Here is a 121,896-nt window from a genome sequence, read left to right as displayed (position 1 = left end):
GTGCCTGTATGCCTTTAAGTGGCGTCTGTTTGCTAAGTGGTGTTCTTCCCGGCGGGAAGACCCCCAGAGATACGCAGTCGGATCTGTGCTTTCCTTCCTGCAAGAGAGGTTGGAAGGGCGGCTGTCCCCTTCCACCTTGAAGGTGTACATTGCTGCTATAGCAGCACACCACAACACAGTGGATGGTAAGTCCTTAGGGAAGCACGACCTGTTCATCAGGTTCCTGAGAGGCACCAGGAGGCTGAATCCCTCCAGACCGTGCCTCATTCCCTCATGGGACCTTTCTGTAGTTCTTTAGGGTCTACAGAGAGCCCCCTTTGAGCATTTGCAGTCAGCTGAACTTAAGGCACTCTCTTTGAAGACTGCCCTCCTGACTGTGCTCACTTCCATCAAGAGGGTAGGAGAACTGCAAACATTCTCTGTCAGCGAAATGTGCCTGTAGTTCAGTCCGGGCTACTCTCACGTGATCCTGAGACCCCGACCGGGCTATGTGCCCAAGATTCCCACGACCCCTTTTAGGGACCAGGTGGTGAACCTGCGAGTACTGCCCCAGGAGGAGGCAGACCCAGCCCTGTCATTGCTGTGTCCGGTGCGCACTTTACGCATCTATTTGGATCGCACGCAGAGCTTTAGGATCTCTGAGCAGCTCTTTGTCTGCTTTGGTGCACAGTGGAAAGGAAGCACTGTCTCCAAGCAGAGGATTGCCCACTGGCTCATTGATGCCATAGCTATGGCATATCACACCCAGTACATGCTGCCCTGGTAGGGCAATAAGCCCATTCTACCAAGGTTGTAGCGGCCTCCTGGGCCCTGGCCAGGGATGCCTCTCTAACAGACATTTGCAGAGCAGTAGGCTGGGCAACACCCAACACCTTTGCAAGGTTCTACAACCTCCGGGTGGAACCGGTTTCATCCCAGGTAGTGGCACGCAATACAAGCAGATAAGCCCGGGATAGCCGGCCGGGTGTATCGCTTGCACATAGCGCCTTCACCTCCTCTGAGCTGAAGACGTGCACCATTAATTCCCAGTAGTGTTCACAAACTATGTTCCCTGGTTGACTTCCTCTGAGCCCTGTGGCAGTCAAGTTTTCAGAGAGACTCACTGCTGGCCCAGTACACGTGCTAACTAAGAGCCCTGTTCTGGGGTAGGTGCTCCGCATGTGGTGGTTCCCTGTAAGGTAACCCCATGCGATGTATATCTTCTGCTAATTTGTTTCCCTGTTGGCAAACTGCGTCTTCCTTGGGCAGAGCCCCCTCTGCCACAGTCTCCATGTTTGTAGTAACTCCTGCCCCGTTGGGTAGGATCTACCATGAGACTCTCCACATGGTCGGCAAGACCTTGTGATGTATTTTTTCCACTTAAATACCCCCCCCTCTTTGGGCGAGGTGTGGTCTCCACGGTGTCCTCCCCTTGGGAGGGACACCCCCTGACTAGACCTGGTGGCCCAGTCAGATAATCCCCCTTCTTTTTTAGGGAGTGGAAAAAAAGAAGGGGATAAGAGGCCACGACTGGGTTAGCCTGTCTCTATCTTTTGGGTGGTCGACTTGTCCCCAAAGGGCCATTCGACACTCATAACTATGTTGGGGAGGTTACGTGTCAGCCTGCTGCGCTGGCTACAAGGCACACAGTGGTCTGCCCATCACACACCGCCAGTTCACGTAACACAGTTCAGCCAGTTGCGGCGTTTCGTATAGAGACCCCTAGTGTCACTACATCGACACAACGTCGAGTGAGTGACAGATAGGGAACGTCCTGGTTACTTGCATAACCTCCGTTCCCTGATGGTGGGAACGAGACGTTGTGTCCCTCCTGCCACAACGCTGAACTACCCGCTGAAATGGCCGGACCTTGTCTCGGCTCCTCAGCATAAAACCTGAATGAGTGGTTGCATACCAGCTCCTTTTATAGGGTTAGGGTTAGGCTTAGGGTTACCCGTATGTCCGGGGGAGTGGCATGCAATTACCACTTGCCAATTTTCTTTGGCCTTTTATCAAAGATCAGAGGTGTTTCAGGCTCCCAAGAGTGGCCCCTAGTGTCACTACATCGACACAACATCTCGTTCCCTCCATCAGGGAACGGAGGTTACGCAAGTAACCAGGACGTTTCCTGACATTAAGAATCAATGTTTGATGACAGTGTCGGTACACTTACAAACAAAGCAAAAATGTTAAAAATGTATTTTTAGTAGTGTAAACATCCTAGGCATTTGTGCTAGAATAAAGGTGGTAGCTTGTCTAAATCTGTATGTTAGGTCTTACAAACATTTGGGTAAGGTTGTTGAAAATTAGGAGGAAGCCAGCATGAAAGGATTTTGTGTGTACCGATATTACGCAAAACATTTAAACCCAGTTGTGATTGACCAGTTTGTCTCTGCAGACAGTTTGTGATTAAAGCATGTACTAAATGGCAAATTATTAATGGAAGAAAAGCAATTCCCCCTAATGATGAAATCAGACAATATTACAAAATCAGTTTCTATATTTCTCAATGGAACAAGTTACTCAGTATAAATATGACACATTACTAATTATCACATTGTTATGATCAAGACCACTTGCCTGTTTGCCCATTTTTAGCCCTTTAACTTCCACTTCAAGAAATACTTAAAGGGGAAAAAATAATTGTAAAAGACTTCTAGTGAGTGAAATAAAAGATTTGTTGCACTTTTTAATTTTGACCTTTAATGAAAATGAATTAAGTGATTGATTGGAACACATTGATTGGAAATGCTGTGATAGTGTCTAAAAAAACAGTTCTAAGGAAACTATTATTTTAAAATGTAAAAAAATACTCCTAATTTAATCCAATTGTCTTAATATGACAAATGTCTATTTCCAATGGTGGTATGCAACAAAACATGGTTGCTAAAGATTAGGCACAGAAAGAGCTTATATTTATCTCCATTAGTTAAGCTGACTAAATCATCTAGACCAGTGTTTTCCAAGTCTTGACATCACATTGTTGGGTTGAATTAAAAAAAAAATAATTATGTCCTACATTTTATATTATGTATATTTGGATTAGGTAAATGTTGTCATTCCTCAAAAATTAGAAATAGCACAGGGCATAACTTTACCTAACCTCTTTCTAAAATAAATATCAATATTGTGAGGACATTTTAAGTTTCTGCTCTCAAAAGAACCAAATACATTTTCTGCTTAATACACTGTAGTTGGGGATTTGATTATAATGGGTCTGAAAATTAGCGCATTGGTTGAAAAAACTATTTGTTAATAGAGAAGCCATGTACTTTGTTTGAAAACAACAACAAACTTATATGCAAGTCAGCATTTGGTCTTTATCCCTGACACCTTTAAACATTCAGGGTCAGGATGGGAAAAAATCCTGACGGAGGCAAAGTGCTGCTATGAATGTCAATGGCATATCTGAATGCTGCAGAGTTAAAATAGACAGTAAGCTGTCAGTGAGACACTGAGTAATGCGCACACGAGCGTCATGAATCCAAATAGAGCCATGCTGTGGCTGGCCCTAAAACAGGGAGATAAATTACTGTCTTTTGACTCCATTTGATGTACAGGATTCAGCTGTGACATACTGTACTGTTGTTTTGGAAGGAGTCACTTTAGTTCAACTTGTACTGTTTTTTATATGAACTATAACTAGTATCATTAATGTCCAAAATGTGTTTGAGTTTATGCCAAAAAGGATTTACAGCAAATGTTTTTTAACAAATTTCCAATTGTTGTTGTTGTTATTGTTAACAAAAAGTAAAACTAACCCTAAATTACAATATTTTAATTAATTTTTCTGATCAGTCTTCAGAAATCACTCAGCACAGAATTAAACATTAATGTCAAATTAGGTAAATGTGCTAAACGGGTTAAAGGGATCATGACTTAAAGAATCAAATTTTCCTTGATAATTTAACATAAGTGGGCATGGCCATTGTTCTTAAAAACATACTGTAATTTTCAGAACTCAAAACTTCCTCCTCACTGCAAAAAGAGCATTTGTTGAAACCAAGTTGCCAAAATGACTCGTTCTCTATTTCCTCCACATTGTAATGTTATTGTGGTAGACATTTGAATCTGACCACCTCCACAACAACACATCAACGCCAACTTTACCTTATTATTTCCATAGCCCTGCCCAGTAGTGATGAACAGTGAGATGGCAAGGAAAGAGCAGGTCAGTCAAGAGCAGAGAGCCAATCATAACAGTGGGCGTTTACTGTCAAGTCTTAAAGGAGAAACAGCTCCAAAACTGAGCGTTTCTGACAGAGAGTAAGAATGAGTGAGGAAAATTATCATGTTTTACAAAAGTATGACTGCTTTACTAAAAAAACTTTACTAATATTATAAGTGGACCTCAAGGAACATGTTAATAATTATAAAAAAAGGCATGTCATGACCCCTTTAAATTTAATGGCATTAAACATATTTATTCAATCTCAGTTAACAATAATTTTGGCAGCCCAAAAATACTTAAACTAAAATAAAAAGTAGATATACTGGAAAAACTAAGCTAAACCTAACAGGCATAGTAAAATCTAACAAAAATTGTACAAAATTGACAGAACAAATTGACAATAAAATAGAAATTAAAACTAAATTAAAAATAGCCTAAGTATGGTATTTTTGACATGATATATTTAGGTTTTAATATCACATTTCAAACTCAAAGGTTTTTTTTAAAGGGATAGTTCACCCAAAAATGAAAATTCTCTCACCATTTACTCACCCTCATGCCATCCCAGATGTGTATGACTTTTTTTCTTCTTCAGAACACAAATAAAGATTTTTAGAAGAAAATCTCAGCTCTGTAGGTCCATACAATGCAAGTGAATGGTGGCCAGAACTTTGAAGCTCCAAAAAAGAGAAAAAGTCAGCATAAAAAGTAATCCATATACTCCAGTAGTTTAATCAATGTCTTCTCAAGTGATCCAGTTGGTTTTGCATGAGAACAGACCAAAATATAACTCCTTTTTCACTGTACATCTTGCCATTCGTAGAGCTTGTCACATTCGCAGAGCACTAGAAGGCGCTCCAGGAAGTGTAATCGAACTTGTGATCATGATCACCAAGGAGACTGCTGTCAAGATTTATAGTGAAAAGTGAGTTTTATTTTGGTCTTTTCTCACCCAAAACTGATTGGATTACTTCAGAAGATATTGACTAAACCACTGGAGTCTGATGGATTACTTTTATGCTGCCTGTATATGCTTTTTAGAGCTTCAAATGCCTGGCCCCATTCACCAGGGTGAATTTCTTAATTTCTGTTAAGCAGAAGAAAAAAAGTCATACACATTTGGGATGGCACGAGGGTGAGTAAATCATGAGAGAATTTTCAATTTTGGGTGAATCATCCCTTAAAAGTCTTTGTGGTGTAGGGATCCACCAGTGTTACTGAAAGCCTTAAACAGAATGCCTTAAATAGGCCAATCCAAAGGTGGACAGATTGAATTGGTGAAGACATGTGTTAATGTGCTGTTAAAATGATTATTTAAATCCTGAGCAAGTTTCAATCTGTACTAAACATACACTACTTGGCCAAAAAAATATGTGCACACCCAAACACTGCCATCACCAAAAGGAACTACAAAAATAATGATTGTTTTCAAACAGCTTTCCTGAATACTCCCCCTGTCTGCTATTGGTTAAACAAACTAATAGTCCTGCCCCAAACCCAAGCCATTGGTTGAGTCAGTGTTCTCGTGTCAGGCTGGACGGAACACTCAAACCAACAGATCAATGTTTCAAAAGTGCCACAGTGTTTACTGTTTTTGTGTAACCCAGTGATGTACATGTATGTGACGAGGAGGAGAGGGATAAAGGGGAGCCAGAGACGCCAGTTCGAGAGAGAGAGACGCACAAACTGTGGGTTTTGTTTAAGTTCATTTGTGTCATTAAATGTTTACGTTGACTGCTCAGCTGGCTGAGGACCAGTCGACAGCGTGTTCGGGGACCGGCGAGTTTTTCTCTCTCTCCTCTCTCTCTCTCTCTGTCTCTCCCGCTCGCTCATTCTCTCTCCCCTCTCCCTCCCCTCGTCTCTCTCAGATTCTCAGGAGGTGGGGAGGACCATCGGGTGGTGGAATGGCCGGAAGGGCTGAGTCTCCCCTCTAGAGATGGGGTGGGGGGGGGCAGTTAGTAAGCCAGTCCGGATGGCACCCCGGCCTGAATCGGGCGGTGGAGTGTGATGAGGAGGAGGGCGTGGCCGGGCCGTGAGGGTGATGCCTGGCGCTGAGTTAGCCAATCAGCAGGAGAGGGATAAAGGGGAACCAGAGAGAGTTTGAGAGAGACAGAGAGAGAGAGACGCACAAGCTGTGTGTGTCTGTGGGTTTTGCTGCAAAACACTCTATGCGTTTATTTGTGTCATTAAAAGTTTACGTTTACTGCTCAGCTGGTTCCTCACTGCCCATCTTGTGAACCCGTTACAATGTATTTTTAAATTAACCTTCTATTTTCCCTTTTTCAATCAGAAAATGGGTGATAAAAACAGTAAAGTAAATCTCAACAGATCATAACTTTTAATATGAGGTGTTAGTCTTCCTCTTTCTCATGTTTAAAATAATTACATTCTTGGACACTGTACACACTTCCTCATATGAAATGTCACTAAAACATGACATGTCCCTCACCCACAATGCTGGTGAAGATACAAACATCACAGACTGACTGAAGTCATGATATTACATGGGGTAAACAGAACCAGCATGACCAAACATTTTGTATTTCTGACCTTCAGCCACATAGACAGTTTTATTGGACTTTGACACCATCAGCAGAGATTCATGAAATGAGCATGCATGTGTATTGTTAAACCTCCCATGGGTGTGTTCATTTTTTTTCTTCTATTTGAATGAATGTTTGCACTTTACATTTCAAGTTTCAGCTTCAAGTAGGCAAGATGTTGAACTTGAATGGTAATATAAGCCTAGGTAAGGGGCCAGGCAGGTGCAGGGAGTGAATGCTACCTGCTTATGTCTGCTATTGTTTGCATGCATCCATTTAGTGTAAGAAGTGTGTACACTGTTGAACAAACATGTCAAACTCTAGAATAAAGATTGGATGGAAATGATCCCAGAAGGCTTTTGACCGATTTGCTTCTAGATATTAAAGTGTGCTGATTTTTTTTACAAGTGAAAGTTTTGCATTATTGCAATATATGGATACAGATAGTTTTATGGATAGCTACACACTGAATGGCCATATAGTGAATAATGTGGGTTATTGTTTTTTTAAATGTAAACAGTGCATAAAATATGCATTGCAAGAAAGGAGAGTATTTCCTTCTTTTTGTTGTGCTGTTCATGTTAAATATTTTTTGAGCTTTCTAAGTATCTTTCTATAAATATTAAGGTTACTGGGTGTGATCTGCTTAGTAATTGGACCACATGTATTAACTTGCATAAAGTATTTCTGCCAGGATCTTAAGTCCTGCTATCAAATGTCTCTTATTTGAATTTCATTTCCACTTTATCCTGAGAACCATTGTTCAGCCCTTTTTGTCTACAAAGATTATTTCCGCACTAAACAGCCATTATGGTGGCAGTTTTTCAATCAAAATATATCCAAAGAAAAAAGAAAACTACATACACTATTACACCCCTCTACAATATTTTTGAAAAATGGTAACACTTTAACCAATTGTTAACATTAGTAAACAACATTAGTTTACATGAACTAACAATGAACAATACTTATACAGCACTGATTAATCTGTAATAATAATGTTTTAAAATATTCACCATTAATTTCAACATATACTAATACATTTTTAAAACAAATGTTATATTTGTAACATTAGTTAATTCACAATGAACTAACATGAACTAACAATGAACAACTGTATTTTTATTAATTAACATTAATGCTGTCAAAAATATATTGTTTATTGTTTGTTCATGATCGCTAATGCATTAACTAATGTTAACGAATGGAACCTTATTTTTGAGTTGTCATATATGTATGATTCATAGAAATAAAAGAAATATCAAAGATAAATGTAAGATTATTGCTACTCTTTGACTTGTTAGAAGCTATGCATACTCTGGGCATTCTCTCAACCAACTTCATGAGTTGCCTGGTGCTTTTCCAACAGTCCTAAAATAATTTCCATAAATTTGTTGGCTGCTTTTCCTTCACTCCAACTTGCTAATGGTTAATTCATTTTAAGGCATTTAAGCATAAGCTTTTAGATCAAAATGTTTTTAGAATCATGAGAAACATTCTGCACATTCAGTCAGGTGTGTTCAAACTTTTGACTGGTATCGTATATTGCACCATCTATTAGTTAAAAGTCATTTCACATAATGTGAACCTGATAGGTAGGAGACGGATGGGCAAGGGTACAGAAGCAGCCTGTACTTTAAAAGTATCACCACAATGGGAACAATGCTCACATGCTGTACACATAGCACACACTCAAAAAACCCACCCCCTTCCTTGTGATTTTGCCTAACACCAGTGGCTATGTATAGCACTGGGCCCTTGATACAGGAACAGTGGCCAGGGTGCTGATCTTCAATGCAATTCTATACCCGTGTCCTCTGTGTTGGACAACAAACTCATGTGAGCTGACGAAAAGAAAGTACAGTATATGAGTGACAGGCTATGATGTCTATCATCACATGGATATGAGTAACAGAAGTGAAAGTAAGTGTGAATTAATTCATGAATGTGGGAGGTCAAAGTCGTTCCTGCAATAAACCACCATTGCCTGCTACTGTAATATAATGAAAAACGAATACCTGATCTGCTCATGTTGACATTTGTTCCATGTGCTTTTGTAAACAAGAGCAAAGTGATTTCTAGCCCAGACTGAAATTTGTCATTTTGCCCCAGACAGGTAAATAAAAAAAGAGGGCGTATTCAAATTGTGAAGGCAAAAAATGCCATCTAAGTAAATACTTTTGTTTATTTGAAACATCTGTTATAGTTCTTAACATTCTATTATTGTCCTAGTTATGCATATTATGGCATAAAACATGAGTTGATTTAATTCAGACTTGATAATTTGTTTTAATGAATTGATTAAATTGACATATTTGACATAAACTTAAAGGAATAGTTTGCCCCAAAATGATCATTCTCACATCATTTACAGAAATTCGTACAGCATCAGTCACCATTTACTTTCATTGTATTGAAAAATGGCCAAATATGGGCTAATATTACAAAACTGACTTTATTGTAAAAGCACATTTATACATTGTCTTCTTCACTCTCCATTCACAAGACATTCACTCCTATCACAGCAGAGATCTGGGCCCGTATTAAGCAATATAAGCAGTTTTTTTTTTTTTTTTTATAAATATATATACAGTATATTTATTTTTTCTAATGAACATCACCTTTTTGGCAGATGTAATGACAGATTTAGTCTGAACATGACTGGCACAGGAAATACAACATGGCATTGCCCTATGCTCTCCTGATAAATCGTGAGGCCATTTCTGAACATAACTGTCTGCAACACTGCAAGACAACCCCATAGACCCTTATCTTATCTTCTGTTGGCAACTATTGATTAGTGCATGAACTTAACTCTGTAAACTGTATGGTATGTATTCTTTTTCAATGTGGCGTAGGTAGACGCCCCTTATACCTTTTATTTAAGTGTGTGAGTAAACAGTCTCCACCTGGCACTCTGTTTATGTGTATTGCTGAATGGAAAGCATATATCATATAAGCACGGCCTTTGAGGAATGATGTCTGCTTTATGCCAGCTTGGAGAAGAAATATATCATGCAAAACTGTTTTATCCTCAAAATTATCTTTAAAATAATGCTGCAATTTTACCATGTAGGCCTAACACCTGCACATATCCTATCATCGTCTTATTTCCTCCGTTCACTAAGATTGCATACATTAATAAAGCTATTTCATGCATAACATTTCAACATTATGTTCCAAAGTTAACAGTTTTGCGTGCGTTCCTTTACATTAGCGTGTTGACGTCATGGTCCTGCTCGTCCCGCCCACGGTGAAAAGCAGGGGTTTGTGCAAGATGAATGACTGGTTTTTAGGGGGTGGAGAATCTGAAGTCTTCATTTACTACACCCGGCTGTTACAGGAATCATTAGAAACACAGGTTGATTCCAAAAGAAAAAGGCGTAGGCAAACATCGATATTAGTGATTTTTACTGACCCCGGTAAGTTTTTTCCATTCGTCATCACCATCAGTTCATAATTCGACTTGTTTATATGCAAGGTGTTAACGATTTTAAGCGTAAATACTCAAGAACGAAATGGCAAGAGGAGAGGGCACAGAGCAGTTTTCCAATGCAAGTCTTCTGCAGAAACCCAGCCCTGATGGAATCAAATTAGCAGCAAAGGTAAGGAATCGAAAATAATTTTTGGCTTTAATTATTTTCCCATTTTGATTTGTCTCCCAGTGGCAGAGCCACGTAGACCCACACTAGGAGGAGCGTGTAGTATGAGCGGCAAGCTTGATCGTGTCATTTTGTCAGGTTGAATTGAGCGCGCACACCCCCATTATCTACACCGCTCGCGACGCTACAAAATTACAACTCTCTCATTATAGCCAACGCTGATTAGGCGTTTCACGCGACCAAAGCGGCTTCCTTCATTATAACGGGAGAGTTGTGGTCGCGTTGCGTCGCGTCTGTCGTTTGCAATGTAAATGAGTTTTCGCTGACCGTATCATTTTGACGTTTAGAAAGAAGCTTTAATCAAATAAATACGTGAATAAATTTAAATCAAATTTGTGTGTTAAAATTGAAAAATAAAAATAAAATATTTAATCTAAATAATAATAATAATAATAATAATAATAATAAAAGCATTTAGGTCTATTGCACTAGCCACACTGCAACTCCATCATATCATATGAGAGGTGTTTTAATTTTAGATCGGTGTGGATATTTGGGTTTGTAATGTAACGCCATGATTAATTAACAACATGAATCCGATATTCTGCATGCATTATGTATCCCTATACTGATGATGTGGCAATGTTTGCATGAAACCTGTGATTAAACGTTCAAGTCATTTGATTTATGGGGTTGATATCATGTGATTTGACTTTAATGCTTTAAAACGTATGGGTTTACTGCTAATGAAGATAAGCTTAATCAGTTGCAATAAAAAGGCAAGGCTATGCTGCATTCCAGCAGATCTTAGATAGTTTGACCTTATTTGTATGTTTAAAACAGCATAATTTTAACTAAGGCTGGTCTTTGTCTGGTCTTTGTCTTAATAGTTCCATAGTTCAAAGATGTAAGGAAACTTGTGATTAGAGGATGGCATCACTGTTCCTAAATCTTGAGGAAATGCCCTTGTTTGAAAAGGACCATGCGACAGCTATGTTTCACTGCTAAATGTCATTGCTACATCATAAAGTGTGCTTTTCAACACACTCTGACGGCGAAATCGTAAGGATTCGTACGATATCGTGTGACTGCACTCGTTTGAATTCCTGTGACTTTCACTACAGCCAATGACGTCGCTGAACATCGTTTCCATCTAATTCGTGACAGTCAGTTACTTCTGTCACACGTAATAGCTTCCTGTCAATGTTTAAACACTCTACTGATTGGTTAAGTTTAGAGAAAGGGTTTGGGTAAGGGCATAATATTAATAAGTATGTCCTTAATGCCTCGAGTGGAACTAGCTCTTCCACATTAAACATTCGGAAATTCGTATGAGTTTATGCGAACAACATCCTGCCAGACCATACGAAATAGCCAACTCCTAAATTATGTATGAATTTTCATGAGATCGGGTTGGTGCTTTTACTTGCCTCTTAACAACTCTATTTAATCAATAACATTACAAGAAGGCAGAAGAGGCATTACAAGAAAATGTGGTATAGAATTAATGAAAGCCACATTCAACAATGTGCCAACAAATCGTCTGTAAACAGTCCATGCTGTATATTTGGCAAAGAATCTCTCTAAAACAATGGCCCTGTTGCCACTGTGTTGTATCCTGTCAGATGGGTCATTCAAAGGACTGTAATACAGTGTCTTCATTACAATGATAGTGTGTGAAGCTTGTCCCAGTGTCCTGTAACAGGGGCATTGTGGGAACACAATGTGCATAGAGCCAAAGTTAACAGGGTGTTCAATCTAGTCTGGACGTTGCAACACTGGTTTATTGTTGGTGTTTGCATTTGACAGTCGCTCAGCTGTTACTCAGATGTGTATTAAAGTCACTGCATTAAGTACTCGTACCATACTTGAAAAATGAGCTTGGGGGTGTGAAACCAATATTTGAACTTTGCAACCCTCTTTCAGCCTTCTGAACTGATCCACCGTGATGGTAATCAAACAACATGTTCCATCTCGTCTGACTGTGTTCAACAGGATTTCTTGCATGAGGGTGAATATCTTGTGCAAGATGTTGCTAAATGAATGTATGGGAATTGATGTTATGTTGTGGATTATTTCCAAACAGCAAGCCAAGCAGAAATGCATCGTATTTGCATAATTGAAACCAGCGCTTGTCTCACAGAGAGGTGACCCCAGCCACGCAACAGCGCAATCCAATTTACGAGTGTGTCTGGCTGTAGTGTGACCTAACTGACACCTCAGATAGGTTAGCCTAATATAAATCCCAGCAGAGACGTTGCAAACTTGCGATGACCTTTCTGAAGTCAGAGTCCGCATCCACACTGTATTGAGAATTTTGAAAAACTTTAAGCAATACTTAAGGTAATCTTGTTTCATTTCTCCTTTTTTTTTTAAATAGCATGAGGCGAAGGGCCGGTTGTCGGTCTGCAGTAAGTTGTGCTATGCCATTGGAGGAGCGCCATATCAGATAACAGGATGTGCAATTGGCTTCTTCCTTCAGATCTACCTGCTGGATGTTGCTTTGGTGAGTAGAGCTTTGTGTGATTGATTTTTTTTTACACAAGGAGGACCCTAATCACGTGGACCACACAATCAAATTTGGAGTTGCTGCATTCTCAATTAAGTTGTCAGTCACCATTAATTATGATCCCTATTCCCAGGGTGCTCTTTAAATCACAAACATTCCTATTCCTGTAGCTCAACTTGTACAGTATGGTACTAGCAATGCACTTGTCATGGGTTCAATTCCCAAGGCACTCGTAGTGATGAAATGTAGCCTATACCTTGAATGTATTGCATATGCAACCATTAATCTTCAAACCACCTTATAACAGTAGTTTCTTAGCATTTAGATCTATCCATTCAGTGTTAAAATACCACTTGAAAAGCAAATGCAATGCAAGCAATTAACCTTTTAAAAACTGGAGATCAGATTAACTATGGGAATATGAGTGGGATCCTCAGGGGGGCATTGAGTTTCTTTAAACTCCCTGCCCACACAGTCAGAGATGACAAATACAGTCACAAAGGGGGAATTGTAATGGAAAATAAGTAGTTTGGGAAAAAAAAAAAAAAGGTCTTTCACACCATGAACTTTTCAGGGGCTACTGTAGTCTTGGCAGGCCTATTGGCCAGATTAAAGAGTCTGAATACCACCAGCTAAGGATTGTTATAATAGCTTTCAACATTTATCATGTCACTAAGAACTAAAGAAGTCGTGTTCGTAGTGTAAGTTCTGCTAATGTATTTAATACCCTAATTAACAACTGTTCCTGCAATGCTCAATGGCAGCAAGCAGTTATAGACTATGCAACATTTGAGACTGTGCAACTGTTTAAGACCAGTTTTTTTCTACTGGAAAATGAGAAAATCCATTTGCTTGTCATGTGATTTATGATCTCATGTGTCTAAAGGTCATGGGCAGGTCCCATGTACTCATCCTAATTTCTGTAAGTGTAGTTTACTTGCTGCCTAGCCCTCTAAAATTATTATTTTAAAGGCATGCTAACTGACAAGTCATCTCCAAGTGATACATAGCAGGGCATCTTAACATCTTTCCTTTATAACCTAAATAAATTGGTTATTTTATTTGAATCTGTGCAAATTATTTAGCAGAACATTTTACTATTTAAAAGATGTACCATACAGAGGTTTATATGTAAAATTTTTTTTTACTGTTTGTTTGAGTTATAACAGGTACGATGTAGCAGCTGATTAAAATAAATTTTAATTCTCAGCCAGTGATGTGTGTTGGATGTGATAACATGCTCGCCTTTCTCTTTTCTCTGAAGTTGGATCCATTTTATGCTTCCATCATTCTGTTTGTGGGTCGGGCATGGGATGCGATCACAGACCCAACTGTGGGCTTTCTGGTCAGCCGGAGTCCCTGGACCCGATTTGGACGAATGATGCCTTGGTATGTCTTATTTCTACCTTGTACCCTTCTTTATTGTCCATTTTTTTTTTCTTTAAGCTTTTGTACCCTGATGTTTTAGTGGCGTCTTTCACGTTGAACTATGTGTCACACTGAATAAGAGTTAGGATTGCCTTGTAAGAGGATCAAGTTACCTGTAGTAACTGTCTGGCATTGGAAGCCTTTCTCAAGACCATTAGTTTCACAATTTCACTCTCCACTAACTCAGTACTCACTCAGTGGTCTTTTCAGTTGCATTTAAAATACATCCCAAATGAATCTCTCTGGTCTGTCACTTGCTTTGTCTTCTGACCTATTTCTCTATAGTTTTGAAATGTCAGGAGGTGTAGTTTTTAAGTGAGAGTGCCAAGTGTGTCTGGTGACAGCCCCCAAGAGTTCTTGTGGGGGTAGAGGGGCATGCAGGGACTGCAGTAGCTTTGCCATTTGACAGTTTGTATTTTCAGCCAACCTATCTGATCTGACCACTTGACCAGCATGAATAATTGCACTTCATCCATGTCATCTAACCAAAAGATGCAAGTTTAATCCTGCAAATTTAATGAGCAAATTTGTATCCTATAAATATGAAAATGGCACAACCACCCACTATTGATTTAGGGTCTTCTTTCCCACAGCATGGTTAGCATAAATACAACTGTGTTGTTTGGCTAGTTACCCATGATGTCTGGTTTAAAAAAAGCTTGTGTGGTTCTAGACACAACTAATGATTTTGGGGTTGGTAAAGGTTTAGTGGAGTTGGATGGGGCCGGCAAATGTTGTTTGATTCTACAGTTGCAGCAACTAGAGCTTCATCTTTGCTGTTTTTGATTAATTTTGAGCCTTCCAAAATCAATTTCCCTCTACTTAACTGATATTTCCTAACTCGGAAAACACGAAATTATCCCAACTTCAAAAGCTCCAACCGATATGTCTTGTTTTAGGAGTGTTGCAGTGGCCTTTCTTTCAATAGCAGAATGCGATGTCTTCTGAGGCCACTCATTGTAGGAATATTTGGAATCTGATTCGGAGGAAGTACTGGGGATGGGGGGTTTGGGGTGTGGAATGTGCATCTCTATTCTAATTGAACACAGGCATGTCAAGGAATCTGGATGGAAACTGATGTGGAAGTTCTGCCCTAATTTTTAGGTTTGTTGTTATAGTTATGGAGACATGGGGGAGATGGAGAGGATTGGGACTTTTTCGCCTGCCGTTTCTCAATACCTGACTACATGCATTATTAATAGTCACAAGCATGTGAGTTAAGATATTGTAATCCTAGAGGGGAATGCATTACAAAGGTTATTCACACATTTTGTTGGCATCATGGTACTGATATATAAGGTAACTAAAGACACCGTCTCAGATAAACCACAGTTGGCTTTCATTTTAGGAACCCACAAACCCAAAAATCTAAATCAAAGACGATCAGAGTCAGAGGGGCGCTGAGAGTCTATGTTCTTCCTTGTTGTTCTTTAATCCTGTAAATTTTCTGTCTTTAAGAAGCTCAAATTGTGTGGATTGAATTATCTGTAGTGTAATCCAGCAAATAAAGATAGATTTGTATTTTGCTGTCAGCTCGGAAGCAAGATATCCCCCCCCCCCCCTTTTTTTTTTGTTTTTTTTGTTGGAGTGTGTGGCATGCTTTGGGGGTGGGGAAGAAGGCAATATGGAAATTACGGAACTCCGAGTGGTCCAACCCACAACACACCACTGCTGTGAACCAATCAGAATGAGAGCATGGCAGACCAACTGAGCCTCAAGCTTGAAGGCACCATACAGATTTTTTTTTAGGAGTGGTGGGGTTATTTTAGTTCAAAAGACAGTCTTGCTTGTTGAGTGAGATGTTTCTATTTTGGCCTGTTAACAATTGCACTTGTTACGTATGTGCACCTAAACATTAATCGAGTTGACCCTATTTCTTCCTATTTTACATTGACTACAAAATGTTATTTTATTATTGTAGTGGTATTTATAAATACAGATATTTGCAGTATTTCATAAAAAATATGCTTTAATACATTGAAAAGAGTGTAGTATAATAAAGGTCACAATGGCTGTCAGCTTTTACTGACACCAAAATATGGCTTGTATCAAAGGTAATATTTTTGTAATGTGTAATTCTTTTAATTCCTGATAACCACTCTGAGCGTTCATATGATTGTACCACATTTCATGTCATGTAATAAACGCTGGTTTGAACATTGTGCCTATTTCAAGAGAGCTTGAAATTTGAGTCCAGTGCTCTGTATCACATGCCAGTTAAATACAGCTGTTGTACAGAGTACCATGTGAGACATTCCTGTCAGTACATGTAATCTGAAATTGCACTGTTATAACCCTCAATATAACAAACTTGAACCTGCTTTTTTTTTTTTGGCCGATTAGGCTGTCACAAATATTTACTTGTGACATGTCAGTAGTTCAGTCTAAATGTAGGTGGGGTGGACTGTTTAACAAATAATTTTCTATAGTTCATTATAATTTGCTGATCATTTAACAGTTTTTCCTTTAAATTGTTATTTAATTTAGTATTTCACACTTTTTGTGTTGGAGCTTACTGAAAACAGCCTTATTCGTGCAATGTTATTACATTAATGTGAGGCTGAACGCATTTTTGCAATCACTTGATGTCTTCTGTAAAGTGTAGCAAAAATGTACCATTTGCTTTTCTGAACTATTGACAAAATCTGCAGACTTTCACTCTTTTTTTTTTTTTTTTCACGCTGACTGTGGGAGTAATGTTTGAAGAATGGAAAAATTTGTTGAATTGAGCTGGGAGGACTACAGTCTTATTGGTAGCTTAAAAAAATTATAAAAGTAGCCAAAATATTACTAAACAAACAAGCGGGGGAGTTCAGTTTTGTGAATAACAAGCATTTGAATTCTGTGGAAATCTGCAGAGCATTTCTTGGAATTCTGTGGGCACAGATTCCAGGAAGGCCAACTGATAATTTAAAAAAAGTGCAAAATGTGGGGGTCAACAGTTGATTGCTGTGTACTTTTTCCATAAACTTATGCTGGGAATATAATGCTGGGCTGTTCTATGCAGCAGGTTGAATTGCTCTACTAAGAAAAAAATAATAATAATAATAAAAAAATAAAATAAATAAATAAATAAATTATTTATTTATATATTTAAGGAACTGAGCAATGGCATTTCTCTTTTAGGAAATGAACAATAGGAGTATTTCCACCTCAGCATCCTGATTGCAAACTTTGTGTTGTGTGGGTAATGGGACAATAAGTGTGAAGCAAAGACAGGAAATTGTTGTTACACAATCAGTTCTTTCAATTTCTCAGTATGTACAGCAGCTAGTGATGATGACATAGTTTTAGTCATAGAGAGGGAATGGAAAGGAAAGACACGTTTTAGTCATAGAGAGGGAACGGAAAGGAAAGACATATTTGGTGCTTAAGCTTCGATGATGTGCTAGGATGCAGGATGTGGAACACTATGAAGTCTGCTTCCCCTGGAATGAATGTTTATCAGCAGATTTCTATCTATTAAAAACCTGTTTTTCATCATGGGGAAATAAAACGCCAAACCTGTTTTTATCTAATTTTCAACTGTGTTTTTTTAAATTGTATACTTTTGCTCTAGTAATGTTATAAATCCTTTCCACGCAGGGTTGTGCTGTCTACCCCATTTGCTGTGCTGTCTTATTTCCTCATCTGGTATGTGCCCGATTTTGACCAAGGCAAAGTTGTTTGGTACCTGATCTTCTACTGTGCCTTCCAGACCTTGCAGACAGTGAGTAACAATCTTCATAAGTGGCAGCCTACAATATGTATGTGTGAATTTGCATTTACCTTTTTGGCATCTCCTATTTCCCAAAACAGTGTTTCCATGTGCCATACTCTGCCCTTACCATGTTTATCAGCTCTGAACAGAAGGAGAGGGATTCAGCCACAGCCTACCGTAAGCTTTTTTTTTTTTGTCTTTGTAGTAAAAAACAGGTTCCAAAATTGACTTTCCCACATTTACTGGCCATAAATATTTCTTTCCTGCCTTAACTGTATTTTGTATATATACTGTATATACTGTATGTATATGTATGTGTATATATTTACTCTATAAAGCCCATTTTTACTTGGATTAAGCACTGGGATGTTAATTTTGGGCCTTGGTTAAAAGCATCTACTGTACAACTAGCGGTGTCTTCCAACAGTACAGCTGGCAACCTGTTCTCTATTTTCATGGCTAACTGTTAGCTCTCTTTCCTCAGGAATGACTGTTGAGGTTTTGGGCACGCTCATTGGCACTGCTGTACAAGGTCAGATTGTGGGAATGGCTAACGCTCCCTGTATCCACACTGGGGAGGACCTCAACTCCACGGATCTGCAGGTGGCTCCTGAGGTCAACATAACTGAGCCTCATGTTTCACTTGGGCATCTGGTAAGGTTTTTTTCTAGGTTGATTAATTACAATTTATCGAACGTTGGCGTTAAATGTGTGGTACCTTACGGATCTCGTTTTCCCACAGAGAAATGCTTATTTGATTGCATCTGGTGTCATCTGCTCCATTTACGTCCTCTGTGCCTTGGTCCTTTTCCTTGGTGTAAAGGAACAAAAAGGTATGTGCTGAAACCATTGCAAACTGCCCCATTTCCACATTACATAACGCAGCCAAACTACCAAGAAGTCATTTGATGCCTAACAGGTTTCCAATAGAGAGAAGCGCTGATTGCAGATATATCCAGGGCTTTGCCACAATTCTTGGGTTACTTTGAGTCAGTAGTTGGCCCTCAAGCAAAGCTCAGGTCCCAGGGAAATGCCACTAAATAAGCCAAATAGGGCGATTGGCTTTCATAGTGCTGAGAGGGGCATCTCAAATGGGGTCCTTTGTTAAAGGAGGGTCATTATTTGTGCTCTCTAGAGTTGTATATTCTGGACCAAAATGTGGAGCCAAGGGTGTCTAACAAGCAGATCTTTGTAGTGAGACTATTGTGGGAAAAGACAAGCACAGTCTTGACTGTGTGAAACTGCTGATGCCCAATGCCAGCTGCCCATTTACCAACTCAGAACACATTGATAACAGTAAGGAATGTCACAACTAACAACTGTTTTTGCTGAAATATCACATGCTTCCGTTGTGGGTCTTTTTACGCTTAACGCTTGGAAATGGAACCAATTTGAAAAATGTTTAAATGTCCCTGACATGCATTGCCACAGATCATTCTGGCAGCCGATCAACATGAAGCTTGCCAAAATAACTTAAAGCCTGCCAATGGTCAACATTTGGCATCATTTTGTAGTGGTAGCAATATATACTTTTGCGTTCGCTGAAGAAGAGGATGGGCTGAAAAGTTTGGACCAGGCCACAATTGTTTGGATAAGGACTGTATGGCTTGTCAGTTCTCCAGCGTTTTGATTCCAAATTATAGCATCTCTCCTCTATTTGTACACTCCACTTTTAATTTCCAGTGGTAGCTATTCTTCTGGAGAATTTCTATAATGGAGAAGCATCTATAATTATGGGCAAACTTCTCTGCTAAATTTTACTTCTACACATGTGCATTGTACTTCTTCCTGGAGCTGATTGTTCCCTGTCCAGTCACAGTCACCATATTTGTTGTTTTCCCAGAGGCGGTGAATAATGTTAATAGGACCATTAACTCAGCAGGGGTTACATTGGCTTTTAATATTCACCTGATAAACACTGTCAACTCCCTTCATTTTTTTAAATTAGGTTAGGTGCAAACTCATCAACGTCACTTTATTCTTGAAGAAGAGAATACTTTAACTTTTGTGTACCTTCAGCCACCTGAACTGCATCAACATGCCCTGTGTTTGATACCTGTGCCATGTCCTATCGGCTTAAGAGTTTCTATGACTTTTCTAACTGTTCAAAATTGCAGTTTTCGCACAGCGGATGATTAAAAATCTCCAAAATCCCATAAACGTACATTTAACAGAGTGTTCAAAAAGGCCCAAGACTATTCAAATTCCAGCTGTCAATTTTTTTTTTTTTTTTAAATGTAAACAAATTCACACAAGGCCTTTAATCTATTTAACTGTCTGGCTCTCTATGGCCACATCCACTCTAAAATGTTTTGTTTTGAAAACGCATTAATTTCGCTATGTACATCGCTCTCATCCACACTAGAATGGCAGTAAAAACGAAGACTTTCAAAAACGCAGTCCATAAACGCAAACTTTGGAAAACGACGATAGAAAAACTCAAAACGTTAAACTTAAACCGATTAGTGTAGACGTGGCCTATCTAACAACTGTCGATTGTTTGTTCATTCAATCTTCAGATTTATTTATTTTTTTCTTTAAATGACGTTCAGACAAGGCTTTTTCCAGCCATCATTCCATTGTCTTGAAATCTAGTTGCATTTGCTGTAGCAACATTAATTGCCAATCATTTGATTTAGTATCGCTGTCCTTATCTCATTATCCTCCCTCCCTCTTCTTTTATACAGAGACCTGCAGGATAAGGTCCGAACCTATGTCGTTTTTCCAGGGCATTCGTATGGTAATGGGCCATGGTCCATATGCCAAGCTGGTCATGGGCTTCCTCTTCACCTCTCTGGCTTTCATGGTGAGTGGGGGGGGGGGGGGGGTTTATGGGTTAAAGTTGAGTTGTGGTCAGCAGTAGCCTTACGGTGTTTATGAACCTCTGACCACCATGGACAACTTTGGACAATCATTTTATTTTCTACGGTTTTTCTAATAGGTCTTTTTTATGTCTATAAACATTTAATGCAGTTCCTGGAGGGAAACTTTGCATTGTTCTGCAGCTACACTCTGGGGTTCAGGAATGACTTTCAAAACATCCTGCTCGTCATTATGGTAAGCTTAGCATCTATATGTGTGCTTTGTTGTACCCATTGTAATGATGAAAGGGATAGTGATCTTAGACATAATTCAAATATTCCTTGTTGAATTACAATGTTCATTTCAACAAAGAACAATAAAGGGTGTAGCTTCTGTGGGAGTGTAATGTACCAAAAGACTTTGTATTAAATCCCAGCAAACTATTCTATTATTCAGACGGCATAGTCTGCATTGCTGGTTAAGGAATTCATTATGAATTCAACCTGGGATGGAAATTAAAGTGAAGTTAGAGGCAATAAAAGCCAAAACTTCATCCTCATGTCCTCAGTTTGACATCAAGGGTACGCTTTTGTTAAATGAGTCCTATTCATTGGCTTTAAGGTCAAAGACAGGTTTATTGTAAAGTGTACAAATAGAAACTACTTAATACGGGTCCATTATATAATGTATGTCTTTGTAAATTCTGTTTGGGCTGATCCTCACCTATAGACTAGTGTTAACAGTTATATATTGCCTCTTGATCAACTTGCAACTCAAATCCAAACTTTGCTTGCAATGCCCATGTAATTCTGAAGACACCTTTGCAGAAAGTTATATCAAGTTGTCAAATTGGTTATCCGTTTCGAGAATCCCTGTTGGTGTTGGAAACCAGATTATCGTTTGATTATAAAGCAGCGCTTCTAGTTTCAGAGAACAAGAATGTCTTGCTCTTGTGCTTTTGTCCTTGTCATACGAGTGTTCAACACCAAGCTTCCTTGAAGAACCAGATTCAGTGAGGGGGAATTATTGTGGTCATATAAAACCTAGTCTGCTGAAATTTTTTATGACCACAGTAATCCTCTGTCAGGCATTTGCAGCTGAACTATGGACGAGAAGTAAATGAATAGGTTTTGAGACATTGCCTATGCCTTCGATGTTGGTTTGTGTGCCGCATTCTTTTGTTGTTCGTCAAAGAGGTGTTTTAGGATACTCTGTAAAAAAAATTCTGTAATTTTAATGGTCAAACACTGTTAAAATGCTACAGTAAAAAAAATTACATAATTTGGTTAACGGGTAGTTACCTTGAAATATACGGTAAAAAGTTATAATATATTTAAACAGAAAATACATGTAATTTTTACAGTAAAATGTTGTAAAAAAATGTAGATGTAAAGTTTTTTTTTTTCGTATAATTAATGTTAAAATGTGTATTATGTTTAACATTTGACAGAGTGCTTTTTACGGTAAATTATTGTTAAAATCACGGTAAAAAACAATAATCGGGCATTCCCAGAATAACCTGCATGAATTCCCTTCCCATTACTTTTCATTATATTTTATGGTAATAGTTATGTTTCATCTTATTTTTAATATCATGTACTTTGGGGTGTTCTGTGTTATATTTGATGTAGTATAGTTAATGTTTATTGCAATATTGTGTTACCCTGATGGTGTTAATGTTTGTGTGAGTGACACTGAGCACTGTCTCTACATGTTTATTGGTCATTGCTCATGAAAGGGCCACTATTGATGAACTTCATATCATCATGTGCAATTATAATGTTTAGTTAATCACCATAGTAAAGTGAAAAGCAGATTTTTACAGTTTCAATAGGTTAATGCATCAAGTTTATTTTTTAACAATTTAAATGGTAATGCACCGTAAAATATTCAGGCATCAAACTGCATCCCGTAAATTCTGAAACGTGGTTACCATATGTTTTTATGGTAAATGTCTGGCAACCACAGCTGCTGGTAATTTACCATAAATTTAATGGATTTTGTTTTACAGTGTACTGTACGTTCTTGCTCATAGGAACATGTGAACCACATAACTTCAAGCACAAATTAAATCTTAGCTATTGCCTTGTTTATGCAAATAATCTGTTTTAAGGCCAATTCACACTGCCCCAACAAACATGTTGTTGGGTCAGTGTGTTCACCCTTTTGGTGTTTATTGGGGAAGTTTGACAATGAAAATTATGATTAGAATCTCAACATTCTAAATCCAATAGCCAAATTTGGAATATTGGTGTTTGTTAGAGTTTGTTTGGACAGTGTGAAATGACCTTTAAGAACCATCATGAGCATTGCTTTCAGTGACAAACAATAACTATAGATAAACATAGGAAAACCCTATTGGTTCTCTCTTAATTTCTTTAATTTCTTTCTAGCTCTCTGCCACACTTGCTATCCCATTCTGGCAATGGTTCCTTTCGAAGTTTGGCAAGAAGACAGCAGTGTACTTTGGAACAACCGTAAGTATTGACAGACTTTCAAACCTTTGAGTTTTTTACAGTAGGAGGCAAATTTTAACTGACCCACAGTGGCATCCAATAAGTCTTGTTACTGACAGTTTCGATTTTCTTTGCAGTCTGTGGTGCCTTTCTTGGTCTCAGTAGTCTTGGTGCCAAGCAGTCTTGCTGTGACCTATATTGTGTCCTTTGCTGCTGGAGTCAGTGTTGCAGCAGCCTTCCTCCTGCCCTGGTGAGTGTCTGTCAGTTATAAACCTGAGAATAGAAAGTCTTTGTGCTTACAAATGCATTCATATATTGTGAAAGACTGTATGTTCATGGTTTGTTTTCCTGTGTGCTCAGGTCCATGCTTCCTGACGTGGTGGATGATTTTAAAGTACACAATCCTGATTCTCAGGGGCATGAAGCCATCTTTTACTCCTTCTATGTGTTCTTCACCAAGTTTGCATCTGGAGTCTCCTTGGGAATCTCAACTCTTAGCCTTGAGTAAGTTAAACACACACAATCTTGTAAGTAATATCCTATTTGAAACCACACTATGGGTACATTCACACAACAGTCAGTATGTTTACATGTGCTTTAAAAGTTCCATTTCAGTTGGACTAAAACAATTCGTCTTTTTAAAATGTTATGTAAACACTTTAGTCCAACTGAAATTGTTCCAGTCCATATTTGCGAAGTCAGACTGACAGACCTTGATAATACAATGTAGCTCGGCTTCATCCAGCTTGTATACACGTAATTGGACTACGACTAGCTTTGGCATTGTGCAGATGCTCTGAAAGACAGAGGAAACATGCAACATGTATGTAACCCAACGTATTTGTACACTGTAAATATTCCATAACTCAATGTGTATACTTGGACAGACAGATGAAGACCCGCATCGTCAGTGCATGTGCCTGCTGTTGACTACTAAAAGAGTATCACAAAGCAGTCATAGTGCACGTGCATCAAACACGTTTTTATTCACTCGTGGTCAAAAGAGTATACTTTGAGAGGCAAAATTATGTTTAAAGTTGGATTATGTTGGCTGCTTGATCCAATTGTTACACTTTCAATGGATGAGAATCATTCTGGCCCCTTAACTTTGATATATAATACGATTAGCGTCTCTCCCTAACGGTCATCTGGTTTGGAGACCCGTGCCCATGTAGGACAATGTTTCATGTAAGACTTGCCATCAGTTTGTGATCAGTCATGCGGTTGGAACATTAAACACAAGTAATCTCTTTTTTTGCTCTTAAATAGTTTTGCCGGCTATGTGACACGAGGTTGCACGCAACCAGCAGAGGTTGATTTAACTCTGAAGATCCTGGTATCTGCAGCTCCAGTTGTCTTGATCATCATTGGGCTGCTAATATTCATCACCTATCCCATCAATGAGGAAAAGAGACAAGGCAACCGCAAGCTACTTAATGAACAACGGTAAAACCATCTATTGATTATTATTTTTTTATTTTTTTATTGTCCTGCTCAGAGAAGTTAAGCCGGATCAACATTCTCAGTCTAGAAAGATGTAAATATAGCATGATTCTTGTGAACCTCAAAAGATGATTTAATGGCATTCTTTTTTGTTTGTGTGTGCGTGTGTGTGTCCTAATTATTTTGCCTAACCATGATCTTTCTCTTTCTCTTTCTCTTTAGAGAAAACGAGGTTGACTCTGAAATGGGCTCAACTGAGCTCAAAGTGGTTTAATAGAACCAGATGCTAGACAAAACATTGTGCCACTTGCATCGGACCAAAAGAGGCAAAAAAAACAAAAAGTTGATCTGAGGTGGGTCATGCCTGCCATGAGAAGAAACTTTGGACATTTTGGAAAGCTATGTTTTGGTGTTGAAACCAAAAATGCATTTTAGTCATTTTTAGAAGGATACACTTTGGGAGGAATATCTTTGAAACTGTACATTATGTATAATATTTATATGTATCTAATTTAATATTTATACTTTTGTGCATCTAACTGAATTACTCAAGCAAACTTGACACTTAAGTGGGGTTTGATTACATCAAACATCAGTTGTGCCCACAGAAATTAGGTTTTTATCTGATTCTTTTGCATTGCTTTTCTTTGATCCCTATGTCTTCAAATGATATGCTTTAAATCATTGAATCTAATTCAGTCAAGTTCTGTACCCACTCGGTAGCTAAAGTGCATCATCTTGTGTATCAAATCTGCAGGTAGGAGGTAAAACTTTAGAGACTGTAGACAGTATTCATGGAAACTACCAGGACACCATTAGATCCTATTGGGTGTTCAGGGGTTAAACCATATGATCAAGATTATTTAATTTATTGCTTTTGTTTTAAATCTTATGTTGATTTAAGTTTGTTTCTACCATCTTCCTTAATTTACAGTATCTTGCTTAAGGGTCTCTGTAAAATATTAAAAGGGCAAATACAATGGAGAGTTGTCACTGCTGAAAAATGACTTCTAGTATGCAAATTATTCCCATGGAAAAGCCAATCAATGTGTTTGCGAGTAACACTGCCATTTGTTTTTTGCGTTCATTTAATAGTATCTCTGGTCTGTTTTGTTTGGTGTCAGCGTCCTTTTGATTGTCCATATTATAGTCTTGAAAGTGCTTGTGCAAGACATTTGTTTTATTATTGTATAGTAATAATGTAATGTCAGTTCCCTGTCTGCAACTTGTGTCAATGATTTGAAAACCATGTGTTTCCTTGCCAAGTGTATATGCTGTAATATATATATGTACTGTACGTAGACCAGTTAAAGGTACATATTTTTCATTTTCTCTCTAGGAAAATGTTATTTGTAAATATTCATTTGTGAAAGGTGTCATATGTTATACATATTTACATAGGCTGTGCATTGAAATCTCATCGGTGCATATTTAAATGGACTAAAAGAAGTTAGTACCATTTTCTAACTGGTTTTAGTTTTGTATTAGTATTTCATTAACACAGGTTTAGGTTGATTTGAGTTTTCCTTATTCTGAGAACACAAAATACATTTATTATAATAAATGTGCTGATGTCTGTAAATATATTTGTTATTTTTTTAATGGAATCGTCCCAAATGTGGACGTATGTAGTTATTGTAATGTTACCGAAAGGTTTATTAATGAATACTAATATATGACAATCACTTGCTTTTGTCTTCCATGTTTACATCACTTGATGTGGAGCCTAAAAACCTAGTTACAATTTATACATTTCTGCTGTATAATATAATAAAGTATAAAAACATTTAAATATAATATAGGCTAATTTATACACTACGGGAGCCCTGAACCGCACTGTGAAAATAAACAAATAAAAAAACATATAATGTTTGAGAGGCTATTTATACGTGAGATCCCACAATTAAATGAATATACCTCAGGTTACTATGTTTCATATGGCATTCAATGTGAAGTGGGACAACGGGAGTTCTTTCGTTTTTTTTGATGACATTAACCACCGGGAATATCGATGCTACTATTGTAAATATATACACAGGGTGGGATGCTGCCCTAGGGCCTGGGGTGAGAGGGGGCCCGCAACAGTTGAAACATGTAAACATGCGCTAGATAGACGTCTTTGACCGTTGCGACACCTCTCGCTTTTCAGTGCTGTGTTTAAAGGGATAACTTGTGTTAGTTGCCAAATCAATGAACTCTTTGGAGCGACGCGTCAGCTTCAACCACGGCACCGTGTCGAGTTAAACGAAGATGCAGAGCTGCTTGAGGAAATGGTGCACTCTTCGTGTTCAAACATCGTCTGGCTGTCTCATTGTCCCTTGGCCTGTTAAATGAGGGGAAGCGCTGAGAGCTTTGCGTCTCTTAAATATTGCAACGTAGGCAATGCCTGTCCTTTTGTTGTGATGTGTGTACATCTGGTAATGTTAATCTTGTAAGTAATGTCATCATTTCTGGACTAATAAAATAATGCATACATTGACTGAATGTCATGCAGATGTAAAGTCATGCAGACTTAATTTACGTTGGAACTTCATCACAATCAAAGCTCGACAATATCATGAAATACGGGTGAAAATCCAAAGCCTGAGTTTGCAAAGCAAATTGTTAGATCTTAATAATCGTATAATAATGTGGGTTGCTTTTGGATATTTGTTACCAGAATGGTGTGCCCATTAAAACACTTCCAGCTTACATTTTCTATATTGTGTTCCAGCAGCATGTGGTCAAACATACCACAAAAGAAGCTGTTGATTTAAAACGCCACAACTCCAAAAGCCACCTCATGAGAACTTGGTGGAGGAAAATCACCATAAGCAAAGATGCAGCAATCACAGGAATATAGAAGCGGAGATATAATTACTAAGTGGATGGCGAAAACCCGTTACGTCATCGCGCAGGAGAAAATTCTCAACACAAATAATCAAATACAAACTCGAAATGTCCAGAAGAGCAGGTTTATTGGCACTTTTGAAAAATATCTCAGAGATCTGCAGGGTAAAAGTCATAAGAATAAAAGAATGCACACACATAATGCTCACAGAACCTGCATGCATGGGTCACGTTTTCTTTTAACTTGAACAGTTTTGTTCAAGATTTTCAAGTATAACTATATATATATATATATATAATACTCAAACCAGCCCATATGGCACCAACAATCATCCATGCGATTATCTAATCATCCAATCATGTGGCAGCAGTGCAGTGCATAAAATCATGCAGATACAGGTCAGTAGCTTCAGTTAATGTTCACATCAACCATCAGAATGGGGAAAAATGTGATCTCAGTGATTTGGACTGTGGCATGATTGTTGGTGCCAGACGGGCTGGTTTGAGTATTTCTGTAACTGCTGATCTCCTGGGATTTTCACACACAACTCTAGAATTTACTCAGAATGGTGCCAGAAACAAAAAACATCCAGTGAGCGGCAGTTCTGTGGATGGAAACATCTTGTTGATGAGAGAGGTCAACAGAGAATGGCCAGACTGGTTCAAACTGACAAAGTCTACAGTAACTCAGATAACCACTCTGTACAATTGTGGTGAGAAGAATATCATGTCAGAATGCAATTCTGAGATGCGGGTTGGAGCTGTTTTGGCAGCACGAAGGGGATATACACAATATTAGGCAGGTGGTTTTAATGTTGTGGCTGATCTGATCTGTATATCAGTTATGAAAACAGGATGCAGAAATGTCAGTACATTAGTTTTTTTAAATGCTCCTTTGAAGGACAGTTTGAAAAAAGTTTGATTAAAGATTAAAAGTTTGTACATGAAACACTAAAATATTTTGACCTATATATTGTATTATTTTATTTATATATTTTTTATCCCCTTTTCTCCCAGTTTGTAATGCCAAATTCCCACTACTTAGTAGGTCCTCATGGTGGCGCGGTTACTCACCTCAATCCGGGTGGCGGAGGACAAATCTCAGTTGCCTCCGTGTCTGAGAGAGTCAATCCGTGCATCTTATCACGTGGCTCGTTGTGCATGACACCACGGAGACTCCCAGCACGGGAGGCTCATGCAGCAAAAGCTTAAACTTAAAAAAAAAAAAATGTTTTAATGTCTTTAATATGCACTATAGTTATAAAAAAAAAGTACGAAACTTTTTTTATTTTTACTTTTGAAATGTGCCTCCTCTGTGGCATACCGTCAATAACCATATATATAAACAAGTGGCTTATGTGGCATCCTTTATATAAATACACTTAAAACAGAAGCTTTGCAGGTACTGGCCCGGAGGTTGTAAAAGCAATGAAATAAAGCTTGTATAATTTTTCCTGAATAAAAAAGTTTGTTACTTCAGCTGTAAAGTTGTCTAAATTGTCCTCTTGAGGAGAGACTGTAGAAACAATGAACAAGTAGGCTAAGTCTGGAATGGCATACTACCCCTACTATTTATATTTCTGCTGTGTATACTGTATATATATATTATTATTACTGTAGTATGCCACTCCACACTTGGCTGTGAAGTTATGAATATGATGTTTCTAATTGGTCAGGTACTACACATCGGAATAAATAATGACTGTCCTATTTGAACTCTATTTTAAATTCAGTAGCTCATGCAGATTCCAGTGTCATTATTTCGGTTACAATTAATGTCAAGGCTGCTTCTGAAACAGAACAGACTGCTCTGCTGCAGTGTCACGTGCTGCGTTCGAAATATCATATCGTACTGAAGTATTTACTGCATTTGATGAAAAACACACTTCTTAGCCGATAAAAAAGTGTTCTTTAGGTATGCAGGTGAGTAGTATGAATACATTCCCAGACATACAGTGCATCCAGAAAGTATTCACAGCGCTTCACTTTTTCCACATTTTATGTTACAGCCGTATTCCAAAATTGATTAAATTCATTATTTTCCTCAAAATTCTACAAACAATACCCCATAATGACAACATGAAAGAAGTTTGTTTGAAATCTTCGCAAATGTATCAAAAAAAAAAATCAAAAAATAAAAATCAAAAAAAAAATCACGTGTACATAAGTATTCACAACCTTTGCTCAATACTTTGTTGAAGCACCTTTGGCACCGATTACAGCCTCAAGTCTTTTGGAGTGTGATGCTACAAGCTTGGCACACCTATTTTTGGGCAGTTTCTCCCATTCTTCTTTGCAGGACCTCTCAAGCTCCATCAGGTTGGATGGGGAGCGTCGGTGCACAGCCATTTTCAGATCTCTCCAGAGATGTTCAATGGGTTCAAGTCTGGGCTCTGGCTGGGCCACTCAAGGACATTCACAGAGTTGTCCCGGAGCCACTCCTTTGTTATCTTGGCTGTGTGCTTAGGGTCGTTGTCCTGTTGGAAGATGAACCTTCGCCCCAGTCTGAGGTCCAGAGTGCTCTGGAGCAGGTTTTCATCAAGGATGTCTCTGTACATTACTTCATTCATCTTTCCCTCGATCCTGACTAGTCTCCCAGTTCCTGCCGCTGAAAAACATCCCCACAGCATGATGCTGCCACCACCATGCTTCACTGTAGGGATGGTATTGGCCAGGTGATGAGCGGTGCCTGGTTTCCTCCAGACATGATGCTTGCCATTCAGGCCAAAAAGTTCAATCTTTGTTTCTCATGGTCTGAGAGTCCTTCAGGTGCCTTTTGGTAAACTCCAGGCGGGCTGTCATGTGCCTTTTACTGAGGAGTGGTTCCGTCTGGCCACTCTACCATACAGGCCTGATTGGTGGAGTGCTGCAGAGATGGTTGTTCTTCTGGAAGGTTCTCCTCTCTCCACAGAGAATCACTGGAGCTCTGTCAGAGTGACCATCGGGTTCTTGGTCACCTCCCTGACTAAGGCCCTTCTCCCCCGATCTCTCAGTTTGGCCAGGCGGCCAGCTCTAGGAAGAGTCCTGGTGGTTCCAAACTTCTTCCATTTACGGATGATGGAGGCCACTGTGCTCATTGGGACCTTCAATGCTACAGAAATTTTTCTGTACCCTTCCCCAGATCTGTGCCTCGATACAAGCCTGTTTCGGAGGTCTACAGACAATTCCTTGGACTTCATGGCTTGGTTTTTGTTCTGACGTGCACTGTTAACTGTGGGACCTTATATAGACAGGTGTGTGCCTTTCCAAATCATGTCCAATCAACTGAATTTACCACAGGTGGACTCCAATCAAGTTGTAGAAACATCTCAAGGATGATCAGTGGAAACAGGATGCACCTGAGCTCAATTTTGAGTGTCATGGCAAAGGCTGTGAATACTTATGTACATGTGATTTTTTTTTTGGTTTTTATTTTTAATAAATTTGCAAAGATTTCAAACAAACTTCTTTCACGTTGTAATTATGGGGTATTGTTTGTAGAATTTCGAGGAAAATAATGAATTTAATCCATTTTGGAATAAGGCTGTAACATAACAAAATGTGGAAAAAGTGAAGCACTGTGAATACTTTCCGGATGCACTGTATTTCTGGGAACGTGGGCATTGTCCAGCGAACCAAATATCCAGGGTTGGGGAGTAATGGAACACATGTAATGGATTACGTATTTAAAATACAAAATATAAGTAACTGTATTCCACTACAGCTACAATTTAAATCATTGGTAATTACAATACAGTTACATTCAAAAAGTGTTTTGATTACTGAAGAGATTACTTTGCATTTTATTGTCATTTGTTTCATTTGATATTTAGTCCTTTCAGATGGAAAACATTTATACATATAAATGATGCGATCCAAAGTGCATTTGAAGAGTGGTGAAACACTTTCTTATGATGTGTTACATTCATACAAATTCATACTGTTTTGAGTGAAAAGGTGGATATGATGTCATTGAGGAATTTTCCCTTGGCAGCTTAATAGAGGAGCTACATATGTTTCTACAGTTTAACAAGAAAACAGTTAGAAACGCTCTGACAGATGAAACATAAATCCAATGAATACACGATTATATGCCTTGTCAATGTTTTTTATGAGGTTCGGGTATTTTTACAAGAAATGCTAACCAGTGTAGCCTTTAACATCATATAGAAAACTACAACCAATATATCTATGATGAAAATGCATATTGGAGCATAATTTTTTTTCCTCTAGTAAGACGTTTGATATTAGAGCAAAGATGTACTGCAAAAATCTTATTCTTAATGAGAATTTAAATATTGTTTTTCTGTAAATATGTCAAAAAATCCTTAAAGCAGATAAATTTAAGTGAATTTTCTTACTTTATTTACTTGTTAATAGTCAAAACAAATGAAAAAATCTACCAGTGCTGAAGAAGTAATCCAAAGTATTTAGAATACGTTACTGACCTTGAGTAATCTAACGAAATACGTTACAAATTACATTTTACAGCATGTATTCTGTAATCTGTAGTGGAATACATATCAAAAGTAACCCTCCCAACCCTGTAAATATATGACACAGTAACAACAAAAATAATCTACTCTGTTAAACAAGTACAATTTAACCACAATGAAGAACTTTATAGGAATATACTGTATCCCTTTCAGCTGAAAAGAGCTGGCCAACTTGCGGTTCTCCGCCAGCTTTTCTGATTCAGTGTATATGACCTCAACTCAGCTTGCATTTTTTGCATATATAGTGCAATGTCCATACTGAGGATTCAGACACCCTACTCTATTGACAATGTTTTTGACATACTATATAGTAGGGAAGTAGGCCTATTCGGACGCATCCATGGTACCTGTTACTTTATTATGCTAGTCAGTATGGACTAATCACCGTCGTTTGTGAAAACCGGATAAAGATAACTTTAAGGCAAATGTAATCATTAGAATGAACATACTGATACAGTACATGTAGTAAACAAATGACTCCGACAAAAAAATTATCTGATATCTGAATGTGGCTCAATGAAGAATTGTTTCCTAACCAAGCGCCTACATAAAATAATAATAATAATAGTAAAAAAAATAAAAAAAAAATAAAAAAATAAACTGAACTAAAATAAAAACAACAACAATATTTTAGCCTATTTTTAAATTTACGCATTTCAATTTCATAACAAAGTTCAGTGAAATTGAATTGTGTAATGTTTAACAAAATTAATACAAATGTAAGTATTTATATTTTTTTTAGTAGTAAGTTTTAATTCAGTTTGGCGGAGTTTTGTTATAATATTGAAATATATAAATCTTAGTTCTTTTTTTGTGTATAAGCGCCCCCTGGAGGACGACAACAGCTCACCAAGCTCGATGCTCAGTGTTCTCACTCGATTACTCTTTCCTAATGGTGAATAGCTCGACAGTAGATTGTTCAGAGCTGATGCAACACTGTCACTACATGGTAAACTATTTTGAGAAGTACTTATTAATCTATATATATATTTAATAGGATCCTATAAATTTTAGCTATATACTAAAATATATGTTGTAAATTGATTCATAAATGTAATGTATAAATAAATGAATCAACAAAGTCAGTAATAAATTAAATATTCAGTGACTTTTATTATGAAATAACCGGAAGAGTCTGTCACTGGCACACACGTACCTCTGCTGTCACTTGCTCCGGTGAGTTTTAATGTCAGTTTTTCTTTTTCTGATCGACTTTTGTTATTTTCATATTTACTGACGTTGTATAAAGACGACATCCACATTTGTACTGAGTTATTGCCTGAACAACAGTATTTTATAACGCAGTGTTGTAAAGGATAAGCCAGCTCATCCTCAGCAGTTCATTCATAGCATGTCGCTATAGGAGGTGGTCTTTGGCAATGGGTTCCTTTAATGTGTTAAATAACGGATCGGTTTCGACGGATATCGGGGTTCTTTGACATATGACTGCCACCAGTAAACACAAGTAGAGTTTTGTGGATTTGTAATGCATTTGCAGAGAATTCACATCATAATGTTACAAATGTTTATCTTCACTCACTTCCTGATGTATAACAGGAGTTTACTTGATTTTGAGATGTAAGGAGTGCCCATGTAATGTTTGCTTAGTACTCTGGTTTCTATAAAATAAATTATTATTTTTAATTCCATGCAGAGGCAGAAGTCAACATGGGAGAACAGCTGAGCCCAGATGAGAAGTTTCAGCTCATCACAAGAAACCTTCAGGTGAGAGATACTAAGAGAAAAGAGCAGTGCTAGAGTTGTAGGGCTGGGAATCGATTAAAAAAAGAATCGATTCCAAGGTGTTGGGAATCGAGAATCGACTCGAAACGTTGGAATCGACTTCAAAGCTGGAGTCAATTCCTTTCGGAGAAACCGGTTGATATTTTCGGACTGTGTTTATTTCCTCGACCACTGATATACTACACATTTATAGAAGCCTAACAGCACTAACACAATTTACAAACTGATTATAAAATGACTGCATCTTTACGATCATCAAGCTGACTCTGAGTCAAATCCGCTCCGTTTGTTCATCTGCATGAAGCAATCACACAAGCACAATTTTTACATAAAATATTACACAATTTCACATTAAACTTTATATATATATATATATATGTAAATACACATGATTTTTTTTTAATAAAAATTATTTATATGTTTTTGTATTGTATGAAATAAGCCAGTACAACAAAGTGGATTTTTTAATAAAACTTAAATGTATTGTTTGCACATTTTATTCAGTGTACAAACGTTAGTGGACAATTACTGTACATTATAATATAAACCTCTTTCTAAACAAGAACTTGTGAGTGTTAACAGACAATTTCAATGTAGGTTAAATGGTGCTTTTAAGATGATTTGCGGTAGTTCTTGGTAATACAGGTGCATCTACTCAAACTTCCCTCAAATGTATCTTGTTGGATTGAAGCATCGTGCTTTGGTATGTGCATACAGGCCCTGATTTAATTTTAGAACGTCATTCATGATATTATAAACAGTGCAACGAGCGCTTTGTAGTGAACTGTTTATTATGAGATTTAACTTTACCTCCCGTTTTTTCGAAAATGAAAAAGAATCGGATAAATGAGTCCAATTCTAAATCCTGGTTTTAGAAACGTTGATATTGATTCCAAGAGTCGATTCCAACGTTTCTAAAACCAGGAATCGGAATTGGAGTCGATTCCCAAATTTTTTGAATCGAACAGCAGATGTGAATCACATTTTTGTATTACCACATTGAGTGTTTTTGAGTCCTTTTTTAAGATCCAGACCCATTTAAAGGGACAGTTCACCCAAAAATGAGAATTCTCTCATCATTGACTCACCCTCCTGGCATCCCAGATGTGTATGACTTTCTTTCTTCTGCTGAACACAAACAGAGATATTTTAGAAGAATATTTAAGCTCTGTAGGTCCTCACAATGCAAGTGAATGGTGATCAAAACTTTGAAGCTCCAAAAAGGACATAAAGGCATTATAACAGTAATTCATACGACTCCAGTGGTTTAATGTAGCGATCCAATCTATTTTGGGTGAGAAGAGACCAAAATTAACTCCTCTTTTTTTTAACTATAAATCATGACATCAGCAGTCTCCTTGGCGATCATGATTTCAAGCTCAATTACACTTCCTATAGCGCCATCTAGCGCTCTGCACACACATCAAGCACTAGGAAGTGTAATCAAGCTTGGAATCATGATTGTGCCTAGAAACTGCAATGGCAAGATTTACAGTAACAAGATTTGTTTTCACCCAAAACCGATTGGATCGCTGCATAAGACATGGATTAAACCACTGGAGTATGAATTACTGTTATGATGCCTTTATGTCCTTTTTGGAGCTTCAAAGTTTTGGTCATCATTCACTTGCATTGTGAGGACAAACAGAGCTATTCTGTTCTGTAGAGATATTCTACTATAAATCTCAATTTGTGTTCTGCAGAAGAAAGTCATACACATCTGGAGTAAATGATGAGAGAATTTTCATTTTTATGTGAACTACTCCTTTTAATTATACCAGATAGTGAACCAAGTGACGAGAAACCCATAAAATTAGTCCAGTATGAAAACACTAAAAATCTAAATATGGAAATGGCAACTGTTCTATTCTCAGGAGGTTCTTGGTGAGGAGAAGCTGAAGGAGATCTTGAAGGAGAGGGAACTGAAGGTTTACTGGGGTACAGCAACAACAGGCAAGCCTCATGTGGCTTACTTTGTCCCCATGTCAAAGATCGCTGACTTCCTGAAGGCAGGCTGTGAGGTTTGTCTTTGGCATTATGTGTCACGCTGTTTGTCTCCGTACAGAATATTTTAATGCTATAATAATTTACTAGAATATTTTGATTTTTAATATTGAAAGAATTTTGACATGCATCTTCATATCTTTATATTCACATATCCACATATTCATGCATATCTACATATTCCTGTTCCTGTTCTGTAGGTTACCATTCTTTTTGCCGATCTTCATGCCTTCCTGGACAACATGAAGGCTCCCTGGGAGCTGCTGGAGCTCAGAGTGAAATATTATGAACAGATCATTAAGGCCATGTTAGAGAGCATTGGAGTTCCCCTTAATAAGCTCAAATTTGTCAAAGGCACCGACTTTCAGCTCAGCAGGTAACACCACCTTCTCTTTAAATACTGGAGTTATATGTTTCAAACAGTTATTTTGGATGATTTTTGACCAGAAATATTGTATGGATCATTCAATCAGGAAATAGTAGTCCTTGTACTGGGAAACTGTTATAACATTGTTGTATCATCACATATTATTTTTCACCAAGAATATTCAGGTGTTGTACAGTTGTTATACTTTATTTTGCAGACGACAAATGCCAATGTACTTTTTTCTTTGCCTTGTTGATCCATTGTAGAGAGTACACTCTGGATGTGTACCGGCTGTCATCCATGGTGACTGAACATGATGCAAAGAAAGCAGGAGCTGAGGTGGTCAAACAGGTTGAGCATCCTCTTCTCAGTGGTCTGCTGTATCCTGGACTACAGGTATGTAGCTCATCTTTGGATAACCTTTGTGTCATGGTTCAAGAATATTTTCTATGGTCTTCTACAGGAGAGGAACCTGTACCAATCTATATACAATCTAAATACAATCTATTCTCTTTGGATAAAAATGTATGTAATGCTGGTGTTACATATTGATATATTATTAATTACATGCTTCTCAGTACTAATTTTATTCCCTTTGTTCTATTTAATCCAGAATTTCATCAAAAATGAAAACATTTTCAACTTGTTAAATGCTCTGTTTTATGTTCTGATTTGCTGTTTAATCCAGAACTGTGACCTTGTTTTTAATTTCCATCAGGCACTGGATGAGGAGTACTTGAAAGTTGATGCTCAATTTGGAGGTGTGGACCAGAGGAAGATCTTTACATTAGCAGAAAAGGTACATACATATATATATATATCTCTGTGAGATTTGAAAGGGACATACACGGGGTGTGCAAAATAACAAACAACATGTCAAAAAAGGATTTTAATCGGAAAAACTTAAATCATAAATCATGAATGATTACCAATGCAACGGTTTGATTAATTGCCAGTTAACAGTATTACGATTTTAAAGAAAACAACTGTGAAGCTACAAGAACTGTGTTTGGAGCTTCTCAAATCTGTAATTTATGGTAGGTCTGCTATGTGAATACAGCTCACTAGGTCTCATAATTTCTATAATCTGGTGTACCTCTGAGATTTGGTAGATTTACCGTTTATATACTTTAACGCTCCTATTGCTTTAGGGTCATTTTTGACCCTTTAAAGGGAAAGAATGCATTATAAATACAGTAGTTTTTAGTACTGGAACCAAATGTTGTGACTTTATTCAGACTATCAAAACAAACAATAAAAAAGAAAATAATTTTATTGTATTAAATTGTTTAAGAGAAATAACAATTTAAAACTAATTATTCCTTCCATTGTCTTAATGGGTCAATTTGGACCTGTATAGAAAGAACTAGATGTGACCTTTCACCTTCTGACTTTCTGTATTTTTTACACCTGTAAATAGTTGTTTGTACATCTAAGAATCTAATTTGATCTAAAAATATTTCTAATTTTCTTACATTTAGCCCTTAGCCTCATACTGTTCTCGAGCTGCTTCACTGGGTACTGCATCTTTCCCACAGATTGCATACTTTCCTCTCAATCAGGGTCTGTGCACACATGCACATGTCCACAACCATATACAGAGTATTTTTAACAGTTTGAACAGGTAATATGTTAGTAAATAAGTTCACTAACAGGATTTTATATGAAAGGATGCAATGGGACTAAAGGCCCCCCAGTGGTGAGTATAATTTTCTCCTAAAACATTAGATGGCAGAATTACAGCACCTTCCTAAACCCCTGTAACACTGCATCAAATTATTTGACATTAGTGAGAAGGAATGGATTTATTGCAGTGGACGTGTAAAGTGGGCTCCTTCTTTACTGCTGGAAAAGGCATTAGAGATTCATTTGTGAAATAGACATGTACTAAATTTGTAACTCTAAAACGTACACTGTTGATTTTCTACAAGCAGAATAAGAAATTCTTGTAATGTAGTTAAGACCCGATAAAATGCCAAAAATGATTGAAATAAATGTAAATTGCCAATGTTTGCCAAGTTTTTTATTTTTCATTTTAAATAAATTCCTTAAAAATATTATTACTCCATTAATACTCAGTATATATAAATTTTTTTCATGATCATTTTACACTTTTGGATCACAATAAAGTGCCATTGTACACTAGTCAAGAATTTATATATTTTGAATGGTTTTCAATATGGTTCAAAAATGACCCGAAGGACAAAAGGAGGGTGCAGTTTCTTAAGAAAATAGTAGGGTTGGGGACCTGGGTAGCTCAGCAAGTAAAGATGCTGACTGCCACCCCTGCAGTCACGAGTTCGAATCCAGGGCATGCTGGGTGACTCCAGCCAGGTCTCCTTAGCAACCAAATTGGCCTGGTTGCTAGGGTTGGTAGAGTCACATGGGGGTAACCTCCTCGTGGTCGCTATAATGTGTTGTTCTCGCTCTCGGTGGGGTGTTTGGTGATTTGTGCGTGGATGCCGTGGAGAATAGTGTGAAGCCTCCACACGCGCTATGTCTCCATGGTAACGCGCTCAACAAGCCACGTGATAAGATGCGCGGATTGACGGTTTCAGACGAGGAGGCAACTGAGATTCGTCCTCCGCCACCTGGATTGAGGCGAGTCACTACGCCACCATGAGGACTTGGAGCGCATTGGGAATTCCAAATTGGGGAGAAAAGGGGAGAAAAAAATATAAAATAAAAAAATAAATAGGAGGGTTAACACTATCCCTTCCTTTACCTTTTATTGTGAGTAGGGAATATTGTTCCAGTTAACAGATCTGTCTATCACACTCAGCCTTACTAAATGTATTATTTATTCGGTTTCAAATAGCAATATGACAACATGTCTTAGATGTTTACATCTCAAACATAGACTTCTGTAGAAAAACTTTACTAGTCACATGCAGTAACCAGAAGGCATAGACACACGCAAAGCAGAAGTTTAAAGATTTCCTTATCTTAAATTTCTTAAAAACTGGAAGCTTATGTTCTTGGGCAATGGTGCAAGCTCACTCTGTACAGTTTTGGATTTAACATTCTTTCCCTTTATAAGGTTTTCGATAAGAATATAGTGTTCAATCATTTTAAAGAAGTGTGAGTTCCATCTTTGATTTTTTTTGGTGTTGAATTCACTTTGTCTTTTCACTGGAAAGATCAAATGTTAAGAACAGCCTGAATCAGGCGCTCTTCCATGCCACCATACGGTTTTGATAAAGCATATACCCTGTGCCTTTGCCCAGAAATATGTATGTGGTTGGCAGGTATATACTGAGGTTGTGTTGTTTTTCCCCCCTGTCCTTTACAGTACCTGCCCTCTCTCGGTTACTTAAAACGCATCCATATGATGAACCCAATGGTGCCTGGACTGACTGGGGGCAAGATGAGCTCCTCTGAAGAGGTACTGTACATTCAAGAACATGCAAGAATCTTAAGGATGCATGAAGATAAAGATTTATAAGCAGATTATTTGAATTAAATAAGCAAAGCATACTATTAATATGCTCTGTTGTGTTCAAGGTGTCTGTATGATGTTTTGAGATCTGTCATACTGAAAGTTTCATCTCTGACCTCAGGAATCTAAGATTGACCTGCTGGATAAGAAGGACGAGGTGAAGAAGAAGCTGAAGAAGGCATTCTGTGAGCCTGGAAATATTCAGAACAATGGAGTACTGTCCTTCGTTAAGCATGTGCTTTTCCCTCTGCACTCTGGTGAGTTTCTTACTAACCTGTGCAAATAATTCTGGACATACTGATAATGAATGCAAAAAGACACATTGACTAAATAGTGGTGCTTGCTAAGGCAATCATCACTTTTACTATTGCTCATACTTAGGGTTAGGGATTTGAACAAACCTCTAACCCTAGTATTAAACTTCACTGTGTACCATTTGTGCTACAGCAATTTTCTAATCAGTGGTACTTTCGATATTCACCTGGCAGTTAATAAAACAGGCGAAACAATTTCAGAGACTTGCTCAAAGAAGGGACCTGAGCCATATCTAGGGACTAGGATATTGGGCTAATAAGCAACATTCCTTGCAACAGCAAAGCGATGTACTAAAAACACACCGAAGCCCTTAGCCATCGCATTGCAATGCCCTAGCAACCACTCAAAGAAAGACGAATCTAGTTAAGTAGTAAATGTTCTATTGTTTTCTTTTGCTCTTAGAATTTGTCATTAAAAGAGATTCGAAGTGGGGAGGAGATAAAGTCTACACAGACTATGAAGAAGTGGAGAAACACTTTGCTGCAGAGGTACCTGAGCAGCACTCATCTTAATTTACATTTATCAAAACCTTTTTGGATACATACTGTATGTTCACTTAGAAGTTAAGCACCACATGTTGACCACTGAACTGCTTACCTTTAGCAAATCCATCCTGGTGACCTGAAGGCCTCAGTAGAGTTTGCCCTTAACAGGCTGCTGGATCCTATCAGGAAAAAGTTTGAGTCACCAGAGTTGAGGAAACTGACCAATTCAGCCTACCCAGAGCCTTCCAAAAACAGTGAGTGAAAATATATTATAATGTGCTATATGCTCACTTGGCAACAAAATCTGAATTCTTTCTTCCTAGATGAAGTTTTAGTGAAAGGAAGAATTTACACTTCCATGTTAACATTGTTTGATTTTCATTGCTTCACAGAAGGAGCGAAGGGGAACCCTAAACAGACAGCAGAGGAGGAGGAAGTCATCCCGTCCAGACTGGACATCAGAGTGGGCAAGATCATCAGTGTCGAAAAGGTAGAGACTGCTAGCAGTCATTTTATGATAGCAGATTTTTCCAATAAGAACATATTTAAATGTGATACAATAACTTGTCTTTTCTGTCTTGACCTTTAAGCATCCAGATGCTGACTCCCTGTATTTAGAGAAGATTGATGTGGGGGAGGAGCAGCCACGGACTGTAGTGAGTGGACTGGTGGCCTACATCTCCCAGGAGCAGCTTCAGGACCGGTTTGTTGTGTTGCTATGCAACCTAAAGCCCCAGAAGATGAGGGGGATCGAATCTCAAGCCATGCTGCTGTGTGCTTCAATGTTAGTATTACTGATGCACACTAATTAGTAGTTCTAATTAACTACTTCATAAAACAAATCTATCTTCAATGAATTTGCTCTTACAGTAAAAATGTTCTAGTCTTGATGTGTCTAAATGTGACTCCTTTCAGTGAGGGAAAGCCCAGAAAAGTGGAACCTTTGGATCCACCGGAAGGTTCTTCACCAGGAGATCGTGTTTATGTTGAAGGGTATGAATCGGGTAAACCAGATGATGAACTGAAACCAAAGAAAAAGGTGTTTGAGAAGTTGCAGGTGCGTGAGTTTTAGACACTGACAACTCTGCTCATAAATTCACATGCACGTTGTATAATGCAAGATTTTTTGTTTCTTAATAAGAGGGATCAGAAAAAGTTGCATTTTTTATTTTTTATTTAGTACCGCCCTGGTTAAGCTAAGACCAAATAATAACTGAATTTACACAAATGATACAGTTCAAAAGTTTATATAACCTTGGTTTTTGAGGGACCCATACAAATGGCTGTAAATGGTCATTAATGCTGAAGGAGGCAACATACGATAAGAACCAAGGGTATGTAAACTTATGGGCACAACTGTATTTTAAAAAAGGTATCACATGTCTTACTCTTTGTTGCATGATTATGTGTGTGATCTCTTCAGGTGGATCTGAACATTTCAGACGAGTGCATTGCACAGTGGAAAGAGAAAACTCTGATGACCAAACTAGGACAGATCACCTGTAAAACACTGAAGGGTGGAAATATTAGCTAGACTGTCTTCATCCATTTCTTCAATCTTCAAATGTAGATTTCCATAACAACCTAATATCCCCATACAACTACGCAGTGTCAGGTATTATTCACTCATCATAGCCATCAAAAACTACAAACTGGCTCTGATGGAAAAGCAAATGGCTTTTACTGCTTTGTTTTAATTGCTGATGTACCATTTGTCCATCTCATCCTGTGAATGATCTAATAGCACATGATTACTGCAACACAACGCATGTAGGTATCGTACGCGCTTTACATTGCATGTATTGCCGTCCAAGATGTCTTAAGTATAAAGTGCTGCAGTAAAAAAAATCTGGTGCTTTGCTCATTTGTTTGTATGTCCTCAAACTCAGGTTTTTCTGTGGTGCCATCTTCTCAGCTGGAAACTGAGCATTGCTTACCATGATCAGTCTCCAGCTATTGAGACTATCACCCATCAGTGGAAACGGTTTGGGCAGGAAAAATGTACATACAGAATAAACTTTTATGGGTAAATATTTTAGGATTACTTTGGCTTAGTATGAAAACAACCAAGGATTTCATGTAATGGTACATTAAGAACTCATCTGAAGTGTGGACATCTGATGTTAACCAACCTCACCTCAATAAATAAGGATGATTCAAAACCCCTTCCTATGTGTATCAAAATTGCCTTATGTCTGTAGAGGTAATTTTGCAAGATTCAGCATTACTCTCTTGAGATGTGGTATTTAAAATATATCTGGTAAAGCATTTGAACAAGAAGGTGTCTGTTAATAGTGCACTGCATTGTGATAAACTGGTAAACAATTCACTCCATATATTAATCAGTCAAAATAAATTGTGGTTTTGCAAGCTTGAAAATATACAATACATTTGAATAGTCAAATCATTGGTGTTGAGTGTTACTGTGTCCAGCCAAAAAAGATGACATTAAAAACATGAAAACAGTCATAACTGGGTAAATCTATAAATATCTTTAATGCATAACTATTTTAAAACAGTGTAGTAAGTCTCTTCACTGCTGCCTTTAAGTAAACAGCTACATATGTGTTTTTTACATCAGTCTTAGAGGGACAATCAGTCTATAATCTCACTGCTGGTTCCAACAGAAAGTAATGCAGCATTTTAGCTTACAAAGTGCTTTAATCTAAGGAAATCAATATGTAAATGTGTTTTGTGTAACCATGTCTTGTGTCAGTCATGTTCAGCGTACTGCAGTATGTATATGTAAATGACAGATCTGTAATATATAATTACATATTTGCTAAAAGCAAACTCTGAAAGTTGATTGCAGTAGCACTAAAATATTGTTAGTACAATAAACTTCTTTAGATTCTATAAATCAATATCTGTGCTTGAGAACAGAATATAAAGCATATTTGGAGATGTCAGAAAATTATAACAATGGGTTTGATATTTTTTGCCCGTAGCAGAATACTAACACCAGTGACCACTAGATGTCATTGCAATCTTGCAGTCCTGATAATGTACAAAATCCATTTATAGCCACAAAAATCTCAAAATGACTTTTCCCAGAGCAAACAACTCATTTAGAAAAATATTTAAAAGCTGTAATAAAGCTATTATATGAAAGGGTTTTGGGGTAGGGTGGGGGGACCTTTTTGCATACATTTAAAGGCCATTTCCAGGCTAAGGCTTTTAAGACAGCTATGATATCCATGGATCCTTCATCAGCTCTCACTTGCATTTCCATCACTTTCTTTGTCTTCCTGTCTTTGTCAGACTGTGACTGAAGAGCCTAGTCAAAAGTCAAGCATCGGGACTCTTCAGCATGCAGTCTCTGTTCTTCCTGGAAAACAAATTTTATTATAACAAGGTTTATTAAAACTTTTCAAGAGAAAATGTGAGTGGTGCTTGTTATGGCAAAACTCCCACAAAGGGCCTCAGTACACTGCCCTAATCAAAAGAGCCCACTCTCATGTCTGTACAATGTTCAAGTGCAGAAATATGGGGGCCCACAAAGGGCCTCAATACATTGCAATGAGTCAAAAGAGCCCATCTCCATGTTCTACGATGTTCTTCTGTCAAGATATGGATGGGTCATGTTTCTATACAGTTGTTAGGGTGCTCTGGATGGTTGCTATGGCATGGCTAGGAAGTTGCTAGGCTGTGTCTTAATGGCTGCTTGCTAACCTGATTCAAATGAGTCAACCCCCAAGTCTCTTTGACATTCAGATAAGGAGATATGACCACTGTGATCACTTCGCAGTGTTAAGTCTATGGGATTTTTTTTCGCCAATTTTTCGCCTGATTGCTTAGAAATGTCATAACATGTCTTTCCTCTTTAAGGTGGTTGATATGACATCTATTTATGGGTGTACAACAAACGGTGCGGGATGAGTTACATGCCAAAGTTTTAGTGGAAGGAATTTTGGAAAATCTGTAAACAAATGTTGCTAAAAGCAAGCACTGCTAATTACCTTTTCTTAATGCAACTTTAGATTTATTGATTGGTTTCTAATTACTTTGCTGAAAAAGAAAACAGCTCAAACCAGCCTTAGCGGGGGTTGCTGGTCATAGCTTTTTTATCATTGCTGGTTTAAGCCTTTCTTCCAACCTGGCCAGCTGTGCCCAAAACCCCTCTAAAACCAGCCAACAGACCACGCTGGGAGTCTATCTAACCAGCTTAGGGTATGTTTTAGCTGTTTAGCTGTTAATTTTTTTTTTTTTTTCAGCAGGGCAGTACCATCTGTATTTCATACACCAATTAAAAAACATGTGAATGCTTCCTTACTTGCTCTATCCTGGGTTCCTGATGCTTGTGCTCGCTGGCCAGCAGGATGCACTGTGTCACTTTGCCCATTAACTTCAACCTTCACTCTTTGTTCATTTGTCGAGCTCTCTGTCTTATTGGTTGCTGTGTTCGCTGTCTTGTTTGGAGGATTTGTTGCATGCACTGGTTTCTTAGCAACAGGTGGCGGCACCTTTATTGACTTTCTTGTTCCATTTGTAATCATCATCTTTGCTTGGTCGGAAACCTGAATTATCTCAGCTGCAAGATTCTGTTGGTGGCTTGCCTGGGCCTCGGGAGATGTAGGTGTTTCGATGACAACTTTTTTTGTGCTCTTGGAGAAGATAAAACTGGCAGTAGATGCAGGGGACTTATGCAATTCACAGCCTTCTGGTGTTTTTGGGGATGGAACAGGGGAACTAATACTAGTAGTTGAGGATAAGCGTAAGTTGAGCATTGCTGGAACTCCATTGGAGCACATTGCAGCAGTTTTCATACGTATGGCCTCTTGTAGTCGCATGGATGGGACAGTGCCTGTGGCAAAAGGTGATTTAGTGGGTGGGTTAGATTTCAAAGTTAGGGATCTGCGAATTGGCTTTTGTGGTGCTGCTTGACTGGAGATATTCTGATCATCATTTGTTGTGGCCTCAAGGCTATCATTGTCTACTTGATCTTCACCGGCATTTACAGACCGTAGTCGCACCATCTGAAGTAAGGAAGATGTGACAAGAGGAATGTTGGCATCCTCCTTTGGAATAGGTGTGCTCTTGTGTCTGAAAAGCAGTTCTTTGCTCTTGTTATCCTTGGTTAAAATGTTCAGTTGTCTTTTAAAGTTAACAGTAGATTTGTCTTCCACTGACAGATGAGGTGCAAGAGGCACATTTGTGGAATTTGCTTGGGTATCAAGTGAAAGAGTGGAAAGTTTAGGAGGGACTTCAGTTGTGTTTTCCATGTGAACGTGGTCCATAGAGAAGTGGGAGACATTGTTACAACACTGTGGGTTGTCATGTTGCCTGTCCTCCATATCGGTATAATTGTTTACAGTTATTGTTGTGAGAATAGTATCTATCTCTGATCTTTGTTGTGCACTACTGGCCATATCATTGGCATTAGATGACACCAGTTCTACATTGGCATGCTGTTCACAAGTTTCTTCATGACAATCATGGGAAATCTCTGATAGAGGTTCATGGATGAATGAGGGAGGCGGTGGGGGGAAGTCAAGTTCATATGGTTCTTCAAACATTGAGTCAGCTGAATCCATTGGTGGTGGTGGAGGAGGCCAAGAAGATTCCAGGCAAGGAGCCTCTTCTGTCACTTGCCTGTGTTCCACCTCATGAGCCAGTGATATGGACACTGAGGAAGCTGATGATATTTTAGTGGGTGGTGGAGGAGGATGATGTTCTGGAGGTGGAGAAGGAGATGGAGAAATGCCATTGACCTTAGGTACTTCTATATCAAGCGTTTGCATTAATTTATGATTTGAAGTGTCCTGAACAATGCAGTTTCTTTGGTTCTCTGTATCAGTTTCATCGCTCTTTGGAGTGGATGTTGTACTCACTAATTCAGCACCTCTATTGACTTCACAGTATGTTTCTGACAGCATACTTTGATCAACTTGAATGGTTGGTAACTCCCTGTTAAGAAATGGTTGACTTCCTTGTTCGCTTCGGTTTGCTACATTTCGATTATCTATCCGAATGAACTGATTGTTCTCCCTCATGTGAGGACTAACTTGTTCATTTCTTTGCAACATTGAGCTATCATTATGCCTCAATGCTGGAAGTTCTGCCATCATTTCTTTCTGCACTTGTAGTAGTGCAGACTCATTTTGTTTTTCTAAAACATTTTGTTTGTTCTTTTTCCCAGTCTTTCTTTCTATGTCTGGAGTCTGTTTCTCTGGAATCATTTGCTCAGTGTTAGGTACTATATCTGTTTTTTTATTTTTACAAATTAATGGCTCTTTTTGCTGTTTTTGAAGTTGATGTAACCTATAAGGGTTTGGTCCTGGGCCACATAATAGTTCAAATGTGCGTTTATTGTGAATCCAGGTCTCAGGGGGTGGAGGAGAGGGGGCTTTTACTTTAGGTGGAGGGGGAATGTTGAGGATGACGGTTGGTGGTGTAGGTGTCACTTTGTTTTGCACTATTGTAAACAGAGGGGAGAGCTTTAGTGACTCTGATGGAGTAGTGGTGGTTTGAGTGTCCTGATGTCCTGTGTCTGATGTGACCGAAGACAGAGATGTAATTGATGAAGAGACTGAGACCGCTGGAGAGGTCCGTACACCTGCTCTCTCTGGTTTTGAAGGCTGAATTCTCCTCCTCTCAGGTGACGAGGGACTGACCTCTTTAGGGGAATGTGTTGGTGTGCCACTCTGGCTTGAGTATCCACTTGAAGGGGACAATGTCCTATCAAATTTATTTTCAGCTGTTGCTATCTGCTGTGGAGATGAGTTATTTGATTCAGCATGACTTCCAGTTAAAGCCGGATCTGGACTCAGTGGGCTGGATTTTACAGATGACTGGAAGTCTTTTGATGATCTAGGCACTGAAGAATGAACAGAGCTCTTCTCTTTATTGGTGGACTGATTACCTTCTTTTGGACTGCTGAGATCTTTACTTATTTGCCCATCGTTTTTTGCCATATCATTGAAATCTTTTATGTCTACACATTCCCTTGATCTCCGCTTAAGTTTTTCATGGTGCAAAGAATAGGTTCTCTGAGGTGGTGCTGGTGGTAGTTTAGTCTTCATTACGGAGAGACTTTGAGAAAATGAATTGCTATTCCTGACATTTTCTCCTTCATTGCTCAAATCTCCATGCTGCAATCTTGTGCATGTACCATCAGAGCTTAGCCAACTGTTTGAGCTTGCAACACTAACGTCTTTTGGGTTTAAATCTGAGACTTCTTTGGTGCTGTCAACAACACATATTGGTGGACCCCTTCCTTTTGAAGAGATCGTGGAGGAATTGGAGACAATAGTCTCAGATGATTGCGAATGGCTCCTGTTGGGGCTGTTGGCAGGTAGACCTTCATTTGTACCACCTCTGGACCGTGAGGAAGCTGGACTAGCTGATGCTAAGCTACTCTTGCTAACAGTACATAAACTACGCCGGTTGTGACAATGATTAATTTCAATAACATCTATTGCAGCAGGCATAATTGCGTTTGGAATGATCTTGGATAAATAGGTTGCTTGTGGTGAGATAGACATAACAGGACCATGAAGCTCCTGTAGAAAAGAGTGTGCGGTCATTCCTGGCACAGCAAGAGATTTGGGCCTCTGCACATTATACATTCCTGGCCCAAGCTTTCGGTTTAGGGAAAAGTCATTGTCATAAACAGACTGGATGTGTTGTCTTAGGAGCTCCTCATCAAGTGATGTCTGAAGGACCTCAATATTCTGCAGGTGTACACGAGCCCCTTCATGATTTACCGAAGGGATGTCTCCATTAATTGTTGGGATTACAACTGTGCCAGATGAATCATCTTCACAATCATGCTTTCCATTTGGAAGCTGCTGCAGTATAGTTCCTCTTGTCATGTCTTCAGTAGAAAAAATGCAAAGTAAAGTCATTATTATTTGATCTTTAGTAGAACAACTTGTGAAAGTTGAGGTTTTAATGTATTGGTTAAAAACTTTCTGATTTTTAACATCTGAGAATATGACAATGCATTTACATTTATTTATTTAGCAGATGCTTTTATCCAAAGCAACTTACAAAAAAAATTATTATACTAGCATAGATTCACATACCAAGTTCTCTCTGGACTTGCTGTGGTATGCCCATGATAGTTGTTCTTCTACTCCTCCTCCTGGTCTTGTCCAGTCTTTTAACTGGGTCCAGTGGCTTGAATGTAGAACCTAAAAGAACATAAACATGGATTGAATACCAAGAGTAAATATATCACACCATTCCCTCCAACTACTTTGGAATTTCATGTGAAATCTAAGGTAAAATGGCTACAGTTGCTCCACAATGTGAGCTATAAGGAATACATTGTTAATCCTGAATATGCAAAAAGTTGGTTTATTTATCTTCATAAAGGAATAGATTACCCATAAATGAAAATCATAATTTATTTACTCTCACTCCAAACACAAATGACTTACTTGTTGCGATCACTGATTTCTGAACAATAGCAGTTGATAGTGACTCACTTTAAAGCCTAAAGAAACACCCTAAAGTGTCATAAAAGTAGTCCATGCAAATCATGTGCCATATTCTATGTCCTCTGAAGGCAAATCAAATAAGGAGACACATCAATAACATCAAAAGTTTGGTCACGAGACACGCAAGAACCAGTGAGGATTATTATTTTTGACGTGCCGCCATATTTTATTTAAGCAGTGTATACAGAAGTTGATCAATGATATGTTTGATCTGAATTGAGTGAATAACTTATTTTGGTCAGTATGTTGTGGTCTTTTCTTAACAAAAAGTGACTGTATGCCTTCAGAAGACTTGGATTATGATGCACAAGTCACATTAACTACTTTTATGATACTTTTGGGTGCTTTTTTAGCTTTAAAGTGATTCACTATCAACTGCCATTGTATGAAAATCAGCAACATTCTTTAAAATTCATCCTTTTGTGTTCCACAGAAGATAGGTGGTCATTAAAGTTTATATATTTGGGTGCACTATCCCTTTAAGCCAGTGTGGAATACCTTGACGTGTAAGCACTGGACGAGCAGACACTGCTGAGACAGTAGACACTGAGATGATGTAGTGTCCAGGAGTGCTATCAGTCTCAAGTGAGTCATGTCTTTCTTTTGAACTGGCATCTTCCTCTGGCTGTTAAGAAATGGAGGGCAGCATAATAAAATATTGAATGCACAAATGTATGTGTATTTTAAAGAATAAACTCATATGGTGATACACTGTACTCTATAGTTTTCATTACTGAAGCTCACCACAGTCTGATCATCCTGAAAATCCACCCCATTGTTGTGCTCTGCATGGAAGAAAGATTGAGTGAGGTGCATGAGAAAACAGTTATATGTTAGAAGGTCAGAATATGAGCAGAGCATTAAGGCTGTTGGAGGTCAGTATGTTTTGTGAACTGAATATGATGGGGATAAGTCTTACCTTCCTGTTGTAATATCTTCAGTCCCTCCTGGGCCTCTGTATGCAGGTCCTCCAGATACTGTGGCCTGCTACCCTCAATGAACACATTCTCCTGGTAATGCTGGGAGGGTGTATAGTGTACGGTCAGCTTGCTTTGTTCATCCTGCTTTTGTCCTGCTAAACATAGAGGATTGGGAAGATGATGTTAATCTCATGAACTAAATGTATGCAGTCTCCCAAAATCTTCTAAACAAGTAGTATGAGATCACCAAAGAACAAGCAGAGTTTTTCTTTCTTTCTTTCTTTTTCTTTCTTTCTTTCTTTCCTCTCCAGGACTTTCCCTTTCTTTTTCCTTCCTTCCTTCCTTCCTTCTTTCTATTTAGTCTCCCTTCCTTCCTTCCTTCCTTCCTTCCTTCTTTCTCTTTAGTCTCCCTTCCTTCCTTCCTTCCTTCCTTCCTTCCTTCTTTCTCTTTAGTCTCCCTTCCTTCCTTCCTTCCTTCCTTCCTTCTTTCTCTTTAGTCTCCCTTCCTTCCTTCCTTCCTTCCTTCCTTCCTCTGAAGTACCTGTTTCCAATCTAAAGATTCCAACAAAGTACCTGTTTATCACTCAATATGACTATGCTTGGCTATAATCTTGGGAGCTGAGGTTAATCCTCCAATCAAGGGCAATGCACTTGATTCCTCAGGAGTCATAATACAACACAGGTTCCTCTTCCACTGACAACAGACTGACAGGCAAACACACTACCATGGTCCCTGGTGTGTTAAGACTAGGGCTGGCTAAAGCCACTGAAACACAACACCCGAGGGAGCAGATACTGCTTAAACTAGAATGACCTAATAAGAACACCAGTTCAAGGTACTCTAGCACTTTGCCTCATACAGAGTTAGGAATTAATGGAATAATTCACCCCAAATGAAACTTCTGTCATCAATTATTCACCCTCATGTTGTTTTCTTCTGTGGATGGCAGAATTTTAGCGACTGACAGCCTCAAGTCACCATTCACTTCTATTAGATCTTTTTTTCCATACAATTAAAGTGAATGGGTGCTAAGAATTAATATTCTGCCTGACATACAGGTTTTAAATGTCTTGAAGGTGAGTACATTTTCATTTCTGGGTGAATTATTCCTTTAAGAGAGTTTTATTCAGACTCATTGCTCTGTCATCACCTCACATGCTAAAACATGCAAATACAGCTCAGTTTATAGAGACTTCATTATATTAAGCCTTATTTTTAGTCTTGACAAATTGATTTTTAGAAAATGTAGAGTTTAAACATAAAAGCATTATTACTGTATATTACTGTATTGAGTCAACCAGTGGCCTCAGTTAGGACAATGTCTAACTGGCACTGAGACTTCTGGACGATGGGTAGAAATGGGACACTTGAGGGTGGCCTATCGTTGGACCGGGGCACTCTCAAAGGAACAGTGAGTAGCCTCATACTGGTGCCCCTATCATTTTCCTTACATACCCCCCGAGTGCCTTAAACTATCAGGCATCAGATAACAACAGCTTTGATGTTTCCAAAAGGCACTGCAATATGGAGTTAATGTGAGTGTTTTTTTCACTTAAAAGAAACCTCCTCCTCAGCCTCTTAGACATTTATGCAGATTTCTAACTGCTTAGTAGGTATCAACTTTTAAGCTTCTTGTCTAGCACACCCCATGGGGGTGTCAGGTGTCCTGGCATTGACTGCAAGCATTGTGATGATGTAGAGAGACAAAACAGAGACTGGAGCAAGTGCACTGTATGAGTCCATTTAGCAAATTATTCCTTTTTTGAAGTTAAAGGAATATCCCACGTTAAATACAACTCTGTAAAAACACAGACAGTTATGTGCTTGCAAAGGAAGTCTATGAGACAAACCTCAGTTGTAAACTGATTTCTGTCAACAGACTTATTTCTTTGCATTTACAAACTGAGGGATGAATCAAAATAATTTTCTGTGGTAATCCACAGCATGCCACAGTTGCTGTTAATTTATCTTAACTTTTAAGTAACCCAGAACATTCCTTTTAATTTTGTTAATTGTAAGAGTAATAAACTAAAATGAAAATTTGCAAACTTTGTTGCCAAATATAAAGGTATAGTTGTAAATTAAGAGTGCACACTTAGAATTCTTAAGGTAACGATGATTTGGATAAGTTGTTTTTGGCAGGTAGAATTAGGCAAGTAAACAATGGAAAAAGTCAATTTACTGTATGAGGCCCCCGATCCTGTTACTTTTATGACTGTAGGACAGATGCAAAAGATAAACGAACAGTAAAACAAATGTAACAAACAGTAATAGAAAGATAATGGACTCAACCTTAATATATATATATATATATATATATATATATATATATATATATATATATGTATATATATATATATATATATATATATTTTGTTTTTGTTTTTTCCCCCCTGTTGTTTAGGACCTGAGACACAGTGGTGTCAAGTCTGTAAACTTCATAATGGGCCTTTCATTGCACATTTTCAAAGTCCCTAAGTACTGACAACCTGTATACTGACTTTTACAGAGTTTGCCACTTGTTATAAAAACACAGAGAACTTTCCTGCCCCTGTCTGTCTGCAAGGACATGTATTATTCTACAACAGTGCAATAATTTCAGCATTTTTGCTTATTGTGCCAACAATAAGTCTGGAAGGTTAGCAAAGACTTCTGATCCAGCCACTATGTGAACTTTTTGTTGCAAGCACATGAATGCAAAGAACAGTGATTGCATTTTCAGTATTTTGTAAGTCTACACTTCTACTCTAGTCTACAGTAGATAAATTAGCTAGAATAGTCTAGATTCACATTGGAGAGACATAACACATAAACACTTTCTAAGATTCAAAAAGTTATTCAATGAGAAAGTATTTTTTAAATATTCATGATGAATGTTGAATAATCGTAAATTAATTCTTGGACAATTTCAGCAAAGCCCCTTTTCTACTTACCCTTCTTTTTGAAGATTGACAGCAGAGATCGAATGCTTTTACTTATGAAGACCACCATCTCAAGATAAAGGCCCTGGCAGATACCATTGTAATGATTTAAAAGTGTGAAGAAAGAGGCTCTAACTTCAAGGATAAGATGTACACTCCTTCAAGCAGCATCATTAGGCTACTAACTGTCCACTTCTGCAGCCAGAGACAAACTGATGTCTACAGTGTGCCACCAATCCCAACTGCCCTGCTCCGTCACATCTTTCCCTCCCCTCTTCATCTCTCCTCCCCCTCTTCCAACATCTAACTGAGAGGTGTCCCTTCAATGCGTTGGCTGCTTTGCCCCTATTGTTTCATACTCCAACTGAACTTGGGATTCTTCTTGACGGGAGTCTGGCTAATACCACAACTAAAAATCTGCTTGGAAACATGCCACATCAAGATCAGAGCATCTGCTCTACAATTTGATGCAAAGGATAGTGTCTGATTAGTAGAAGGAATTGAGATTCAGAAAAGAGGATACATTTTTATTTCTTTTGAGTAGACAGTGTTGTATGTGTTTGTTTGTGTTCTTTTTTTTGTGTGTGTGACAATCTAGAATCAAACGCTTCAGCTAAATCTTTCAAAAGCCAGGTGTGTTATACCGTATGTAAAGATAATACTCAAGTGGGATTTACTCAACTTTCCATTTGCAAAATCCTTGTGATTTAGTATGCATTATGAATTGATCCTTAAACTTTGAAAGAATAGTTCTTGAAAGGAATTTTTTTTTTCACTCTAATCCTGATATTGTTCCAATTCCAAACCAGTATGTCTTTCATTCTTCCGTGAAACACAAAATTAGATGTTTTGAAGAATGTTCTTATCTTAGTACCTGCAGTTTGTTTGTATTTTGCCAATGTTAGTATATTTGTCATGTCCTTCATAATCCTCTTTTGCCGCTTTAGCTGCTGGTCTTTTTCAGAAATGATTTTAAATGTTCAGTTTAGGGTTAGAGTAGCATCAGCCACCATTTGGCATGATTCATACACCTCTGCAGGGGGCACAGCTGTGTTCTGAAAAGGGAACACACTTCTAAACAATTTTGTCCTCACTCGCTGCACAGTTGCTGGCTCTGGCACTAGAATAGAGACTCGAGTGGAGTTGGCTAAAAAGTGTGGTGCTACTTCAAACTGAGAGATGAAGGTCACCATTTTTCCTTGCAAACTTCCATTCTTGGTTTACACCTGAGATTCACCAATTTTTCCTCCAATGTTCTGTATCTTTGTATCATTAGTAGTGCATCACTATTACTATTGTGTACAATAAAATGGGTGAAGAATTCCTTAGACTTACAATGAAATATGGACCCTAGCCAAATCTAGGGATCAGAATATAATGGAGACATGGGGATGGGCTCGTTTGACTTGGGCCAATAAGCAACCACCCAGAACACCCTAGAAACCACCTAGCAATCATCCAGAACATCCTTACAACTGCTTAGCAGCTTAGCAACTTACCAAAAACTGCTTAGAATACCTTAGCAACTGCACAATAACACACTGGCAGCCATTTTGAAGACCCTAGCTTCATGGAGTGAATTTTCTATATATTTATATCTACCTATTTCTCCCTAACTTCCAGCCTGTCGCTCAGTATACACCCATTCCACAGCTTCTTTATACTGCTCCGTCTTGCCCTTGGCATCTCTCCATCACCCATTCATCGATCTTATTAGTGTCTTCACAAATGGAAACACGTTCTTGTAGTTTTCTCTCAAAGTCTATGCCAAACGCCTTAAGAAAGTATGGGACTGCTTGTTGTCCAACTCAAGTAATCCCATTAATATTAATCAGGGGAGCCAAAAGACACCATCTGGCACATGGTATGGGATTAGGGGTGAGGAGCATGCCTTTAAACAGCCACCAGACCATGATTTTCTTTACACAGAAGCTTTTGTGTCTTAGATACACAAGAAACAAATTGAACACTTTTGGTAAATGACAGCGGTATAACCCAAACACATGACTGACTTGACAATTGGGTTTAGACAAAAACACACACAAATCATTTATAATGACAGATTGCATTTTTGATGTGTTTTAGAAGTTTATGGTTGTTGATTTCTTTATTCTCCATAGTGTTGCCAAACATAGTATTACGCAGAGAGTCCAGTTGCGCAAATGTGTGTTTTTTTTTTTTTATTTTTATTTTTTATTTTTTTTTGTATGTTGGTTTCAAACACCTAGCTCAAAACACTCTTAAATTAGAACACTTTTTGTTTTGTTATTTCTACCCTCCAATGTAAATTTTCACTCTCTGAAATAAACTTTCACTATCATCATATTTTTGTTACAGCTCTTGGATAAACAAGCGAACATATTAAAATCACACTGGCACACATTTAGGTAAGGGTCAACAATATTATGAAGGCAGATTTTTACTAAAATATTTAAATATGTTCTTAGGAGGATACAGGTATTTTTCATGTGAGGTCAGGGCAGGTTTATTGGAGCAGGCTGCCATATGTATTAAATGTCATAAATGTATCAGTTGCAATATTTGATGGCCAAAACAATGTTTTGATATTGTTACCTTTTCTATTTTGGTTGTTTCATAAATCTTTTTGTGCTTCATTATTGTTTTATATTTTTAATTTGATGAAATTAAAAATATAATGAAATAGGGATGAAAACCCTATTTTAGGCTGTTTAATGCAGGTGTAGATTTAAAAAGAGGCATAGATTTAGTTTCGGGGGTTATGATGGAGGGGTGACGGGGGACCGTGTCCCTCCGAATGTTCAAATGAAAACTATGCCACTGGTTTAAAGGCAGGTTCCATTGTGTGACATTGTGTCCCACTATTGGGGCATGTTGTCACAAAAGGTCAATGTGTGTTTAATGAACTGTATCTTTTTTCTTTTTTTTTACAGGGCAATAACAGTGAAAATGTTTAATAGCTGTTTTGTTGTCAAGACTTCAAGGTAGGTGGCTTCCAAAAATAAACCCCTGAGAAATATTCACTGGAGGAAACAGTGGGACAGCTAGCCCCAATCTCCCCTATACATTTCTGTAATATATTTATAAAACTGTAGTTTAAAACAAAGTATTAATAACATTTTACCAGGAGAAATTGGTGATGAACTTTGATTTATTCAGCAGTCCATTCTTTCACAAAAGAATATGTTTCATAAAGTCCACTAGGAGGTGGTACAGGATGTCTCTGTTGTTTATATTGCAATGCCTGGTATATCTGCTATAGATTCACTAATCTACCCTCATAATGTATATTTTATATATACTATATATACTATTTTTATTGTATAATGTGTATTCTATATTGTGTGTATTGTATACTGTACATTGTATGTTATTTGTATATTGTGTTATGTGTAATTATGTGTATATTAGATGTGTAAATTGTGTTGTGTAAATCTGATGTTTATTGTAAATTGGTATATGTCTCATCACTGTCACAACTACTATGTTGCTCGTAACTGCACCCAAGAATTTCACCCAAATTGCACTTGTGTATATGATTGTGTGACAATAAAACTGATTTTTTTGATTTTTTTTTAATGAACATCTCTCCTGAAGTCATCTAGAACTGGTTTCCTAAACTTGTCCAGATAAACAAAAACAAATCTGAACGAGGTGAACCATATTTGGGAACAACGATGCCAACACATTACACCAAAACAGGCCAGTTTTCAGGGTTAGAGTTTAAAGGTTCAGGGTTTCAAGTAAAAACTCACAGTAAACCTTTGAGATGTTTTCTTGACTGCAGTGAGATAGAGGTACATTTAAGGGATCTTCAGCAGCCAAATTAGTTGTTGTTCTGAGATGCCCAGAACTCACCTCATTCTCACAACCCCTAATTTGAAAATCCAGAACTATTTACAGCACTTGCTCAGATCTGTCCTTTTTTAACCCTCCTTACAATTTTACATCGTTTGTGTATAGGTAATATTTTGAAGGTTCTAAGGGTGAGTTCAAGGTAAAAGCTACGAAATTTGAGAGAGACAATATGCTTAAATATTTATATGTACCACCCAGTGAGACCTAGTGCTTTATGGTTACTTATAAACGTGGGATAATTTTTGCCCTGGGCTTTCACAGGTGGGCGTACTCTTTAACGTTTTACTTAATCTGGGATAAACACCAATAGAAGATTAATGTACCTTGGAGATCCTTTAGCTTCTATTTTCCCCATCATGCTTGGCTGCTTAAGGTGACCGTTTTCTTTGTATCTCTGATGAGGTAAACTACAACTGTACAATGTTTGTTAGCCAATATGTAATCTTCCATAAAATGTGCACAAATGCCAACAAATTAGCTTTCTTTGTTACACACACCCTTAAAATGTACATTATCAGTTTGACATTTGCCAACCAGTGAGCCTTTTAATCTTTTATTGTTTTTGAATTGTATGTAACCTCTACTGGTTTCTGTTTGAAAGCAAGCATGACTAACACGGCCCTGCCCTTGCTATCTTAACTAAATCTTGCATTCCAACAATGGGTTTCTTTGTTAAACATTTTTCATACATCTGCCTCTGCAGTTTTCAAGCTCTGATGACTAAACAAGAAGCATGTTGTCGTATTTAAGGAGAGGATCCTGATGTGTTAGCTGCATCTCAAGAGTTGATGAGGCATTTTCCTCATCCTCGCTCCCCTGCACTCTGTCTCCTGATAAACTGCTCATTCATCTGGTTCATTCAGAGCAGCCTGCAGTGCACCACCACCACCACCTCAAGTCATTAGTGAAGGAAAGCACAAGACAAGTTCTGCATCTATCAGTGTTTACAAGTCCCCTGACATCGTGCTAAGCCTTCTACTGTATAAACCTTCTTTACAAAAACTACAGTGTGGAGTAATCCTTTTTCCCACACACACCTAAGGAAGGCTCCATCAATATTTGCTATTAACAGCATGAGGTGTTGAGATAAGCATGTTCTATCAGATAATCAGTATCTTGTCTTGTCCAACAGACAATGAAACTGAGATGATATTCTTAAAGGGGTTTTCTTACTTAGTAAAATTCATAGTACCCAAAAAGTATTCAGACATTTAAAGCATGCTTAAAAATGTATAAATGTTATGGTTTTACACAGCAAAATATCACACCTTTCAAGCAATACATTTTACCAAAAAAAAAAAAAAAAAGTAAAAAGATAGATATTCTGATATAAGATATAAGCAATAGATATACTGATCAAAATTAAGACAAAGTATTTAGACACTTTCTGGTTGTCGGTTGTTAGTGGAACTTGTCCATAATGTGATGAACTGACTTCATATGGACACTTACAATTACTTTGGGTGTAGTTGGTTAAATGCAGGGATTAAAAATGAAATATTTGTTCATTCTGGTTCTGAGTAGAAACTGTATTTTTACTTTCTGGCTCCAGCTTCCAGGGCCTCCATACCGATTTGAACATAACATTCTTTTTAAAATTCTCGACAAGCGGACAGTCCTCGTCCTGCCGTTGACTGTACAAAAACAAAACAATATGCATGTATCGAATGCATTCGTATTCGCTCGTGGTCAAAAGAGTATACTGGAATGCAGATAAACAAAGTAAACTATATAGCCTCAAGAGTGGGTGATATACCAGTTGCAGTGTTGCCAGATCTTGCAAGAAAAACAAGTGACCTGGGGCCGGTTGCATAAAGCTGTAAGGGGACACCACACGAAGGGGTGTTCCAGATGAAACTGGGCAACTCAAGCCCTCCATGCAGGGCCCTTCCACAAGGCCGTTAGCGAAGTGTACATGCGATGGTCACTTCGAGGAAGTATTTTTTCCATTTATGATCACGTGACCCTGGGTGGTGTGTCCTCGGGATATATTTTAAAGCAAGGTTGTTGATCAGAACAATTACATGTTTAAATGCTCGGGCAAGCGCTATAGCCCTTTTATAACAGATACTTCTCCTCCTCCACAGTTTACATTCGTCCTCATGCATAAGATAGTAGTAAGCAGAGAGGTACTCCAAAAACAGGGTCCATTTTTTCCTGTAGGCTGGTCTAAACCTTGTGGTGTATTATCATTTATTTATTATTAAGACCTCTCATGCACCAAATAACTTTCAGCGGGAAAGTTCATTCATGTATTTTATATACATTTATGTACAGATATATTACTACTACTATTATTATTATTATAACAGCAACAGTAATCAGTTTTAAATAAGAAAAATAAATATTATAAAAAGTATATTTATTTGCAACAACAAATTAACAGCAATAATTAAGAGATTCCTGTTGTTAGAACAGCTGCGCTGCATCGTCATGGTAACGTTCAGGCAAAGTGGAAGTGACATATGTCTTTCATTACTACCTTCATCAAAGGTGTTCCAAATGGCCATACATGAGACACGAGTGCCCTGTTCCCTCCAGAATTCCCACTTCAAGGGCTCAGCCCTTCGGAGGGTGTAGGGCATAGGGATGCTCACTTCCGTTTGGAATTCGCCCTTTGACTTCTACAATGGTAACACAATCCCTTAAGTGTTTTTATTATATGGGTTAAAATTTTATTTTGAAGCGATTTTGAAGCATTACGTTCTTCTAACTGGCAAATATTTTCGGCGAAGGAAAACCGCCCACAGTCTGCCATTTTTTTAAGCTGTTCAGTGTCTTACTTTTCCCATAATGCAATGTGAATTAGACTGTTTTACTAAAGACAACTCATTGTTTGATGAAGTCTTAAGTTAATGGCTATGTTTATGAAACCAGCCCCCGGTCTGGGAAAACAAGCCCATAATAAGCGACTTGCTTATTCACTCACTCCAACAATTGAACTTTGTTCCCATTTTTGGTTACATTCTGCAAAACATTTAGTTCATTTTCGTTTTTTGTTTTTTGTTCCTGAAACCGTTTCTAGTCCCTGGTTAAAAGTAATTGCAAAAATGTCTACAAAAAGGGAAGTTTGTTCTGAGAAAATGTCTAGCATAATTTGTTTGCAGATGCCACTTGGATTGATATTTTGTTTTCTAATGCAGTGAAATTTGTACATTTTTAAGTACGGTGATTGTGTCCAAATATATATTTTTGGAGCCACTGTACTGTATATGCAAAATTATCTTGCTTTATCAGAGATGTTTTTGGCAAAAGAACACAAAACCTACAGATTTTTAAAACACTGCTGTTCATGGACTCCATGAAGAGTCTTTCTGTCATGATTCTGTCACTCTGTCAATCTGAGTTTTTGTGTGACAGGATCGTGACATCATTGTTCTATGTATGTCTTGTGTTTCATTTTCTGTCTTTGTTATGTCACGTTCCTGTCACTCTGTCAGGCTGTGTTTTTGTGTGACGGGGTCGTGACACTATGGTTTCATGTCCGGAGCATGGTGTCTGGATCCTGACTTCCCTGTCTGATTCTGTTTCGGTTTTGGTGTTGTGGTCCGGACACTCATGCTCCATATCTTGTCTTTTATTGGAGTGCATTGCGCTTATGTCATCTTGGCGGCATGCACTCACGTCAGTCGTTTGTGTTTGTTTCTCACGACCACAGACGCGCTTTGCATTGTGCTCGCTTTGCGCTCTGTGCCCGTGTCGCAATTTGTCTTCACGTTGTGCTGAGGTTCAGTCACTTCGGTCTGAGCTGTCGGTTTATTTGTGGCCGAACTCTCGCACAGGTGTCTTGTCTCGTGTTGTCGCCTGTTGCATGCATCACATGGTGTTTGCCTCGCAATGTACACTCAGGCTTTGTCTGTGTTTATTTTTTGGATTAATAAAACCTTTTGTTTTTTCACTCTGCATTTGGTCCTGCCTCTGCTGATAACTGTAACACTTTCACATACACACTGATACATGATTTGTCTTTGTGTGTGTGCAGTACGGAAGCATACATTTATATGTTTATATCCATAATGAGATATGGAATATTAGAATCCAGGAAATCTATTTAGTGTATCTAACAATGTTGCTCTCAACACAAACAACATCAGTCTTATTTTCATGACGTTGACATCTGCAAAAGAGATATACAGCCCCTCCCCCAATGAACTGAACCTACTTTAAACTGTCCGTGTACTGTTAAATGCTTCCACCAATAAAATGGTACAATAAAGCATCCACAGATAAGATACATGTAGCATCCCATTTCTTTAGTATTCTATTGTCATCATAACAGAGGTCATGTTAATAAGCAGCTGTGTGTTGCTGATATTCCTGCACACGCTCAACTACATCACATACGTGACCCTGTTTACCCTGAGCAGAGTCTTTCTTTCTCTTTATCACAGCTGATCACTCATTAGTGACAACATCTCCAGGCAACAGACAGTTTTGACCACAACAATGTCAATTACAATGTCACAACAATGTTAATTACAGCACTGCATCATACTGCAAACTTCATTGTGTGCTCCTCATTTCCTCACCAAACTTTTGAATCTATCTCCTTCACATAAGACATTTTTATTCATGAAATGTTTTAAAAACAGCTCCATTAAATTAGTCTTATGAGGAGATTTCAAACACATTGTCAGTTTGATTTAAGAGCTAAGAATGAGATTCAATGTCATCCAAAATGTTACGGTCAAACCCTTCCAGCAACAGTTAGAAATGAAAAGGGAGAAAGACATAAAAAGTAATCAACACTGGGGAGAAAAAAGGGAGAAAAAAAAAAAGTAACCAAAACATGTAAAGATTATTGCAAATATCCTTCCACTGCGATTAACTGTTCTCTTACTCTAATGCCTGATACAACAATTCTAAGAACTTCAGCTTTGTGGTATTTTTACTCTTTAACATAAGAACAGGCTATTGTGATTCATTTTAGTAAGGGTGATGATGTGTTTAAAGAACTTTTAGTTTGGTGCAAGCACAGTTTTGCTCTTTTGTTTGTCAGTGCTGTTCATAATGTCTGGCCTGTCTACTGTTTGAAAGGTCTGACTTCCTCCATAGCGTTTTAAACTAGAAAATTCTTGCAAGAATTCAAATGGGTCACATCCATTTTCTGGTCTGCGCCACACTATCGATGAAAGCCCGGTTGATGCATGCATGCTCCAGAGATACGGTATAGGTAAGAGCAGACCAGATCATTGGCACGAGTGGTTCTGTGATGGCCTCAAAATCAGGGTTCAATTGCTTCAAATTTAATACAAATACATGCCAAGAAAATACATGGCAACAAGGTTAATCGTGTGCTGTTTATTTTGACCAACAGAGGGAGCTGCTCGCTATAGCAGCTTTAAGTCATTCGTCTTCCATTACTGATTACTTGTTCGCACCAGTTTTGCCATTATACTGGACCAGAGAGCAAGCGCAATTGAAAAGAAACATCATTGTTAACAGGTTCAAGGTGAGGCACATAATAGTTATGTTATTAAGAAGTTATATTGTTATGTATTATAAAAAATTAATGCATTTAAAATAAGAATACAACATTAATAACATGGAAAAATAAATGAAATGTATAATAAAGTATCTGCAAAGAACAACAGTAAATGTAAGTCATCACATTACAGCATAGATTACATTGTGCTTTGCTGGGAAAGAAGTGACTGAAAAGAAACATCATAATGCGTAAGAGTTGATCAAAATGAAAGGTATAATTAAGAAAAACAGGTCCATAGAATATACCATATGAGATGACTGATAGAAACCTTTGGGTGAAATAGTGTAATACTAATTATAATACTAATTATTATTATACAATATTGAATGTCTTTGTCATGACTACAAAGTGGAAATTATCCCCAACAATATGAGGCATCTAAGGGGGGCAATCAGCCCTTCAGGAAATGGTCGACATGTGAGCTCATTTCTTTTGAAATTCCTCTGCCAGTTTGCCAGCAAGCAAGTTAGAAGCCTACCATCTTACTTTTAGGAACGTGCCAGGTAAAGGTGAAGGAAAAGAGGAGAATAGAAGGAATTTTAGAAGAGAGTAAGAAGAGTAGTTCCCTATCGAAGTCACTCGAGCTGTGTATTGCTATTGGGACATGTCCCATGTCACGTGGTCTGAAGCCCTTATACAGTCATGCCAATTTAATGGCTGATGACGCTTAAGCGACACCCCCTAGGCAGACACGCTCGCTTCGCGCCATCGCGTCAGATTTTCTGTTCTTCAGTGAACGATTTTGACTAAGCCCGTGTTTGTACCAACGACTCACGTCGAAGCGAGGATCATTATTCTCCCTTTTGAGTGGAAAACACATAAGGATGTTGTTATACAGCGTAGAAATTTTCAGAGCAAATTTTAATGTATGTCTTTCTAAACATTACAGGGATCCGAGGGAGATAGCAGCACTTTTCGAAGCTCGTAATTTCTCGCTATAAGGCATCTCCACCTGCTCCAGAATCTCTGCTCCATTTTTCGATGGTGGCATAGATGTCGCTCCTTTCTGTCAGCTGTTGGATCTACACACGATGGTTTTGCAGCCCAACCAAGCACATTGCGTAAGATAATGTCTTTGAGCTAATATCGGCTCCGTTTAGAATTTCCCTCATGTTCCCCCTGTGGTTGCGCTGGGGAACGAGTTGGTCAAAGCTATGCTTTTGTTCCGCGAGGATGTTTCACACGATCCGGGTACTACACGTTGTTCCCCCATTAAATGCTGGTACTGGTTTAGTGTCTAACCCGTTTCTTCAATACATTAATTTAGATCAGTTTCCCCTGTAAATTACACTGGTGAACGAGCATTGAATATTTTCAGCTTGTGTTTTGCCTCTGCCTCCCAGACTTAGAGTCTTGGGGCATGCGTAATATAACTCAGTGTATTTGCACTTCTAGAAAAAATTTGAAAGGTGATTAAGATCTTTAAAAACTTTGAAGAAATGTCATAGCACCTAAAATACACACTTTCCCTTGTACTTTAATGTACATTTTAACCTACCATCTGTATGTTGGGAAAAAAGTTTCCGGACATGTTATTTGTCTGAGCTATAAAGTGTTTATTTTAGTGCTTTCTCTAAAAGATCCACTCATCACATCTACAGTGGTTTTATATGTTTTCAAATTATGACAATTTTTGCACTGTCGGGCTCATAGTCATGACTAGCAGTTAATAGAAATGCCTTTTTTTTTTTCAACACAAAAATTTGAAATTGAGCTGGAAAAATTAAATCAATGAGCCGGTGTGTTATGGTGTGGTGTGTTGCGGGCCAGGTTTGGTGGACCGCTCTGGGCCAGAAAATCCAGGGCCACTTTTTAGTCCCAGTCCGCCCCTGCCCGAGCCCCCCTTAATTTCTGACCCTGCATCACTGTTCTATTGCAAGTGTTCTTGGTGAGAGAAATATCCTTTATTAATACAAAATGTGATTAAAACTTGCAGAATATTAAGCATAGAATATAAATATAATACCATAGTGGCAATCAACGTTTTTTTTTTTTTTTGGTGTGTAATTAATACAATGATGAGGCCCGTGACACTTTATTTCTTTTTGCTTCTGGTCCCCAGTAGAAAAAGTTTGGACACCCCTGGTGTACAGGCAATATGGCCAACCATAAGTGAAAAAGTATCACTTTACTTTGAAGGACCTAAGGAATCGAAAGAGACCTAATTTCTTTTTCTTTATTTTTGTTGTTGTTTAGTTTTTTTGTTTTCTAATTTTTTGAACAATAGGTGGCAAAACTGCTCAGGTAGTCTCATTCTTGGTGGTGATGATTTACAGCATGTTTCGTTTCAATGATCTTCACTCATATTTTCCTCAGAAAATGTAGCCTAAGTCTAGTTATTTTTGCTGTTCCATTGGGTGCCACTACTGTCATAGAAACTACACACCATTACATTTATCACCTATGAACAGTTCTCATATATTCTCACAAGAAACAGGGAGAGAATAAAGTGAAATAAACTTTGCTGCTTTTTGAAACATTGTGTCCTTGTGTATCAGTGTGTCACACTGTCTCTGCAACATCAAAAAACTAAATGTTCTGTGCAAGCTGGCACATGGTACATGAAGAACTATTTTTGACCTTCAGTAAACTCCAGAGAGGGGGAGGCAAGCACCTGGAATTACAGCTGAAGAGAAAACGAGAGAGGGTACACTTTTGTTTTGAGAAATCCTCTTATTCTCTCAATCCTGTCAGTCTGTTGTTAAATGTCTAGTAGCATCTCTGTGTGTGGTCAAATCGAACTGTTCTTCGGGAACTTCTTTTAGTGGTCAATGCAAGGACAAACACTTGCAAGAGTCGTATACTCCTATAATAACTTGTAATGTTTGCACAATATGCAGCATGAGAGTCACAAGATGTAGTGTGACTCTGTGTGACTTCTTTTGCTGCAAACTAATTTGCAAACATGCTGCCTTGAATTTATAGCAGCAAAGGGATGCTGATGGTTCAGCCCTAAGCTAAAATTATATAAACACAGATATCAGTATGAACATACTATATGTCTGTGAGTGTGTTGCGTGTGTGCGTGTTTGTGTATGTGGAGGTCCTTTTTGGTAAAACAGGATATTTAGCAGCTTTCATAACCAATGTTTCACCTATAGGATATACTGTATGTGGTTTGTATGGAAAGAGTGTATGTTTGGTTGTCCCCCTTTCTATTTGTGTTTAGCTAAAGACAAATCATAATTTTTTGTATGCTTCCAACTTTGTGACAGTAGTTTGGGGAGTGCTTGTTTATATTCCTGCATGACAATGCCCCTGTGCACAAAGCACTTTGGTTGTGGAAGAACTTGAATGGCCTGCACAATGACTCAGACATGAACCCCATTGAACACCTTTGGGATGAAAAAACATGCATGCAATGTTGACTGCTTAGCCGTGAGAAACACCTACTATATTGCTATCAGTAAGTTATTAAGATCAACAGTTGACAGATCCCAAGTAGATACTGTATATCAGCTTGCATTTAAGATTGTTTTGCCTTGAAATAATGCAATTCTTACATACCTTTGCACAGCAAAACTATGCAAACCACCTCAACTGTTAAAACCCACATATACAGAACCTCTGGAGATACATTCTAACTAGATATGACAAATAACACAAGCTGAAAATGGCTAAAGTGTTTAAACTGGACACAACATAACAAAGCAGCCCATTTATTTAGCTTCTTGAACCTAAACTTCATCTTGAACTACATCGTCCCCCACCGAGTCACATCAAGAAAACAGATATACAAAAATAAAATCATGATCTGATCGACCTTGAAGTAGTTTCCAGAGGTCCTTCTATGATAAGTTTTTGACATTTGAAATCCAAACAGATTTCAGAGCCCTCACATCTAAGTAGGCTATTTTGACAGGCCACAGCAGACTACAGCTCCCATTTTCCCTCTTTCTGTGCATATTGCTGTAGCTTTGGGTAAAAATGTCTGCCAAATGCCCACTCCCATAGTGCACTATGAAAGAAGCAGTTGAGTCTCCCTACTCTTTAAAACTACATATATATTTGTAAATATCTGAATATTTTGCAATCTACTTTAAATATATTCATTATATACTTTATAATCAACAACTTTAAATCAATAATTTTATATTTGTACATAATTCTTAATTCGATTCAATTCAGTTTGATTAATTTGATTACGTAATTTATAATGCTTCATGGGACTGTAATTCATTGAAAAAATGATTGGGAAAAATACTCTTGTGCACTTATGACACTCCTCCAACCTGAGAAGTCAGGGCTTAAAGAAAATCCTAAATTTCACACTGTTAATTGCTCTTATGTTGTACAATACAATCACTGCAACATGAACTTGAAGCAAAATCCCTTTCAAGGCAAGTCAGTCCAATCGGCAGCCATCTTTGGAACACTCTTGGGCAGGCTAGGCAGCTATGTTCTATGTAAACAAGCAGCATAAAAGTATAACATCTACAGTACGTAAATAGGGAAAGTCCAAAATCTCCAAAATGGTGTGTCAAGATTACAATCATTGAACATATTTCAAATCAGGAGTAAAATCTGACAACACTGGTATCATAAATTGTGCTTCTTCAGCTCAGATCACGCTAAAAACATTATTTTTCAAACTGGTTCAGCTAGTGCACATATTGCATAATTAATAAATCCATAGCAACAGGCTGCGGTGGGCAAGATATTCCATTTTTCATTATCTCCCAAGCAGCACTCTGACTAATCCCTTTGAATGATGTGAGACTCACGTAGGAGCTTCCTCCTTTGAAGTTTCTGTTAAAAGTGCACTCAATCAACCACGTAGTGCCAAAATATGAGAATGTTACAGAATAGCAGGATAATTTGTGGCAGAGGAAGGAAATTCTTTCATACCCAAAATAGCAACAGGTAACATTTTTTAATGTTTATTTAAATAGGATACTTGAGCCCTCTCCAGCTAAACCCCCTTAATCTAAACCTAATCTGGTGACCTCAGAATTGGATTTGTTTCCAAACTGGTACAGTTCCTCAGGGAATGGAGAGTTCACTTTATCTGGAGAACTGTGAGAGAAAGAATCTGCCGAACATTGTTTCAAGAATTGTACACTAATGGGGAGTCATGTAATGCAGCCACAGTAGACGAATGCATTTTGCGGAGCTCTCAACCATATTCGGTTAAACTTATTCATCGGACATCGATTCTCTAAAACTTTTAGTCAAGAACCACTGATATGCATACCAGGTCAAAGATGAAACACAGTAATGCGAGTGTATCTCCACCTTTAGACAAGGAATATGTGTCAACATGAGTCTAAATCCCAAGATGGCGGCGGGAGACACGGAACAAGCACACCTGATCTTGATGAGTGCGGCCTGTATACTCAAGGAGATATGAGACGGAAACGACAGACTTGCTTCCCAATTTAACTGTAAGCTAACCGAAAGTAAAAGTAACATTTCTGACTTAAATAAATCAATAGACGGTCTGGTGGTGAGAGTTACCGAGACGGAGACACACTATATACAAATCGTCAACCTACCGGAGGGCAGTGAGGGCACTGATCCAGTACATTCCTTCACAGAGTGGATCCCATCCATTTTGTGTCCCGAAAATGTCCTTGAATGGATCACCATAGAGCGAGCGCATAGGACACCCGGTCCCAGTTGACTAAGCAATGGAAAACCGAGACTGGTGCTAATTAAACTTCTGAAATATCAGGAGTGCGAGTGTATTCTATGCACTGCAGCCACGGTGTCCAAGGAGAGCTCCATACAACATCTTGGGGAGCGAGTCAGGTTTTTTCCTGATTTGAGTCCTGCACTTGTGAAGCATCGCAAGGAATTCAACCAGGTGAAAAAGGAGTTGATGGCCAAGAAGATAAAGTATGCGCTGCTGCATCCGCCCACACTGAGGACTGATCATAACGGACAGTGGCTGTACTGTAAAACACCAAAAGAAGCAACAGACTTTTTTGTGGAGTTATCTGCTTGAAGGTGAGATGAGAATTATGCAGTGAAATCAGTAATGGACAATTTGAAATGGATACTTTTCGCTTGTAGGTTCTACAGCTTGACCATAGCGCATATTTAATTTTCATCCAAGTGTTTCTTTTTTTTTTTTTCTCTTTTTTTTTGATGCTGCATGCATTTATTTGTTATAAATGTGTTGGGTGTAAAGCTTCAGTTCATAATGTAACTAACTATTAACCACAGTGGGATACAATGGACTTCAATATGCTTTTATTTTTATTCACATCAGTTAGATGGCTGTGGACACTTTACAGTGTTTATATTTGTGCAGTCTCAACATAACTGGACTATGTTGCAGTTACTCTTCGTTCAAAGGTTGGTAAGCTCTGATCTTAAAACGGAATGTTATGATGGAACACACCACGAAGCTCCAAAAAACAGGATCTGCATCGCTAATGTTTCAGAGCGATGCTTTCGAGGTAGGGGAATACAGTTGTTTGATTTTTTTTTCTTGGTTGTTCAGTTGTTCAATGGGGAGGGGAGTGTACCGTTTTTCTTCTAACTCAATTTGTATTTTTGTTTAACTTTTACATATAGTTTACTACGAGTAATTTTTTTGGAAACACTACTACTTTCCAAGTAACACAATTTTATGTGAAGCTAAAGCCAATAAGTCTTAGCAAAACTGACAGAACGTGGTTCCTATTGCAAACAATTATATCCTAGATTGAAAACATAGAGTAATGACTAAAATAGTAAAATATATATCTTATAATGTCAATGGGCTTAATGGACCAGTTAAACGAAAGCGGGTGTTAGGATATTTGAAGAAATTGAACATAGATGTGGCATTTATACAGGAAAGTCATCACACTAAAACTGAACACCAAAACCTAAAAAGGAAGTGGGTTGGTCAAGTCTTTGCCTCGTCATTTAGTTCTAAAGCTGGAGGGGTAGCAATACTAATAAACAAGAACCTGCCGTTTACAGTGACAAAAAGTTTACATGATGCAAATGGGTGATATGTACTAACACAGGGGAACATGTACTCAGAAACATGGACATTTCTAAATATATATGGCCCAAATTATGATGATCCTGACTTTATTCAGTATCTATTCTTAAAACTATTTCAATATCATTGCAATTTATTGATAGGAAGGGACTATAATTTTTGTCTAGACCCAGTCTTAGACAGATCGTCCAGTAGACCAACTGCTAAAACTAGAGCTGCTAAATCCACCCTGGTTTTTATGAAGGAGCTCAACCTCAGTAATATATGGAGACAGTTTCACCCCACAACTAGAGATTACTCCTTTTACTCAAGTCTACACAACTCCCATACAAGAATTTACTATTTTCTGATGTCCCAGCAATTCATACACAGAGTGCTGGACACAGAATACCTATCAAGAACCATTTCAGACCACTCTCCCCTTATTTTAACTGTGATGATGCCAGAGGGTGAATAGAGTACATATAGGTGGCGATTTAATCCCATGCTTCTTAAGAGGCCTGAATTCTGCCAAGTCATTAGGAATCACACTGAGATATTTTATGAGACAAACTATGGCTCGTCTAATAGTTTTATATTGTGAGACACATTAAAAGCCAAAATAAGAGGACATGTGATATCATACACTAAAAGTTTAAAAGAAAAATGCACAGCTGAAAAATAAATTCTACAACTAGAGAGAGAACATCCAACACACCCTCACAGCGAAATCATCAGGATTCGTACCACTTTTCTAAATTTGGCTAATTCGTAGGATATCGTGTGACTGAACTCGTTTGAATTCCTACGACTTTCACGACAGCCACTGACATCGCTGGACATCGTTTCCATCTAATTCGTGACAATTACTTACTTCTTTCACACACAACAGCTTCCTATCATGTCAGTAGATTCTCTACTGATTGGTTAAGTTTAGAGAAAGGGTTTGGGTAAGGGCATAATATTAATAAGTATGTCCTTAATGCCTCACGTGGAACTAGCTCTTCCACATTAAACATCCAAAAGTTTGCACGTGATGAAGACGTATGAGTTTATGCGAACAACATTGTGCAAGACCATATGAAATAGCCAACTCGTAGATTATGTACGACTTTTCATGAGATTGGGTTGCATACAGAGCAGAAAAGAATATCCTTAGAACGAAGCAAAGATTTTATGAATTGGGGGAAAATGCAGATAAGGTTTTGGCTTGGCAGCTTAAAAAAGAGGAGAATTCAAGGATTATAAATTTTAAGAAAAGGATGATGGAGAGAAAATATACAATCCCAGAGATATTATTCTAATCTATATACATCAGAATCAGCTAACGACCCTTTCGCAGTAGATCAATTTTTGTCGGCTGAATTTAACCAAAGATGATAGAGAAGAACATGAACACCCCTTTTCAAGGGAAGATATTGAAGAATCAATATCCTCTATGCAATCTAACAAATCGCCAGGGGAGAATGATTTTCCATTGGAGTTTTATAAGGCATTCAAAGATCTGCTCATGCAAAGATCCTCTCTTAATGGATGTTTTGAACCTAGCAAGTAAAATGCAAAAACTACCTGATTTATTTTCTATGGCCCTGATAACAGTTATACATGAAAAATAAAGAAAAGCACCCCTGTATCCCTTGACGCGGAAAAAGCCTTTGATAGTCTAGAGTGGCCCTATCTGTTTAAAGTATTGGAGAAATTTGGCTTTGGACCATCTTTTATTGGATGGGTCAAAACTCTATATCATAAACCACAGGCGAGGATTATAACCAATGACATACTGTCCAGTGAGTTCCCGATAAATAGAAGCAGCACACAGGGATGCCCACTATCCCCTGGGCTTTTTGCTTTGGCAATAGAACCTCTAGCGCAAGCTGTGAGACAAGATCCTGAAATAAGAGGGTTTTTAAGTTGGACAGTCGATTCACAAAATTAGTCTATTTGCTGATGATATTATATTGTTTTTAAAAACCCAATTCAGTCCCTCTCTAAATTACAAAGACTGCTAGATATTTACGCCACAATCTCTGGATACAAGGTGAATTACGAAAAAAGTGAGATATTACCATTAGCTGACACTGACTATGAAGCCTTAGTAGGAGTAAAGTCCTTTAAATTGTCCTCTGGGATTTTGGTATTTAGGAATTATGGTTGATAAAGATTTGAAAAATGTGTTTAAACTCAATTATTTGCCTTTAATGGAAAAAATTAACAGTGACCTAAACAGATGTTTAGATCTCCCATTAAGCTTACTCGGTAGAATTAACTGCATCAAAATGAATGTGCTTCTCCGAATTATGTACTTATTTCAGTGTTTGCCCATTTTGCTAACAAATAATTTTTTTAAAACACTAAATAAAAAGGTCCGCAAATTCATCTGGAAACATAAAGTACCAAGAATTAGCTTTGCAAAGTTGACATGGGACTACAGGCTTGGTGGACTTAGTCTGCCAAATTTTTTCATTAAACTACAGGGCGGTACAAATGAGATATGTCTCTTGTTTGTTTAAGGACAACACTACCCCCTCATGGGTGCAGATTGAAGCCCATCCCTTCAGAGACATCCCAGCCAGAGATATGATTTATAAATGTAACCCTAAAAATGTTCTTAAACAATAACAAACCCGCTTACAAGACACCTAATTAAAACATGATCAGAGGCTCATAAAATCCATAAAAATAAGCTTTTAACAATGGTAAAAGAGTAATACAATCTTTAAAGTATGGCATGAACAAGGTATTAAGTATCTTGAGGATTTTTACAAAGATGGAATATTTATGTCATTTGAACAGCTTAAAGAACATTATGGTTTATCTAACAAAAATGTTTCTGTTACTTGCAGTTGAGGTCCTTCTGGGTGACCAACTGCCTTTGCCTAACTTATCAGTTATAGAAGAGGCCCTTATGTATGTCTCTGAGAAATGTATATGTAAAATATACTCCATATTAATAGGACATTGCCCCAATGTTTTCTAGCTACACTTAACTCCAGGCTGAAATTGGTCAACTATAATTTTTACCATCAAGTGTATTTGACTCCTCAAAAGTTGCAGAGTTACAACCCCACAATTTGTGAATTATGTTTCAGGTGTGGGATAGTCAAGGACACATTCTTACATTGTACCTGGCAGTGTGTAAAAGTTAGACCCTTTTGGTGTGATATAGCTGATACGTTGTTCACAATTCTAGGGACACCATTTCCACAAGATCCAGAACTGTATTTACTAGGAAACTACTCAAATATAAATCTTGACTGAAACTCTGTGAAATTCATTGATATTGTGCTCGCTGTTGCTAAAAAATGCATTGCTTTAACTTGGAAGTCAGATTCTAGTCTTTCAGTAACAAAATGAATATCAGAAATTATCAAGTGTATGCCCCTGGAAAAAACAAATCACCTATTCATTGAAAAACAAATATAACATATTTGTAAAAATATGTAAAAAGACTTAATTTCCAATGTAAGCTATGTGAGATGAAGTTACATGTTACAATGTTGTTGTTTTTTTGTGTTTTTTTTGTTTTGTTTTTTTCATATTAATTTTACTTTATGTAATTGTTGTCCTCATTTTAAGGGTTATTTTATTTTATTTTCACACATCCATGACCACATAATTGTCAATGTTATGTTAACTGATTTTTTTTTTTTCCATGAAAATGTTAAAATCAAAATAAAATATATATAAACAGAATTGTACACTTATGCCTTCAATGTTAGTCTGCCCATTCCTGAGCTCAAATTGGTTTTTCAAAATGTGTGTTGACTGGTGTGTTTTTTTTTTCATTGCTCATATCAAGCATATAGCGCTAGGCAGAGTAGCAGAGGTTGCAATATAAAGCCCTTTGTGTCTTAAAGTAATGGGGCCTGGTGCAGCCATTTCCTCTATTAGACACAAATTGAGTTAGCTTATTAGAGAGAGAAAACAACAGCAAGGCCCTTTTTACACTTCTCAAACTACTATCCATCCTGCACACATAGCCCTATTTCACAATCTGTGGTGTGTTTTTGATTCCAGTGAAGGATCCAGTAATATGGCCAACTTTTGCAAACACTTCACATTACAGTGTATGGTTCACATAAAGCATGTGCCATGATCCTGTTCTGTCTGCCCTCCGGTCCCTGTCTGTTTTCTCTTTGTGTGTGTGTTTGTCATGTGTATGTGCAACTGGCTGTGTCTGTGTTTCTGTTAGCTGTGTGCTTCCATGTCCCCGCCTCCTCTTTACCCTTGTCACTCTCCCTCGTTTAGTCCTTGTCATATTAATTGCCTTCACCTGTTACTCATGCGGTTGCCCTCTCTTGTATTTGTCAAACTGTTTTGTTAGCTAGATTGTTTGTTCCTGTTTCTATCCTGTTTCCAGTTGGTGTTTGTTAGTAGTCAGTCTGTTCCTGTCTGTCCTAGTTATGATCTTTAATCTAATTTGCTTTGTTTGTTTACTCTCCCCTGTGAGTTTTGTTACCTGTTCTGTTTTCAGTTGTATTAATGAAATTCACTCGTTATGTTACTATAAGCAATTAACTTACATGCTAACCAAAATTAAAATGGTTTTGGGTCATTGTTTTGATTATGTTTTTTTAAAATGCTGCTTTATCCTTGTGCTTTTTGGATAATCAGTCATTCAATATTTTAAATATTATTCGGATGAATCCGTTATTCGTTTTAAAGTCATTATCCGTGCCTTTCCGAATAAGGTATTTGGCTTCGGGCACATCCCTACACATCACCTTGAGTTAATTTATTATTAGGCTACTCAGTATTCACTCACTTAAAATACATTATGAGATGAACACTGTAATGTAAATTATACAACAGTTAGTTCTGGTCCTCGAATCTGATTGGATTGCTTGTGTTCATGGCATTCTAAACTAAAGTGTAAAAGCAGCACAGATAAGAGCAGCTAGATGTGTCTTTTCATTTATCCCTGTGACATTAAAGATTTTAGCAAGCAGGTGGCAACAAAAGACCATTTATGTGTTATGAGCCAGTTAAGTTTGACGTGCATCGAGTTAGCGCACATCAGTCAGCGTGTGGTTTCTTTTAAGTCATCGGCATTGTCTCACACTTCATAATCGCTCGGATGACAACTACTACATTAGTGCATTTTTTTGTGACAGTCCTAAGTTGTTCCAATTTTTTTTTTTTTTTTTTAATGTTTTACTTGTTACATTGAACTGTTGTATAAAAGCAATATAACACTCGCAATCGTGCTATATGGCCATAAATAAGCACGACTTTGATTACCTGCAGCCAAATCACAGCTGTGCTGTTGTAATGCCATACAGAACTCTTGCTTGTGTGATATTGCTTTTTTGTCACCTAACTTCAACTTCATCAAACAACACTAATTTTAGTTCCCTAAACAGAATGGAGCCCAGCTTTTCACCCAATGCTAAGACTATCTTATCAGCCTTGCTAGTGCTTTGATATCAGTTCTATTAATGAAGTAGGTCAGTGTGCTGAAGTCTGCAGATTCCTTTAGCCTTGCCTGCGCTTGACTTGCGTACCTGTGAATGTCAATGTTAAGACATCTGAATTAGCATTCACTCCAAGTGGCTGCCCAAGTAAGTGTCTGAGAAAGCACTCTCACTTTTGCTGTGCTATTATGCTCCATAATAAACCCAAATAACGCAGTGGGGCAGACATACTCTCTAAGTTGTTTACTGTCATGGCACTTGGAGTTTTATTGGATTCACATTTTAAATAATCACATTCTTCTGCAAACAACCTGTTATTTAGCTGGGATCCGACCAGGCTTGAAAGACTCTGAAAGTGAGATTTACCAACATGAACACAGAGAAGTTTGCATTTTGCTGCCGAATGTTTCAGTATGCTGACATTGACCCCATTCTACGGCGCTACTGACAAGCCCCATCTCCCATCAAATGTTTTCACATCAGTTCAAGTGCGTTTACCTTCTCCTGTCGTGCAACCAATAGCGCATTGCAACAGTGTGGGAGTTCCAGATTTCTGTCCAGGTTCTTGTAGGTTGCAACCTATTAGATGAGAACCAATGCTCATGACCATACATATTAATTGGAGAATATTCAGTATTTAGTAATAAAAAAAAAAAAAAAAAAAAAAAACAGAGTGCAGAGTTGCACTTGTGTGAGATACAGTGAGACCAAAGCACTCATGATGCATTTATCCTAAAGAAACAGTAAATTAAGTAAAGTCATTAGAGTAATAAGGGAGGTTTCTGCAGCATTTGATAGCATAAGGGAATTGTTTATTAATCTGTCAAATGTTCCTTAAAGGGAAAGTTTAACCCAAGAATGAAAATTATGTCATCTTGTACTCATTTCATGTTGTTCCAAACCAGCATGTGTAACACAAAAGGAGAAATTTTGCTGCTTTTTTCCATTAAATGAAAGTAGACAGTGACCAGTGGCTGTCAATCTCTGAAAAGGACGAAAAACACCATAAGAGTAGTCAATTTGACTTACCATATATTAAGTCTTCCATATGATAACTTTGTGTAAGGAACAGACTGAAATTTATGTCATTATACCCTGATGAATCTTCTCCTCCATCGTAGCTTTCTAATCTCATTCATACTCGCGCACATTCATACTCACGCATATCCAGACTTTGTCAAGTTGTGTCATGTCAGTGACGTCAAATGTCATTGTCATGCATCTTGCGACTTATTGTGGTTGCCCAGGTTTGAATATTTGCAAAAAATGAATGAGATTTGCTTTTTTGTCCTTTGTGGAGTTTGACAGTCACTGGTCACTCTCTGCAATCATTTTCAGGAAAAGATTTTACATTCTGAAAGTCATACGGGTTTGTAACAAAATTAAGTAAATAATGACAGAATTTTCATTTTTGGATGAATAGTTCCTTCAACTCTCAAAAAGACATTATTTCATGGTGGGTTTTGGTAATTAGAAAAATATGACAACAAACATAGATTTGGCAATGCACTCTGCATCCTTACAGTAGCCTATATAACAACAAAGCATGGAAAATGAGGTAGTGTCTGTTTTTAGAGATCATCACCAGTATCGATGAAGGGTTTTGTTTTGTTTTGTTTTTGTGTATGTATGTGTGTGTGTGCTCTGTATCAGAATCACACCTTGTCCACTGGCTTGCACAAAACTCCTCTTTATTGTGTTATTTATTGTGAAGGGATCCAAGCTACCTAGGGACCAGAATAAGAGACTTTTGACAACCCTAGCAACCACCAAGACCACCCAAGCAACAGCATAGCAACATGCTAAAAAACAACCTTAGCAATCACTTAGCAACATCCTAGCATTGTGGTGGTAGACATGCATCGCTCACATTTTCTTCCAAAAATGTCTAGTTTGAAATATGCTTTCATCAAGATGTGACGTTTTTTTTTTTTTTTTTTTTTTTTTTTTTGTGCCTTTGCATGTCAAAGATTAAATGACAGCAGGTAAAGAGGCCTGAGGTAAAAACTTTTCATAACAGCTCAAATGTCAAACTCACTTGTTCACAGGACAGCTATGCAGTAAAAGAAGTCACATTGTAATGAGTGCACCGCAAAAGCCTGACAGGCTTAGTGACTGTAAACTGCATAATGTTTGTGTTTTACCAAACTATGAGCAATGAATGTTTTCTTTTTTTTGTTTTTTTTGCTCCTGGTGCAAAACACTACCCCACAGGCTAGAACCTGACACAGTTACATAAAAGTATTTGTTACCATGTTAATCATTAATATAAGGTGACCAGATTTCTGAAATGCAAAATGGGGACATTTCTAGTTCAGTGGTAAATATGTCATTGAAATTTTTGCATATTACTTATCTATGAATTAAAAAAGGGGGACAATTCGGATGTTATGTATTTTGACCATATGTGAATGTCTCGGTTGTGGAATGTGAACGTCTCGGTTACGTGAAGCGTAACCCTGGTTTCCTGAGAGGGAAAGAGACGCTGCGTTATCGCAATGGGGACACGTCCCATGTCATGTGGTCTGAAGCCCTCATACAATCACAATTTATTAGCTGATGGCGCTTAAGCAACACCCCCAGGGAGCTATGTCACGAGCTCCATAAAGGCGCTCACTTCGCGCCATCGCGTCAAATTTTCTGCAGGACGAGCCTCTGCAGCTACTAGAGAGTATGGCAAGCTTACGCAGTGTCTCGTTCCCTCTCAGGGAACCAGGGTTAAACTTTGCGTAACTGAGACGTTCCCTATCGAGGTCACTCGAGCAGCATAATTGCTATGGGGAACGATATCCATTCACACCATGCGAACAGCAGCTGCCAACTGTCTATGCCCGTGTGGCAAGCAGGTAGTGCCGCACAAGTGAGCTAACGTTTCTGAATAAACAGAAAATTATGAGCTTACTCCTGTTCCGACAGAGAGAATGTGGGAAGCAGGATTCAAACCCTCACCAAGATTTTAAAATCTCACAAATGTATGTGGCGAGGACACTACGCCGCCATCCAAATGTCTTCCATTGACGCACCTCTAGCCAAAGCCCATGAGGATGCAACGCTCCTCGTAGAATTGGCTCAAATACTCGAAGGCGAAGGTAAACCGTGCACTTCATAAGCACTCAAAATTGCATCGATGAGCCAATGAGACAGTCTCTGCTCTAACTTACAACACTGGCTAGTGTGGTCAACATAAACTCGCAGTGCCCTAACTGGGCAAAGCATATGTAATCTTTCATGCTCCTCCGACTCAAATGGGGGAGGATAGAAAGACTGAAAATGTGTAGTCTGCAAGCAAAAGGATGTAGACACGACCTTGGGCAGATAACCCCACCCTTGAATACCCTGGCATAAAATCCATACATAAGGGATTGATCGACAGGGCATGCAAATCACCAACCCTTTAAATGATGCCAATGCCTCCAGCAGGGCCATTTTAAGAGTCAGAAATTTATCAGTAACTGTTGCCAAGGGCTAAAAAGGAGCTCCAGAGAGTGCTTCTAAAACAACAGATAAATCCCATAATGGATCACGGACATGACACACAGGTCTAAGACTGCGTACGGCGTGCATGAAACGTGAGACAAGAGAATGACTACTGATAGAGACTCCATTAACAAGCATGTGCTCAGCCGCTATAGCGGCAACATACACTTTAAGCATTGCCAGGACAACCCCCACTCCAAAATGCTCTTGCAAAAATTCCAACACTGTACCGACAGGGCAGTGAATTGAATCTTCACCTCACGCCATACACCAAGAAGCAAAAATATGCCACTTAAATGTATAAAGATTCCTGGTTGATGGAGCTCTATCATTCAGAATGGTATCAATCACTGTGGGTGATAAACCATAATTAAATAGTGTGCCCTGTTGAGGGGCCATACCCATAACTTCCATAAGTCTGATCGGGGGTGCCAAATGCTGCCCAGAGCCTGAGGCAACAGGTCTGTTCTGACCTCCAGGAGAGAGACCAGCGTTGAAAACCATACTCGAGATGGCCAATACAGAGCCACTATCAGCAGCCGAACCCAATCCTCCTGAACTCTCTGCAGCACTGCGTGCAGTAGACTGATCGGAGGAAACACGTAAAGACGCGTTGACGGCCACTGATGCACCAATGGTGCCAGGGCGAGAGGGAAAACCAGAGGGGACAAAGTGACGTATCGCTTGAGGCGAACAAGTCCACTTCCATAGGCAGGATGGCCCTCGTATACAGTGTCCCAACCCGTGGAGGAGGCATCTCTCATTATAACTCTGAGGTGGCACACCTGTCCCAACGGAACACCCAACATCAGAAGGTGCATCCGTTTACATGGTAACAGTGTTCAGTAGCACCCACTCATCACTTTGAAGGGACGAAATACATGTGTCAGTGGATGAAGTCCCTTTATGGAGTTCATCCAGCACTGAAAATGTCTCGCATACAATATGCCCAGGGGAATGACAGCGGAAGCCACGATCATGAGCCCCAAAAGCCTGTGAAATGTTCTCACAGGGAGAACACGTCCCACTTTGAACATCGCTAGACACGGGCGGAATGACAGAACGTGAGCTGGAGACAGGCATCGTCTGCAAATTTAGCTCCACCCCCAGAAATAGAGTCTGTTGCCTTGAGAACAGAACACTCTTGTCTAGGTTTACACACATCCCTAGATTGTTCAAGTGGCTGAGATTGACATCTCAGTGTTAGGCAGCCAAAGTTTCAGAGTGGGCTAGCACCAACCAATCATCGAGATAATTCAAAACACAGATGCCCTGAAGCCTTAAGGCGTCAAAGCCGCATCCATTTTGTGAAAGTGCATGGTGCCAATGCAAGTCTGAACAGAAGGACGCAAAATTGGTATGCTTTGCCCCCGAAAGTGAATCTGAGAAATCACCTGTGCCTCGGTGGAATCTGAATATGGAAGTAAGCATCCTTCAAATCTATTGTCACAAAACAGTCCCCCAGCTGCACTTGTGACATTATTTGTTTTTGAGTTAGCATTCTGAATTGACATTTCATCAGCTTAGAATTCAAGCGCCTCAAATCCAGAATGGGATGCAAGCCTCCATCCTTTTTTGGGACCAGGAAATAACGGTTGTAAAAACCGCACTCTCTTTGAAAAGGGGGAATTTCCTCTATTGCCCCTTTTTCTAAGAGAGTGAATTTTCTGCAACAAAAATGGGGCTTCTCGAACAGAAACCTCTGCTGGAAAATCCCTGTTGAACACAGGCAGGTTTCACCTGAACTGAATTATATAACCATGCTTTATCATTCGAAGCAGCCACTTCGAAATGCCCTTCAACTGCTGCCAAGCCGACAGACGGGCAGACAGAGGGATTAATGCATGTCTTTGGGCTGCAACACGACCTCTGACCACTAGATGGCACACTTGGCTTATCTTTGGCAACTGCCCCTGAACCAGCAGTACAGTGGAAGGTTAAGCTTGCTCCTTTAAAACTGAGGCTGACTGAGGAGGTTTTAATAATGGTTTTGTCTTTATTTTATTGTATTCAGGCATGAAATATGGGCACCCAGAGAGGCCTTTGCAGCAGGGGCACTGATAGAATAAACTCTTTCCCTGGTATTTTAAATGGGGAAATGTGTATTGGGGGAGATGTTTATTAGGGAGAACTGGTTTGTCACAATGGCCCCAGCATTGTGTATGGGGGGACAACGTGTGCTGCTTATACTCACTGTGTGTTTTTTGTACATTAAATTCTGCTATGCATGTCTCAAAACCTTTGGTCATGGAGACAGAGGCCGAATTAGATCAGGCAACTATAAGACCGGCCACTCTGAATGTATTTACAGTAGTGACGGGAAGATTGGAATTTTACTGACTTGGATCTTTGAGTCTCGTTCAGCAAAATGAACGAACCTTTATTCAGTTCATTTCGTTGATTTCGTTCATTTGATCAGAATAAAATTAAAATGTAAAATTTTCAATATCCAAATCCCCCTAAACATATCTACTTACGCAAACGTTGATTATAGTCCCAATAAGGAAAAAATTATAATGCAGCCAAGGACAAATTATGAGAAGCAGAAAGATTAGTTCACCTCTGGAATCTTCTTGTCCGAGTCGTTTGTTCTTTTGTCATGGCAGTCATGTGACAAAAGAACGAATGACTCGGACCAGATGACTCAAGAGGTGAACTAATCATTTCTGTTTCCTGTGTGTGTGCATAGGTATACAGCTGTCACGTGACAAAAGAACGAATGACTTGGACAAGAAGACTTGAGAGGTGAACTAATCATTTCTGTTTCCTGTGTGAGAAATGCATAGCGTATACGGCTATCACGTGACAAAAGAACGAACGATTTGGACCAAAAGAGTTGAAAGGTGAACTAATCATTTCTGTTTCCTGTGTGAGCAATGCATAGCGTATACGCCTGTCACGTGACAAAAGAACGAACGACTCGGACCAAAAGAGTTGAAAGGTGAATTAATCATTTCTGTTTCCTGTACAGCCTATGTGATTTTCAGGTAACAATTGAACGGAGGTTGTGCAATGTGCATGAGCAGCCAACACAAAATGAACGAAACACTCTTTGAGACTACTTGTTCTTCTGAGTCACATAAAAGATTCATTCAAAATGAACGAATCGTTCATGAAAAACCCATCACTAATTTACAGCAGAGGATGCCAGATAAACCATCTTCCCTAGCATAGAATGGGGAAGAATGCAAACATGGAGGGGAATTTAAAACAAGCAGGCTCGCACAATGGCCCCAGCAGTCTTATGGGGGACAACGTGTGGTGCTTATGTTCACTGTGTGCCTTTTTGTACACTAGTGCTTTGATGAACATTGAATTCTGTTACGCATATCTCAAGACCCTTGGTCATGGAGACAGAGGCTGAATTCGGGAAACAGTCTCTCTCTCTTTTTTTTTTTTTTTTTGCTCTCCGGCAAGCTCTGGGGGAAAACTGTACAAATAAACTATTGTCTTAGTTAATATGAAGTTGTGGAAAAAACAAGTATAATAATAATATATTATATATGTATATATGTATATATAGCTATACAAGATCATAAAATGTTATTTAAAATAGTTAGATGAAGAAAGTGTCACACAGCAGGACACTGATGACAATGGTTAAAAATTACTCACATAACTATGTGTAAATGTTTATTAAAAAAAAATCTATGAAAACAAAGTTGGCCAGAATATGTACATATATACATATAAACAATTATAAATATATGTATAATGCCCCAGAAAATTAAATCCAGTCTACAATTATTGGCCCCTTTATGGAAAAGTTTATGAATGCAGTAATGCAACATTATACAAAATATTTTAGTGGGTAATTGCTTGTTACTTTCAATGTCCTTGGATTTTGTGTTTTTATTAAGTCCATTCAGTGTCACTGCAAAGCACATAGAGCTGCTTCTGAGTAGTTCTGGGTGTGACACATCATAATAATTAGAATATTTTATGAATATTTTGCTTATTTTTACTCTATACATATTAGTAATTCAATCACAGTTTCTGTTCTGTTGTTACTTCTGTTACAATTATGATTTTAATTGCTTTTTTATTTGATAAAAATGACTGCGCTCCCATTAACGTGGTTGATGCACAAGTGCAAGCTGAGCCCGCGCAGTACTAGGAGAGATGCACGAGTTTCTCGTGCTCTCTCTTGACTTATGTCCTAACTCTCAAATGCCACTGGGGAGTCCGTGAATAATTTTTCATGTTTCAGTGTGAATGCACAGAAGACAACCCAAATCACTACAATGAATTAAACTTCCCAGCGCTACAGAGGACGATATAGGAAAGTGTGCTTGGCTCGCGCTTCTCTGTGCACACGCAATAAACCTTTAAGCTCTAGGCTACTCAGTTGCATGATGCGTGGTGGTATCAGGACAATTTATCAAGAAAGAGACCATAAGCAAATTTTCTAACCTGATAGCAATCCTTTCACAAATGCATAATTATTTTTTGCATGGTGCTTCATCCGTTCATTCTAAACTCCTAAACTCTTCCAATGGATGAAGCTGGTGGCAACTAAAGAGAACGCACTAGTGGAGACAATGCACTGTGAAATGTGGCTGCACATGATAGAGACACCCAGTGTTCAGAATATGAATTTCATAAAATCTCTCAATAGCAGGCCAAAATGCAGTATGATGATGCAACTGTTTGCTTTGTACAATAGAAGGAGTGATTTTTACTATGAAGTTTAAGAAAAATATCAGTTGAGAAGCACGATCCAGGCTGCACAGCAGCACTGGCAGGTGTGTTATCACTAGAAACCCAATATACTGTACCTAAAGTTTTCCAAATCAATTCCTGCTTCCTGATAGCAATTTGCTTGACCCTCCCCCATTCCCAGCTGAACTTAGTACCACAGCCTGATTCACTGGGAAGACTGATATGTCAGAGAGTTATGTCCAAGTATTAACCATCATTCACATGACCACAGCCCTGGAGAGAGACCTAACATATTGGTTCTCTCACCCTGAGACCTGCTTCCAATTGCATGACTTGATTCCAGGGAGTTGTGGTACTGGCATTGATAGGATAAGGGGAAATAGTCTAAGAAAAGGTGCACCCATTGGTTAGCATTCAATAGTTTGCTTTGGAAGACCTTCAAGGTGGAGCAAAGTTACAAGCAAATACTTATTTTCTAATAAATATTTAAGCCGATATAGACCACTGGCCACACGTCCCCACACTGCCGCCACATAGACTGACCCCTCTGTTGTGTAGTTTGCTCAGTTACGCGTGAGTAGAGAGGCTGGTTTGTTGGAATGCATTCAGATGCAGCTTGTCTGAATAAACTCTGCTCTATGAATGAGTGAAGCTATGCACAGAAGACAATCCAAGAAAAATGGGGTGCATGTCTATGCACCACAGCACCTCAATACAGCATAGCATTCAGACATTTGCTCCACAGCAACCTCTGTCCACTCTTCTAAAGTCCAAACTAACTGCATGGGGCACTGTTAGGTTTCTCTTTCTCATAAGCAAAAAAAAAAAACAAGAAAAAAAACAATGGCTTTTACACTTTACATTAATAGCCTCTATGTTAAGTGTTTATAAAGGTTTTTTTTTATTATTATTTAATTAGCAATAAGTCATTACAAATGCATTATAAATCATTGACATGCAGTTGTAACAACATAAATGAAAAGGATGAATTTCATGCAATGCATGGCAAATCATGAGCATTTTAACTTACATGATATAAATGCTTAAGAAATGCACATATTCATACATGTATTAATCAATATTATGGCCTAATTCATGATCTATGTTACTATGCAGCAAAGATAGCCTATTATAGTTAGATTATAAGGAGGGATTGTGACATTTTTCTGCATAATATATTTTGAAGCATTCATTAATCTTTGCTAATGCTAGTTAATAAAAATACAATTGCTTATTGTTAGTTCATGGAACATTAACTAATGTTAACAAACACAACTTTTGATTTTAAGAATGTATTAGTATATGTTGAAATTAAGTTAGCTAATGTTGTTAACTAATGTAAACAAATGGAACCTTTTTGTAAAGTGTTACCATAAATTCTTTATATGCGGTCGCATATACTTTACATTAAGATACATTTTCATAGTTTATTAATGTTGAAAAGGTGTTATTAAGCAGTTATAACATGTGAGGTACAATGGCCATACTATTTGAAAGGTATTGCATCTTCTCTGCGCATATTGTTATAACCGCATATCAATGATTTATAATGCATTTGTAAATTACTTCTTAGTCATTAATGAGCCCCTTTATAAACTCTTAATAAAGGGAACATTAATCTAAAGTGTTACCTAAATGGCTTGCGAAGCATTTAGAAAATTCAGCCAATAAATAAATAAATAAATAAATAAATAATAACAATAATAAAATAATAATAATAAAAACGCCTTATGTAGTATATGATATGTAGTGTGTCTTAAAGTTGAAGCAGTCTTTGCATCTTATGGACTCAAAAGCGAGGTCCCTTACAAAGCACATAAGAGGAAAGGAAATTAGTCAAATGTGTAAAATTTCTAATATTACATCTGAACACAGGCCCCTTGGCTTAAGACACATCCAGGACAAAGATAAAAGGCTTGTTTTTGACAGGAGTGTTGTTCATTATCATAACATTTAAACACATTGCTCACTTAGAGTTGCACTTTTGATTTCATTTTCTGTTAAGGAACAATATCTCAGTGCTTTGACATTCCCCTGTGCTATAACAGAGAACTGACTGTCTACTCAAAATACTCAAAGCTTGAACTCACAGATCCATGCTGATAGTCTTAAGTGTCTTCCCATTAGTACGAAACCTCTAGTCAAAGACTTCCTCTGTTGTACGCTATAGAAAATGAGAGGTTGCACACAAACAGAAAGTCAGATGGCTTAATAATAGAGTCGTGATTGCAGGGCATTTCTGGTGTGAACCTGTTTATCTGATATCACTTTGCTCAAGGGGAGCAGAAAACAAGCCATAAATGATGGAGTCATGACAGGTTTTAAGCAGTTTCCATTTCAATAACACACCCAAACCTCCCTAGCCTGTGAAATTACCCACTGGAACAGAGGGAAAAGATGCAACACCTGGATCCTTTTCCCTCCCACACTGACAAAAACTGGGACACAAACTCACAAACTCTCAAATTTTGACAACCCCCACACTTTTACAGTACATGTTTTTTGACATAGTAACATGGTAATGCCATGTTTTTGCACATTAATCATGGGAACACCATGTTTTTTGGACATGTACAGTGGTAGTACAGTGGTATTTTTGAAGCAGCTTGGAGTACCATGTAAATACCATAATACATTAATAACGATTTAGTACCATGGTATATATCAAAGCACTATGGTATTACCATAAATCTTGTAGCTCTGACAGAGCATGGCGCTAGTGTAACTGGTCCTGCTCGAACCCGCTCCGAGCGGGATACAAACTGGGGTCTCCGGCATAGAGGTTTGGAGGGGAGTTTACACATACCACACAGCTATCACGTACCAGCTAGCTCCCGTTACACTCACCCCCCTAAACCTCACTCCCATCTGGGTCACAGCACCACTGTAACCAGTCCTGCTCGACCCGCTCTGAGCAGGATTCGAACTGGGGTCTTCAGCACGGGAGGCGGGCGCTCTAATGAGGAGGCTAAAGGCTACAGACTCTAGCGTCAGTCGCTAATGTGCCTCTTCAGGCCAGGGGTGTGGAGTTTATACATACCACACAGCTATCATGTACCAGCTAGCTACGGTTAAACTAGCAACTCCAAATTCACTGGTTTGATTCCCAGGGAACACACATACTGATATAATGTACTGTATACCTTGAATCAAAATTGCTTTGGATAAAAGCATATAAGATTGGAAAAAAGATGCCAAATGCATAAATGTAAAAGCTACCAGTACTCTTCTATAGACCCACCATTGTACGTACAAATTAAAAAATCCAAAGGTATATAAATACAACTGGAAACAACAACATATGCAAATGTCTACCTTTTGCACTGTCAGTATGATGGGAATTCAATGCAAAGATGTGTCAGCAAATGAGAAAGCCTGTATAATGTAGTGTATCTGTGTACGGAAATAAATTCAGAAATATATCCATGTAATAAAACTAAATACAATTGGTTTACAATAAATATTGTGCTGCCACACAACTTATTCCAAGCAGCTTAGCTTTTATCACTAGTAAACTCTTCTTCCTGGCAAAGAAAATAAGCAGCCTTTCCGGTCTTCCCTTACCTGCTTTGAATTTATCCACATGTCTAAAGTACCAGACAGACTTCACTTTGCTAGTGTGGTGACTGATGGTAATGTTGGCCTGGGTCTTCTTCTTGCTGTTGGAGTTCCCCATTGTATTATCTCAGGCCGCATCGGCTCTTAAATCCCCAAACACACAGGCATGCCACATGTGGACCTGTGCTTCCCTTCTTCCTATGCCTTTATATTCCTTTTCCCACTCTCCAGCAAGGACAGAGATGTCCCACTCTCTGCTGCGCTTGTAATCCAGCGTGTGTGTGTGTGCTGAGCATGTGTACGTGTGTATGAGACCCTCCCTCCTTGCCTCTCTTGTTCAGACCACACTGCTTTCAGCGATGATTCGCTCCGACCATTTGAAATGTGCGGAAGGAGGGTTTTCAGCTTGCTTCAGCCACTCATGCTTGTATACACACACACATACACATGCACAAACACACATTAAGGCACTCACACGTGTCTAATGGCTGCAGTTTAAATGCAATCAGAAGTATGTGGCTAATCAGGTCTAGAATATGCTCTATTGTCTCTCAGTAGCTTTCTGTTTTATAGATTTTGCCTTAGGCAGTCCATTCCTCTGTTTAAACAGATGCCTGCTTTAGGGCTTGGAATGAGATGAGTGAAGCATATAACAGGTTATCAACTTACATCAGTCATCTGTATTGCACGAACAAATATGGAAAGAGTAGCCAAATTTGTTCACAGATGTTTCCTTTCTTAAAAAAAAAAAAAAAGTTGGATTGTAGGCTGGTTTTGTTGATTGGTTGATGTCTATGGAAATAAAATTCTTTCCTTTTTGTTTCTTATGATTTCGCCATCTTGTACGCATTATCACGAGTTGTCATGAGACTATGTTGGTTCAATATTAAAAAAGCATGATCGAAACATCTGAGACCTGCATTTGTGTCAGCATAAAAATTACATCACTTGATTAATTCCTGCTGTGGGCATGTAAGTCAGGCTGGACTTCACAGGATACAAACTATTTGTTATTCTACTGCTTTCTTCCACCAGCATTCCTTTCTTTGTCCTATATCCTCGTGTGTCACACTCTTCTTGTGTTTCCAACTTTCTCTCTCTCCAGCTTATATTGTCTTTCACTCTGTCTTTTATTGTTTCTATCTATGAGGTCAAGTAACTTAATATTTCATTTGACTCTGATCTATACCAAGGAGTGCATTAACGGTGCCCAGGATACAGCCCATTTCAACTACTCTAATTGTACATTCATGACAGCCTGTCAACATGTTATACATATTCTATTACATTCCCAAATCTAAATAATTACGTAATCACAGATGTGAAATTAATTTCGATAAACAATGGTGCTGTGTGGTTTGGTTCTAAAGATGATGAAAATATAAAGTATGAAAATATGATTATTATGGTTTTTAGACAGAGCCAGGAAAGTTAGGATTACTGTTATACAGTTATGTGGCTTAAACAGAACCATTTTCTATTTTCCATTTAATTTGGAACAGAGAATATTAAATTAAACATTTAAATTAAACTTAAAATCAAACATTCTTTAAGTATGAATTTGACGTGGTTTAGGGTTGTTTTTATTTTTGTTTTTTTAATTATCTAATACAAAAAAAAAAAAAAGAAAATTGCTTTTGACACAACTGTAACTAATACTAAGCTTACAGGGCTGAAATTTCATGCATGACATAATGATCTGAAAGACAAGAAATGCCCACTGGAGATTTTAGGAAGGGTACACAGTGCCCCTGGAATGTTGTTGACCTTTTTCAGGTACCAGTTGGGCCTCCCCATCACTTGTTTCCCATCTCCTCCATACTCTTCTCTATGTAATAAAGAGTCCAGCCTTTGTAAATACTGAATGCTTTGCAAATCATTGTAAATCTAAAACAGACAGAAAATACAAGACGGACCCCATGCAGAAAAAGAAGACGCAAACATAATAGAATCCTGAATTAATTTATCCTCTTGTAACTTGGCAGAAACACTTTGAAAGACCAATGTATCATGCAAAAGCAAAGGTATTGCAAAGAAACAACAACAATTTCAACCCATTTTCTACTGCAGTGTTTCCCAAATAGTTTTGCTGTAAGTACCCCAACAGCACCATCAGTATGGTTCAAGCAACCCTTCATCAACACAAAACCAAAGATGTTTACATAAGACTCAATATCATTTTAAATGTATCATTAATATTGTAATATCCCTGATGGACAAAATTAGAAGATAGGTTATGACATTTATTCATCAAGAACAACAAAAACAAAACCGAGATATGTGAGCCGTGAAACTTGCAATTAGAGCAGACTAATGTTGGTAATGATATATATTGTAAGGCCTAAATGTTTATTGTTTACATGCATAGTGTGTCCTATTAACAAATATTTACATAAATATGTAGAACAAGTGCTAAAATGGTACTGTCTCTTTAACAACACTGGCAGTTCAGCATTTTGTTTTAGTTGAGCGCTTATTAATGAGAGTGGAGACACACAGCTTCTTTAGAATTAAATGTTTATTTTCTTTGTTGTTTTTGATAAACTACTGACCGTGAAGAACAGAAATGGTATCAAAAGAGACAATGTCAATGACAAATCGATTGCATGTATCTCGTCTTCGGACACACATTAAACGGAACAAGTCAAACCAGTATTTTACTTTCGACACGAAGTGAAAGGATCTCTATGGTTAACTTTGCATATTAAAAGGTTGATTTGGGGATTTTAATAATCGATATCAAGATCGTTCAAATGAAGATTGGAAAATTAATAGAAAAATCTGTATTTTTTACCAGCCCTAATCCCTATTATATTTTAAGTCATACATTTCGTTTTATAGGAAAATCTTGTGTGGAATGGATTTAAATATGGAAACATGTTCAACGGATCTGAGAGTACTACACTGTCATTGGCAACTGAAAGCATAATCAAATTAGCCAAAACATTTAACAAATATTATGCAGGGGCTAAACAATCATTCTAAATGTGTTGGACGTCGTCTTTGAGTCAGCAGTGTGACTGACTGGAGTTGAGTTGATAGGCTGTAAATAAAGCTTTCAACTTTTTGGGTTAGTGGAATGTCAGCCTCATGCATCACACATTTCACTGCAGTGAAACATTATCTGTATTACATCATATGTTATTCACATACACAGCTGAGTCAAGCCCTGTAGCAAAGGTAATGTCTCTCAACTTCCACAACCAGTTCTGTCAAACCATCATCATTCAACTTTAAAGATAAGCCAACACAAATTCACCATATAAATCTTATGTTTGGCCATAGACCATGTCCAGTTCTAAAGATACATTAAGGTTTGACTAAGACAAGTGTATCATATATTAATTTACAGACACAAAAGGACTTTGATGCACTAGTCTGAATACAGCAAGAAGCTTTCAGAGAGCATCATTACAGGCTAATGGCTAATAATTTCATTAGACATACTGTACTTATGGCTCTGCATTAGGCTCTTTCACACAGCAGCACTCTTCTTCTCTATAACTCTTGTCATGCGGTCCAGCTCATCTGAATTCTGACAGTTCCAAAAGAAGCGTAGGTATTTTATAAGCTTGTGTTATGAAGAGAGGAATTTCAGGATGCATTGTGACATAGTGCCAAAATTCAGTCAGCTGTTTTCATGTTATACTTATGTTTCTCATTTGTAGAATCACAGGTAGAAACTCTGCTTCTGTTTCTCACATTCTAAATACGCAAGGGTAATATTAATGAATTAAATCTGATTAAGATTACTGAATTAACTGCTTTAATTATACATAGACCTTTGTCAGAGTATACATCATATTTATTGATAAAGAAATATTAGACTGTTCAATATTGCTTACTGTCTTAAGGTACTTATGTACAACCAATGTTTTTTTTTTTTTACTAGAATCTTGTGTAATTCTCAAATTTTGGTAGGCACAACATCCAGGTACGCAAAAGTACAGCATATTGAACGAATAATGGTACATCTTCTGCAGGGCAGTTTCTAGCTATAAGCAGTATAAGCTGCTTAGGGCTCCCGAGCCACCAGGGGTCCTCGCAAAGCAAGGTCATTTTATATATATATATATATATATATATATATATATATATATATACATACATACATACATACACTGGCGGCCAAACGTTTGGAAACAGATTTTGCTGTTCCGGAAGGAAATTGGTACTTGAATTCACCAAAGTGGCATTCAGCTGATCACAAACTATAGTCAGGACAAAGGACAACTTGCTCTAACAAGGACAGAAAGAGATGTGGAAGGCCAGATGTACAACTAAACAAGAGGATAAGTACATCAGAGTCTCTAGTTTGAGAAATAGACGCCTCACATGTCCTCAGCTGACAGCTTCATTGAATTCTACCTGCTCAACACCAGTTCCATGTACAACAGTAAAGAGAAGACTCAGGGGTGCAGGCCTTATGGGAAGAATTGCAAAGAAAAAGCCTCTTTTGAAACAGAAAAACAAAAAGAAAAGGTTAGAGCGAGCAAAGAAACACAGACATTGGACAACAGATAATTGGAAAAGAGTGTAATGGATCTCAGCTAGACTGTAAGGTGCGTGAGAAGTGGCCAACAAGACCTACAGTTGTACAGGAAGTGTGGGGTGAAATGTCACCTGAGTATCTAGACAAACTGACAGCTAAAATGCCAAGGATCTGCAAAACTGTCATTGCTGCATGTGGAGGAGGATTTTTTTGATGAGAACACTTTGAAGTAGTTTAAGAAGTTCTGAACATTTTTTTCAAATTGTAATAGTAATTTTTCATGTTATTAATGTCCTGACTATACATTGTGATCAGTTGAATGCCACTTTGGTGAATAAAAGTACCAATTTCTTTCCTTAAGAGCAAAATCTGTACATTATTCCAAACATTTGGCAGCCAGTGTGTATATAAATATTTTATTTTAAATTTTTAAATATACTAAAAGCTGCAATTAAGGCTCAGGCAGCTGTTATGGCTAAATTAGACAGTTATAGGGGGCCCCCTTGTGGCCCGAGAGGGAAGGGAGAATGTAACCATGTAAAGCTCAAAAGATTTTTGGTCATCATGAAGCGCACCTATATGACGGGAGCGAAAAAATAAATAAATAAATAAATAGATGGGCCTCCAAGACGGAATTCGACCCCCTTACGCTCAGAAACGGCCTTAATCTACTGTATCCTAACAGCCTCGTTTTCATTTATGTCAAATTAAATATGGTGTCTACTCCGACTAAGGTATATTATACATGATCTCTGATAGGGTTACATACATCCTCTTTGCTTATTTGTTCCTGTTTGTTCCTCCATCAATGTCTTGAGTACACATACAGCTCATATCACCAGAAAACAGCAGGTGTTGAGGGCTTAATAAGTGGTCACAGGTGGAATTTGATTGTCATTTACAATCAATTTGCCATTGTCCTGATCATATGACGCAACACACCACCAGCCCTCATGCCAATATAACAGCCTGCTCACTGCTGTTAGGGCTAGTCATACAGTTAAGACCATTAAAATTTTTTGGCACAGAGTGAGGTGTTAATGGCTCCTGTTGTCAAGGTGAACTTTATTCAGCTGGTCATGTGAGCTCAATATGGAAATCACCATGAGGGGGCAACCCACTCTATGTGCAATAAACAGTCTTCATTTTATTACAGTGTACATTATTGCAAAGATTTGTCAAACACACAAAATGTTTCTTTAAGGATAAAACTTTTTTTACACTGGAAGCGTGCACCTGGAAGTATGCACCTTTAAACCATAAGTATGTTGAGGTACAAGATTTACACGACCGCACTAATTCCTTCCAGAATATGTATGTCTTTCTAAAACATTGTCAAGCCTTAAAAGAGCAAAGAGTAGAGGAAGTAGATACAATTTAAAGGGATATTCCGGATTCAATACAAGTTAAGCTCAATCGACAGCATTTGTGGCATAATGTTGATTACCACAAAAATGTACTGCAACTTGTCCCTCCTTTTCTTTAAAAAAGCAATAATCTTGGTTACAGTGAGGCAATTATAATGTAAGTGAATCTGGTCAATCCGTAAACGTTAAAATATTCACTGTTATAAATGTATAGACAAAAGTTAAACAATATGTGTGTTAACATGATTTTAGTGTGATACAATCACTTACTAACCTTTTTTGTGTAAAAATATCCAATTGTACAACTTTGTTGCCATGGCAATGTAAATGCCATAAACCCTTTAACCATAAAATGACAGTAAAAATGATGATTTAAAAAGCTTTAGAGCTCAAATAATACACAAGCTTTAACAGAAGAATTAATGTAAGTGCTTTTGTAAAATTATAAGCTTCACATTTCTGCCTTTAAACCCTCCAAAAATTGGCCCCATTCACTCCATTGTAAAGTGCCTAAGTGTAACCTCGATTTTTGCTTCTTCTTTGTTTGTTTGTTTTTTTTTTTTTCAAAAGAAAATAAGGGACAAGTCGAAAATTCATTGTTGTGGTAATCGACATTATGCCACAAATGGTGTCGACTGAGCTTAACTCTTATTGAACTCTGAATATTATTATTATTTTTAAAAGCCTTGGCTCAGCCTCCCCAAATGTAGTCATATAATCTTGGAACAACACGTGAGCACTGAGGAGGGAGACATGCACTTTGCTATATACTGTCCTCCTGTGGTTGAAGCTGTGGATGCAACTTGGCAGGTTCATGCATTATGCCATTAACGCAGTAACTCAAAGTCTGCTGTCCGTGCTGTTCTCAAGAACACAAAACAGGGCAAAACAACAAAAACAGTGAGATCATTTTGCTAATGTTAACAGTTCTCTCTTGCACAACTCCACAATTGTTCTGGATTTATTGAGATATTGCCAGATTGGACTGAGTACTGTAATCCAATCGACATCAAGTCAAATTCCATCCACCTGCATTCCTTCAGATCCAGTGCCTGGCAGACACACGGACAATTTACCTTGTGCCAACCTACGTGTGAAATTCACCTGCTCTCTTAGAGGCAATTTCTCTTTTTTTTCAAATGAGTTTAAACATTTTTCTCCATTTTCACTCTTTCATGACCTCTTTTAAAGGCTCTTTAAGGATGATGTTGAAATACTTTTTCCTATGCAACTTAAAATGCAGAGACAACTATAAGGAAACCATTCTTAGGTTTATCTCCCAGAAAAGTATAACGCTGTCGCATTGTGGCTCTATCAAAATATTGCTGTTTGTTTTAGCATCCCAACTATTCCAACACGGCAACATTGGCTCAACCAATGGCAATGAGTTTAGGGTGGGGCGATCTGTTTAATCGACAAATGGAAAATGGGGGGAGTGTTTGCGAAACCTGTCTTATTTATTTTTTTATCAATTCCATTTGGTGCCGCTAGTGGCAGATTACACACTTTATTTTTAAGAGTTATGATGAAAGGAAATGTAAATCTATTTTGTTGGACTACTGATGACTCGCTGCCTAAGTCTTCATAGTGTATCTGTGAGTTCATTGTTCCCTGTCTTCATTCCTATCATGCCTACTTGGAGAGTCAGAGTTATGTGCAGGTTGAAGAGAGTCAAGTTCAAGGCCAAATGATGAGTCATGAGCCATAATAAGAACTGAAAAGAAATTCAGCAGAATTTTGTTTAAAGCCAGGGACTAAAAATGGTTGAAGGAATGAAAACAAAAACCGAAACCGAACAACATTTTTAGCAGAACGAAACCGAAAACCGGAACAAAATGATTTTCAGTGGTTCCAGAGTGAAAACATTATTTTTAAATGCTGGTAACCGGTTATAACTGGTTAATTTTGCTCCGATAATTTTTTTCATGAAATTTAAGACCAAAATTTTTATCACAGAACATTTTTGGAACTACACCAAAATAATTAATGCTTTGGAACTACACATAATTTCTACATATACATGAACGGCTAATCCAGATACAAGGGAAACATTATTAGGGGTAAAAAGTATATTTCTCTGTTGTTTCCAAGTCTTCACTGATTTACTGTTAGATATGATGCATTAATACAGATTTGAAGCTGCCGGGTTTTGACTCAGAAGCAGATTTGTAAATAAAATTACACTAAACTGTAAATTAACTGCCTGTTATGATTTCTATGCCGATAAATCCACTACAGGAAAAAATGTATTGCTTATTTTCGCTTATTTTGGTGAGGCAAGTGGCTTATTTTGGGCTTGTTTTTCCAGACCATGTTGTTTGTTTCTCTTGCAAGATCTGGCAACACTGCAATTGATATTTCACCCACCGCTTAGCGCAGAGTACTGTCATTGGTAACACTTAATTTTGATGGTCCCAAATAGATATTTAACTGACTGTAAGTGGCTTATCAACTGGCTTGCTATAGCTAGTTAACAGTGTTTCAACAAACATTCAGTAGACTTACAGTAGCCTGTATATAGATCTCTATTAATGACCTACTTACATTATTGTTGAGAACATCAGTTCATTAAAAGGTCATTAATAAAGATCTATATACAGGCTACTGAAAGTCTACTGAATGTTTGTTGAAACACTTTTTACTAGCTATAGCAAGCCAGTTGATAAGTCACTTATAGTCAGTTAAATATCTATTTGGGACCAATAAAGTGTTACCCTGTAATTTTAAAAAGAACATTATTAACTGTTCTTTTATTTTGTTCTAACCGGTAACCTTTTGGAAAGGAGATTTCTGAACCGGAATGAAAAAATACAGTTTTTGCTCGAACCGAAATTTTTGTTTTTTTGTTTTAAGTCCCTGCTGAAAGCAATAGTTCACTCAAATATAAAGATTCTGTCATCATTCACTCACCCCCAATAGTTCATGAATGCATGAGAAATCATGGCTGGAGAGCTGTAAGATTTTGACTGTAAAATAACTTACATTTCAGGTTGTTTCTCACCAAAACCTATTGTATGCCATCAGAAGCCTTGGAATGTGACAAACAAGTCTCATGGGATATTTTTATGACACTTTTAGGTCCTTTCTTAACCTTAAAAGTGAGACACATCAAATGAAACTGTATATAAATTAATGAACAAAAGCAAGTCATATGGGTTTGGAACGACATGAGAGTGAATAAATGATGAAAGAATTTCCCTTTAATGACAAAAGAATGATAGAATTATTTCCTCATCTATTACCTAGTGAAACTTTATCTGAGTCATGCCATACAGCTTGTATTTTTTTACAAGTTTAAAATATACTTCCTTCAGTCTTCTGAAATCCAGCATAGTTAGCAGTCGGTTTTCATTTGTGTATGAACAAATTTCATTGTTTTCTGATGAGATCAGCCTATTTCATTAGAGGACTAGTTCACCCAAAAATGAAAATTCCCTCATCATTTACTCTCTCATGTCATCACAGATGTGTATGACTTGAAAATGAAATTAAGATTTTTAGAAAAATATCTCAGCTCAGTTGGTCCATTCAGTGCAAATAAACAGGGTCCAGAACTTTGAAGCTCCATAAATCACATAAAGGCAGCATAAACATAATCCATAAGACTCCAGCGGTTTAATCCATGTCTTCAGAAGTGATGTGATAGGTGTAGGTGATTAACAGAACAATATTTAAGTCATTTTGTACTATAAATTCTCCTCCCTGCCCAGTAGGTGGCGATATGCATGAAGATTGTGAATCGACAAAAAAAAAAAAAAAAGAATGTGAAAGTGGATATTTATAGTTAAAAAGGACTTACATATTAAATATTAATCGCTTCTGAAGATATGGATTTAACCACTGGAGTCTTATGAATGACTTTAATGCTGACATATGTGGTTTTTTGAATTTAAAAGTTTTGGCCACCATTTACTTGCACTGAACGGACCTACAGAGCTGAAATATTCTTCTAAAAATCTTTGTTTGTGTTCTGCAGAAGAAACAAAGTCATAGACATCTGGGATGGCATGAGGGTGAGTAAATGATAATTTTTTTGGGTGAACTGCCCCTTTAACAAGCCGCACAATCTGAGGTACTGTATCATTCATGTCCGTAACACAAGCGGTGCAGGACGAGTTACAGTTTTGAAAAACCCCAAAATCTACAATATGTATGAGAAACACACATAATAGTGATGCCTTAGCAAGCACCACTATCTAAACAAAGAGATATGGAGGCTGAGAGGTCATGGGCTGGGTGCCATGACAACAGGAAACATCACCATACTGTTATCTAGATTCACAGCAACAAAGTGTGGGTGTGTCATCAGCACCCCTTATTGACACTGTATGTGCATGTGTCTGTGTTTGAGAAAGATGTCGGACAGTTGGGTGTAACCACCATGACCCAGAATGAGGTCAGAGAACTTGTTTGTGACCTTGGCTGTTTTATTTTAGAAACACACTCTCCACAATCTCTATGGAGCTCAAAACTAAATTTTTGTCCTTTCACACTGTTACAGTGTCCTTGTTATACCACACCAGCGTTACAGCTCACTGTTAGCCTATATAAAACAGTCTAGTTAAGAGCTTTATACAAGCCTGGATTCATCAGAATGTAAAATCTTATTACAACTCAGTTTTATCCTCCTCATCTTGACATTAAAGCAGGTGTGTGTGCAGCATGCCTTAGCCTCCCTGACATGTTTGTGGCAAACTTAAAGTAAAGCTTTCTTATGTAATGACAAAACACGGTGAGTCATGGCTGTTCGTAAACCCCTAAGCGTTAAAGTGAGTTGCCAGGTTGCTTGAATGCAGAGGCAGGGAGAGGGTAAGACAGATCAAGTTTTTGTTGGAGTAAACGGTTGAGACGTACATGCCAACAGGTGTATCCATTACTGTGAGTTACATAATGAAAACCAAACACACAGAGGCACATAAGATGGCTTGGCTGATTGATACTTTTCTGTGCAAGCAGTGGATGCACAGAAAATGCAGAAGTTTCCATCTCACAGGAGGAGTATTGACAAAAACATGCTGAACTCAAAAGAAAGTGCAGTAATGAAGGAGTTAAGCCTTTACAGTAAAGGGCAGTTTTGAATTAACTGAATAAATAGAAAATGAAAATATGTGCATTTAATATAGTAAATTTAAATACTATATTTAGTATATACTATATTTAAATACTCAGTGGCTCTGACAACATAACTATTTTTAGCATCTGAGGAGCAATTTCCACACAGGTAACCATTTTTGCTTCATTTATATGATGGCTCACAGGGCTCGACATTAATGCTTGTCCGCTTTTCCGGGACAAGTGGATTTTTGAAGGGGCAAGTAGACTGATTAAAACGTCAATAACAAAAAAAAAAATAAAAAAAATAGCCATATATATTTGTGATAGCCTAGGCCTGTGTCACTTATTAGAAAGTTCATATTTTTATTCTGCTGTTGAAAGTAGTCCAGAGCATGTAATTTTATAATTCGCTAGCGATCTAGTAACAGCTGCGCCCTGTTTGATTGACAGGCGGCATATGTGTGTGTGCTGAACACAAAATGCCCATGCTAATGCATGCCTGAACGGTCAGATACATTTCAATATTATGCCAAAATGCCCATCTTGGTGAGGTATTCATGTAAACACAGAGAGTGATGTCTAAAGTGAACGTAAATAGTGGAGAAAAAAGTGGATTTGTATTAAAATGTCGGACTTGTACGTATAAATGTAAGATAATAGACCTGCTGCTGTCTAGTGTGTCATTATAATAATCAAACAACCATAACAAGAAAACGAGAAAACACACACTGCTCTTGACTAGGTAACTTAAGTAGCTTTAAAAAGTATGAATGTATTATAATCATACAGTAAAGACCAGTAGTAGTTTTATGTTGCATTTCATTCTGAATATTTACTTTAATACTTGATACTGCTGTTAAAAACGTTTAAAGCTGCTAAAAAAAGCACTGAATTTTCTTAATTTGTATTTTTTGTTCTATTATTTTTAATCTCTTTCTATTCATTGCTGTTTTTTTATTGTTATTTTATTTACTGTTTACTATTCTTGAATAATTACTTAAGAACTTGAAACCATTCTTCCATAATTAACATATTAGTTTGAGTTATTATTTGTTGTGGTTTTGAAGCTGTTATTGAAAATCTTCAAATTTCACTATCGACTACTGAAATTTTGGTATTGTGAAAATGTATATGTACAGTTATCATACCGTGTACATTTGCTTTTCTACGGTACTGAAAAAAAATGCAACTGGATGGAGAATCTCACCTGCACGTGCGCATATCCTTTCCTCCTCGACAGCCTGTCAGACTCATCAACTTGCGCCACACACACACAGAAAATGTCAGAGCGAAGCGAGTCTGATTTCACCAATCTCCATCCCCTGCCAAAAAATAACTAAAAATCAGCAGAGTGGGATTAATTTGTATATCCCAAAAACGAACGGACAGATATCCAGTTTGCAAAAAATGTGGACGCAAAGTGGCTGCCAAAGGAGTAAACACATCAAACATGTTCGCCCATCTTCGAGAACACCACCACTCCGTGCAGATCAAGGTATGTGTCCTGTTTATGACTTTAATCCCTAACACAAAAAACCATTTAAACGTTGATAATAAAATGCACCATCGAAATAATTTTCCACATCCTGGCTCCCGATTCAGCCACCACAGACCTGTGGACCAGTAGTAGTGGAGGAGGGGAACCATTTATACATTTTACAGTTCACTTCCTCTCCACAGACTGGCAGCTTTAATGCCATTGTCTGGAGACTCATTTTTTTCCCGAAGACCACACCTCAGAAAACATCTCAGAAATGTTTGAAAACATGCTCCAGAATTGGAAAATTCCAAAGGAAAATCTGTGTGGAATTACCACAGACAATGCAACAAATATGAAGAAGGACTTTTTAAGAGTTCTCTTGTGTTTGGCTCACTTGTTTTGGTCACAATTAAAATTTGGCCATTAACAAAGTCTTGAAGATCCAAAGGGTGGAATCTGCTGTCAGAGCATGCCGACACTTGATTCAGGGATTTTCTCAGAGTTGGAAGAAGAAAAAGATAAAAAAAAACAAAACAAAAAAAAAAAACAAGCAGACCTGGAACTCCCTGAGCATGCCCTAATCCATGATGTGATAACAAGGTGGGGATCAACTTTTGAGATGATCTCCAGGTTCCTGGAGCAGCAACAGGCTGTCTGCGCAGTACTGGCTAGCGATAGGAGTACATGGCATCTCATGCCAAAAGACAGTGACATTGCCAATCATGAGAATATCAACCAGTTTGTTCATCCACTCTATGACTTCACTGATGCCCTGGCCTCGGAGAAACGGGTCACACTGTCCTCACTCACACCAGTACTGGAGCACAACGACAGTGAAATTTTCACTGAGCAAGCTGAAGACAACATACTCACCAGACAGATGAAGCAAGTAATGAGGGAAGACTTGCTAGAAGTGAGATACACAGTGCGGGTGGAACGAGTGCTGCACATCTCCTGCTTTGTGGATGCCCGATTTCAAGGAAGCTTCTGTAAAACCCTGGATGACACAGTTAAGGCATGCGTGGAAGAAGCCATGAATCTTGCAACAGCAGTGCCTCCATGCAGAGAACAGCCTCAAGCAGAAAGGGAAGAAAATGAAACAGTAGAGGGAAGCAGCAGCATCACCACCACTAAGAGGAAAGAAAAAAGTCTGTCTGGGTTGCTACAGTGAATCACTTCATCCAGGCAGAACAAGGCGACCTCTGGAAATGAAAACTTCCATGAAAAGGTGCTGCCTAAGATGAAGATGTACATATCTCTTCCTACCATCAGCACTGACGCTGACCCTCTGGCTTAGTGGGAAATACATGCTGAAGAAATGCCTCTCCAGGCAAATGTGGCCAGGAAGTATCTCTGTATCCCTGCCACAAGCATGCCGTCAGAGAGGATGTTCAAAACAAGCGGACACATTCTGTCACCACAGCGGTCAAGACTGAGCCCTTGAAAACTCAACATGCTTACATTTCTTCATCATAACATGGCCTGAACAGAAATCAAGAAATACATGCTGCTATGATAATCTGATCTGAGGAAAATAGTAACAAAAATGTCCTGCACTTTTTTCTCTCCCATTTATATCGTTCAAAAGGAAGTACAGTTTGATTTATTTATTTCTGAAGAGAGATTACTTTTTGAAAGGCCTGCTCCTTTTTTCCTCCTAATTTCTTTTGTTCAAACGGAAGATGTACAGCTTTCTTATTTATTTATTTTCAAAAGGGAGACTTTTGTTTTTTTTACACATACTTCCATTAAAAAAATGGTTTCAAGTTTCAATTATAATAAAGCATTTGTTCAACCAAAAAAAAAAACTTCTGTTTTCATTCCTTGTCATTGTAACTGATAATAATAATAATAATAATAATAATAATAATAATAATAATAATAGTGTAATACCATGTACTGTGATACCGTGAATCTGTGATATTTTCTGAGACAGTTCATACCGTTGCAACACTAGTATAGACTTTATTGTACATGGTAGATCTTGCTGCAATAACATGATGAAAAAGTAGATCTCATTCCATAGAAGTGTGAGCATCTCTGCTGTAAATGAGGTCGATGGAGGCTTTCCTTTATTTGACTACCATACATAACTTAAAATAATTATCATATGACAATAGTCTCGTCCCCTATCCAGTGCAGTTTACATTTCTGTCGCAGAGAATTGAGTTGATTGCATAGTACACTAATAGTTTGGGCATCGGTCATAATTTTAGAAAAATATACAACATAAACTTTGACATGTTACTTGAGCATGTAACTTAAATGTCCTTTTTTCTCTCCGGACAAGTAACTTTTTTACTCGGACAAGTGAATGACCAATTTACTTGTCCGGAGGACAAGCACATGACAATGCTTAATGTCAAGCCCTGGCTCAAATGTATGCTCTAGTCGATTTTGTGTTTTGACCATTTGTGAACTGTGTTAAACTCCATCTCGTTTATGCTTTGTGGGTGTGACTTTTTTGCCGTGTCATCACCGTTCATATCTTTACAACCAATGTGTTTATGATTAAATTACTACTAGAGCACAACATTGTTTACAAGAGCACAACATTCTTCATAGATCTAGCCTCTTAATTTTGCTCTCAAAGTGCACCATATTGAACTTTAAAATGTACAAAATTTTCTTCCAGGGGAGCATGCCCCCGGACCACAATACAGGGTCTGAGGTCCAGCCACCATAGTCTCACAAACTCCTGTGGGAAACACTGAAATGTGTTTATCTCAGGAAATGTTTCATGTTTTCCCTAAAATGCTCCTCATTACTTTATGCCACAGATTAAGTGTCTTGTTTAAAAAAACATTTTTCACCCAAAAATTAAAATTCTGCCATCATTTACTCACCTTCATGACATCCAAGGTGTTTATGACTTTCTTTCTTCTGCAGAACACAAAGATTTTTTTAAAAAAGGACTTAAATATTGATCTGTTTCGCACCTACACCTATCATATTGCTTCTGAAGATATGGATTTAACCACTGGAGTCATATGGATTACTTTTATGATTGCTTTATGTGCTTTTTGGAGCTACAAATGTCTGTATCATATGGACCAACAGAGCTGAGATGTTCTTCTTAAAAAACATTAATTTCTGTTCAGCAGAAGAAAGTAAGTCATACACATCTGGGATGGCATGAGCGTGAGTAAATGATGAGAGAATTTTAATTTTTGGGTGGACTATCCCTTTAATAATTCATAACTTTGTAACAATTTGGAAAGTGCATGGAAAAGTGATATGCAACTGTAATGCAGTCAACAATCCTGGAACGAACTAAGAACTCTGCAGTAACAGAAAAAAATTAACACATTTGGAACATGTGTCAACCAATCAGAATTCAACAACGCAGTGGTATAAGGCAAAATCTTTAATAAATGAACAACCAAGGACTTTGTGAATAACAAGCATTCAAATTCTGGGGAAATCTGCAGAGCCTTCTGAGGGATTCTGCAGTTGAAGTTCTGTGGATAGGGAAGAGCTCGGAACAATACATTGCTAAATTCTGTCTCTCTGTTTTTTCATATTTCTGTGATGTGCATTGGATATGTATATCAGTGTCTCCAAATGCCATTAAACATTCACATGTTCTTTATTTCAGAGCGATCACAGAGAGGTCAATTTTCATTAAACCCTTCGCAATATGATCACAAGTCATCAATCTCTATAGACCTATTGGTTTTAGAGATCATCATTAACAGATGTCTGGCCATTACAATCAAGTTAACCAGTTGAGATCAGCACAATAGCCCACTTCTTCATTTGTCATTTCCACACGTTTGTGATAAGAGTCCCAAATGTAATAAATGGGTGTTTCTTCAAAAACAGACACTTTGATGTCCCACTTTTATATAATTTGCTTTTGATACTTTTCAAAATGCCTTAATGTATTGATTTTATAGTTTTACCCCATCCCAAATCCAGACTTTCAATTATAAAATATTTAAATCCATCATAAAAATATGATTTATTACATTATAAAACCAATAATATTCTTAACAAAGAAATTAGACCTAGCAGGATAAAGGAGTCTGCCATTTTATTCCAAAACTGTGCAGAATTATGTTTCAACGACCATCATTTCCATCACAGAATTCTATAAAACACAATGCATCATTTGAGATGTGGTGAAAATGACATTATAATGGAAATGTTAATGGCATTTCAGAAATTAGAGGTATTCTAAGGCAATACATGTGTATACACTATTGGACATTTTTTTGCAGACAAATTAACAAAAAATAAAAATAAATAAATAAATTGTGTTTTAAGGGAGTTTATTTTCTAAAAGTCCACAGGGCCAAAGGTGCTCATGTGTGAAGAAACACCCAAGTGCTTTCTCTAAATTCAGTTGAGGTTAGACACAGCCCTGTGTCCATATTTTAAAAGTTAGAGGGAATCCTATTCACAGTGATCTCATCCCTCAAACAGCATCCGGGTTTGATAGAGCACTCTGGGTGGAGGGAGGGGGTGGACACAGGCTGAGCTCAGTAAAACAGAGGTGACGCAAGAGGTTTGTGTTGCAATGTTGAGCCTCTAAGCCCAGAAATGTACTGAATCAGGACAGTCCATCTGACTCATGTCTTTTGGGCATAGGCCCAAAGAAGCAGCCTCTATCACACATGAAACTCATAAACGTAAAATAGAATTCACAAAGAGAAATAAGCTTTTGGTACACAACCAATAATTTGCTCCCAAATAAATAAGAAAATAAATTTTAAGGCGAGCATCACCATTATTATTGCTCATTTGAACAAACCCTTAAACCTAACTTCTTTTTTGACCTGGGCCAGTAAGCCACCACTTACCCACAACCCAGAACCCTCTAGCAACCACACTGAAACACCCTATAAACTGCAAAGCAACATTCTAAAACCACTAAAGATCATAGCAAACAATTAGAATGCGCAACACTGAAGAAAAAATGCTAACCTAAATAATGTGCTTCATGTGGTAACATCTAAATTAACTGGTTTTATTCAAGTCAAAATATTATTTAACTTCACTGAATCAACCTGAATTCATCTGGTTACAGCAAAAAACTAATTTTAAGGGTTTAAAGGGATAGTTCACCCAAAAATGAAACTTCTCTCATCATTTACTCACACACATGACATCCGAGATGTGTATGACTTTCTTTCTTCTGCAGAAAACAAATAAAGATTTGTAGAAGAATATCTCAGCTCTGAAGGTCCATAATGTAAGTGAATGCAAGTGAATGGTGATCAGACATTTGTAGCTCCAAAAAGCACATAATGGCAACATTTAAGTAACCCATAAGACTCCAGTGATTAAATCCATATCTTCAGAATCCATATGATAGGTGTGGGTGAGAAACAGATCAATAAAAAAAGTATATATATTTTTATTTCACTATAAATCTCCACTTTCACTTTTACATTCTACATTTGTTTTGTTTTTTAGCGATTCACATTCTTTGTGCATATCGCCACCTACTGGTCAGGGCTGGTCAAACGTGGAGACTATCATAGGCGTGCTCCCGATGCGAAGGCTGTTCCAAAAGGTAAGTATCTTAATTATGTTGCCTCCTAAGAAATCTGGTTTGGACAAATTCTAAGGTATCGTCATATGTATATTTCCCCTGATAGGCGATCCCAGAATACACCGTGATGAGCTCAGTGGAAAAATATATCCAAGATGGCAGACGAAGCGAGAGAAATTTCCATGATACATATACTTATAATCCATTCAATACTGAAAAGTAATGTAGAGCGTTCCAAAATCGCTCTCTTATGATGCTCCATTTCTGTTAGGATGCTGCCATAGAAGTAGGCATGAAACAGCAAGGCCGCTTCCTAAGAAGTGCAGTTATGAATAGCCAATCTGGCTGCTGTTTGTGTGAAAGCATAGATTATATAGAGAGAGGGGAGAAGAGTGGGAAAGGGAGGTAATCCAAAATAAATAAATAAATAAAACTACAGAAAAATCACGCCTCACTCTTTTCTCTGTCTGTTTCAGTAATGCAGCATGTCTCTAATCACTCAGACCTTTCCACACTCTGACTCCATCTTCCTCCCCTGGATCCTGGTATTCATCATGAAGACCTGAAAATGCTGTAAATGATGGAGTCCAAAGAGAGAATATGTGACTAGAAGTCTCTGAAAGACATGTTATTCATAGTGTATGTCCAGCTAAAGTCCCACATGTCTTGTAACTCACAGACTCTGGCAAATCACAGTCTACAAGCTTTTTCAGTTAAACGGAGGGAGTGTGAGACTTGTGGGGGCAGTAAGAGAGAAATCCAGAATTGGAATAAGTCTTTTAAAAAACTCGTCTGCTCTTCTGGTGACCTCCAGGTAAAAGTAGTCCAACATGTTTTAAAGAGTAGCTAAGGAACAGTCTGAAAGGACGGCTTTGCGTGTTCTTAAACAAAACTTTACCAAGAGCACTTAAAACACAGGTGGGGACTAAACACTTTGAATGTAGTGTCAGAATTGGTTCAACTTCCTGCAAAATTTTGTTCCAACCCTGCTCCAACTTTCAAAAGATATTGCTTGGGTGTTCTGGGTGGTTGTTATGATTTTGCTGGGTTGTTGTGAGTGGTTGCTAGGGAGTTGCTCTGGTGTTGCTAGGGCATTGCTAGGGTGTTGTGGTGGTTGTTAGGATGTTGCTAGGGAGTTCTAGATGGTTCCAAGGGCTTTGTAAGGTGGTTGCTAGGGTGTTGACAGGTGATTGCAAGGGTATTCGAGGTGGATTGCTGGAGTATTCAGAACAGCCTGACGGACTGTGTTGAGTTTTAGTGGATGTATTTTGAAAGCTCAGGAGAGACAGAAATATTGTTCTCATGTTATGGACTTTGAAAAAAAAAACCTATCCCAAGTTTGTCCAAAAAATATGTTGCTTTGGTCAGGCCAACATAACTTAACTCTTTCAGAAGTTGGACCTCCAAGAGTAGGGTTGAGTATCTGTGTCATAGGAACATTTTTAAGTTTCTATGTTTCCATTGGAGAACCTTAGTTCTATGGCTCTTGGTAGAAAACCAAGAAATGGTTCAAAGAAATCATGCAGGCTTCAATTTCCCTCTCTTAACGGATGATAGATATAGCCAATTCAATATAGAATAATATGGACCACAGGCTTTAACACCACAGAACACAATTCTCATCCAATCAGATTGATGCCATTGTAACAACAAAAACAATACCTCTGCTTTTACATCATGGTATCACTGCAAGGCAAAAGTTGAGCCCCAAAGAGCAAGGCCAAAACAGAGAGTCATGAATAACAATAACACAACACAACAATAAACAGATTAGCCTTTCCAGAGAAGACATGTCCTTGTGATTGTAGCATAATCCTGCTTGAAAAGGGAATGCCCCAGTGACAACTGTTTAAATAATACAAGAATGACATTCCTTGTTCAAGTTTTGGACAGACTGGCACCAGAAAACCTGGCTTAAATCGAATTGTATCATGTGATGTCTTTTCATCTGTAGTATCAAAATCATGCATCTTTGATTACCATCAACTAATCGAAATTCTCGATTGCAAACCTGTAAATACCCGTTCCAATAGCTTAAACATTCAGCATCTGTTTTGGCATTGTTGCGACAAGCAACTTAAGGGCTTAGCTCTGAGTTTTTGCTCACCTTTAAATGTCTCTTTACTTGCATGAATCTGTTTGGATGTAGCGCTCTCTCCTGTTTGTCCACACAGGCCTCCTGTCCTGCTTTGCCTATTGCTTAGACTCCTCTTGCGTTTGCTGCCCTTGAACCAGCTGAATGCCCGGCTCAGGGATGAGCCCCTTTTCTTCTTACTGGTCTGCAGAGCCAGGATCTCAGTAATGTCTCTAGGCACTAGATCCCCCACAGAGCTGCTCCTGGACATCCTGAGACCTCCAACTACTGACCTCAGACCCAACTGCTCCTGTCTCTCACCCAAAACACCTGCTTCAACTTAAGAGATAAGAGAGGGACATGAACATGTCATATAATGAAAAGGAGATCAACAATTATAAGACAATGTTATATGCTAACAGAGTACCCTTTGATGATTGGATCAAGATCTTTTGTTGGTCCTGGAACAACATTGCTGTAACAAACATAGCCCTAACCCAACCCTTAACTCTAAACTTAAACCTAACCATCAACTTACAGACTGATGACACTGTGAATTCTGCACCAGGAGGTCGAAAGTTGCTGCTGCTGAAATCGGTCTGTGCTTACCTAAAATCGAACCACTGCCTCCAGTGGCCGAAGCTGGAAGTGTAGCTGAGGTGAAATGTCCACAGGGTGATGTCAAAAGCAAGTTGTATTTTTAGTTATAAATGAGGTAATATAGTCTAAAGGAATGCATATTTTAACCCTACTCCTTAACCCAAACCCCAACCATAAATCTAACCGTCAGTGGAGTAACAATGTAATTTTAGAGTAAAAATGTGATCTCTGAGTTGCTCTTTCCATGCTTAAGTGAACATAAATTACTTCCTGGTAACGTGGTATCAGGACCAATGACTCAGATACAGCAAGTTGATAGCACAACCTGTTATTGGTAGCACTACGTGGTGAAGTGATCAAGATTGAAATCATGCAAAGATGTCTGTTGAGACCTGCCACTTATCAGTATTTTGGCAGTATGGGGTCGATTTCAGGGTGCTTGAACATTTGGAAGCAGCATGTTGATTTCCAGTGTGATCATGTTGCAACTTACCCCTAAAATCAGAGGGAAATGATAGGTTGAAAGAATATTGAAAGAATAAACTCTAAGCTTAACCTAAAACCTTGGAGGGGTTTCAGCAATCAACATTGATTTGCAGCGACAAACAACTGGAAGTAATTTTTTTTCAATGAGATTTGGAAGTTTGAGGTGACATGAGCAACAGTGACTGTTGGCAATGCAACAAATTTGAGCAGAGTTCAACTTTATGCAAATTCAGAGCGACATGATGCGGCAACCACCAATGGGAGGGCAAAAAGTGCAAATCATGTGATCACCTACTAGCTACCAACAGTGTCTCAGTCAGTAAGTTTGCATGCACTTTAAAAGTTCAGTCAGACTAAAACTATAATTAGTCTTTAAAATGTCATGGAAACTCTTTAGAAATCCATCAGATTTTCTTTTTATTATTATTGGACTAACAGACCTAGATAATGCGATTATAACTTGGCTTCGTCCAGCAGGCATACATGTCAATAGGACCACAATTAGCCTTGAAGTTGTGCACATTGTCAGGATCCTGTCACTTTGTCAGTCTGGATTTTTGTGGTGACTGGATCCTGACAGTCTTTTTAATGTGTCTGTTGTTTTGTTTTTTGTCTCAGTGTTAGCGGTTTCAGGTTGTTGTTTCTCTGCCGTGTGCTCACTTTGCGCTGCGCATCCGGGTCGTGATCTATCTTCACGTTGTGCTGGTGTTTGCTTCACGATGTACACTCAGGCTTTGTCTAGTGTGAGAGTGCATGGCATTGCTTTGTTGGTGTTGCCATGCATTCTCTTGTCTTGTCTGTCATTTGGCATGAGAACATGTTGCCTTATTGTCCTGGCGATATGCGCTTGTGCCATTCGGGTGTTTGTTTTTTGTGAGAGCATGTGGCTTTGTTTTGTTTCTGTTTTGCCTCGTGTCTCTCAGTCCTGCTTCATACCCCGCCTCCTTGTTTGCCCATTATCAGTTTATCTGTCTCACCTGTCCTGCCTGTTAACTTGTTGACTAACCCTTTATAGTCTCCTTGTATGCGCTGTCCTGTGCCAGTTCTTCTTGTTCTCTCGTCCTATTGGTTCCTGTCAGTCTTGTGTTCTGCTCGTTTTTGCCCCAGCCCAGCCCGTCTGTGTGCCCTGGACTGTGTTTCCCCCCTACGGGGTAGTTAGTGTTTAGTTTTGTTTATTTTTTGTATTAACAAAACCCTTTGTTTGTACTCTGCATTTGGGTCCTGCCTTAACAAACTGTTACACACACTATGTCATGTTATACTTGGAGACATTATAGCTTGACTAAGCACAGTCCAGCTGTACCTTGATAATAACTGTGCATGTCAATTTATTGAGTGCAAATGCATTTTCAGCATAACCTTAAAATCTGACTGGTTCGTAGGAATGTTTTTCCAGGACTAACTAGCATTTTTATCTAGGAACATGTGCTACTTGGCAAAATCACAGTCATTTACTTTTTAGTTAGTAGTCATAATGCTGATACTTAAATCAAAATCACTTTACAGTATACTTGTTACAAGTACAATCCCCCTGGCCTGGAACAACCTGGGGTTAAGTGTTTTACTTAATGGTGTTATAAGGAGCTTATGGATCACCCCTGCCGTGGCTTGAACTTCCAACTTTTTGGTAATCAGTTTTCCAGGCTTGAAAGTCCTGTTCAGACTGTTTTATGGCAGCATTCACATGCAAATGTAGCATCTACAGACTAATTCTCTGAAAACATTTATTCTCGCTAAGCCTTCAAATCTTAGTCATGGTGCGAGAACTGGAGGTATGACAGACAAAACAAAAGTAGAAGTGTGTGAGGTAAAAAAAACAACAACAAAAAAACACACTACCTCATGCAAAAGCAGGCAGTGAAAACTTCCGCTCCCTCTGAGAAAATATGCAGAAGTAAACTCCGTATAGCCAACTCTATGCCCTGTTACCCCTGTTTTTTGAGAGGAGTTTGCAAAATAAGAATTTCAACGTGCAAAAAAGCACAGATGACAATAAAGATCTTGAACTCTTGAACTTGAACTTGAAGTCCTGTGGTGAGTTGGTTTTCACAAAATGCTGCAACTAACAATATATTCTGTCTCTCTGTCACTCTCTTTTGTTTTGCCTCAGTGCTCAAAATGAGCACACAGACACTTCTTTTGGACATCTCAATGCTGTAATTCGATCAGCAACAAAACTTCTGGATACAGAACATATGAGTAATACTCATGCACCCCCCCCCCCCACCCCATGTAAGGAGATACTCACAAACCCAAACAGACACACACACACACACACACACATGTTAGCTATCTAAATTGTACTGTAGACCTATTTTTATATATATATATATATATATATATATATAAATCATTTGTATTTAAATCATATACAAGTATAATAGTTTAAAAACTACTAACCCTATCCCGCAATCTTACCTTCAAAGAATTCCAAATTCACAAACACACACTCTTTTCTATAACTACTTACACAAGTGCACAAAACACCAGAGGGTACCTTGCTTTCCTTTCTTGCTTCCTTTTGTCCCTCTTTCTCAGTATGTGTCTAGTCTTTGCTGCAGTACTGTGCCGTCCTGTTTATTCAGCTCTTTTTGGGTGAGTGGAGCTCCATGCTGGTTAGTCCAGTCCTCCCCCTCCTGTCTGCTTCAGTCCCTGGTCACCATTCAGTGCAGTGCAGAGAGGAACTGCAATTCACACGTGTATCCACCCAACTATTTCACAATTACATGCTCCCTCCCTCCTCTCTCTCTCTCTCTCTCTCTCTCTCTCTCTCTCTCTCTCTCTCTCTCTCTCTCTCTCTCTCTCTCTCTCTCTCTTATCTCTCTCTCTGTCACACACTCAAAACTATTTACACACCGTTTCACTCCTCTCTACCTTCACTTATCACTTTTCAACATTATCTGTCTACTCTTGTTTCTCTTTCTCATGCACTCTCTTACTTGTCCCTATCAGGTGGTGGAGAGAGACCATCCTGTAGGTTGCTACAGTGATCTCTTCACTTCTGAGCTATTCACCCGAAGCCCAAGGGTGAGCTGATATTTATGTCCATCATATGAAAAACAAACATGTTTTGAAATCCTATATTTACAGCTACAGCCAATTCATAAGGAATAATTAAATACATTTTTTTTTCATAGCACTATGAAAAAGTTTATGTATTTCTCTCAATTAAAATACATTTTAATAATAATAATTTAGGTATACTTTGAAAAATATGTTTTGAAAATGTCTATATGTCACTAAATAGTGAAACATGCCGAAAATTGACTTGCGAGGACATTTTTATCTCAAAGGCACATAAATTGACAAACTTATGCTTTCTGCTTTAAATCTGCTACTTTTACAGTCATGCTTTAGGTTTCAGTGAGGGGTAGGTTTAGGGTATAGAAAATATATTTATTATTATAATAATGTTATAACTACTAATTATTATTATTTTTATATTACTAAAACACTATTGATAAAAGCATCTGTTACATCACAACTATAATAAATAAATATAGGGGGGCTGGGTAGCTCAGTGGTAAAATACACTGGCTACCACCCCTGGAGTTCACTAGTTCGCTAGTTCGAATCCCAGTGTGTGCTGAGTGACTCCAGCCAGGTCTCCTAAGCAACGAATTGGCCTGGTTGCTAGGGAGGGTAGAGTCACATGGGGTAACCTCCTCATGGTCGTTATAATGTGGTTCGTTCTTGGTGGGGTGCGTGGTGAGTTGAGCACAGATGCTGCAGTGGGTGGCTCCACACGCATTATGTCTCCATGGCAACACACTAAACAAGCCACATGATAAGATGCACAGGTTGATGGTCTCAGATGCTGAGGCAACTGGGATTCGTCCTCCACCACCCAGATTGAGGCAAATCACTACACGACCACAAGGATTTATAAGTGCACTGGGAATTTGGGCATTCCAAATTAAAAAAAAAAAAAAACCATTGTATAAATATGAACATGATATTTAACATTGCCTACATCTAATTACATATATAAAAATATATAAAAATACTTCAACTCACATATGTAGCCTACACTAGGGGTATTGATACAAAGTTCTTTTCAATGCTAAATCTGAGATGTAGCGTTATCTTATGTCATGACTGACATTTAGACTCTGCCTACACACACACACACACACATGTTGGTGCAGCTATCATTATGAGGACTCTCCAAAGACATAATGAATGTTATACTGTACAAACTATATATTCTATCCCCTAACCCTACCCCTAAACCTAACCCTCACAAAAAAACCTTTCTGCATTTTTACATTTTCCAAAAAACATAATTTAGTATGTTTTTTAAGAGATTTGAATTATGGGGACACTAGAAATGTCCTCATAAACCACATTTATAGCATAATACCCTTGTAATTACCAGTTTGTAACCTAAAAAAAGTCCTAGTAAACCACCTAAACATGCCCACCCACACACACACACACACACACACACACACACACACATATGTTGGGTTTTCATGTTTTATGAGGACTCTCCATAGACATAATGGTTTTTATACAGTACAAATTTTATATTCTATTCCCTAACCCTAACCCTACCCCTAAACCTAACACTCACAGAAAACTTTCTTCATTTTTACATTTTCAAAAAACATAATTTAGTATGATTTATAAGCTGTTTTCCTCATGGGGACCTACTGATTGTCCCCACATGTCAAAAATTTCAGGTTTTACTGTCCTTGTGGGGACATTTTTTCCCCACAACAGAGGGAATACCTGGACACACAAACACACACACACACACACGCACACACACACACACACACAGTGAATCTAAGAGTGAAGGGATAAACATAAACAAATTTAAAAAATGTTTCGGGTAGTTGACGAATAACATATCTGTGAACTTTTTATTTATTCAACATGAAGAATTAGTTTAAATGTATGAATGTGTAAGGGAAAGTGAACATTTTAGGTGCTGTGACTGGTTACTATTGAAAGTTTCTCACCAATTTACCTACACTATTTCATTTCAAGTGACCCTTTAGTGTGACAAATACATTTTTAAAAGTACAAATATTCCATTAAGTCTCTCAATGCATATTGGTTCATAAAAAACTGCCTGCATAATAATTATTATAAAATTATTTGCAAAATGCTGTTTAAAATAGTTTTAGATGGAGCATAGTATGTCACAAAGCAGGACTTCAAGTTCAAGTTCTTTATTGTCATCTGTGCATTTTTGCACATTGAAATTCTTATTTTGTAAAATCCTCTCAAAAAACAGGGGTAACAGTGCATAGAAAGAAATAAAAACAAACAAACAAACAAACAAACAAAAAACAACAACAACAACAGCAGCAATGTAATAAAATAAAAAGCAATATAATATAAAAATATGCACAATAAAAGCAATACCCAACTTTAAAAAGAGATAAATATAAATATGAAAAGAGATGCAGTGCAGGTACTGATAACCAGTAGTGTTAAAGTGTCAGTGACTATCATTACATTATGAAATGTGTGTATAATAGTCCAGTTGGTAAAGTGCAGGGTGTAGTTTAGTAGGGAGTGGTCTTATCCTGATGGCACCGGTGGAAGTGGTAGTGGATGGTGACTATTGATCATCCTGATGGCCTGGGAATATAAGCTGTGCCGGAGTCTGGAAATTCTGGCTGCAGTATTTCGGTACCGCTTGCCAGACTTCATGAGGGTGAAGAATTTATGGGCAGGATGGGTGGGAACACTGATAACATTAATAGCCCATTTATAGCCCATAGGACTTGTCAACTTCTCAAGTATTTCATATTTAACTACCCATTTATTTTTAGAGAGTTAGCAGACACTTTTATCCAAAGTGACTTTAGAATTGATGAAAAACAATTTATCATATATACAGGATACAATAATATTAGTAGGATAACAACACAATACCACACATCACTAAACCGGAGTAGTTTATTTATTTATTGTTTTTACAAACAAATTAAAATACAGTAATAATAATAATAATAATAATAACAGAAAACTGAGCAGAGCAGAAAACGGAAAGTAGTTGTTTTGTTTTCTTTTTCTTTTCTTTTCTTTTTTCTTATTTTTGGCTGTACTTTGCTGCAAGGCATCCACATTGAACACCTATACCTTAATAATGTCTGGTAACCAATGGCAACGGTTAGACAAGGGTATGTGTGGGGAATTGTCTCATTAATGTTCTAAGTAACTCTTTAACTTCTACCGATGCTTATCCCTTTTCGGAATTTCCCTTGAACTTTGAGAGCTTGGTAGCATTAATTAGCTATTTTTAGTCTTTCACAGCACAGAGAAGCCACAGAAAGGAAGCTAAGAATAGCGGAGCAAATACAGATGTCATATCCCATGGGAATCAGTGGCAAGGGATCTATTACTGGGCTCGTCTGCTTTCATTCTGGATGCTGGCTGACAGAGAAAGTGAGCTTAGAGATGTGAGAACTGACACTCTGAGGGCATCCTCTGAGATCAAGCTATGACTCCTGTCTGTTGTCAATGTCTTTGGTGTTTATTGTACAGGCTAAAGGTAATGTATGGACTATGGAAGGCAATTTACTAATTTGTTTTGGGCATACTGTATATTCATTGAAAACAAAAATGTTTGAACTCAATTTTTTTTAATGTAAAAATTATTTGCCTTTATAATTCCACAATCCTATGAACTTCCACAACTCCAAAACGCACATAAAGGCAGCATAAAAGTAATCCATATGACTCCAGTGGTTTAATCAATGTCTTCCAAAGCGATCCAATCGGTTTTGGGTGAGAATAGACCAAAATATAACTCCTTTCCCCACTATAAATCTTGACAGCAGTCTCCGACCTTGGCAATCATAATTTCAAGCTCAATTCCAATTCCTGTAGCACCATCTAGCACTCTGCACATGCGCCAAGCACTAAGAATTGTAATCGAGCTTGAAATCATGAACGTTCCTAGAGACTGCAATGGCAAGATGTACAGTGAAATGAGTTATATTTTGGTCTGTTCTCACCCAAAACCAATTGGATCGCTTCAGAAGACATGGATTTAACTACTGGAGTCATATGGAATACTTTTGTGATCATTTGTGTGCTTTCTGGAGCTTCAAAGTTTTGGTCGCCATTCACTTGCATTGAATGGACCTACAGAGCTGAGATTTTCTTCAAAAAATCTCCATTTGTGTTCAGCAGAAATCTGGGATGGCATGAGGGTGAGAAAATGATGAGAGAATTTTCATTTTCAGGTGAACTATTCCTTTAATGGTGCATTCAATTCATGTCAGAATGATCATATTTACGAGATGAGTGCAAATGAACAGCGCCACAAATTCGTAAATCCAGTGATCCAATTTTCTGAGATGGGGGCAAATCAATTTAAAAGCATTGTAAGAATCAAGCAAACTGGTGACTGTACGGTTTAGATTGAATGTATTTTTGTGCTATTGATTAAGAATTAAGCTTGCAAGAATATAAAACTCATTTAGCTAGTTTATATGAGGTGACAGGCTTGTGCAACAAAATAACATAGCCCATCAGTAAATGTGGCCACAGAAGAATGATAAAATAAGACACACCTAATTGTCGTTGCATTGGTGCTGAAAATGTTTCCTGCTTTTTCAGAAAGTGAAAAAGATGAAAAATTTCGAATGAGGCCCATTCTGTCCGACTAAATTCACTTGAACGCTCATTACATCGCAATTACGACTTCTGACCTTGTAAGTACGAGCTTTCCAGGAGGACTTGAACACAGTTTAAACCACAACATAACTGAAATAGTGTTTATATTGGCTGTGTGACATATGTGGATTAGACATATGATTAAAAAAAAAAAAAAAAAAAAAACATAAAAATTGGAACACTGAAGGAGGGACCTGAGCCATTTTTAGTGAACAGAACAGAGACTTGTGGGTGGGCTCTTTTAATTTGGGCCAATAAGCAACCACGCTGAGCACACTAGCAACTGCAGAGCAATGAGCTACAAACACAGCAACAGCATAGTAACAACCCCCAAAACACATCTGATATTATTTAATCATTTTTATAATTTATTGTTTAACAAGAAAATGCAGAAGTTATCAACTGAATTATGACATTGAATATGCAACTTTTTATATTAAACCTTTTATGTTATATCATTTTTACAATGGTGGAGAAAAAATGGAACAAAAACAATGCTAGTTCTTAGCAAAAAAAAAAAAAAAGAACATAATTTGAAATTCCAATAATGGTCCATCTCAGTCAAACCAGTTAGAAGATCTTTAAAGGAGAGGAGGAGTGTGTGTGTGTGTGTGTGTGTGTGTGTGTGTGTGTGTGTGGGTGGGTGGGTGGGTTGGGGTGGTTTAAGAGGACATTTTTTAGGTTACAAACTGGTAATTACAAGGATATTATGCTATAAATGTGGTTTATGAGGACATTTCTAGTGTCCCCATAATTCAAATAACTTAAAAAACATACTAAACGATGTTTTATTGAAAATGTAAAAATGCAGAAAGTTTTTTGTGAGGGTTAGGTTTAGGGGTAGAGTTAGGATTAGGGGATAGAATCTATAGCTCGTACAGTATAAAAATCATTATGTCTATGGAGAGTCCTCATAAGGATAGCTGCACCAACATGTGTGTGTGTGTGGGCAAAGGACTACTTAATAGAAACTCTTCTTGAATGTCCATGTTTTTCACATACCTCACATATGTTAACAGCTGTGCACAGCTGGCCACATCAGTGGATTCGTCGATCTGGAGTGCAAATAATGGGCTGTGCCTGATGCTGTCTAACACTTGCTTCTTCACATCCTGTGCCATGTCAGAGATGTACTGTGTTGTGCCGACCCACTGTGATGTCAGAGAATTGAATAGAATCAAGCTTAGAAGCCACTGCCTCTTCTACCATCAAGGAACACATATCTTTGGCTGCCGGCAGAATCAATGTCTCTCCGATGTCATGTGCTTTACCCGCCTTGGCAATACACAGTGCAATGTGATATGAAGCTTCAGTGGCCTTAACATTTAATTTGACAAATTCTCCGACAACTTTTTTTCTGACCTTGAAAGGCTTGAAGTTTTCTTTGGAAAAACTCAGGAGGTTTTCACGCTACCTCTGCATGCTTGGTGTCAAGGTATCTGCAGAGTTTAGCAGGTTGCATGCTGTCATTAGCTAAAATCTCCTGACAAACGACACAAAGGTCGTGGTGCATCAACTGATCCTGTCCATGTAAATCCTAAACTTAAATACTGCTCATTGTATCGTTGTCTTTTGGGTTTGACCCCTGAAACTGAAGTATTCGAAGGATTCGAATTTGGTGGTCTCAGAAACCGCTTTATTGTAATTACAGACTAATACGTCATGTCTGCTTTACTGGCGGGCTTGACAAATATCAGAGAATCTTCACAAAGATTCTTGATAAATATGTTTTGCCTATTATTTTCAGAACTGTTTAAATAATATTTTAAATATAATATAATAGATAAGCTCAATACATACATACATATACATATATATATATATATATATATATATATATATATATACATACATATTAATTATTTAATAAATTTTTTTACCACTCTCGACGCCTCCTTTGACATGCTCTAGCGGCCCCCTGGGGAGGCGTGCCCCACACTTTGAAAACCCCTGCCCTAAAACATACAGAAGAGCACCTTCACCACTGCATAGCATCCCCCAGCAACCATCTAGCACACCTTAGTAACCACATACTGTAGCATCAATGTGCTAAAAAGCAAAGAGAACACTTTAGCAACCACCCACAACCCCCTAGTTTATAAAATAGATATTGTTAGACATTTTCATGAGTGCTGGTAATTATTCATTCACATCGCACATTGGTTAAATGTAAATGGTACACACATTTTATCGACTTTCATATTAACAGGTCTCCTGGAAAGGCAGGAGACTGATAGCATATAACTTCATCATTTCACAGCATACATAATGTTTAAGCCAAAACGTATCAAATTAATTTGTCAATAAACTTACATAATAAACTGTACAGTTTCTTGTCTTCCCCAGTGGAGACAGACTACAGAACATACGTTATCTGGTGCGCCCTTCCCTTGTGATTTTGATTCAGATTCGTGATTCGCGAAACAAATCAATCAGACCACTTTTTGAATCTTTCTAATTGGTTCAAAGGAATCAAATTTAAAAGATTAGACTAAAATTATTCTTTCACGAATCAGATATCACTATCGATGATCCGCATGCAATTTACACATACAGCTATGTTATTTTTTGCGGTGTTCAGTCGCAAAAGTAACGAAAAAGAGAAATTGATCAGAGTAAAAGTATCAATTTTCTCTTAAAAATGTAGTGAAGTAAAAGTAAAAGTCCAAAGAAGCATTTATAAACAAGTACAAATATAAAAAACTGTACTTAAGTACGGTAATGAAGTATTTGTACTTCGTTACTATACACCACTGGTCCGTGCATGTTGATATCAGACACACTGAAGAATTTCGTGAAGTTCTTGTATAGCATCGTCCATTTTTAAATGGATCGCCCAAGATGCATTATTTTTTTTTACGATATTGAAATTAATTCATAAACATGCTGTTTATACATGATAACATGTCAACCAACATGAAAGAGTGGCTCGCGCCCGTTTATGTGCTTATTTGCACCATTTCCAAAGGGAAAAAATTTAAAAAAGGCTAAAAATAATATAAACAGCAGGTAGAGAAATGTGGGTGATGTTTTATTTTATTTTCGATTTATTTTTTGTTCCCTGTTTCCCAATACCTTGCTCTTCTCTTGGACTCTCTCTATATACAGTACTGTGCAAAAGTTTTAGGCACTTAAGATGTTTCACAAAAGCATTTGTCTTAAGATGGTTTTTTATATCTTCAGCTTTAGTGTGTCAATAGGAAAAATACATTTTAGACTCCCAAACATTACTTTTGTAAATAGGAAAGATTAGAATAGAAGAACAGGGTCCTCTGCAAGAGAAGGCATTGCCCCCACAGAGCCCCCTACTGAACATCAAGTCAGTCTGAGATTACATGAAGAGATAGAAGCAATTGAGACAGCCTAAATAGATAGAAGAACTGTGGAGAATTCTCCAAGAAGCTTGGTACATCCTATCTGCCAACAACCAAGAAAAACTGTGTCCAGGTGTATCATGGTTCTGCCCTTAGTTTTGGGTTTTTTCTCCTATGTGGCAGAGCCGTGACATGTACATGTTCTATGTCTGTTTTATTTCTTGTGTATGGATTCAGCCACTTCGGTTGGTTTGATTTATTTACTCTGTGGCTGAATCCAGGCACTTGTGTTTTGTCTCGTGCTGTGTGAATGCACTTGGGTTTGTGTTTTCTCATTCCCTTGTGCATTCGTGTCTGTCTTCAGTGATAACCCCGCCTTCTCGTGGGGTTATCTCTACCTGTCTGATTATTAGTTGATTGTTTTCTTCTGCTGACTGCCAGGAGGCAGAGGGGCCTGCTGCTGACCGCCAGGTGGTGGAGGAGCCCACTGTTGACCTCAAGGAGGCGGTGACCATTACTGCAGCAGTGCTTCTCACTGCCCGGAAGAGGAGGAGGAGAAGGGTCCCTACTCTTCAGTCGCTGCCAGAGCTCACGGCCACGGAGGCCATTCCCTTGCCGCTGCCAGCTTCCTCTCAGGCCGCCGGGCCCTGCCCCCTTCCTGGAACATCTTCTCAGGCTGCCTGACCCCGCCCCCATCTTGAGTCTTCTTCCAGGCCGCCAGACCTCACCCCTTTCCTGGACCCTTCTCTCAGGCTGCCTGATCCCGTCCCCTACCTTGAGCCGCCTCCCAGGCTGCCGGACACCGCCCCTTCCTGGACCTTCTTCTCAGGCCGCCTGACCCTGCCCCCTACCTTGAGCCACCTCCCAGGCCACCTGACCCCGCCCTTACCTGAAGCCCCCTCCCTACCTCCATTGGTCTGTTCCACCTGCTCCACTCTGGTCTATTCCGACAGCACCACCCTGGATTTTCTTTTCTGGACCTGTTTGGTTTGTCACCCTGGACTGTGTTTTTCCCCTTCAGGGCAGTTTTTGTTTGCTTTTGTTATATTTTTTGTATTAATAAAAGCCCACATCGCTACTCTGCATTTGAGTACTGCCATTTTCTCCACAAAACCTGACAGAGTGAACACACCTGACAACAAGACATCTAAATATCTAGCTGGTTTGAAATCCATTATAGCGCCTGTGACTAGTTGGTCGTGAGATCTGACACTTCTTGTCATAGACCAGTCACAGACTAAAAACCATCAAAGAAGACAAGCTTGAGTCGTGTAATGTACAATAGGCTTTAGAGACATGGGTTTTTGTCCCACATTAAAACCAGCAAGTAATCACCTTTACATAAACAATGACAAACATAATTTGACAGTTTCATTTTCCCTTTAAGATTACATCTCTGCTCCACTGACTGTAAGGTCAAGGGTTGGGGTTTGGGTTAAGTTAATAAAACATGCATTCCTCTTCACTGTATTACATCATTTACAACTAAAAACATCTCACTTTACAACTCACATTTGGCGCCCGTCGGTGGACATTTCTCCCAGAAACTGGAGCTCAACAACATTCAACAACATTTCCACTTCAGCCACTGTATGCTGTGCTTTTGATATTCAGTGAGCACAGACTGAGTTTAGCTCATGAACTTTTGACCTACTGTCACTGAATTCACAGTGAGATCAGTCGGTATCACCTCAGGTTCAGAATGAATTTGCTCTGCCACCACTTTCTATGATACAGTATGCTACTGTAAAACTGTGAAGTGTTCAGAAAGCTTGATTCTCTTGTATATGCTCTTGTTTTGTCCTGTAGGATTCTTCAGAGATATTACACAGTGTTAGGTCAATATTTGCTTTAGACTTTCACAAACTAACAGATTCTTTTTATTTTAAACCTGCAGAGAGACAACAAACTAATAGTGGCCCCAAAATAAGAGTATCAGTTCAGGTACAACCCCCTTATGAAATAGTTTTAATGTGTTGGTCAATGGATTTTCCACCACAAGTTGGCCATTTAAAGCAAATTTAGTGACTTAAAACATAAATAGAGATAAGGGAGACATGTGTGTCAGGATGTGTACACAGTATGGCTCAACATACTCTGTAAACATGAGACGGCATATATTTAGAGCTTGTTTGACTTTCTTTTTGCTTTAAAAAGCACAGATGGAGAGCTTCGGGCCCCTAGCCTGTTCTCCCAGCACTGGGTTGGGCCAGATATGGACACTATCTGGGAAGCACAATCTGTATCTCTTTTTCTAAGATTTCAGACAAGCATATAACAAAAGAAGTGCATGTTAATAAGGGCACTTTTACACTAGAGCTTTTGGACCCAAGTCTGTTTGATGTCAGAGTTCAGATTGGGTGGGGATGGAATCGAACTGTGATTCAGACTAAGTGTGAAAACAGCCTATATAGATGGCTTAAAAGACAACATTGATGTTCTGTGAGCCATTTCTGTTTTGTATGAGAGTGAAAGCAAGAGAGAGAGAGAGAGAGAGAGAGAGAGAGAGAGAGACAGAGGCGGGGGGACTGTGTGGGGTTACTGTGAGTCAGACCTAAATTCAGTCAGTCCGAACAGATTGAAATGTTTAAATGTTGCTATAGCAACGGTGGAGAAAACAGTTAGTCCCTTGACTTCACAAAAGCCTCAGTGTTTTGTTGTGTAATATGGACTCCAAGTAACATGTACTGTATATTTCAAATGGTACCATTCACAATATTTTAACACTAGAATAAACTAAACCCAACAGAGAATTTTGGATCATAGGAAAAATGCAGCCTTTCCCTAGTCCTGCCAAGATAAATTAAGCTTGTCTTAAGGTTACCAACCATTAACAGGGTAAATACCCTCACAGGTATGGCACTGTAGTGCTGTACTGTCTGCCAACAAGCATGCATTCCTGGTTGTCATGGATTCCTAAAGAACTTGAGTTATTCTCTTCCTTCTGTGTCTCCCTGGGCTTTGGAGCTGCTTTACCTTCTTAAAGTAAAACATTTTAAAGCTTTAAAAACTCTTAGAAATGTTAACCAGTGTTAACATTAGGGTACAACAGGGCTAAAGGCTCCCTGTGGTAAAAGGCACATTTGATTTTATTTTCTCCAAAACATTAAATAGAAACAAAAACTATAACAGCACTTTCCTAAACATCTGTTTGTCACCAAGCACTGCAAAAGTTTCCTGGTCCATGAGATCATTGCGTGTAATGTCTAAAGGTTGATTTTGGTGCAATTTTATCTAATATTTAATAATAATATATATTTAATAATAATAATAATAATACACTGCCTAGCTAAAAAAAAAAAAAAAAAAATCACAGTTTGAATTTAAGTCATTGTTATGATCTGGGGTTGCTTCAGTTGGTCAGGTCTAGGCTCAGCAACTCTATGCGGCAATAAAATGAAGTCAGCTGACTGCCTGAATGTACTGAAGGACCAGGTTATCCCATCAATGGATTTATTCTTCCCTGATGGCACAGGCATATTCCAGTACGACAATGCCAAAATTTATCAGGCTCAAATTGTGAAAGAGTGGTTCAGGGAGGATGAAGAATCATTTTCACACATGAATTGGCCACCACAGAGTCCTGACCATAACCCCATTGAAAGTCTTTGGGATGTGCTGGAGAAGACTTTACAGAGTGGTTCGACTCTCCTATCGTTTAGCTTTAATTATGGCACGCATTCGTCTTGGTATTGTTTCGACAACCTTATGCAACTTCACAACATTTATTTCCATTCAGAGTTGCATTAATTTTTGGCCAAGATCTTGTATCGATGACGGGAGAGTCGAACCACTTCATAAAGTCCAGAAAAAAGCAAATTTTCCTTAAGGTATGCCTTTAGCCCCGTGGTACCCTACCTCTTTTTGTAGGGTACCACGGGGGGGGGACCAACCATTTTGGGGGTGGGGATTCGCGGGTGTCCTCGGTCCTTTAAAATAGTAAATGCGGTAAATGC

General features: G+C 38.1%; 3 protein-coding genes across 9 annotated transcripts; 2 read left to right on the top strand and 1 right to left on the bottom strand.

The window, feature by feature from the left end:
• The first annotated feature begins 9,999 nt into the window (after positions 1-9,999).
• Positions 10,000-27,066, top strand: LOC127421262 (sodium-dependent lysophosphatidylcholine symporter 1-B). Of its 2 annotated transcripts, XM_051664149.1 has the most exons (15): positions 10,000-10,115; positions 10,206-10,298; positions 12,676-12,801; positions 14,069-14,193; positions 17,818-17,941; positions 18,031-18,109; positions 18,417-18,586; positions 18,675-18,765; positions 20,620-20,738; positions 20,906-20,989; positions 23,128-23,211; positions 23,328-23,440; positions 23,551-23,694; positions 24,460-24,636; positions 24,856-27,066. In XM_051664149.1, the coding sequence occupies exons 2-15, from the start codon at positions 10,212-10,214 to the stop codon at positions 24,905-24,907; spliced, it is 1,575 nt and encodes a 524-aa protein (XP_051520109.1). In that variant the 5' UTR covers positions 10,000-10,115; positions 10,206-10,211; the 3' UTR covers positions 24,908-27,066. The 2 variants fall into 2 exon arrangements, with proteins under 2 accessions (XP_051520109.1, XP_051520108.1); XM_051664148.1 differs by having other exon boundaries at positions 10,007-10,298.
• A 5,997-nt stretch (positions 27,067-33,063) lies between these two features.
• Positions 33,064-42,455, top strand: LOC127421190 (tyrosine--tRNA ligase, cytoplasmic-like). 2 transcript variants are annotated; one of them, XM_051664025.1, is made up of 14 exons: positions 33,064-33,113; positions 33,592-33,662; positions 35,555-35,701; positions 35,885-36,060; positions 36,318-36,447; positions 36,770-36,850; positions 39,344-39,436; positions 39,612-39,747; positions 40,208-40,293; positions 40,409-40,544; positions 40,683-40,780; positions 40,881-41,074; positions 41,206-41,347; positions 41,714-42,455. In XM_051664025.1, exons 2-14 carry the CDS (start codon positions 33,606-33,608, stop codon positions 41,822-41,824), a joined length of 1,587 nt encoding a protein of 528 aa, XP_051519985.1. In that variant the 5' UTR covers positions 33,064-33,113; positions 33,592-33,605; the 3' UTR covers positions 41,825-42,455. The 2 variants fall into 2 exon arrangements, with proteins under 2 accessions (XP_051519985.1, XP_051519984.1); XM_051664024.1 differs by lacking the exon at positions 33,064-33,113 and adding an exon at positions 33,188-33,402.
• Positions 42,456-42,763: 308 nt separating this feature from the next.
• On the bottom strand, positions 42,764-109,634 carry LOC127421189 (uncharacterized protein KIAA1522 homolog). 5 transcript variants are annotated; one of them, XM_051664018.1, is made up of 9 exons: positions 109,483-109,634; positions 105,933-106,238; positions 74,733-74,813; positions 49,654-49,809; positions 49,479-49,519; positions 49,233-49,359; positions 48,318-48,425; positions 44,564-48,106; positions 42,764-43,618 (listed from the first exon to the last, which is right to left on the bottom strand). In XM_051664018.1, exons 2-9 carry the CDS (start codon positions 106,168-106,170, stop codon positions 43,596-43,598), a joined length of 4,317 nt encoding a protein of 1,438 aa, XP_051519978.1. In that variant the 5' UTR covers positions 106,171-106,238; positions 109,483-109,634; the 3' UTR covers positions 42,764-43,595. The 5 variants fall into 5 exon arrangements, with proteins under 5 accessions (XP_051519978.1, XP_051519980.1, XP_051519981.1 ...); XM_051664020.1 differs by lacking the exon at positions 109,483-109,634 and adding an exon at positions 108,825-109,169; XM_051664021.1 differs by lacking the exon at positions 74,733-74,813.
• Between the last annotated feature and the right edge of the window lie 12,262 nt (positions 109,635-121,896).

Source organism: Myxocyprinus asiaticus, chromosome 30 (genome assembly GCF_019703515.2).
Source record: "Myxocyprinus asiaticus isolate MX2 ecotype Aquarium Trade chromosome 30, UBuf_Myxa_2, whole genome shotgun sequence".
Lineage (NCBI taxonomy): Eukaryota > Metazoa > Chordata > Actinopteri > Cypriniformes > Catostomidae > Myxocyprinus > Myxocyprinus asiaticus.
This window is presented reverse-complemented; position numbering and strand designations above follow the sequence as displayed.

Excerpts from the sequence above, each read along its gene's own strand:
- LOC127421189 (XM_051664018.1), bottom strand. The coding sequence starts at position 106,170 with ATGTCCAGGAGCAGCTCTGTGGGGGATCTAGTGCCTAGAGACATTACT. Across the intron at positions 74,814-105,932 it reads AAGTAAAGAGACATTTAAAG|GTTGCAACCTACAAGAACCT; the intron begins GTGAGCAAAAAC and ends CTCATCTAATAG. Across the intron at positions 48,107-48,317 it reads GCAAGTCCAGAGAGAACTTG|ACATGACAAGAGGAACTATA; the intron begins GTATGTGAATCT and ends TTTCTACTGAAG.
- LOC127421262 (XM_051664149.1), top strand. The coding sequence starts at position 10,212 with ATGGCAAGAGGAGAGGGCACAGAGCAGTTTTCCAATGCAAGTCTTCTG. Across the intron at positions 18,110-18,416 it reads GGATTCAGCCACAGCCTACC|GAATGACTGTTGAGGTTTTG; the intron begins GTAAGCTTTTTT and ends CTCTTTCCTCAG. Across the intron at positions 18,587-18,674 it reads ATGTTTCACTTGGGCATCTG|AGAAATGCTTATTTGATTGC; the intron begins GTAAGGTTTTTT and ends GTTTTCCCACAG.
- LOC127421190 (XM_051664025.1), top strand. The coding sequence starts at position 33,606 with ATGGGAGAACAGCTGAGCCCAGATGAGAAGTTTCAGCTCATCACAAGA. Across the intron at positions 33,663-35,554 it reads TCATCACAAGAAACCTTCAG|GAGGTTCTTGGTGAGGAGAA; the intron begins GTGAGAGATACT and ends TTCTATTCTCAG. Across the intron at positions 36,851-39,343 it reads TCTTTACATTAGCAGAAAAG|TACCTGCCCTCTCTCGGTTA; the intron begins GTACATACATAT and ends TGTCCTTTACAG.